Raw genomic sequence first — 144,179 nt, forward strand, 5'->3', positions numbered from 1 at the left:
TCTTAATACCTGGGGGTTCATTTAAGATTGGTGGGGGGGGGGGTCCACGCAAGCAAAATAGTAAATTGGGGATCTACAGTATTATATTAAGGATCCATGAAAAAGTTTTGCTTTAGATATATTTATTGCGAGAATGTACAAAAGGTTTGCAGTACTGGATGGGTAAGAATGGAAGAGTGTTTCTTACTGGATTTGAAGCGAGGTTATTATATAGTAAGTTCTCAGTAATATAAAGCTTTCCTTTCATTAGTCCCAAGTTACTCTGATAGTTGAAGGAAACTGGGAATGTATATCATATATGATGCATGGAAGCCAAGGAAAATATGTTCTGCGCATCATATGAAATACACAGGACAACAGAGAGTTAAGTATTATCTCACGTAAAAGAGGGAATCCCGTTTTGTTTCAGATGTATTTTTATGAGCTCTGAATTAATAATTAAGCATGTAATAATATAAGCAGATGTTTGGGTGTTAGGTGAAGAAGGCATCGCACATTTTATTTTTCTAGTGCCGGATTTACCATTATGCAAATGGTAAATTAGAAAAGTTTGAAAAAAAAATGAACTATAAAGAGTTGGAAATTTGCAGTTTTCATAAACAACATGAAGTTTTAAAAAAACGGCTTATATAATTGTTGTGGTCTGACCTGGAAGTAAACTGAATTTTAAGCTTGTTTCACATAAAATATGTTTTGTCAGTCAGACCTGGAAAGGTCGAGAGAGCGTTATTTCTGGGCTAAGCTTAGGACATCAGTTAGTCTTAACCCAACCTAACGGGTGTCAGAAGTCAATAGATATTGGGAGACAAGTGTTTGTAGGGATTGTAATACTTTTAATTGTGTTGTTCATGAGATGGTAGTTTGGTGAGATAGATGTATTAGATGCAGTTGAAGAAGTTGTTGAAATAAAAAGCAATAACTTTGTTTTCGTTTTTGTTCACAATTACGTTAGAAAACAGACATCTTGTGGATCTCTGGGTCAGTGGAAATTGTGCTGTGACAGCGGGTTTCATGCCACATTTTATCAGGTTTAGGTCATATCGTGTGAATTAGCATTTTTTTCTATTGTTAAAGATTTATATTCAAATCATTAGAAAGATTCCCAAGGGATCAAGATTGCATGTACCGAGAATTACTATCAAGAGAAAGTGATTCGAATGATTGTCACAGATACTATACAAATGATGAGCGTCAGAGCTATAAGTGTAGCTTTTCAAAAGTCTCTTTCTCTCTGGAACATACAATAGTGTCCAAATCTCAACATCATCTATCCCTCTAACTCAGCGAACTATCCACCTATCGCTTACACCAGTGGTTCTCAACCGGGTCCATAAAATTTATGTGCAATAAATTGCGTATACTTCTACAATACACAAACTATTTTAATTATAAAAATACAGTAGGATTTCTTTTTAATATACATAGAATATCTATGGAGGTTCAGTAGAGTAAAATAGGAATCAAAGAGGTCCATAGACATAAAATGGTTGAGAACCACTGGCTTACACTTTCAATATCTCAAAGTTGGTAGACGCAGCCGTTAACAACTACCTTCTTCGAAGACCTTGAATCTCTCTCTCCCCTTACATAAGTATTTATGTATATGTGGCCAGCAATACGACTTCCGTAAAAGCAGATTTACCAGGGACCAGCTCTTTTATTCTTTTATATCACGAGACTTCGGTGATCATGCCAGCTTACCTGAAAATGAAGGGAAATTCAGTGAGAGAGAGAGAGAGAGAGAGAGAGAGAGAGGGATGAATTAACTGGAAGAAGACGGTGGTGGTTTTCACTGCCAAGATTTTATCTATTCAACAAAATATAAAAATAAACATTTCCACTTTACAGAATGTCCGAAAGCAGAAGTAGAGGATGTTCATGAATGATTAACATTTCATATACATTTTTGTTGTTATTGGTATTTTCCTTTTCCTTTTTGTTAGATTTAATTTCAAAATGGCTGAGATAATGGCAAATGTCTGAGTCATTGTTATCGTTGTATATACTGCAGCAAATGTTATGCTTGCATAAAATTAAACTCAAACACATTATTTGTTTATAGAATTTCACGAAAAATTTCATCACCTACATTTTTACTTCTAAAGAAACATATGTAAATAAATGCTCATTTCAAGGTCTTTATTAGGATACATTTTCACCAATTCCTGGCCTATTGTTTATTGAATAAATATTAAGAAAGACTGGCAAGACAGTGAGTCTGTTTTTGGTAAAGAGATAAATAAGTTTTATTCAACAGTTTTAGAAAATGTGTTTAAACATAAATATTTTAATAGTGAGAGTAAAGGAATTAATTATATTAACTATATTGTATCTAACTACTTCACAACAAATTGTAGATTTATCGTTTACGTTTTTTTTGTTGTTTTTCTTTTTCAAACTATTTTCATAGCTTTATGTAATTAAGGTCGACTTAAAATTATTATTCAGTTTACTTACATTAAAATATCGGGATCCAAATATCGTATTATTATTACATTTATTATTACGTTATATATGCTCTATAAACTTTTTGTGTTTTGTTTCACTAGTTTTAAAAGCATAGGTAACCGAGTGGATTACTGAACAACCGGCTGAGAAGTCGTATCTTGTCAGTGACACATTTAACTCTCTAAATCGCTCGTTCTACTTCAATGTAAGATCAACTTCTCACCATAAAATTGATATCTAATTCTGGCATTAGGCCAATGTTTTGAGGAGAGCATTTGATTGGTATTTATTTTATTGACTCTGAAGCATGAAAGGCAAAGTCGACGTTGGCTAAATTTAAACTTAGAACGAAATGAGTCGGAAAAAATGCCGCTAAGCATTTTGTCTGATATGCAAACGATTCTGCCAGCTTGCATCTTTTGTCATTGTAAAATTATCATGTATTTCGTTAGTTTGTCGTGCTCAGTTGAAATCATCCTCTAGATATAGTTCCAAGAGAGATAAGTATTGCTAATCTAAGCCAAGTTGTACAATAACATCGAAAAATACCTTAGGAATGAGTACCCAGGTTCGAAATTTCCCCAGGACACCTGAAGAAGGCTGGCGAGTATATCAGCCGAAATGTTGTGTTAACAACAAACAAGATGAGGACAAATAACCGTCAAATGTAAATAATGTACATAATTCCTCATCTCTCAAATATAGAACTGTAAGATCCTAATCTTGTTTGGTTTCACCCAGCTTGAAGGTTGAGTCTCTTTGACGACAACTCTAAGCTTGGTCATTCTATTAAGTTCTGCTTGCACCTTGTCCATCAAAGCAGCAGGCACTTTTCTCGGCGGGTGTACCACGGGTGTGATTTTGTCCACTAATTCTGTGTGGTATTCTTCCGGCATGCATCTGAGTCCTTGGAACAGCTCTGGATATTCTCCCAGTATGTCTATTCACTTTCTGACTGTTGTGAACTCGCTGTACCAACTTCAATTTCTCACAGGTTTTCCTTTCCAATATACTTAGGCGGTTTTCCTCCACAACCTGAAATAGTACTTCATTCGAAGTGCCACTGATTTCACTTGTTACTGATAGTTCTATCTGTCCAAGCGGGAATCACTTTTCTCCGAAGTATGACACAAGTTTCACTTCTGATCTTGACAGTTCTATATTCTTCAAATTCAAACTGTCGAATATTAAGCTGGAAATGATATTGCACTGTGCATCTGTATCCAGTTTGACTTTCACTGGTTTCTTGTTGATGAATAAAGTCTCATACCAGTCTTCACCATCTTCATCGGTGGTCATTCGTCCAATGAATAATTCAAATTCTTCAAAACTATCAAATGTGAACATTAATAAATTAAGTATCAGTTACGCTCTGGGGGTCGAAGCAATCGATAATCCCCTCCCTCACAATATCAGGCCTTGTGCCTATTGTAGAAAGGATTCTTACAAGCCAGTGTCTCTCGTGGCAGGATGGGGCTATAAGAATTGAAAAAAGGCGGACAAATTTCATCGTTTAATAAAATTGAAGACTGTTTCCAACGTTTTTAACTAGTCCAACACCATGATGATACTAGAATGGTATTATTTGATACTTTCACTTGCACGATTTTCACTAAGAATAAAAAAAAAAAAACTAATATGCTGCAAACCCCTTATTTTTGTTCAGAAAACGGTGGGGGACCGGACCCCCTCCCAGAATCATTGGAAATTTTTTTCTTCTTTTTTCTTTGAATGAATTCCGGTGACCTCCTAATATGCTACAAAACCCTCTTTTTTTTTTTAATATATTTTTGTTTTAATATTATATTTTTACTTGTTTCACACACACATACACAAACTAACGTGTTTTTGGATGAATTCTTGATCATTTTTTATCTCTCCACAGACTTTGTCAGCACTAACTTTTATAACCTCTGCATGTTCATTTATTCATTTCAAACTTCTTTGAATTTTCAATCTAATGTAATCTACATTCTCTCGAAAACGTATTTTTGCAAAATGTTATCTAAAAATATGGTTAAAGAAAGAAACAGCAAAAATATTTGAAAATGGGGGGGGGGCTGAAATTTCCGAGGCTTCCACCACACCCCACCCCATTTTCCGAACTAAAAAAAGGGGGTTTTGTAGTATATTAGGTTACCGGAATTCATTCAACGAAAAAGCGAAAGAAAAATATTTCCAATGATTACGAGATGGGGAGGGGGCTTCCCCACCCGAACAAAAATAAGGGGTTTACAGCATATTAAGAAGTCAGGGTATTTGATTCTACGCAAAAAATCCGAGTTTTTTTTTTTTCTTGGTGAAAATCGTGCAGGTGAAAGTATCAAAATTTACCTGAAGAATTATATGGATGCAAACTGCATATTGTCTTCTCATTAATAAAAGGGAAAAGGCAGAAATATTTTACTAATATTTTTGTGATGGTGGTGAGGAAGGACTTTCGTATTCGTCAGTCTGAGAACTGCTGCTAATAAAACATTTAGTTCGGCACGCCCCTTTTACAGATCTCATTGTGATTAATAATTTATGCTGTGACTTCTAGTTTTGCCGGCGTTATCTATGCTTTTCTTTTCAGGGTTGATAAAAATCGGAGTTACCGCGGGGTATTTTGTCCGCCATTTTAATAGCTTTTTCGATTAATTTTCCTGATTATGCAAATCAGTATTGATTTCATTAAAGTTTGGTGGATTACAGAAATAGCAGAGTGTTCCTCTAAATTCCTTGTTACGTTCAATTATGTTTTGAGTGCAAATTCCCCCCGGTGCAAGCTCAAAATTCGATAAAATAACCATTATCGCTCTCATCTTTTAAAGTTTCCAGGTTGATGGAAGCAGTCATAATTATTTACTCCCCTCTCATCTTGGGTCTCTTGTCCAGATTGATCAGAAGTATATTGCTATCTGTGACGTGAGCAAAGCCTACCACCATGTCGAGAGTGAAAACTTAGCGGCAAAGTTGCTTCCCGCAATCCCGGAGTAAGTTTCTACGTGGTCGCTGGATTTTCAACAATTAGCAGCTAAATTCCACTTCAACCTACACACTGATATCTTGGAAAAGGAGGATACGTCGGACAATATAGTCCTAGGTGTACATTGCTCAATAGAAGTGTCGACAGTGTGGTCATGAATTGGGAAAATGCCTTTGAACATAGATGTGTTCTATCAGGGCTCGTAGGATCTAGGGAGTATCCCCCACGGGACATGTCTGAGACTAAACAGTTTGTCTTACATCAGTTGGATTGGAAATTACCTATTACTAATTGTATCGATGTGATACATTCTACTAATTTGAGTTTCTGCTATGCCTCTCACACTCATACCTCTCTACATCCTCCTCCTCAATATTTCATCTTAACATAATCATGCGTAGATGACATCATGCACCATTCCTGTTAACCTCACTGATTTGCAAACACCTTACGCTAATTTTCCAAGGTTTCTCTGAACGGAGATTGACAACTTCCAACAACAGGCACATCATTACAATAAATTACATATATCAAGAAAATGCATTTATAATTCTCTGTAGCTCTGTAGCAGTCCTTATCTTCCCTACTGACCATTATAGAGATTCAGCTTGAACATCAACTGCATCAGTCCTGAAGAGCTGACAAAGATCTCCTTTTATTACAAACCGAGATAATACATACATCTCTTGGTAATGTAGATTAAGAACAATAAATTAAAACATAGAGAGATGCTAGAAGCTATACTCAGGCGTTGTAATTTTCTTTTGAATAAAGAAAAAACTTAAATATTACTGAAAAGAAAAATATTTTATTGTTACATTTTGTTCTTAAGGGACATTAATAGTCCACTTCGCAATCTAGAAAGCAGTAATGTATATTGTTTTTTAAAATAATAATTTAAGTCCAATGGAACGGACTTGAAATATTATTTGAAGGGATTGTATGTTCTATTTTAAAATAATTTAAGTTCCGACAGCCAAATGCAATGGTGATATTACAAATATTTCCGATAACTATACGGACATTTTCTATTCGATCATTGTGCCCTTTTAGTTCAATGACCTGGGCTGTATACAACAATATATATATTGTCAGAAAATTTTCCTGTGATTTTCGCTGTTAGGAAGCAAACTTCCTATGAAATGACATCACTGAAATATCATTTAAAATACCATCCAAAATACCATTCGCGTATACATTTTTGGGGAATAAAATTTAGGATTGTTGATACTCGACTCTGTTCTTAGAATCCACTATTATATTAACTAAATATTATTAATTTACTATTATACTCGTTAGGAATTGAAGCAACGGCATCAAAGTTCGGGATATTTATTGTGACGTAGGTCTAAATGTCAGGAAATACCAAATTTCTACAATTTTCAGTTTTGTAATGATAATTTGATACTTGATAAAAACATATGGGAAGAATCTTGTTTTAACTGTTGAAAACATTCTCAGGAATGCACCAAAGTGCATTCCATTAATGTCAAAACATGGGAAATGAATTTTTCGTGTGTTGTCTTAAGACAACCTTTGAATCGTTTAATGCGTATTCGTGAATTTTTACAGTATTATTTTTCGATCGGTTTATTAAATTTCAAAGCGATCAAACTAAGTGACTGGTTTATAGCATGATATAGCAATATATTTTTTAAATGTTTTTTTCAAACTTTATGAGGACTTACGGATACTGTGAAATGAAGCAGATCGTTGCTACCTTCTTTGTAATACCCCCTCACAAAAAACCCAAAAAAACAATGACATTCCCCACGTCCCCTTATTTATCATGAGCAGAAGTAAAAAAAAAAACTACTTTAAAAAAAATTATGTTACTTTAGGTGGTCAATAAAAATATAAATAAATGTTTGTATAATAGAAAATTTCGTCGAGTAGGTGGATATTTCTTCATCGCTTAATTATGGAATTTGTCGAACTAGAAATAGGGCAGGTATGAAATATGAGGAGCAGCGATGCAATTTATTTTATTTTAATTGACTTACAAATAGAAGAATATGTAGATTACTGCAAATGTTGTAACCGAGATGTTTAACAAGACATTAGGTCTTACCATGTTATGTTTAAATAATCCGGTGGTCAGCCTTTGAATTTCAGAAAATCGATATAAGTTAAATAAAATAAACAACGGAAGGAATAAAATCGAAAGCTTTATTCATTTAAGTATGAGGATTATGAAAAGATGAGAAATACAAAGTGTAACTTTCACGTATTTTTCCCAGGTATAGTGAAGTGACTCTAATCAGTAATCGAAATCGAATCCATGTAAAAAGTCACAGGGGTTTTGTTCGGGAGGAGGGGTCTCCGAAGGGGTTTTGTGGGGTTTTGTCCGAATCCCAGAAATTAATTGTGACTTTTTTTCCTGCGACTTTATTACCGGTCATCTCGAAATCATGTCGAACTTTTAGTTCCCTGATAACAGTACCGAACCGCATTGTGCAAGCTTGGTTCGACGATCACATACCATCCTTTTACCAAACCTAAAACCAAGAATAATTGCTGCCTATTGGGTAGAAATATAAGAGGGACGTGTAGTTGTCTGTAATCTCAGGTCAACCCTGACTCAACAGATCTCTGATAAAAGGCATTCTAGATGCGACCTCCTCGTCCTTTTACATATTATTTATTTCAGACTGCATTATCGAATCTGTCATTCCTTTTAATAGACAATAGTGTGGGATTGGAAGAGATTTGGATGCTTTTTCTAGCAAGTAGAACTAACCTCGAGAGATACAGACTTTTTATTTGTAAATGTAATTTACATTGAATAGTTCTTTCTGTAAACGTATAAATCACCTCAAGAAATTATTATTATTTAAAAAAAATTATCTCTCCTCTTTAAGAAACGCCAACAATTGCCGCTAGGATTTTCTTTTTCAAACTAGAAGTGAAATTGCAATTAAATCAGGCTTTTTTTAAATGTTTTTTTTTTACATTCGGTATTCAGCACAATCGTTGACCCATTTGAGCTATTTTCCTTAAATCAATTTATTTTTCATTATCCATTTTTAATTTACATTTCAGCAATCAAATGGAAATGGTGGCTAAATATAATCGTTTGTAAAATCTTCCCATTCCCTGTGAATGTTGTAGCTAAAATGATATTCAAAACTATTTTTAGAAAGAATTGCGCAGATACAAGAAAACATCCATTTTGAGACAGAAAAGAAAAAAAGACCTTTGAAGGGATTGGAACCTTGTGTGTGTGTGTGTGTGTGTGTGTGTGTGTGTGTTCTTCTACTTGTTTCAGTCATATTATCAGGATAATAAAGATTTTAGAAATTTTTACTGCCAGTGGCCTAGCGTATAGAAAAATTAGTCAATAGACTATATATTATTCATATAAAATACAGTGTACATTTAAACACATTAAAAGGTTTCCATCATAGGAACCCTTTATGCTAGAAAGAACAGCTAAAGTCCAAACCAGTAATTAGGGATAAATTCTCGTAGGAAATGAAAAATAAAAATATTTCTGTGCTTGAGAAGCCAGCTACTTACCCCACAGCCACTCCTGCACCTATAGCCACTCCCATGCCTATACATGTATATATATCCTGGACCATGGTTTCTAACTTATTTTAGTAAATAAAATAATATGCTAGATTGGCCTTGTTGTTTATATATTTAATCTATGGCGTCCCTGTTGATGAAGACTTCACCTGGTAAATTATTTTATTTACTAAAATAAGTCAGAAACCATGGTCCAGGAAAGAGATGGTAAATGTTTTTATTTTTCGTTCCCTTCGAGAATTTATCCCTAATTAGTGGTTTTGTCTTTAGCTGTTCTTTCTATTGTAAAGGATTCCTATGATGGAAACCTCTTAATGTGTTTAAATGTACACTGTATTTTATATGTATATAATATATAATATATATATACATACATACATACATACATACATACATATATATATATATATATATAATATATATATATATATATATATATATATATATATATATATATATATATATATATATATACACACACTGGGCTTCTTTCAGTTTCCATCTACCAAATCCACTCACAAGGCTTTGGTCAGCCTGAGGGTATAGCAGAAGACACTTATCCAAGGTGCCACACAGTGGGAATGAATCTGGAACCATGTGGTTGAGAAGTAAGCTTCTTACCACACAGCCAAGTCTGCACCTATATACATATGTGTGTGGAGGTGTGTGTGTGTGGGAGGTATCTTTATGTATGTGTTTGTCCTCCCCCTCCCATATTTGCTTGACAACTGGTGTTGATGTGTTTATGTCCCCATAACTTACTGGTTTGGGAAAATAGACTGGTAGAACAAGCTTTACAAACAAAATAATAAGTACTGGGGTTGATATGTTCAACTGAAATTCTTGAAGGTGAGACCCCAGCATGGCCAGAGTCTAATGATTAAAACAAATAAAAAATAAAAGATATATATACATGTATAGGCATAGGAGTGGCTGTGTGATAAGTAGCTGGCTTCTCAAACACATGGTTCCGGGTTCAGTCCCACAGCGTGGCACCTTGGACAGGCGTCTTCTGCTATAGCCTTGGGCCGACCAAAGCCTTGTGAGTGGATTTGGTAGATAGAAACTGAAAGAAGCCTGTTCTATATATATACATACATACATACATACATATATATATATATATATATATATATATGTATGTATCTATGTATCTCTGTGTGTGTGTCTGTGTTTGTCCCCCACTGTCGCTTGGCAACCAATCCTGGTGTGTTTACGTCCCCGTAACTTAGCGGTTCAGCAAATGTGACTGATAAAATAAGTACTGGACTTACAAAGAATTAGTCCTGGGCTCGATTTGTTTGACTAAAGGCAGTGTTCCAGCATGGCCGCAGTCAAAGGACTAAAATAAATAACAGAATAAAAGAATATATATACACTACCGTCAGAAATTAATTAGCACCCTTGATTTGCTCACCATGAAGCATGGTGGGGGTGGTCTGATGGTGTGAGGGGCGTTCAGCTACAGTGGTGTTGGGCGGCTCTATGCCGTCGAAGGCAACATCAACGCAGCAAAGTACGTTGAGATAGTACGGGATACCTCTTTGGTGGCGAGGAGTACGTGCTGGCCAGTCACCTGACCTGAACCCTATTGAGAACCGCTGGAGTCGATTGGGTAGGGATTTGAATGTGCAGCAATACAGGAACCGACACGAGCTGTTTAGGGCACTTCTTGCTGCATGAGGGGCCATCCCTGCACAGTACCTGCAGGCACTCATAGACAGCATGCCGACCCGCATAGCAGCTGTCATTGCTGCCAAAGGAGGAGCAACAAGATATTGACTAAATTTCACGATTAATAACAATTATGTGGTGTGCTGGGATATGTTTTAATAAATTTTTGATTAAAAACGAGTTCGTTTCTGATAATAAGTTAATTAAATTAAGAAAATGTAAGAAAATGTAGAAATTTGAGAAGTGCTAATTAATTTCCGATGCAAGTGTATATATGCTCTCACTTATGTCTGCCATTATAGCTGTCCAGATTTTTCATCACCTTCCCTTGTAATCCAAAATGGCATGACATCCAATCTCACTTACTTCCAAATCCTCCAGATTGGCATGATATCACATCTAGAGTGTTTCATCTGAAGCTAATGAAAATGTTGGACGTTATAAAACACAGATATATTTTTGGACCATTAAGATGCTTCATGTACACTGTAGAATGGCAGAAGATAGGACTCCCTCATGCTCATATCCTCTTCTGGCTTCGAAACAAACTCCTCATGTCAACAAATATCAACTCCGTTATCAGTGCTGAATTGCCAAATCCCTAAGAAGACCCAGTTCTTTTTGAAATCATAAAATCCAGCATGATCCATGACCCGAGTGGTCATCAAAATCCAAGGTCTGCATATATGGACAATGGGTGGTGTGCAAAGCATTACCCACGTAAACAAATTCATGATGTGCTTTGTAAAATATTTTCGGTCCACATTAACGTTGAATTCTGCAACTCTGTGAAATTAATTCAATACATCTGCAAGTGTGTACATAAAGGAGCTGATCAAGCAGGTATTGAGTTGGCTAAGGCCGACTACCCTGATGCTGCCATAGATGAAGTCACATTTTCCCAAACTGGACGCTATATCTCTACTAATGAGGCATTTTGGCGCATATTCGGTTTTCCAATACATGAACGTGAACCTGCAGTTATTCACCTCAGTGTTCATTTGGAGAACGGGCAACGGATGTATTTTAATCAAGAAAATATACTTGACTGTGCAAACCAACCTCGAAGAACGACCCTGGCTGGATTCTTTGAACTTTGAACTTCATACTCTTTTGCCAGAAGACTTCTTTATGCAGAATTGTCTACATTCTACATGTGGAATAAATCTTCTTGCTGTTGGCAAAAAAGAAAGTGACGATGTATTTCAGAAAGAGATGCTTTGATGTGTGAATCTGATACCCTCTCAAGAGTGTACACAGTTCACCCGCTTAACTCAGAATACTTTCACCTGCGTCTTCTGTTGCACATTGTCAAAGGTCCAACTTCCTTTCAAGACCCTCGTACCATTAATGGTCATATTTGTTCAACCTTCAAAGAGGCCTGCTCCAAATTAGGTCTTCTTGATAATGATGACCACTATGACCATACCCTCCAAAAACATCAGTATTGCAGTCCATCACTGCTCTTTGTAAACTTTTTGCTGTTATGCTGGTGTACTGCATCTTGCAAATCCACAATCTTTCTGGGAGAAATATCGTGACAGCATGTGCTTGGACATCCTTATGCAATCTCACTACGCAGCGACAGACATGGGGTTACAGTTTACACTTGTAATGTACAACTGTGGCCTCATACTCCTATAAGATACCATTTTGGAAATGGGTGGTCATCCCTTGAACAACTACTGTGTCAAATCCCTTACAAAGAAAATGAGGCGCTTTGTAACCAGCACTTACTAAGGGAGACCTGCCACGATGCTGCCAGCTTCTATCCTATGTTGGAGAAAGAGAAAAACTTTTGAATCCTGAACAAGCTGTTGTCTATAATTCTATTTTGACAATGCTTGAAGACACCACTGGTGGCATCCTCTTTCTTGATGTGCCAGGTAGCACACGAAAGATATTTCTCCTCAACCTCCTTCTTACAAAGTTCACCAAAGTGGACAGATTGCCATTGCAATGGCATCTTCAGGAATAGCATCAACACTGCTAGACAGTGGCAGAACAGTCCATTCAACATTTAAGCTTTCCCTTAACTGAAGAGCTATGCACAACAGTTTACCCCAACCCTCTACCAATCACATCAGTCATAAATGGATGTGTGAAAGAGCCATCTTAGCTCCAACAAATGCCACCGTCTAAGCCCTACATATACACATATATAAATATAAATATATATACATATAAATCTGTATATATACATCTATACATATACATCTATATACATACATATATTTGTACACATATATACATGCATACATATATTTATACATATATATATATACGCATATATATACATATGATTCTGTATATATACATACATATGCACAAATGTATATACACATACATACATGCATGCATATATGATAATAGTTTCACTTTAATAGTTTCAGTATTAATAGTGAAACTATTAAACTGGACATGTTATTGTTTTACTTTTGACACATAATACTGAAATAGTATAAGGGATAAGAGATTGCTCCGGGCTCGCATTAGGCAAGAAGGTGAACATTGTTTTTGGTCCACGACACTGCATGGACACTAAGTAAGGCATGTGTAAAATTTGAATGAAATTGGTTGGGTAGTTATTGAGTTTTAGTGATGCACACATACAGATAGACAGACAGGAACATTCTCAGTTTTATATATATAGATATATACATAATATGTGTGTGTGTATGTTTGCTTAGATCATATTACTGATTACACTATAGAGTCTCTCTCTCAAATTTAAGTTTATAGATATGTTTTTTGTTTCTTTAAAAATTTTCTTTCTAAAGGTATCTTGTCTGTTATGTTAAACTCCAAATATTTATATTATACTTATGTCAGTCATGTTAAACGCTTCACATAAATATTGTATATAATATATCTGTCAATTACATAAAAATACCATGTAAAATTTTATGTCAGTTACCATATATAAATGTATTATTGTTACTTGTGCTAAATTTCATATATAAAGTATTATATATATCATACTTATGTCCAACATGACACAACAATTCTCCTTAATTTGATGTTTACGAGAGAGAGAGGGGATAGAGGGAAAAGTGAGAGAGGAAGAGAGGGAGAGAGAGTACCCACGAATCAAATTATATGTTAATTAACTACTTAGAAGTTAATGAGTAACTATTTCCTAATATCAGATTATCAGAAATATGATATTTAGAGAAAGAAAAGGTCTTACATCATATGGCTATATATAATGTAGTTTTATTGGTTGTTGCTCACTTTATACTTGTGGTGAATTATTCTTTTGTGTTTTTTTTTTTACTTATTATCATTATTAAAACTTGAAATACAATTAAATGGAATGTCTACGCAATATGTGAAAGTATGAAAACATACCCTGTTTATAATATTGATTTCTCACATGGATGCAACTATTCAAATTCAAGGGAGAGTGTCAATGGTGTAGTGGGCAGTGGTTCTTGGGGTCAAAAACTCTTTTGGCTCCCTCACCTTTAATTAACAGGCATGATAAGCTGTAAGAAATTTTGTGCCCTCCTCACTTTCCTTTTACTACACTTATGAAGAGTATAGTTGATGACATCAATTCCAGTACTCACCTGGTACTTGTTTTATTGACCTTCGAAAAGATGAAAGCCAAAGTTGACCTTATGAGATTTGAGTTCAAAATTTATAGTTATACGATACTTCAAGCAATTTTGTTTTTTACACTAGTGATATTGCCAGCAAACCAGAAGATGATAACTTCAAAATGCACTTCATGAGTATGCTGGCTCACTCTTCAAACAGAAAGAGATATTTGGAGTTATAATATTGTGACTATAAAAGTAGAATAAATTACACTAACACAATTTTTGTTCTTAAGCAAAGTTAGCATGTTTTAAGCAAACTTCATTTATTTGCATCTTGCTTGTCTTCAATCCAATGTGGGATGAAGCCACAGTATCATATTGCTAGATTATCTACTCTGGTTGTGGGTCTTCCTGTTCAAACTGGCAAATTACTGGTTGGACAGAGTACTCCCAAAATCAGGAGATAAGCTCAGCTTTTGGATGTTGAAAATTGGCAAAGATAATGAGTGACCATGACAAGTGGCATTATTTTCTATGCAAGTATAGAAAAACAGGCATAACTCGATGATGGGTTGGGATTTCTTGCATCATTTACAAGTAAGAAAACACAATCTAAAAATCACTAATGTGGTTCTCTAATTCCAAATTGTAAGTTAACTTTCAATCAGTTGCTCTAGCTACTAGTGAAGATGAAATGAGCCCTTATACATCTAGGAAATATAGCAAAGTAGGCAGTAGTACCTGTGGATGCTTTCATACAATTGAAATTGTAATACAAAGTCTAGAAGATATAAATGCAATTGCTGTTGAACACCATCTGCAATGATAGCTTATGTATACCGTAAATGCTTGAGTATAGTCCGGCCTTGAGTATAATACGCAGGGGATTTTTAGGAGGCTGTACCTCTGAAAAACCTAAACCTTGTGTATAATACACACTCCTTCTTTAACTTGAGTCGTGCGTAATTAAACCAGCAGTACCTAGTTGAACAAACACTTCCGCGCATGCGTGGGAATGTAAATATGTTTGCAAATTGTTTTTATTACATGTTATTCTTTGTTCTGAATACTTTTATTTTAATAAATGTTGCTTATTGCAAGTTATGGATGATTCTTTTATGACTTCATTGCTTTCAGGCTTAGCTTAAGGTATTTTCACACCCGACATCACAAAATGCGTCTGAATAAACATTGCTGGACAGCAAATAGAGACTCGGACATTGCTTAGAAAATATTTTCATTTTTAACCTCATATATAGTATGCACTAGGGATTTTGACCTTTAAATTTTTGGGGAAAAATGCGGATTATACTTGAGGATTTATGGTACTGTGTCAGAATGATAGATAGTGAAGGCTTGGATAATCTCAATTTCTGATCAACAAATTTAAACAGAAATTATTGTTAATATTATTTCTCTTATAGGGTACTTTGTCTATTTCCACATTATTGCTAACTCAATTTTGGCAGCATTTTTGAATATTGGTTAAAACAAAAGATGTTTCACTGGATTCTTGAGATTTATTAATTCAATTACATATTTATGTAATATTTAACAAACATTACATTTGTCAGTTCATAAACTGAGAAAAATGCAGTGGTAAATATATCTGTTTGATTATGCATTTTCTGACAGACATAACTGCTTCTTTTTGCTTTTTCTTCTTTTTTTTTATATTTGTTAATATTATGATTTGCCACTGTTTTATGGCTAACCTAATTTCACACATCAGTTGATGTTGAATAAATGCTGTCGTTTCTTCCTTAATTTAGCAATGCAAAAGTAAGCAATATTTGACTGAAACTGTGTGGCTGTGTGGTAAAAAGCTTACTTCCTAACCACATGGTTTGGGGCTCAGTCCCACTGCATGGCACCTTGGGCAGGTATCTTCAATTATAGGCTTGGGCCAACCAAAGCATTGTGAGTGGATTTGGTAGATGGAAATTGAAAGAAGCCTGTCACACACACACACATGTATATATTATTTGAGTGTGTCTATGTTTATCCCCCTGCCATCGCTTGACAACCGGTGCTGGTGTGTTTATGTCCCCGTAACTTAGTGGTTTGGCAAAAGAGACTGATAGAATAAGTACTAGGCTTGCAAGGAATAAGTCCTGGGGTTGATTTCTTCAACTAAAATATCTTTCATGGCAGTACTCCAGCATGGCCACAGTCAAATGACTGAAACAAGTAAAAGAATAAAAGATTATGCAATTGAAAACTGGCATTCTATTTAGTGTAATGTTTTGATTGATAGCTTACTTCTTATATTCTTGCTTGTTATTTTGTAAATGCTTCAAGAGTGTTTTAGGTTAACTATTTGGTGTAAATTTATTTCTTATGAAGATTCTTTGTTATCTATCATAATTATTCAACTGATTTTGGTTTCTTGTTGTCACTAAAGTTTCAATGTCGCTAAAGGTCAATGGAAATAGAATAAAAGGAATATAAAAGAATTGAATGTAAAATATTGCTTACTTTTGCATTGATAACTTAAGGAAGAAACAACAGCATGTATTCAAAGTCAACTGATATGTGATATTAGGTTGGCCAGAGAGTGTGTGAGAATATGTCCAACCTTGAAATTATGAACCATGAAGCTGTGCATCAGATTCCAGTGAGTTAGGCATTGTACCATCAGCTTGTCCTGCTCTCTTTCCCCCCTTCCCTCTCTCTTCTTTTTCTTGCTCCTCTTCCTACTTATTGAATAAGTAATGTGATTGTACAACCAACCAATCATTCAAGAAGCCTGCAACTCAGAGCCTTTCAAAAGAATTTTATCTGAGAGAATAAAGTTTCTTTTATACTTCCTTTCTTTATGTGAATGCTAGTCTTCAATATATGCAAACCTTTTCTGAGTTCCAAGGAAATTTTCAGATTCAAATGTTTCATCTGTACCCACCTCATATAGGCCCCATTTGCATGCCATACATTTAGTCAATGCTATACCTCTCACATATAGAAAACTACCATATTATATTGAATATTTTATAGAAATGGATCCTGTATTATTTTCCCTGTAGTTTTCCGACCCTCACTCAAAGGTCAATAATATAATGAAGAGAGGTGTGGGAGAACTGTAACCAAGCCTCAGAGAACATCAGAGTTTCTAAATTGTGGACAATGGAGAATCCTCTCAGTTCATGTTGCTATCGGCCAGTCTGAGAGGAAATTTTCAGTCCAAGACTTACAGACAGACAGAAGGTAGGCAACTTAGTGACAAGGTTCTTATACCAAACATATTTATTGTCAAGGCAACAACATTGATTTCCCTGAATTTTTCTAGGCTGAAAAAATACTGCTGTGTAACATATGAGATAGAGATTCTGGTAACTCTGGCTCAACAGAAACTATACTAGTGGTCATTTAGAAGTGAGACTGTCACAAAGAGATGGAAGAAGTTAGCAACTGTTTCTATAATCTTTAAGATTTTGTTGATGTTGTTTCACCCTATGTCAACTCTGATCAAGTAGATTTATGATTAGAGGCTCATGAATGCGACTATTCCATCTTTACCTGTGTGCAGAGAACCTAGAACCAAATTATACAAATGTCCATTTTTAAGATGGTTTGGCTGTGATGTAAAGAAAATTTGGCTGCTATTTCTACAAGGTCAAGCAACTATATAGCAACTGCCTTGTTAACTCAGCCTTTGAAATGTATAAAGTAAGGGTGATAGATCAGTAGCTGGTATAGTTTGATAGGGGAACCTTTCTTGGAAATGGGCCACATTGCTGTGGGTTTCCATGGAATAGGATAGGTCCTTGGGAAAAGAGAAAGATGGAAAAGTCTGGTGAAGATAAGAGCTAGTTCAAGAGTTTACTATTAGAAAGTAATAGAAAGCTTACTTTCCTAAATATAAGGTATCTAAGTTTTCATACTTCATGATTAAAATGTACACATCGCTGAGGGAGATAGAGTGGGAACTATAGGAGAAGTTCTATTGTGTGAATTAAGCATGGAATGGGAAGCAAAATAGTCAGAACATATAATAGACTTTTTAGTGGGAATATTCTGTAAAGTCAGTATATATCTTCTTAGTAGAGAACCAAAGTTCTACTGTAATTTGGAAGGGAAAGGGAACTTCCAAACTATACAGTGTATGAAAGTTACCTTTGTTTTTCTGATAACGGGTCCATCTTTGCAGCATTATAGGTCTATGAGTGAATCAATGCACTGGGCTCTATAGTGTTTATTAACAGCTTACAATTGCATACATAGATCAGAACTGGGCCCTTAGACTCCTGAAGCCCCTGGACAACTGCCCTGTGTGCCCATGCCTTAATACGTAGTAGTTTTGCAGGCATTTCAATGGTGGGAAGATACCTCCCAATTGGTAAAGGCATTAAATTTTTCTAGTTACAGCAGGCAGTGTTCCTCACATGTCCTGCAGCAGTACAGCTGCAAATGAACCACTTGGGTGTTCTTGAGCGACTCATCATTCAAACAGAAATGATTAGATAGCATTATTCTCTACTAATTTGGAATCTTCCCATAAATATAAACTTGAACACAGGTACATATGCAAATATGTGCATGTGTGTGTGTGTGTATTTGTCTGTACATATGTATACATGATTTCTCATTAAAACATTAAAAAAAGTTTAAAACCTAAATTTCAATCTTAATTTGTTTTAGTTTACATAATTTCTTGGCAGACGTTATATAATACTCTGATATGCGAAAATGGAATTAAGCTTATATAACTGAACTGTACCCACTTAAACATTCCACACTTTCAAAATATTCCTCACTGTCAGACTCCAGTGGTGTTAATCTAATTGAACAGCTTGTTTAGGTGATTGACCTTTACAGATCATTAGAACACTCAATTAAACACCTTTTATTATCTGTTGAAGACCAGAGGTACAGCAAGAAATGGCCTAGAGGGTGGTTGCCTCAGAGCACATATATATGAAGAGGCACAAAACTTCCTCAACCCTATCACCTCATTTTCACCAAGGCAGGTGTACCGAAAGTATCTTTGCCTTCAAGAACTGAGAACTGTTACACCACTGATCCTTCCATCACTGTTTTAACATGTTTCCTGAAGTTTATGCTTTACTGACAAGGTCATAATAATTCTGTATCATATCCAGAGTTGATTCCTGTATTTAGCAAAATAAATAAATAAAAATTTGTCACCGAATAATATTGCTTTTTTTGTTTTTGTTTTTCTAGCCATACTCGTTGTCGTCATCATTTTAATATCCACTTTTCCATGCTTGCATCGGTCGGATGGAGTTTTATTGAAACAGATTATTTATGATCAGATGCCCTCCCTGCTACCAACTCTCATCTGTTTCCAAGCCAAGATAATATTTCCTCATGACCAGACATGATTTGTAGAATATTGGAAATGAATAACACAGCTTGTATGACAGTGACGATCATTTAGAATTATCATGGGATGTCAAGGTATAAAACACACACATACTACTTACATATATATATGTATATACTTTCACACACACACACACACACATATATATATATATATATATATATAAGACGAGCTTCTTTCAGTTTCCATCTACTAAATCCAATCACAAGGCTTTTAGGTTGGCCCAAGGCTGAAGTAGGAGACTCTTGCTTAAGGTGCCATGCATGTAGTTATGAAACTTCTTCTTCTTCTTCTTCTCTTCTTCTTCTTCTTCTTCATCATCATCATCATCATCATCATCATCATCATCATCATCATCATCATCATCATCATCATCATCATCATCATCATCATCATCATCATCATCATCATCATCATCATCATCACCACCACCACCACCACCACTACCACTACCACCACCACCACCACCACCACCACCACCACCACCTGTTTGCCTTCTCTAACTTCATATTGAGCAATTACTCCCCACCCCTTTCTGCCAATCTATATTAGCAATATTTGCTTGCAGTATTTTAGAACATTATGTAGCTACAGAAGGATGGATGGTGTTCATGATCTCTGTAACCTTCTCAGCCAGCTGAAGTTAATGAGATTTGATTCCATTGAATAGCTTGAATTTCTGTTCGCTTGATGGATGCTTCTTAGCGTGGGGGTAGGGGTGAAGGAGAGAACTGAGACTAGGAGTATTAAAACTATATTGATTAACAAACATTGAGGAGTCTGTAAACAGATAAAACAACTAATGAATGATAAACAAGTTTATTGTTGCTTTATATGGTGTCTCTCACACTTCCAAATTTATATTTGAAATCCAATATTGATGAATATCTTATCAGCTTCATTGATTGTTCCACATCCCACCCAAGATTTAGGTGGCTGAGCCATACAAGAAGGATAAAGGGGATTCACAATATCTCCATCAGTGCAAGTTAACTGCTGTTCTACTGAGGCCTAACCATAGCATTTTTGTATATGTTCACTATTTTCTAGGGTTCATGGATCCTTCACCAGGTCCTTAATGCTGTTACACATTGTCATCATGAGGTGGCTGCTAAGTGATCCAGTAGGTAAAGTTAGCTAATACCAATCATGTTGAACCAGTAGAGAAAACTAAGAGAGATTCAAACCTGGCATCTGGATGAGGATGTTAGTCCTGTTTCTGGACCCACACCTCCAAGGAACGATAAATGAAATAATAGCAAAATAGTTTCATCAAATATCATAGAAGTAGGAATTGCTTGACTATATGTATAGTATTTTACAGCAGGCAATTTTTGGTGATTCCACATATATATTTCACTGATATCAATTTAGTACCATGTCCAAAGATGTATCCCAGATCTATGAACCCAATTAACATTTTGTCAATTAATTTTGTGTTAGAATTTAGTTCATTTACTTTAATTTTATTTATCTAGTGATCTGTGGATAATAGCATTATTGATTACAGGTTTCTCAAAGAGCCAGTCACTGGATTGTTGTATTGTCAATGCATGAGTGACAAAGAAATATCTAATTTGCTGCAGGACAAATATCTCAAGCGATTTTGTTTGTGAAGCACCTGTTCTTCAGTTTTCACTGATATAGCATCTGTCACTGATATACAATGTTGACATACATACAGTTGCCCCCAGAATTATTCATACTCTTGTTAATTTTTGGGATGACAGCATTTTGTCAAGTTTGTTTATCAGTTATATGTGACCAACAAGTGAAAGAATAACAGCAATACACAATTCAAGAAATTCTTCATTTCAGGGGTATCTTATTCATAGATTTTCAAAAGATGCCATGTTCAAAATTATTTTCAATGGTAGGTTTACTGAGGCTAATGTTTTCCTTTAATAATCAATAGCATAGCCTTGGTTTTTTTATGACTGCTTCTAGACAATTCATGTACATGTCCACAAGCTTCCTGCATCTCTCCTGTGGGATATTGGTCCATTCTTTTTTGGTGAAAGCCTCGAACTGGGTCACATTTCTCGGTTTCCTAGCCATCACTCTGGTCTTCAACTTTTACCACAAGTTCTCGATCGAATTCAGGTCAGGACTCTGACTTGGCCATTCTAGGACATTGACATCATTGTCCTTGAACCATTTCTTCACTACCTTGGCAGTATGTTTCGGATCATTGTCCTGCTGGACTTCCAGTTGCAGCCAAGTTGAAGTTTTTCAGTGGATTCCTTCACGTTTTCATCAAAGATTCTGATGTAATCCTCTTTTCATGGTAGAAGTCCTTCTGTTTTTGTATTTAGCTATTACTTTTAGACAAGTGAAAACAAAAATAACATATTTATAAAATGATGATGATTAATTTATGGTAGAGTCCCATCTCAATCAAAATCAATCTTTTTGCTACATAATAAATCCTCAAACAAATTGAAACACATTTCTGATTAAAAGAATTTGTTCTCAAAATATATCAAGCTGTACATTCACTATTTCTTCAGAACCCTTTGTGAGTTCTTTGTATCAAATCTGGTGGACCACTGAGATTCAGTTAGTCTTTTAGGTTTGGACTCTAGTAGGTTTTTCTCTTCAAGAAATCAAAAAAGTTTCATGTACCTCTATGTAGAGGATCTAATATATATATATATATATATATATATATATATATAGTGTCTGAATGAAATCCAAAAAAGAAACTGCCCCAGAACAACAAAATTAACCTTTTTGATACCAACTCACTCGAGACTGCCACTGGGTCTATGATACAGACTTCTTGTTTTAAACTAATTTAAATTAAAACCTTCCCTCAAAGTTTCATGCTAATTTAGGTTTGAAGCACCAACTAAAAATTATCTCAAAATATTATTGCACTAAGTTCTTCGTTTATTTTCAAAATTAATTGTAACATTAGCAATGTATTTTAAATGAAACACAGTGACAAAAGGGTTTACAGAATGGCAAAAACTGGGAATGAGTGTTGCACATTTAGTTGCGTGATTCTACTCTGAATACCTGTATGTGTTCATCATCATCATCACCATCATCATTTAGTATCCATTTTCCATGCTGACATAAGTAAGATGATTTGACTGGTGCTGGCAAGGCTGACAGTCAAACTAGGTTCCATTGTCTGTTTTGGCTTGATTTCTATGGCCAGATGCCCTTCCTAATACCATCCACTCCACAGAGTGAACTGGGTGTCTTTTATGTCTCATTGGCATGGGTGCTTTTTATGTGTCACAGGCACAAATGCCTTTTATGTGCCACCAGCACATGTTGGCTATATATTTATATATATTACTTGTGCTATCAAAAGACTCTCAGAAACGATCAAGGATATCAGATATTGCAATTTATTCCATATCTATATTACAATAATACAATAGTATGTTCTTACCTACCTACCTCTTGCATAATGTTAAGAGAAGTAACTTAAATAGAGAAAGATACAAAGGTGAGGGAGAGGGAGAGATAGATAGAGATATGTGCAAGAGGAAGAGTGTGTAAGTGAAGGAAGTGGGGGTGTAAGCATGAATACAAAGGAGTAGTGCCGGAATATCATGATGTTACAAAGTTTGTGACATCACTGCATCTTTAGTTATTGTATTTTATTTTTCTCTCTCTGTCTGTCTCTTGCCTTCTCTCCTTGTTTGTAGTGTTTCTGAATTGTATTTTAGTATACAAAAGAAATATTTTGCCACAAGAATAGAAAATAGTGCTAAGATTTTCTGTATGCATTTATGTTTGCCTGCTTGTGTATTACACACACACACACACACATGCACACACACACACACGCATGTATGTAGGAGTGTGTATAAATACATATGTAAAGGTTAAACCAGGAGTTTAACTAAAGACACCGTTGTGTCAAGCATATTAAATATAATAAGGTAATTGTTGTGAGTATAATTGATCTAGGTTAATTAATTAAGCATGGTATTTATATATTTTTATACATTTAGTCTTTTAGCTATGCAGGGGCAATGACTTCAAGGTCTTATTCAAGCATATCATCTCCAGTTATTACTTTAAAGTTCGGTATATATTTCCTCAATGACTTTATTGAACTTCTGTGTCATTTCAACAGCCTCATGGATTTAAATACCATTAAAATCAATACATACACACACACACATATGCATTCATGTGTGTGTGTATATATATGTATATATACATCATTATCACCATCATCATCATCATCAGCAGCAGCAGCATTATCATCATCATTTAACATCTGTTTTCCAGAGCTGGTAAGGCCGAGGGCTACACCAAGTTCTATTGTCTGTTCTGAAATGATTCCTGTGGCTGGATATCCTTCCTAATGCCAATCACTCCACAGAATGTATTGGGTGCTTTTTATGTGGCACCAACACCAGTGCATTTAACATGGCACAAGCATGGGCGCTCTTTATGTGACACCAGTATCAGTGCTTTTTATGTGGCATCAGCACCAGTATCAATTCTGCTGTGGTGGATGGGTCTCCTCGAGTCATCATAATCATCATCACTATTTTAACTGATTTCACTCTTCCTTCCTTGCATGGATCACATGGAATGCATTGAGCCAGATTTTACATGACTGGATGCCTTCTTATTGCCAACACTCACCTGTTTTTAAGTAAGGTAATATTCCCCATGGTGGATAAATGAAGAACACAACATGGACACCACTTGTTTACAACTATCATACAATGTCAAGACAAGGAGACACAAACATATGCACATATATATACAATGGGCTTCTTCTAGTTTTCATTGACAAAATCCACTCACATTGTTTTGGTGGACCCAGAGCTATAGTAAAAAGCATTTTCCCAAGGTGCCATGCAAGACTGAACCTGAAAGTATGTAATTAGAAAGGAAACATATTCAGGGGCTTCCTGTTGTTAATTAAAAAAACATTTCCCCGGAGGTCATAAGTATTACAAACTCTTCAACCCCATAACGTCAAGGTGAGCTACTCCTGCTTAGACAACATCACTTCTAACATTGTACACATCAACAGACATAAAAACGCACCCTCACAACCACCAAACTCAACCTGCAACCGTTGAAACCTCACCACCTGTCTGCTAGAAGGATCCTGCCTCTCAAGGGCTGTAGCATACAGAGCCACCCTTACACCATCTGATGGCATCACTAGGTTAGTAGCATTGAACATAAATTAGTAGAAAAAAGTTATGAGGTGAAATCTCATGAAATTTATTGTCAGTAAGTGAGGAAGTAATTAGTAATGCTTCAAGGAATAATGTTAAAATAAGAATATATTTCTAAAATGAATGTTTGCATTTTATGGCAGTGAGTTGGCAGAAACATTAACGTGCTGGGTGAAATGTTTAGTGGTATTTTGTCTGTCTTTCATTCTGAGTTCAAATTCCTCCGAGGTTGACTTTACCTTTCATATATTTTGCTTTTTTAATGAAATATTTAGAATTATTTTTAATATGCTGTTGAATTAGGGTAAGTTTAACTTTTATTATTAATTTTCTCTTTCAGCTTTAATTAACTTGCAGAAAGCTTGTTTTGCTTTTCATTTTTAGTTGCTTCCCTTTTCTTTTTAGTTAATTATTTTATCAGGCTAGTTCATTAATGTGTTATATGCTTCAAATATGTGCATCTAAATTTATTGGGGCAGGAATATAGTCATTTTTGGCTATGTCCCTATGGGCAGACCTGAAGGCATGTAGTAAGGCTGTCCATAAAATTGGTTAAAAGTGCTTTATTCTAAATTTACTTTCTAAATTTCAAAATTAATTAAAAGGGATTTTTCATAAATCAAATTTATATTAATGGGATGTAGGTAATTTTAACTTGTGTATACCTGATAAGCTTTTATAATTACTGTTGTACTGAATAATTATTGATAGATTTAGATTAGCAACAGTCAGTGCTATTATCACCAACTCAAAATCTAGGTTACTTAAGGTGAGTCTGGTAACTGATGGTTTTTGGGGTCTTGTTTGTAACTTATGGTGAGCCATGGTGCAACCAACAAGATGGTAAAATTCCCTGCCATTAATTTGGTGCAGATGGGTAATATCAAATAATTCAATCACAACATATATTTAAACTAAACACGAAAAAAATTGAAATAGTATCATCACTTACATGGAAAAATTGAAATATTATCTTTCAGTATTTTATAAGTTAAAATCCTAAATTATTAATTGACACATTATTAATTATCTTATAACAGCAAGCCTGGAAAAATCATAGATTACATGGAAAAATACGAGCATGAAAAATAATATTTGTAAGATTATAAACCTGGAAAAGTACAAGGCAAGTTATTATACCTGGAAAATTATAGGACAAGCTATTACTTCTAGTAAAGTAAAGAATAAGAAACTTTTTACTTAAAATATTGCAGCTAAAATTAAAATTTGAATTATAGTTTACAAATAACACTCTACTTATTTAAGTAGAATTTGGCTAATTTACTACCTTAAATACAGAAAAAAGTGACTAATTAGACAAACTTACAAATTAGCTGATCAGTTTTGTACAATAAATTTAAAAGATGAGAACTGTAAATAGTGATAAATTAGAAGAACTGGCATTCTTTGCTGCAATATTTTAAGTAAAAAGTTTCTTATTCTTTACTTTACTTGAAGTAATAGCTTGTCCTATACTTTTCCAGATGTAATAACTTGGCCTGTATTTTTCCAGGTTTATAATCTTAAGAATATTACTTTTCATGCTCGCATTTCTCCATGTAATATTATTGCTAGATTATGCTTTTCATTGTTTCCTTCTTTATGTGAAGGGAAAAAGAATAGGTAACTATTGTATAACAGAAAATATAGCTTTCAGAGGCATTGTTTCCTAAGACTGCCCACTCAATACTTCCTGTGTGAAGTTTTACACCATTTAAAAAGAACCAAATGTTTCAAACAACATACTATCTCATAAACTTCCAACAGTTTTCAAAATTATTGTGGAATTTCCACTGTTACTACAAGTATGAAATAAATACATTAGCCATTTTAATTCTTATGTGTCCAGGAGAATTAAGAAAGAACCATTCAGTTGGTTCTGTTCTCTCGAAAAACTTCAATACAACAGTAAGTTGATGAGTACAACTGTAATCTTCAGCAAAATCAAGTTGAAGTAAAACACTTCGTTATTTATGCATGAATAACTAATTTATTCAAAACTTGACCTATAATGATTTATGTTTTCTCACATATCTTTTCTTTTATCTTTTACTTGTTTCAGTCATTTGACTGCTGTCATGCTGGGGTACTGCCTTGGGGAATTTTTAGTCAAATGAACTGACCTCAGTACTTATTTTTTAAATCCTGGTACTTATTCTATCAGTCTCTTTTGCTGAACTGCTAAGCTGTGGGGATATAAACACACCAGCATCATTATCAAATGGTGGTGGTGGGACAAACAACAACACAAAGACACACAGACATAGATATGTATGTATATGTGTGTGTGTGTATGTATGTATGTATGTATGTATGTATGTATGTATGTATGTATGTATGTATGTATGTATGTAGTATGTATGTATGTATATATATATATATATATAATATATATATATATATATATATAAATACACGCACACACACATATGTCTATATGTATGTGTATATATATATATCTAATATAGGATAAAATTTTCCGAAAAAAATTCTTTCAATGGCCAGCATATTAAAAAATACCTTTAAAGGTTAAATTTATTAGAATGGTATTAGAATTTTTTTCTTTTGCCCTTGTTTATAAGTTCATTCATCATCGTGTGCACACACACACTGGATTTCTTTAAATTTTCCGTTTACCAAATCCACTCTCAAGACTTTGGTCAGTCCAAGGCTATAGAAGAAGACACTTGTCCAAAGGGTGCCATGCAGTGGGACTGAACCCAGAACCATATGGTTGGAAGGCAAGCTTCTTAGCACGTAGCCATGCTTGCACCTGGTGGAAGATAAATAATTAGTGTGTCTGTATTCTTTTTTAACATGTAATTTTGTGTCCTGTGTTAGGAATATATCATATTCAGTAATGAGTTCTAAGAGTTTGAGGTAGTTGCTATTCTGAGATGAACCAAAGTTGTAGCTGTCAGCTCTGAAAACCAAATAATGTCCTGACAATATCTTTATCATGCAAACAAAGTCTATAAAACACATTTCCCAGACTTTTTGGTTAGGAGCTTGCTTCTCAACCACATGGTTGTGGGCTCAGTCCTACTGCATGGTACTTTGGGCAAGCATCTTCTATTATAACCTCAGGTTGACCAAAGCCTTGTGAGTGGATTTGGTAGACAGAAACTGAAAGATGCTCATCACATATATATTTATATATATATGTGTGTGTGTGTGTGTATGTATATATTTATGTGTGTGTCTTTGTATCTGTATTTGTCTCCCCACCATCTCTTGACAACCGATGTTGGTGTGTTTATATCCCTGTAACTTAGTAACTCAGCAAAAGAGACCAATAGAATAAGTACTAGGCTTATAAAGAATAAGTCCTGGGGTTGATTTGTTTGACTAAAAAATATCTTTCAAGGTGGTGCTCCAGCATGGCCACAGTCAAATGACTGAAACAAGTGAAAGAATAAGTTCTTTAATTTCTTTTTTGTATTGTAAATCAACATGTCCATGAATATCAGTTCGCCAAGCAAAATTACTGTCAGCACTCGTATGGCCTTTTGATTTTCCATGTTCACATAACCTTTTGCTAGCAGTGGTTCTAATCATTAAACCATGACATGCCAGAGTGATTGAAGATGTATTAAAGCAATTTACATTCAAAACAACAAATTCTTCCTGTATTTTTTGAATAGCATAATCACTTCCTTTCAGTAGTTTCACCATTAGCTAACATTCTAAAAAAACATTTCCATTGTACATCATCTACCAGTATTCATTGAATATCTTAATCCTTTTTGTTTCATTGAGTCCAAGCCATTGTGTATTGTATTTCTCTTTCTTATTCAACAGAAGTAATTGGGAAAGACTTCTCTCCAATGTCTTTACTCAATTTGCAATCAACAGAAGCATGTTCTGTTTCAGATGTAGCTACTGCAGTTTCTCAATTACATATGGTTGAACTACTATATTGTCTGTAGGTGTAGTTGCTCTCAATGAACAGCTTTGTATTGCCTGCTCTCCAGTTTCAGTAGATACAACATCTATTCTTCAAGAATTGTGTTATCTGTTGTTTTAGCCAGATCAATCATCATATGATAAGCTTCTCTATCCCACTTTCTTTTTTCCTGCTCAATTAGATGAGACCATTCCATGGTTTGTCTAGAAACAAAACAAAAAAAATGTAAAGAAAAAAAGAAGCAATCCAATGATACCAACCTTTTAGCATTCCTGTTATTTGAAAAATAAACTACAGTGAAAATCCATTATTATGCGTTCATTGAAAAATATTGAACGGGCAGAATTTTGATAAACTCCAGTAAAATAACTAGCTTACAGAATAAAGGAATTAGGAGATCAATAAACTCTAAATGTGATTTATGGTTAGTTATTGTTTAGAATTGTGTACAATGCCAACAATTAATATCTAAATATCTAATTCATTGATTATTATAAGCTTTATAAGTAAATGGTAGCCAAGAGAAAAGGTTACTTTTTCAAAGAATAATAAATAAAAGGTATTTTTTAAAGACATATTTTGAGTTGAGGAGCTAAAGTCTTGTGGTCCTGTGCAACTGTGTTATTTATATGGCCTTAAATATGACCTTACTGTAGATGATTCATATAAAGATTTTTAAAAATCCCTTGTGTATATCTCAGTTTTATAACAAGTGCACTGTGTTGTAAAAAGTAACTAACTGGTTGAAAACAGGAAAGGTATCCAGCTATAAAATACTACCTCTGAAAACTTGTCCAACACTTGCTAACATGGATGTAAAATGATGATGATGATGATGATGATGTAGTGATTTGAAAGAATGGTTACTCATTGCTTTATCAGAACTGCAAACCAAAGCACAGCCTTTATGCTATGTTTTCACCACTGAAACCTGTGAACTCTATTTCTCATAAACACTCTCAGCTAAAGCAGTGATTCTCAATTATGTTTTTTTTCCTATGGACCCCTTTGATACTCCTGTTATACTTGAATGGACCCTCAGAACCATTTGACATTTTAAAAAATCCTGTTATATATTTATAATTAGATATTGTTAGGAATTGTACAAAAAAAAATATTAAAATATTTTGTGTATTGTTGAAGTGTAACCAATTTAATGCAGATAAATTTTAACAGCAACATCTTATATGGAACCCCAAAGGTCATGTGGACCCTGGTTGAAAACCTCTGAGCTAACATAACTAAGGTTATTTTCAACAAACTTTCTGACTACTGTGAATAGATTTTGGAGAGTACTGCTAACACATCACTGTTTAGAGTTCTCTCCACACACCAAACATCCTGGATTGGTTCCAAGTGATAGTTATTTTAAAAAAAGTCTATAGCATTTTATGACAACAATAACTTATCATATATCACAGTGCTCTACTGTCACTCTTTTTAATAAATGAAAAATGCTTCCTGTTTTTCTTAACACAGCTTCCTTGATGTCTTCTACCATTAATACATTAATGACATGTGCCACTCTCCAGGCATTTAGTTTTCTCCTACATCTTACCTTGCCAGACTTTGAAGCAGACTGTCTGGTGGTGGTGATACTTTACTGCTTACACAGACTAATCAGCATTATTTTATATTAGTTCTATACTACTATTAATCCATTAACAGTCTGTATTAGTATCAATCCATCACACCAACAAATTGCTTCCTATAGGGATATCACATAAAAGCAATATAAATAAGTAATATATTTCCAAAATATCTCTTTTAACTCTGTGTAAACTGACTGATAAGACAAAGCAAAGGAGCAAATAAACGAGAGCACAAACAATACATACATACATACATACATACATACATACATACATACATACATATAAAGCATGTATATATATGTGTGTGTATATACACACATACATACACACATACATACATACACACACACATACACACACACATACACACACATACAGAAAGAGAGGGAGAGAGAGGGGGTAAAAAGAATGAAATGAAGAGATAGGGGGAGATTGAGAGCAAATTAAAAAGAATGAGCCAAGTAGTAGAACAAAGTGTGTTAAGAGTGAAACTGGAAAGAAAGACATGTTGCCAAAGGGAATAATTAGTCTTGCAGCCACAATTGCCAGTTGTAATGTTAACAATCTACTACTGCCACCGACGCATGCATATTTTAAATAGATTTGGCTAAATTCCAAAAGAAGATACAGATATGCAAACGAACAGTAGAAATGAAAATATGTTCATGCGGTATTAAGGAATCTATGATAATTTGATGGTCAGGTGTTGAGAAACAGTCAAAGAAAGTCAGTCAGGCTGTGTGCCAAACTTGGCAGTTCAGAAGAGTGCCAAGAGTTAAAATGGAGCTGGTGTTGTAAACATTCCATCCAATCCCTATTTTAGGCTTTAATAATTTCATTAATTTTAGTACAATACATATTGAAAAGTCATATGGTGAAAGAAAACATTTGCTCAATAGCTTTGATTTGCCAGCAAGTTTGTCTTAGGTCAGACATGAGAACATTGTGCCTCATAGATGAGAGAGTAACACTTGAAGATGAATAGAGAGATGATCCGTTGCAGACCTGTCTGAGCCAAACCAACTCTAGACATACAATAAAACACTGATTGTCTCTGTCTTTATAGAAAATGAACATAAAGCGTTAAAATAAAGATCAAAAGGTTGAGCATAAACTTTGTGAGATAGCACAAATGCAACAGACAACTGTTTTTAATGCTTATATCAATATTCCCAAAACTTATTTAGTTCTGATGCAGAATAATAATATTGAATTTATTGCACAAAATACACAGATGTCTATGCAATTAGTTTGAAATTGAGTGCAAGCATGTTTAAGTGTTTAGAAAGTTTGCTTTGCAAATATGTGGTTCCAGATTTGATCTTACATCTTACTGCATGGTAAATTGGGAAAAAGGACTTCTACCATGGTGTCACATTAACCAATACCTTGTGAAAGCTATTTAGTAAATGAAAATAGTATGGAATCCCATTATATATATATATATATCATCATCATCATTTAACGTCTGCTTTCCATGCTAGCATGGGTTGAACAATTTTGACTGAGGGCTGGCGAACCAGATGGCTGCACCAGGCTCCAATCTTGATCTGGCAAGTTTCTACAGCTGGATGCCCTTCCTAACACCAACCACTCCAAGAGTGTAGTGGGCGCTTTTTATATATGTATATATAGTTGAAATTTACAGAAAATCAAAAGACGAAGACAGGTGTATAAACAACAAACAGGTGTATTAGTTTAACGCTCAGGAAGATGAGAAAGTCTTTTATGTTTCGAGCCTACGCTCTTCAACAGAAAGGAATACAAGGAAATAAACAGAAAAAGAATTAAAAAAACTTGTGGATCTAGAGGTCAATCATGGCGACTAAGGATAATATAACATGAGGGTCAAAAATAACAGGCTCTAATAGTAGATCACATTTTTTTCTGCCCCACATACCAGCTTTAAATTGCTGAGTTTACATTCAAAGATCATTATAGAAGAACGCTCTTTATAATTATTATACAGTTGAATGCTGCTCAGTCAAATAATGACATAAGAACTCTTATACATAAGTTACCAGATTTTTACTAGGAAGAAGATTTGGGACAAAGTGGTGAGAAAGGATCTACAAATGTGGGACTCACAGAGGGGATGAAAGGGGACTGAGATTCTCAACAGTTTGCTGTGCTTGAAAAGACACATCAAGCAAAGTAAAAGCATGGTTGCCCTTGTATACAGGCTCATCCCTTGCAACTCTCTCCAGCTGAGCATCCCTAATCTTGTGGGCTCATAAGTGCTGGTGCCATATAAAAAGTACCCATACCGGTGCTGCATAAAAGCAATCCTGTACACTCTACAAAGTGGTTGGCATTAAGAAGGGCATCCAGATGTAGAAACCATGCAAAAACAGACATGGAGCCTGAAACAGCTCTTCAGCTAGTCAGCTTCTGTGAAAACGTCCAACCCATGCCAGCATAAAAAAAGACGTTAAATGATGATGATGATGATGATATATATATATATATATATAAAAGCAAAAATGAGGTTCTGTCAAGCCTTCCCCAACAATTCATCTTTTAACGCCCATCCTTTCATCAATCTTCTAACTATTGTACTAGTCCCTCAGGTGCTGTAATTAACACCATTTATCCACCTGCACTTCATATTTTATCTCTATTACTATACTCTTATCACCTCCTCATCCTTCCTGACACACTCCTATTTCCTTCTCTCCATACCAAATGATATTCTCTGTATCCATTTCACTCTCCATTTCTAATCATCTGTCACACTCTGACAAGCTTACTTGCTAACCTTCTCTTTCTGTTACTATTCTCTCTCTCTCTCTCTCTCTCATGCTTACCTTGGTCACCTTGTTCCTTGAGGCTACACACTTAACATCTCTTTCTTTCCAGTTGCGGGAAGCCTGTTCCCGGCTTTCTATCATATCTTCACATCCTTCAATACTATACCCACCTCTCCCATCCTCTGTTGAGTGGTGGGAGGGAGGTCTTGTGAGTATTTGATGACATTACCAGTGCTGTGGCATTAGGAAGGACATTCAGTTTTAGAAATCATACCAAAGTATGCATTGGAGCTTGGTTCAGCCCACTGGCTTGTCAGTTCCTGTTAAATCATCCAACCCATGCCAACATAGAAAAAGAGATGTTAAGCGATGATGATATATATTACTTGTGTGTGTGTGTCTTTTGCTGATGTATATTGTCAGAGGATTTAACCCTTTAGTATACAGATTAGTCTCTCAAATGTAATGTGATTTTATTCACATTCCTTTAAATTAATCATGCATTATCTTGGAACTTTGAGATTTTGATGATTTAATTGTTTATTTAAACATGACATTGTAAGGTAGGTGTGAGAAGCTAGGTCTTCTGCTTTGAACATAAAACAGGCAGTATATTTGGACCGAATAGGAAAGGAAGCACTCCGTCGGTTACGACGATGAGGGTTCCGGTTGATCCGAATCAACGGAACAGGCTGCTTGTGAAATTAACGTGTAAGTGGCTGAGCACTCCACAGACATGTGTACCGTTAACGTAGTTCTCGGGGATATTCAGCGTGACACAGAGAGTGACAAGGCCGGCCCTTTGAAATACAGGTACAACAGAAACAGGAAGTAAGAATGAGAGAAAGTTGTGGTGAAAGAGTACAGCAGGGATCACCACCATCCCCTGCCAGAGCCTCGTGGAGCTTTAGGTGTTTTCGCTCAATAAACACTCAGAACGCTCGGTCTGGGAATCGAAACCGCGATCCTATGACCGTGAGTCCGCTGCCCTAACCACTGGGCCATTGCGCCTCCACATTTGGACCGAATATGGCCAGTTTAAATGTTAAAGGGTTAAACAACAGCAAGAAACTGAAAAACAAGGGCCTTTTGGATAAAATCCCTTGCGGTTCTCTAGTGACAATCCTTTACTACTCTAACTACCCAGAATGCAGTGAATCAATGATTGTCCTATTGGAAACCAGTAATCAATGTTGTTATTGTTCACTAAAGCAAAAAACAATGAGATATCTTATCTATGCTTGAGACACTGCTTGTTCATAAGCAGTTCTATGTTTCGATTTGTGAATCAAGTGGTTTCAGTCCTCCCCTGATGAAAATAAAGGAACCATTTGGCTTTAATAATGGTCACAGTTGTTATTCCTTGGCTTGCAGGAAATATTTGCTGTTATAACTCTAATATTATTTTTGTAATGTGAGTCTAAATATACTGAAACATATCTACATGCTATATACATTATTTAACATGTGTAAAATAACATGCAGGCATGACTGTTGTGGCTAAGAAGCTCACTTTTGCAACCACATGATTTTGAGTTCAGCCTCACTGCTTGGTACCCCAAGCCAACCTATGCCTGTGAGTGAATTTGGTAGAAAGAAACTACATGGAAGCCCATCACACATGCACGCATGCGCGTGTGTGTCCCACTCCACTTGACAACCAATGTTGGTTTGTTTACATTCTTATGTTAGTGGTTTCAGTTAACAAGACCAATGGAATAAATACCAGACTTTAAAAAATATGTACTGAAGTTAATTTGTTCAGTTAAAAATGGTGCTCCAGTATGGCTGCAGTCCAATGATTGAAACAAGTAAAAGATATATGATGAATATATTTAGTTCATTAATTCCATTACCATTATGTTTTGAGACAGAATTTAAGCAAGACAAAACTCATATGACTGTTTCTTTTCTGAGGTAATTAGAGAGGATAATCAAAACTACTTTACCTAAGCAGGTCAAGTAATAATTGTAGAAAGAGTCATAAAAAAGTTAACATGCGTAGGAGTGGCTGTGTGGTAAGTAGCTTGCTTATGAACCACATAGTTCCGGGTTCAGTCCCACTGCATGGCACCTTGGGCAAGTGTCTTCTACAAAAGCCTTGTGAATGGATTTGGTAGATGAAAACTGAAAAAAGCCCATCGTATATATGTGTGTATATATATATATATATATATATATATGTATGTGTTTGTGTGTCTGTGTTTGTTCCCCCAACATCACTTGACAACCGATGCTGGTGTGTTTACATCCCCGTAACTTAGTGGTTCGGCAAAAGATAATAATAGAATAAGTACTAGGCTTACAAAGAATAAGTCCTGGGGTCGATTTGTTCAACTAAAGGCGGTGCTCCAGCATGGCCACAGTCAAATGACCGAAACAAGTAAAAGAGAGAGAGAGAGAGGCAAATGCTAAATATTTTAACGGTGGTGCCCCAACATAGCCGCAACTCTCAAACTGGAACTAGTTAAAGACTGATGGAATAAATACCAGGTTTAAAAAGAAAAATAAGTACTAGGGTTGATTTGTTTGACGAAAATCCCTTCAAAGCAGTGCTCCAGCATGGCTGCAGTCCAGTGACTGAAACAAGCAAAAAGTTAAAGAAAAGATAAGCTACAAGTGAATGTATTTATGAATGTAAAGCTGGTCAGTTGATTGAATTGCTAAATCAGAGAGAAATGCCTTGTGGTAATTCTTAGTCTACGTTCTAAGTTAAAATCCAGCCAAGATAACCTTGTCTTTCTTACTTCCATGATTGTTACCATTCAAGTACAAGTTGATTCTTTTCTCTCTCTCTCTCTCTCTCTCTCTCTCTCTCTCTCTCTCCCTCTCTCTCTCTCACTCTCTCCTCTCCTACCAGACACATTACACACAGTATCAGCTACACTTCATTGTGAGAAAGTCATAGGAAAGAGAGAGACTCTTAATGTTCTGTGTTTCCTTAAGCCTTTAGTTTTCAGATTACTCTGTCAGATGCAAAGCTTATTTATTCACATTGTTTTCGATTAATCAAATATTATCTTATAGCTTTGAGATTTCAATGACAAGATTTTTTATTTTGAGAATGAGACAGAAGGGTAGGTGCGACAGGCTGGATCTGGCCAGTTTGAGTATAAAATAGTTAAAATATTTGGGTCAGGTATATATATACTAAAGGGTTGAATTGGAGAATGACTGAGTGAAGGACTAGCAAACTCTTCTCATCTGGTGTGCTATGAAAACTGTCCAAAGAAATCAGAAATCATAGTGTGGACAGACTAATGTTCTGTAGAGTATGGAATGGTTAAAAGAAAAAAATTATCAATCTTAGAAAAAAACTAGTGAATGGAACCAGAGAAATAATATCTCTGAGACATTACTAAGACCAAAAAATAAAAAATTTAAAAAAAACATATCTTTATCATGCATAAATTAGTGTTTTACATATGAAACACTCATTTCTTGTAAAGCAGTATGTATTTGAAATTTACAGAAATAGATTTTCACACTTGATAGTTTCTTATCTTAACTAATAAGTATTCTCTTTTTTTTTTGTTTTTTATTTTTAGTACTTAGATGAGGAATGATGGGAGGAAGGTTGGAAGTTATTCTTAGAGTGATCTGGTCATGAATACTTGCAATAGAGTGGACTCTGCTAAAGACACCTAAGGACCAAATAGTGATGCTAAACTGGGTGATGGTTTTATTCTACCACTCTTAGTCTTTGATTATTTTCACAGTGTTATTCTCTAAGTTTGTAAGGAAATCTTATAGCACTGTAACTGACATGTAAGTAGTAAGAGGAAGTAAATGAAAGGATAAAAAATAGCTTTGGTATCGTGCAACCTAATTAGTTGTGCAATTAAATAAAGTCAATGTTTGAAAATAATATGCAGACTGCAGCATGAGTGACTGAGCACAAAAGGATACTCGATCCTGCTTCAACTATAAAGAGAAACAAATAAACAAAAAACAAAAAACAAAGTGCAGATACAGAAATATAACAAGCATCTCTTATTTCACTCTATTTTTACTAAATCGGATGAAGTAAACTGTAAATATATACTACAACCGCCATTGTAAACGTACCAATTGACTTATATTGACGGCATAGGTATCAGACAATGGTAAGATTCCAGAAAGGCGGTATTGAAAATTGAATTGCATGTGGTGCAGCTGAACCGTTTCTCTTGCATGAGCAGATATATGACACAAACAGCTCCTTCAACATATACATATGTATAGGGTAATCAGTTTATAACAACCCATGAAGCAAATGATACAATTTCTCGTATGTCACCAAAATTAATATCAAATGTTTATGTTCTGTGATTAAGTATATAACATTTCTCTTTGTAAAACGTATATTAGTTACAGAACTGACTCTTAGGAATCTATGTAACTTCATTTGCATGAAACAGTGGAAGAATTTGTATTTAAATAATATGCCTCCTATATTTTCCTGTTTCAATATCTTGAAGCTGTATTCACAAGTAATGGAAAATAGGAGGATTCAATGCTAGAATGGCAGGTGCTGACACAGTAATGTGCCAGTTCCGGCATTCATTCCTCAAAAGAGGAGTGGTTGGTAAAAAAAATCCAAGCTTGTTATCTTCAATTTGGTTTTTATGTCTATCTTCAAATATGGTCATGAATGTTGGGTAATGATTGAAAGAATATGATTGTGAATACAAGAGGCTGAAATAGGGTTCTTCTGAAGTATCTCTGGGGTAATGTTACTCAACAGGGTGCATAGCTTGAAGATTTGGGAATCTCTCCAGATCAAGCTGCTACTTCTCTGTGCTGAGAAGTCACAATTCTGGTATCATGGACATGTGATTAGAATGTAGTAGTAAAGAATTGCAAGATGGATTCTTCCGGTCTAATGACTATTGCTTCTGATAGACCTTATAGAGGAGACCTTCCCAGGAATAGTGGGTGAAGAAGATAGATGGATGGCTTCCTATATTAAATATCTTAACACAAATTTCCTTATTATAGTAAGCTCTTTGTATTAGCTAAATACCAAATTCTGTGTGTGAAAATATGTAGCCTAGTTGTGAGCATGTTTGATTCAGTCCAGGAATTGAACAAGGTTCATATCCTGAACTGCATTTTGCCTTTGACCAAATTATTAAATTTCCTGTTGCTCAAGTATTTTCACCTGCAGTGAATACTAGCCAGTGTGTTAGTGCAGCCCTTTCCTTCTCCCAGCTGTTACATCCTGATTGGTTCAAGAGTGAAGAGAGCTGAGAAGATGTCTATGTCTGCTCACAACAGAGGCATGTATAACAATTACCAAAAAGCATGGTAGTTGTTAGCAAGCCATATGTGCTTGTGAATGACAGCTGGCAACAACTGTACAATCTCTATGTAGTTAGATATTATCTGCATTAAATATGTTAACACTAACTTTTATGCAGCTAGATAATATAATTGGATAATAGGCTTCTTGTATTAAATATGCTAACATTTATTGTAGAGAACATATTATCTAACTACTTTGTAGTTAATAATGTTCACTGCATTAAATATGTTAATTCAAAAGTCTATTTAGCTACAGAGTATACTTCTTTGCTTTAATGAGTTAACACTAACTTGTATATAGTTATATATTTTCTCTGCTTTAAATATGTTAACACTAACTACTGTGTAAGACAATATGCTCGAAGTATTCTCACCATGATCATTTCATAGTACATAAATAACATATGTAATAGAGAAAGCAAACAAATTATACTTCAGGCAAACTGTACATATTCTAAACAATCCATACTAATACACTCGCTCATCGCAGCAAATTAACTGCAGAAGCAGTTTCAAGCCAAAGAGGGAATCTTTATGTAGTCACTCGACTTGCTGCCACAAATAGAAGACAAATCTCCCTACCATCTTAAAAAATGTTTGAATATATTGGATGATGTAGTCTTTGATACACTTTGTCTAAAATAAAAACTGAATGGTCATGACTGGGATAATAATGATTGTAAGTCTGCTGTATCAGTTGAATTGGAACAAAAACCAATGAGTGAGGCTCTAAGCCAATCATGGGCAAACAGTGGCCTGTTGTTGTTATATATATGTAATGTATTGAGTATTAAAGGAAGTAGTGAGTACTTAGTATGAAAGATTAAGAAAATGAGAGAGACTGAAACAACGTGTTAACGATATAAGATACTTTATTCGACTGCCGTTGTTGTACAAGTTAATTGTTTTGGCGGGAAACAGAGTGAAAGTCCTTTTATCAAGGGAGACAATGGGTGACGTTGATTGTTCATGTTTGTTGTGATGATTATATAACATCTTCCTTTTTTTTTTTTTTTTTTTATTATTTATATCATCTGTATCTACAGGGAATAATTATTCGTCGTCCACTTTTTGTGGTTTTATTATTTTGTAGTGTTGAATTCTGTAGTTGTGCTGTTTTTGTTTTTTCATGCGTGTTTGTTGACTTTGGAAATATATTTTCATAATCTAATTCTTCTGTTATGCGAACGTGTTCGTTTGTTTTAAGAATATGTTGTCTATTTCGTTTGACTGTATTTCCTTCCTCTGTTATTACTAAGTATGAACGAGGTTGCTCTAGTTTTTTAATTATTTTGCCCCTTCTAAACCAATTGTTGTTAAACTTAATTCTAACCGTGTTGTGTGGTTTTAACTCTGGGAGTTCTGTTGTAATGTTTGATTTCTTCTTTTCGTGAGGCCTGATACCAATTTTGTCGTGTAGTATGTTTGGGAGATTTGTTCGCAATGTTCTATTCATTATTTGATTTGCAGGGGATGGTGCACCATTTTGTAATTTAGTCGTGCGTAATGCTAAGAGCGCTAACTGAGGTTCTTCGTCACTTTTGAATGCCTTTTTTAGCATCTTTTTTATTGTCTGTATATTTCTCTCAACCATGCCATTCGCTTGATGATAATGCGGGTTTGTCTTCGTGTGATGAAAATGCCAATTTTTTGCAAATTTTTTGAATTCAGCCGAATTGAATTCTGGACCGTTGTCACTTACAACTGTTTGCGGAATTCCGAATTTAGCAAAAGTTTCTTTTAATTTTTTGATTACGGTTTTTGACTGGCAATCATTTATTTCGTGTAGATCAAAAAATCTTGTTGTATAGTCAATAATTGTGACATACGAATTTCCAGACAGGTGAAATACGTCTGTACCCACTTTGGTCCATGGTGTAGTAGGTATTTCATGATTTATTAGTGGTTCGGCTGCTTGTTGATTTTTGTAGTCAATGCAGTATGAGCATGTGTTAATCATGTCTTTGATTTGAGCGTTAATGCCGGGCCAGTATATACATTCCTTCGCTCTCTCTATGCATTTTTCGATACCCATGTGTCCGGTATGTATTTCCTGTAGAGCTTCTCTACGTAATGACTTAGGTACAATTATTCTTGAACCTTTTAGAACAAGACCATTGACGATTGATATTTCATCACGAACGGATACGAATGGTTTGATGTTTATTGGTATTTTGTCTTTTGGGGGCCATTCTGTTCTTGTATATGTGACGAGTGTCTGTAGAGACGGGTCGTCTGAAGTGGCTTCTTTATACTCTTTTAATTTAGTGTCGGTTATGGGGTAATTTTTTATTACTGCATGAATGTGCGATTTCATATCTTCGTCTGGTACTTCTGGAGTATTTTGCTCAAGGTATGCACGTGATAGGGTATCTGCAACAATTGATTCTTTACCAGGTATGTGGTTTAGGTCAAAATCATATCTTTGTAATGTTAGTAGAAATCTTTGGATTCTGGGGGGGCATTTAGTGATCGATTTTTTGAATATTTGCTTCAACGGTTTATGGTCATTTTCGATTCTGAAATGAGTTCCGTATATAAACTGATGAAATTTCTTGCATGCGAAAACTATACTGAGAGCTTCGCTCTCTATCGGACAGTAGTTTTGTTCCGCTTGAGTTGTTGCACGAGATGCAAACGAAACAGGTAGCCATCTTTCGTTGTGTTTCTGCTCAAGTATCGCTCCGAGCCCATGCTTACTAGCATCTGTAGTTATTTTTATTGGTAGATCTGGATCATAAAATTGTAGCACTGGTTTTCTGGTAATCATTTCTTTTAGCTTTTTTATTGCTTCAATTTGTGGTTTGTCGAATGACCATAACGTGTCACTCTGTAGAAGCTGGCGCAATGGTGCTGTGACTTCGGAGTAATTAGATAAAAATTTACATAGGTAATTTGTCATACCTAGGAATCTTTGTAATTCTTTTTTACTTGTTGGCAGTGGCATGTGAATGTTTGCTTGTACCTTGGTTGGATCTTGTTTTATCCCTTCGCTGGTTAATATATGCCCAAGGTACTTGATTTGTGATTCATAGAAGATACACTTTGATTTATTTAACTTTAATCTGTGCTTTCGGATTCGATCGAAAACTTGTTGTAGTCTATTTGTGTGTTCTTCTAAAGTGTTGGACCAGATTATGATGTCATCCTGTGAATTTCTTGCTCCTTCTATGCCCTCTATTATTTTTGAAATTTCGTTTTGGAAAACTTCACTGGCGCTGTGAATTCCAAAGGGTAGTCGTGTGAAGTGATACCTTCCAAAAGGTGTGTTGAACGTTAAAAGATGGGAGCTTTCTTCGTCAACTGGAATTTGCCAGTATCCATTAGATGCATCGAGTTTTGAAAAATATTTAGGGTTATGCATTTGTGCAAAAATGTCCTCCGCTGTAGGGAGTTTGAAATGTTGCCTTTTTATGGCTTTGTTTAGATTCTTGGGGTCTAAACAGAGTCGGAGTTTTCCGTTGGCTTTTTCAACGATGACTAGGGAATTTACCCAGTCTGTAGGTTCACTAACAGGTTTTATGATATCTAATTCTGTCATTCTTTTTAATTCTTTGTTGAGTTTTTCTTTTATAGAAAAAGGAACCGATCTTGGTGGATGAATTACAGGAGTTATTTGTGGATCCACTGTGATATGATGTGTTATTGACAAAGTGCCGATTTCTCCGAAACAGTCTTCATATTTTTCTAATTTGTCGTTTGTGTTCGATGAATTTATTTTTGAAATTCTCTGAATCAGGTTCAGATCTTTAGCTGTGTTTGCATCTATAACTGCGTGCGAGTTTGTTTTTGCAACAATGAATTTTATTTGCTTTGATAATTCTTTGTATTTAATGACTGCTGTGCATTTTCCTAGCACTTTTATAGCTGTGTTATTATAAGCTGATAATCGAGTTGAAGTTTTTTGCAGTTGTGGTTTTGGAATTATATTTCTATATTCTCTGAATGGCAGTACGGTTACGTCTGCTCCTGTATCTATTTTGAATGTTACATTCGAGTTGTTCACTTTTAGTTCGACCGTCCAAATGTCTTTTGGAGTCTTGAACTTTTCGATTTTGTGCACGCGGGAATTATTTGCAGTGATCATTTCGAGTGCATGTGTATCGTCATCTGATTCATCGTCGGTATGTATCTCTACTTTATGTACAAATTTTCTTGATTTGCACATTTTTGCATAGTGTCCTTGTTTCTTGCATTTTTCACATGTCTTGTGAAATGCTGGGCATTTATTTCTTTTGTGATTATAACCACAATAGTGACAGTTAGTGACGTAGTGTTGACTTGGCGCTTGAAACTTCGCGGGCTTTCTGTCACTTCCGCCTTGTTCGTTTTGATGTCTGGATTGCATATGGCGGGTTATTTGAGTTTTGGCGCCTTTTCTGTCGTGTTGACTATATACCCTCGAGATTTCGTTATCTCTTGTTTCGGATGTGGCATTTAGCATCCTTGATTGGAGTCGTGTTTGCTCTGCACTCTGACCTGCTTGAATTGTTTTTTGTAGGTCTATATTTGGTTCTCTCAATAATCTTTCTCTTAATCTCATGTCTCTGATTCCACATATCAGAATATCTTTGGTGAGACTGTCTGTGAGGTTGCCGAATTCGCACTGTTGTGCCTTTTGGCGCAACTCTACTACGTACTCATCGAATTTTTGATGTTCCGCTTGTCCACATGTGAAGAATTTGTGTCTTAGGAAAGTTATGTTTTTCCTGGGTTCACAATATGCATCGAATTTTTCGATTACTGTCTGAAGGTTCATTTCTTCGTCGGGTGAATCGAAATCCAGTGTGGAATGGATATCTCGGCCTTTAGAACCGATGCAAGTTAAAAACATTGAAGTTTTTACTTTGTCTGGCTTCATGTCACTTTCTGTTGCTATCAAAAAGAGATTGAATTCTTTTTTCCACTTTTTCCATGCTGCGGCTAGATTTTCCTGGTTAAAGTCTAGGTCTTTTGGATGCGGTAAATTTTCCATTTCGTCTTTGAAGTATGATTTCAACTTCTTTTTTCCTTTGGTTTCTGTATTTTGGGTTCTTTTAGTATTCTGACACCATGTTGTTGTTATATATATGTAATGTATTGAGTATTAAAGGAAGTAGTGAGTACTTAGTATGAAAGATTAAGAAAATGAGAGAGACTGAAACAACGTGTTAACGATACAAGATACTTTATTCGACTGCCGTTGTTGTACAAGTTAATTGTTTTGGCGGGAAACAAAGTGAAAGTCCTTTTATCAAGGGAGACAATGGGCGACGTTGATTGTTCATGTTTGTTGTGATGATTATATAACATGGCCTACAGAACTTTCTGAAAGGCATACTCAGTAAGATATTACCTTGAAATTCATTAGTAGTATAGGTTGCCTGATGATGAGTTATGGCAGATGCAGCCTACTTTACAAAATAGGTTGCCCATGTTTGCTCCAAGCATAACCCCCTTGGGGTCCATATAAGATTTTGGGAGGGTCTACACAGGCAAAACAGTAAATTAGGTATCCACAATAGTATATTAAGGGTCTGTGAAAATATTTTGCATTTGATGTATTTACTGCAAGAAACAGCTAGATTTCCTCCTCTAACTTTTTACATAGTTCAACCAACACAATAGGACTTTTGAAGGAAGTTTCTATAAAACTAGTTTTTAAAAACTGGATGGCATTGCAAGTCCACCTGAGTAAAATAGTAATCAAAGGGGTCCATAGATAAAAAAAATGGTTGAGCAGCTCAGCTCAAAGCAGTTACTCAACCTGCTAGAAATAACAGCCAAGTCTCACTCAAGCACACTACACCATTTTAAAAAAGGACAGCTTGGCCAATGCAGACCTAGATATATTATACTTGAAGAAGTGATCATGCCTAGAAATGTTTTTGATGAAGGCTGACCTTGAGCTAAGCAACATCAACAGCAGCTGCAAAAGCTTCTCACCAGATACTGACTTTTGCCCCCATAAACCTTAAATTTCACAATAACATAAAACTCAGTTCTTCAACTCTCCACTAACAACCTATCTTCATATTATCTTAAGACATTCCTACATTAATGACACAAACATAAACACGTTCACCAAGTGACCTAAAAAGACAGCCATATCTCTCTGGTTGTATATCGTTATATATCTTATAGAGACTAATTCACCAAGCAACACATCTCTCTCTCTCTCTTTTCCTAACACCTACTTTACCTACTGGCCTCTACACTCAACCAATGAGCTACTCATTAACCTCTCACACAATAGGTATCTGATTGCTTCAACATCATCTTTCTAATCACAATAGATAGATACCAAGAAATACTTCCACTAAAAAAAAGTTAAAAGGAAATAACATTTGTAAGATAATATCACCAGTGACTGACTGGCTACATTTTTTACAATTCACACCCAAAATCCCAATGCAGGGAGCATCTATAAGGTCACCAAGTATGCTAGAAATACCAGTTAAATCTCTCACACCACACACACTACAAGCTTATATAAGAAAAGGACACATTACATAATTAGATAATGTAGTCTCACAAACTCCTAAAAAGATAGGATACTCATAATCAAAATACATTATAAGTTTGCTCATTTGGGGTTGACTTGGGCTAAACTATAACAGCTAAAACCCAAGCATTTATAGTTCAAAATAGAGCTGTGTGATTTTTGTTTAGATACCTTCTTATCCTATATGTGGTTCTTAGCCTTTTTGTCTTGATGCTGCCCAGGGGAACAAGCAAACATTTTGTGCACTTTATAAAGAAAGATCAACAAGAAAAACAACCCTTGGGCTGAAACTAATTAAAGAAAATAACTTTTAAGAATTTAGAACAAAGATGTATCTGGCTTTTGTTGATTTGGAGAAGGTGTTTGACAGAATACCATATTCAGTTATTATTTGGTGGTCACTGAGGAAACTAAGTGTAGCTGAATGGCTTGTGAGGCTGTACAAGCTGTGAACAAAGATGCAGTAAGTAAAATGAGAGTCAACAACAGTTTCATCAATAAATATAGCATGAAGGTAGGAGTTCATCAAGATTCAATCCTCAGTCCTCTCCTTTTCATCATAGTCCTACAGGCCATCACAGATGAGTTTAAGATTGGATGTCATGGGAACTCCTCTATACTGATGACTTAGTTTTCGTAGGGGAATTAGAGAGGAAGCCTCCATATAAACTTAGCAAAGACTAAGGTTTTACTAAGTAGGAAAGAAGTCAAGAACCTGGTACCTTTAGAGGAAATGATTTTGTTTGATATGCTGGGAAGGAGTAGGTATAAACTTCATGTGCTGTGCCCATTGTAAGCTATGGACACATAAGAAGTGTAGTTGAATCACAGGCAAATTAACAGAGAAAGTAAGCTTCATATGTGACAGATGCACTGGAGCAGTAGGTATTATGAGCACACCAGAAATAGAAATTCCATACTAATGCTTGAACATCTTGAAAAAATGTGTTGTTAGTAATTTTGTTAAGCACGAATATGATTCATAAAACAAAGTAAGTATTAATTTCCTAAACTTTCATCATCATCATCATACAACAGCAGCAGCAAAACCACCACCACCACTATCAACATCATCATCATTTGACATCATTGTTCCTCTCTGTAACTCGAGGATACACCCTGACACAGCTTCACCATCTTCTCTCTTTTTTCCAATTGAGGTAACCATGTATTTCCTCCACAGCAAAACATTTGTTTCTGTCCCTCCGTCGTGCTTTAACCTCTCATCACATGGCACAAAGCTACCTGTCTCAATACTTTAGTTGAAAGGTTTTGTTTTGCAAATTGCTTGCTGGTCCCACATAAAAAAAAGCGCCCTGTACACACTGTAAAGTGGTTAGGTTAGGAAGGGTATCCAGCCTTAGAAATCATGCAAAAGCAGACAGTAGAGTTTGACACTGTACTCCAGCTCACCAGTTCCATGTCAAATTATCCATGCCAGCATGGAAAACAGGCATTAAATAATGATGAGGATGTCCGATGCTGGCATCAACTGGGCAGTCTGACAGAATCTGATGGGATGGGTATAAAGATTGCATCATGTTCCTCTATCTACTTTGGTGTAGTTTCAATTGACGGATGCCCTTCTTAGTGCCAACTATGTCAAAGTAAACAGTGGTGGATGATGTAGTGCTTGGATCCATCAGATCCTGACAAAAGCACATCAATATTTATCATCATCAACATTTAACATTCATCTTTCATGCAAGCATGGGTTGGACAGTTTGACAGGAGCTAGGCAAGGCAAGTTGAGTGCTGCACCAGGTTCCATTGTGTGCTTTGGCATGGTTTTTATGGCTAGATATCTTGCCTAACACCAACCACTTTGCAGAGTGTACTGGGTGCTTTTTTTATGTGGAATTGGCCTTGGCACCAACATCAGCAGGGTTGCCAAGTAACTTGTGAGATGAAGACCTCTCAGTTGGGAGAGGGAGTGGAACAGAGGGAGGTGATTTTGTGCCAGTCGAGAGGTTAAAGTATATTGGAAGGATAGAGATAGGTGTCTTACTATAGATGAGATGTTTGGTTTCCCCACTAGGAAAAGAAAGGAGAGAAGGGAGAGATAGAGTTAGAAAGATAGATAGATAGATAAATAGAGAGAAAGTGAAAGAGAAGTGATACAGAAAGGATAGAAGGGGATGTTCCATAAGAGTGTGAGGGGAGATGTTTAGAGACAGAGGAAGAGGTGACTGTAGCAAATGATGGGGTGATAAACGAATGACTAGAGGTGGGTGCTATGGTAGATATGTGAGGAAATGGAGAGTGTATGAGTAGGCATGTAAGGGATAGTGGAAGGGCCTACCACTGGTGGTGGGATGTGGGGTTTTGGTAAGATGGGTTGTGGGGTAGTTTTGAGAGAGGACAGATTATGTGTGTGGGGGTATGTGGGGAGGGCATGACTACAATTTTAATTTGCTTGACATGTCTTTTCAAGCACAGTGAATCACCAGAAGTCTCAGTCCCTCACCATCTCCTCTGCGAGGCTCAACATCTGCAGATCATTTCTCATTACTTCATCCCATGTCTTCCTGGAGCTACTTATTCCACAAGTTCTCTCCACAGTTAGAGATTTGCATTTTTTTATGCAGCTCTCTTCATTCATACACATCACATGACCATACCGGCACATTTTCTTTCTTGCACTCTATATCTGATGCATCATATATCCAGTTTTTCTCTTAGGACATTTGCACTCTGTTGTATATGCACACTGACATTGTACGTCCAGCAGAGCATATTGGTTTAATTTCTTTTAAGCCTTTGTATGTTCCCTGTAGTTACAGCCCATGTTTCACTGCCATGTAGCATAGCTGTCCATACACAGCCATCATTCAGTCTGCCTTTCACTCTACAAAAGTAGTAGATTTCTGAACTTTGTCCAGCCTATTCTTATTCTAGCAACTATGCTTCATAGCATCCCCTACCACAGCTAACTTGGCCACCTAGGTAACAGAAGCTATCTAGTACTTCTAATGATCCTCCAAGATATTGGAGGGAATTTATTTCTTGTGCATTCTCAGTGATTATTGTACCTGCACATCTGCCACACAAAAAGACTACTTTCTCTGTTTATCTTCCTATGATACTGCTGCACCTCTTATCTGTCTATAGCTTGCACTAAATGCACCATATGAAATTCCTACTTATACATTTTCTACATACTGAGCAGAGCTTTCTCCCTGAAGAGATTGATGATTTGTCTGCTTTCCTGCTTACTGGGACGGTAGTCTTTGCTAAATTAACTCTCATTTGATTCCAGACCTAGCAATCAATACCTGAAAGAGATTCAGCTATAAAAACAAGGTCATTAGTGTAGAGGAGTTCCCAAAGACAATCAGTCTTAAATTCCTGTTATGGCCAAGCCATAACAGAGGGTGCTGAGAACCAATCCTTGGCAAACTCCTACCTGTATGCTAAATTTGTTGCTATGCTCATTGTCAACATTCATCTTATTGACAGCATCCATGGCTCTCACTAGCCACTCATCTATTTCTAGCTTCTGCATTGACCAACAGATAAGGAAGCAGGGACCCTGTTAAAGGCATTCTTTCTCCTTGTTGACAAAAGCCAAGCACAGAAATTCATTTTCGGCTAAATGCTTCTCTTAGAAGGAATATAGCATCAGTAGTGCTACTTCTGTTAGTTTTGAAATGTTACTGGTATTTTGCATATCATTTTGAAGTGACACAGACATCACCAGTGTTTCACAACCATTTTTTGACCCATAGATCCTTTTGATTCCTATTTTACTCAGATGGACCCTCCTAGCCATTTGATTTTTTAAAAATCCTATTATGTTTTTATAATTAAATATTATTAGGAATTGTTTTTAAAAAAAATTGTTAAAATATTTTGTGTATTGTAGAAGCATAAGCAATAAGAAGCTTGCTTCCCGACCACATGGTTCAGGGTTCATCCCACTGTGGCACTTTGGTCAGGTGTCTTCTACTACAGCATCAGACTGACCAAAGCCATGTGAGTAGATTTGATAGACAGAAACTGAAAGAAGACTGTCATGTGTATATATATTATGTGTGTGTGTATGTGTATGTGTGTGTGCACATGTTTTTGTGTCTGCATTTGTATCAAAAACCTGTTAATATTTTGTGTATTGTAGAAGTATATAACCAATTTATTACAGATAAATTTCAACAACAAAATCTTATATGGACCCTCAAGGGCTATAATGGAGCCCAGTTGAGAACCGTTGTTTTAGACAATTATATTGACCCAGTATCAATTTTTAAGTGTAATGTTTATTTTTGTGATGTCAAAGGAAGGTGCTTGGCTCAGTGGTTAGAGCATCAGGCTCACAATTATGAGGCAGTGAGTTTGATTCTCATACCAGGCTGTGTATTGTGTTCTTGAGCAAGACACTTTATTTCACATTGCTCCAGTTCACTCAGCTGTAGAAATGAGTTGCAGTATCACCAGTGCCAAGCTATTTTGGTGTTTGCCTTTCCCTTGGATAACATTGGTGGTATGGAGAAGGGAGACTGGTATGCACGGGTGACTGCTAGTTTTCCACAAAACCATGCCTGGACTTGTGCTTCAGAGGGTAACTTTCTAGGTGCAAACCCATGGTCATTCATGACTGAAGAGGGCCCTATTAGTTGTTGCACTATTAAATCACACGACATAAAGTTTTTTTTTCTTTCAGGCAGTGCTAATGTAAAGACAGACATATAAACACACACACACACTGATACACACACACATACACAAACATGTATACATCATACACATACATATACAACACACTTCTTAATAGTTCTTTCTACCAGTTTCATTCACATGGCATTGGTCAACCTGAGGCTCCAGTCAAAAACACTTGGCCATGGTGCCCCATGTTGAGACCATACCCCAAGATCATATAGTTTGCCATGTAAACGTCTTAGCCATGAAGTTATGCATGTTTAATGTAGCGACATTGTCAGAAAATAAGATGAATGCTTTGATTATCATAGGTCTATTCAATCAAAGCTAACCTAGGGTTAAACAACACCTTTAGTCTATTAGTGACAAATAAAACTTCTCATACACTCATACAAAACCACTCCTAGATTTTTTTCCCCAAGAACTACTTTATAAAATAAGCAGTAAGTAGTTCCCAGTTTTTTTCACCCCATAAAGAATAACCCCCAACCCTCACCTTACACTTCCCTGACTTCTGGAGTTATGTTTCCAATTTTTTTTTCCTTTCCATTTCATCCCAAATACTTTCCCTACTGTCCATTTCTGCTAACAAGCTAGCCTGCAACAAACAGTCTCTACTTTAGGGTCAACTTCTTGTCTGCTGCTGTTGCTGGTAGTAGTAGCAGCAGCAGCAGCAGCAGTAGTAGTAGTTCTACCCCCCACATCCCTTTTCTTTCACCACCCCATTTCTAAAACACTAACAAAGTGAACCATAAAAAACAAGTGAAGATCTTGCAAGCTTAAAAAGATGGTTATTTTAGATAATGTTGCCTAGCTACCAACTTCATTATCATCATAATCATCATCATTTTAACATCTGTTCGCCTATGACACAAACAAACTTTTTTCTTTAGCTGATTTTTGGTAATTTTTTTTTCATGTACACTTTCATACATTCATTTACAAATATATATCTATATGTTTATTTTTAAAAATACTTATATTGTGTGCCTGCGCGTGCGCACACACACACACATGCACACACACACACACATACACATGTGCACACGCACGCACAAGCACAGAGCCACACTTCTTGCCTTTTAGCATATTTGCTTCTAGAAACTAAATAAAAGCTGCCTGCCTCACTAACACAAGCTACTGGGATTGGGTGAGCTTATCATGATGCCAGTCAGTATTTGGAAAAAGTTGTCCTTCCCCAAAACCACAAATCTAGCTGGTATATTTATTTCTAAAGTATAATTAAAGGACTGATTTAGACAAGCCAAATAAATGATTTCGCTGAATGAAACATATTCTTACCATTATATGCAGATTATTTGCATACCTGTCTGCAATGGGGTTTAAAAAATAAAAATAAAAAACTGAGGTAGTAATCTAAAAATGCTAAGTAGCCAATATGTAGGAAGCATAAAAATATATATAAAGGAAAGACTGTTCTGTTATTGTTATATTTCAGGATGGTAATTTTTTTTTTTTGCCAAATAAACACACACACACACTCACTAGTTTATTATTGTTCATATTTTATTTTATGTCCATTGTCTGGAAATCTTTCATCACACATTTGTGACCTCTTCAGCGAATACATTAATGAAAAGGGTTGCTGAAGAGGTCATAAATGTATAATGAAAGATTTCCTGTCAATGGACATTGGAAGAACAAATATATAGTGCATGTGTTTATTTGGCAACAAAAGAATGACCATCCTGAAACATAGCAACATCTGTTTCAACATAGGCTTTCACATCAGGAATCTTGCAAAATAAATTCATATGTTTTGTTAAATATTTTGAATCTGATGAGTCAATGCCCGTGCCCTGCAACTGACCCTCTGTGCTGGTGGCACGTTAAAAACACCTTCCAAACATGGTCAAAGCCAGTGCCCCCTGACTGGCCTCCATGGTGGTGGCACATAAAAAGCACCTTGTGAATGTGGTTGATGCCAGTCCCGCTGGATTGGCTCCCATGCCAGTGGCATGTAAAAAGCACCTGCTACACTCTCAGAATGATTGGCATTAGGAAGGGCATTCAGCTGTAGAAACCTTGCCAGATCAGATTGGAGCAGTCAAACCATCTAACCCATGGCAGTATGGACGTTAAACAATGATGATGATGATGAGTGCTCGGATGCATCTTTTATTTTCATAATCTTTTGGGTAAAGTTCTTTCTTTAAACCCTTTAGTATTTAGACCAGTCGTGTCTGGTTCAAATATTCTACCTATTTAATGTTCAGATGGACCAGATTCAGCATCTCACACCTACCTTGCAATATCATTCTAAAAATAAACACTCACAACATTAAAATCTCTAGGCTACATGATAACACATGATTCATTTTAAAAAATGTAAATAAATAAAATATGAATAAATGGTTCTGGGTTCAGTCCCACTGCATAGCACCTAAGGCAAGTGTCCTCTACTATAGCCTCGGGTTGACCAAAGCCTTATGATTGGATTTGGTAGACAGAAACTGAAAGAAGCCTGTTGTATATATATGTGTGTGTGTATAAGCTTATAAAATATTATTAATATATATGTATACATTTATGTGTGTGTGTGTATGTGTGTTTATCCCCATGCCATTGCTTGACAACTGATGCTGATATGTTTACGTACCCATAGCATAGTGGTTCGGCAAAAGAGACTGATAAAACAAGTACCAGGCTTAGAAAGAATAAATCCTGGGGTCATTTTTTTCGACTAAAACTCTTTAATGCAGTGGTTTGGCAATGTCACAGTCAAATGGCTGAAACAAGTAAAAGAGTAAAATAAGTATTATATTTGACAGAGTAATTTGTTTGCTATAGGGTTAACTTGTAGCTTATTTTTGACCTGTGTGTATGCATCTGTATGGTTACCTTGTACCTTGACCTCCCATCTCTCTTTCTTTCCAGAAAGGGAAGCCATGTATTCATTTGTTCCTGTTGTTCTGCTATATTTTCATATCCCTTAATATTATACCCAACTCAGTCAAGGGGTCTTGTCTTGTGAATACTTGGTGATCCCACCAGTGCTGGTGCCATGAAAATAGCACCTAGTAAACTCTGTAAAATGGTTGGCATCAGGGAAAGCATCCAGCTGTAGAAGCCATTCCAAAACAGACACTGGAGCTTGGTACAACCCTCTGGTTTGTCAGTTCATATCAAACTGTCAAACCCATGCCAACTGATGATGATGTGTATGTGATTGCCAGATAAGGAAATAGAGCAATCAACATCATGTTAATAGAATTTAGAGATCTTTTTATTTTGACACTTCTGATTTTATTGAAAATTTTAACACAAATGTAATTTATTATTATTAGTTATATATATTTTTTTGCCAAAAATTGAAAATTGCAGCCATTTTTTTGAGAAATTGATTCTAAAAAAATTACAAGTCTTTAAAAATTAAAATTTTTTGTAATTTTAGCCAATCAGATCCATCTATTCTTGGAATGATTGAAATTGAGTTTACTATATGTTCCTATAGCAACCAATTGAAGCTATTATTAATGATCAAGTGGAGAAGCAACAAATTGAAACCAAACAGTTGAGAGCATCATTAGTGACTGAGTAGAGAATTTGAGAAGTTTGTGGGAAAAATAGAAAGTTCAAGAGAATGCAGTTAGTTAGTTCTAACTGAAGGAAAGAAATATGAAGTTTTGTCAATGAAAACATAATATGGTGATATTCTTTGTTGTTGGAAATGTCTTATAGAGCTGTCAGAAAAAAAGTTAAGCAAATTTAGATTTGTGTCTGCACAGAAAGGAACCTGGTTAGAAGGTGGCATTCTTCTGCTAACAAGCCAAGCTGTGTTTGGTTATTCTCAGATGAAAGAACTTACAATTGTTTGTCTTTGTGAAGAAGGATTGCAAATGAACCATGGCAGCAAAGTTGTTACAACAATTACATGGAAGAACCATGTGCAGAGGATTACTTCATAACCCAGTATAGTTAGGCAGTCTTGGAATAATAGTTAAGGTAGACAAAATGATGAAGTCCAGATGCAAATACAACTAAGAGTGCTACTGCAGCAGCAGGCTTTTGGAGGTGTGTGTTACAAGACCTGGCAGATATTTCTGTCTGCCGTACAAAGTTGTGACAGCAGTACACCTGAAGTATGCATGTGGGCGTTAATTCTGCTAAGAACCACTACACACACATACACATATATATAGTGACTTGTGGTTAGTCTAATCCTGTATCCCACACATACCAGCCTAGAGACTTTCAGTATGGAATGGTGAATAGCAGTTCTAAGTTTGTCATTTTGGAAGGTGGGGCCCACATATAATCAAGTGGAAAGCATACAGAACTGCCTAAAAGTACAAATAAATGATGTTGTGGCATTCATTGTTCTGTGATTGATTTGTATCTTAGTGAATTTATTTGGTGGTTCAGACATAAAAATTTCAACCACTTTCATTGTAAAAGTTAATTTGTGGTTTTGTTTCATTTCTTTTCATTAAATATTGTTCATCTTTAAAGATTGCATAATGATTTATTATTAACTTCTCAAAAGTAAAGTTTTTATTATTAATCCCCCTCCCCCACCGAATAACTGGTTTCCAAAATCAAAAATAAAAAGGAAAAATGATGCCTTTCACAATCAAAACTGGATGGATCTTATTGGCTAAAATTACAAAAGAAATTAAAACTTTTAAGATACATAACTTTATTAATGGTGATATTCCATGAAAAGCCAAGTGTGTAAACATTTTCAATAAAATCAGAAATGTGTCAAGTTGAAACAACCTGAGTTTACCATTGTATAATATACAACAACTGACAAGATTAAATCATAGTTGTGCAATTCACTTGTTAAGCATACAAGCAACCTATCACTATTTTGGTACTGAAGTAGTGGTAGGTTGTTTCTGAAGTTGATGAGTGAATTGAGTAATTATGATTTAAAGTTTACAAAAATATGTAGCAAATTGCTTCCTAGATTCTTAGCTAAGATTCGAAACCTAAGCCTAGATTTTTCTACTAGTTCCTTCTTCTTGTTCTTAGCATTTACACTCAGAAATTCATGAGAATCAACTATCAACTTGCAACCATTTCAAGCAAAACTTAGGTCAAAGCCGATAACAGATGAATAATCCTTTGTTTAGCTTGACCTAATTTAGTTAGAAAACATAAATACAGAACCCAAATTCAGTTCTACTTTTTTGCTTGGCCCCTGACCAAAAGGAGCACTTCATGTATAACTTGTTACAGTGGGACTATGCAACTTTTGCCCTCTCTACTCATCAATCCAGGGAGGTAATTTTTTAACTCTTTTTCTCTCCTTCTTCTAGCAGTCACCCACAGATGAACTTAACTATCTACAGAATGGATAACAAAACTGCAAATCATCTGTGTACCACAACTGAAAGTTATATCTTACATTGAAACAATGAAATCAGCTACTAATATTTTCATCCTGCCATTTATTTGTAAATTACAAATCATTTCATATATATATATCATCATCGTCGTTTAACGTCCGTTCTCCATGCTAGCATGGGTTGGACGGTTCGACCGGGGTTCTGGGAAGCCAGAAGGCTGCACCAGGCTCCAGTCTAATTTGGCAATGTTTCTACAGCTGGATGCCCTTCCTAACGCCAATATATGTATATATATATATACATAGGTGTAGGAGTGGCTGTGTGGTAAGTACATGGTTCCGGGTTCTTGGGCAAGTATCTTCTACTATAGCCTCGGGTTGACCAAAGCCTTGTGAGTGGATTTGGTAGACGGAAACTGAAAGAAGCCCGTCGTGTATATGTATGTGTTTCTGTGTTTCTCCCCGCAACATCGCTTGACAACCGATGTTGGTGTGTTTATGTCCCCGTAACTTAGTGTTTCGGCAAAAGAGACCTATAGAATGATTAAGTCCTGGGGTCGATTTGCTTGACTAAAGGTGGTGCTCCAGCATGGCTGCAGTCAAATGACTGAAACAAGTAAAAGAGTATATATATATAATATATATATATATATATATATAATATATATAAATATATATATATATATATATATATATAAATATATATATATAATATATATATATATATATATATAAATAATATATATATAAATATATATATGTATATATATATATATATATGTATATATATATAAATAAATAGAGAGAATGAGGGGGTGCAATTATGTGCAGATAAACAATAAGATATATTAACTATAATAGTTTGGGTATGAAACACAAATATATATATATATATGTATACATGCCAAACGACAGGATGCAAAAGATAGAGACTTGTCTTCTCTCATTTTACATGTACACATATACGGTAATCCCTTGCCATATCTCAGTACTCATCGTGCAAAAGATATGAAAACCTTCCCTTCTGAAAGAAGAATTGACCACATAATGATTCCCGTGAGAATGACTTCATATCTACAAACATTAGATCTTGTAATAAACAAGCCCTACAAGGATTATTTGCGGATGGAAGTGACTGAATATATCAAACATAGAATGGGGAGAAATCAGCGAGGAAACTTTGTCAAACCCAACCTCCAAGAAGTCGTGAATTGGGTGAAGAATTCATGGAATAAAGTTACTGGCAGTTGCATTGCCAATGCACTACGAGCAGGGTACTTGAACATAAAGTATTCATTTAAGGAAAGTTATATTGTCAAACATTAGAGATTGGGGTCCATGATTCTACAGGTAATGGATTTACAAGAAATTCCATCTGAAGTTTGGTGTTTGATGATTTATGACAATATTCCAAAAGAGGACGAAATGTTTGTACTTGACTAAAACCAATAAGCAAATAAATAAACTTTTGATAACTAAAAACACAGGTTCTCTTTTTACAATCTCAGTATTTAAGCTACGCATAGTACCGCTATAATACACGTGTTGCATACACTCCTACAACACCATTTTCTTTACACGCTATAAAAGCAGAAGTAAATCTGCCTTTAACTCAGTTGCACGCTTGTGTTTCACTTATTTTTTGTGTGTTTTACTACATAAAGATCACCAACTGCCTATCCTGAGTAATTACTGATGGCATGTGCCTGATATATATATATATATATATATATATAATATATATATATATATATATTATATATATATATATATATATATATATATATATATATAACAATGATAAATATCAAAGTGAGTTATCTACAGTAGCGGTAACACATTGTGACGTATATTTGCCATTTCAATATGGCTAACCCCTAAGGGTGGATGCTACTGTAGTTTTTAGCCCCAGGAGGACACACTCCTCCGCCAGCTGGAGGAGTGTGTCCTCCTGGGGATAAAAACTACAGTAGCATCCACCCTTAGGGGTTAGCCATATTGAAATGGCAAATATACGTCACTATATATATATATATATATACATACACACACATACATGTATAGAATGAACTTATCTTGTAGGTATTTAATGAAGAGTTTAAAAATCATTGAACTACACCAGCTTTTCTAGATGCTAGACAAAATAGGTTTGTTCTGTGAACCTGTGAAACTTAATGTTACATGGAGTTGAGTCTAACTGTTATTAAATAATATATATATGACTTCCCAAGGTGATGAATTGGCAGAATTATTAGCATGCCAGGTAAAATGCTTAGCGGCATTTTGTCCATCTTTATGTTCTGAGTTCAAATTCCACTGAGATTGACTTTGCCTTTCATCCTTTTGCAATCCATAAAATAAGTACCAGTTGAACACTGGGGTCAATGTAATCAACTTAACCCCTGCGGTGAAATTGCTGGCCTTGTGCCAAAATTTGAAACCAGTATATATCACTTCTGCTAAATGTGTTGAGCACCACTTTCGTTTGTTTGTCCACTCACTTGTGGGTGTGTATATCTTTTATCTTTTATTTGTTTCAGCCATTAGAGTGTGGCCATACTGGGGTACCCTTGAAGAAATTGTTTTTAGTTGAATGAATTGATCCTAGTTCTTAATGTTTTGTTAAGCCTGGCACCAATTCTATTGGTCTCTTTTGCTGAACTACTAAGTTATAGGGACGTAAACATACCAACAGCAGTTGTCAAGTTGTGATCGTGGTGAGGACAGACACAAAGAAACACACACGCACACACACACAGAGGATGGACCACTTTCAGTTTCTGTCTACCAAATCCACTCACAAGGTTTTGGTCAGCCTGAGGCTATATTGTACAAGGTGTTGTGCAATGGGATTGATCCTGGAACCATATGGCTGGGAAGCAAACTTCTTACCACACATCCATGCCCACACCTGCTACACACCCATGCTTGCACCTATTTATATATAGTTTTCTTTTTATTTTGTGAAATTGCATTCCACACAATTCTTGTCTAAATTGATGGTAACTGGGAGTGACTGCCTTTACACATGTAATTGTCTGTAGAAAGAAAATTATTCATTGCTTATCAACAATCTTAATTATGGATATAATTATTCATGATAATTATGTGTTCATGACAAATTCTTTTATTGTGTTGTATCTCCCAAGATCATTTCTACACCCTTCTGGAACAATTATGCAATTGTTCTCACACACACCCATACACGCACACACACATACACACATGCACACACACACACACACACACACACACACACACACACACACACACAGAGTCACATGCACAAACACATTGTAGGAACAGTTGAGTAGTGAGTTCGTAAGATGGTTCCAAGTCAAATACATTTTTCATCCAATTAAGATATAGGGAAAGAAATGTAGAATTAAAATACACATTTTGTATGTAGTTTAAGAATGATGCAACATTAGAGAGAGAGAGAGAGAAAGAAAGAAATGAGTTTAAAAATTGCTTTTTTGGCCAATGAATTTAGCATAATGAGTAACAGGTAAACATCATAAACTCGTCAAATTTTTCAACAATCAAGGGAGCCTCCGTTGGGCTGCTAATATGTATATGTGTCTGTCTGTTTATCTATCTGTCTATCTATCCATCCCCAAACACACACCTAACTATACATACAGGTAAAATTCTGTTATAAAAAAATTCACAGGGCATAAAAACAGTTTGCTGTAAGGAAAAATTCATCATGAGATCATCCAAAACACATTAAGAATTACATTGTTAATAACCCACATTTCAAAAGGAAACAAAATAAATACAAAAAGCATTGAATATACCTGAAGTATTGTGTGTGTGTGTGTGTGTATAGAGAGAGGTGCAGGCGTGGCTGTGTGGTAAGAAGCTTGCTTCCTAACCACATGGTTCCGGATTCAATCCCACTGTGTAGCACCTTTGGCAAGTATCTTCTACTACAGCCTCAGGGTGACCAAAGCCTTGTGAGTGGATCTGGTAGAAGGAAACTGGAAGAAGCCTGTTGTGTGTGTGTGTGTGTGTATATATATATATATATATATAAAGTTAATTCAAACATGAAAACACAACAACGTGAGGATGTGGAACAAGTATAGTGTTATTGGACGCTCAGGAAAGGAAAGAAAGGAGGAGGCATTGGTATCTAGATGACCCAAAAAGTGGCAGGTAACGCCAAGTAAGTGCTATGGACAGACTGTAGTTAAACGTTAAACTCTTGGTTTGATAGTGATACGAGTGAGGAGTCTAATATGGGTCTTGAATTAGCATGCATGTATATATTAGACAAAATGAGATAACGAAACCAAGGCTGTGAGTAGTTTTCAGGACATTTATAAGGAAAAAGATATAGATATAGTCTTACTGTTGTATTATGTGTTTGTTCCTCTTTTTGTCATCTGCAAATTTATTTTTGATCTTCTGTATAAATGAAAATATTTCCTCTGTCTGGCTGTTTTTCTCTCTACAAAATGGAAAGTTACACTGCGGAGCAGTCATTTTAACAAGTTGTATTTATTTATTTATCACCCGATGAGATGCATCTGTACTATCAGATGCTCCTGAACCAGTTGTTGAGTGTCCCACCCAAGAGGAATCGATGTGTCAAAATAATTGTCGTGATTAATAATAAATCCTTGTATATTCCATCTTCTTTCTTTCATTTGTTATATATCTAATGATCACTCTGAAAGTGGCCGTGCTTTACCAGTAAGCTACCAGGTGTAAACCATTCATTTTATTAGCCATTACATATATATACATATACACACACACATATATATATATATATATATATACACACACACATATATATATACATATATATATATATATATAATACAGTTTTATATTTAAGGGCTGAGGAATTACGTACATTATTTACATTTGATGGATATTTGTCCTCATCTTGTTTGCTGTTAATACGTTTTGGCTAATATACCTTCCAGCCTTCATCAGGTGTCTTGGGGAAATTTTGAACTTCGGTTCTCATTCCTAAAGTATTTTTCGATGTTATTGTTGTTGTTATTATTATTATTCAGGTCACTGCCTGGACTCTAACTCGGAAACTTGGGGTTCATAGCCCGCGCTCTTAACCACTAGGCCATATGCCCATGTGATCCAATATTAGAATATAATTCTTGACAAAGTTGTAGTTTTGCTGAGCCTAATCTATTTCCCCATTTGCTCAGTGTTAATCTACCATATACAAAGTCTGCTTTCCGTTTCAGCCTGCCTGTGATTCCACTTCACCACTTGCACATCCATTGTTTATTATGCTATGAGGGTCGGCTGAAAAGTTCATAGGCTGACCAAGATACTCTCATGAGTGAGGTTTATTTTTCAGCAAAATCCCTCTTGTGGTCCACACTTCATCCATCAGTATTTCAGTGCTTGGATCCCATTGGTGAAGAAGCTTTCATTCTGTTGATCAAAAAAGTCTTCAACAGCAGCTATAACGTCATCACTGTGATATTGGTTCTCAGCCAAGTGTTTTTTCATATTAGGGAACAGATGATAATCAGATGAGGTCAAATCAGGAGTATTGGGAGGCTGTTCAACCAGTTCAAAGCCAGTCATGCACAGCGGCCAGTGAAACGAAAGAGTTGTGTGCTAGAGCATAGTCCTAATGAATCAAGACACCTTTTATCAGTTTTCTTGGGCATTTGGTCTAGATAGCTTTTCATAACTGCTTCAGCAAATTGGCAAAGTACTTTCCATTGCTGGTGTGTGTGTGTGTGTGTATAAAACCAGCCTAAAGGATTTCTTCAATATGTGAAACTGTTAGAAGCTCACAACTACACCCAAAACCACGCTAATAACTTAGGAGTGAAATTTAGGATTTCTCAGTTTTCTGTAAATTGATTTTGATAAAACTTTTTCCCAGCTGGTTTGCACACTTTGGCAACACCATCGTTATGTTTTCATTATTCTGTGTAATTTCCTTTCAGATTCTTCAGTTTTGAACCATGCTAATAAATTTTGAAGGAAAATAGCCAATCTAGACAATTGTTTTCAGAAAATGAAGGGTAATGATACATATTAAGCATACATTGAGTATTTATTTAACAGGAAACCATAATAATATTATAACATTTATTGACATAATGAATTATTTAGCCTCATGTGCGCCAAGGAAGAACTGATCTGATTGTGGTACCTCCAAGACTGTGACAACTAGAGATTTAAGGAATATTTTTTTTTCTGTAGTTTCAGCTCAGAGATGCGGCCATGCTGATGCACTGCCGTTAGAAAAATATGGAACGCTTCACGAATTTGCGTGTCATCCTTGCACAGGGGCCATGCTAATCTACTCTGTATCATTCCAATTTTAGTATATGTACTGCCAGGCTGCAAGTTACATGGGAAACCTGGACAAACAAGCAAAGCTATTTTCACTACCTCTGAACTTCCTCATGTACTGAAAACCACCAGAAATCACATCCTCGGGACGATGGCTTCCATGTGAGAACCCCTGAAACTACTTCCTCACAAGAGTTTGAGGCTTCAATGGGCCCAAAAGTACATGACATTAGACATGAATTGTGTTCAGTTCAGTGACCCTTGATGAACCTGACGGTTGGGCAAATGGTTGGTTCTGTTTTGGAGATGAGCATTACCAACGTTTACGACGTCAACAACAGGGTGGAGGAGTCATGTTGTGGGTTGATATCATTGGGAACAGATTTGTTGGCCCAGTTAGGGTGCTGGCATGGGTTGGATGGTCTGACCAGAGCTGGCAAGCTGCAACAGACTCCTGTCAGATTTGGCATGATTTCTATGGTTGGATACCCTTCCTAATAACAACCGCTTTACAGAGTGTGCTGAGTGCTTTTACATGGCACCACACATGTGCTTTTATGTGGTACTGCATGGACACTTTTACGTGACACCGCACATGTGCTTTTATGTGTTGCTGCACCAGTACTTTCACATGGTACCACAGGGCACTTTTATGTGACACTGCCATGAGTACTTTACACCATCAGAAGGAGCAGCCTTAACACTTCTGCTGCAGAGTACAGGTCTTCTTGAGAAGACCTGTACTATATGTATGTGTATGTGAGGGTATATATATATATATATATAAACATTCACATGTCAGCATGGAAAATAGATGTTAAATAACGATAATGATATATATTTTCACTGAAAGATCAACTTATTTATATTCAAGGATAAACTCTATATAATTTTTGTAGAATACAATTAAACACTTCACACTCTTGAAGTCCCATTGAAATATTTTATTTCAGTTTATACAATATAACACACTATTAAAAAAGATAGCATGTATCCATTCATTTATTTATGACAGGAAAATAGAAATACATTAATTAAAATCTCACAAAAATAACATGATGGGAAAAAAAAATCAAACAGTTGTATTTGTATTGGTATATATATGCTATCTTAATTAGGTCTCAATGGTTAAGTATAATATGTATATCTAAGTAATATTTCCAGTGGAAGCTGCATATTATAAATTACAAATTATCTTAACCCATTTTTCGTTAAAATTGCTGGATCTCAAACTATCATGAATAACATTATTAACCATTTTCCTATTGAACTTGGGTGATCTCAAATTCTTTATTTGCTTCATGTTATCAAAAAAAGTTGTTACAATAAGCAGCTTCTGCTTGTGTGTATGCATATAAACAGTATGGGATGTGAACAGAATATTCCTTCTATGTTATGCAAGTTGTGATATAAAGTATCACAAGGTTCTATTTCTAGAGCCAGAAACACTATATTTGAGAAAAGTCTTTGGTATCTGCAATAATTATCACTTGCTTCTTTTGTTATCACGAATGTAATTCATTAACAGTTCATTTTTTATTTCTATTTTTGTAAAATGCCAACAATTTTAGTCCATAAATAGAAGTTCATTTCTGGGCTAAAACGTCTGAGCTTAACTGGATATCAGCAAAGAAAGCAAAAAATATTTTACTCAGTGTACAATTATTTCTGTTCATTAAAGCAGTAAGAACATGAATAATTATTGAAGAGCCTTAAGAACTTCAGAAAAAAAAAAACAGAAGTAACTAAAACTCACCCTGTGTAATAATAATAATAAAGAAATACCATTACAAAACCAACTTAGTTGGTAAGACTTATGTAACAATTTAATTTATAAAATAGAAATGAAAATATCTCAACTTGTCAGTAAGATATTTTCTAATCAGTTTCAACCATTTTTGCTGGAAGCTGTGTTATTTGTTGCCTGGAAGAATAAAAAAAAAATTAAATCTTAATATTAAAGGTCAAATTATAAATATTATTCAGATTCTTATCTTAAATTGTTATTCACTTAATCATTTTCAGAAATCACACTGCTCCCATTGTTCAGTGTTTTCAATAGTTTATTTTATCCTGATTTTCATCCAAAATTTCAAACTGCTCAAGTTTGTTTCTAATTTTATCAGAAACAGCTCATCATAACAGCTCTACTCCTACCATTGGCTGGAGAAATTCTCAATTATTTATTCTGTTCCACTTAAGGCAAAAAGGAAGACTGTTTGCTAACTTAGTCTATAATTGATAAGCATTTTGGCAGTATATGGCTACGAGACTAAATTGTACTTAAAGTCAATAAACTTTTCATCCTTTCACCATTAATAAAGTTACCAAAAAGTTGTAGCTGGTTGCTGGTTTTGTTTAGCCCCAGGCCAACTGAAATCAAGCAATTTATGATCAAAGGCATTCTAGCACTGAGTATATTGTGTCTTTAGAGGTATGCAGGACCACATTATCTAAGTTGTTTTTGAAGAAAGAAGAGCAAGATGAGTTGGGTGGGTTTGGATGGAGAGGGTAGGTCACTTGTTAGTTTAGAAGAGCAGAGATTATTGCAATGGAGAGATCAAAAGAGAGAAGAGACAGTATTTCTGTGAGTTATATATTAGAAAATCTTTGCCAATCAGTCAAAATGCCTTTTTGTTTTGGATGTCTGTGTGTGAAGTATTAGTGCTAGTTTCAAACATGTGAACAGGATTCTAATATGGTAGAGGTGAACTATTGATCAGACCTGAGGTATTTTCTAGTCCTGAAATGGAAGCCTAATTTGAAGATGAAATATGCAATGTTATAGACATAGATTGTGAAGTCAAACATTTGTAGGGCGTTTGTAAACTTAAGGACACAGGACACATAGCCAACCAGAAATGGTGTTTCTTGGGGCCAAATAGCAGTAGCACTCTTCTCTTTCCTGGGACTGCCACATTAAGTTGGCAACAAACCATCACTTTATCGTGCTGCTACTGCATAACTCTCTCTAAAAGATTTAGAAATGCAATATTTCTAATTTCGTAGATCAGTGAATTTATTTCACTTGAAATTCAAAAAGTTTTCAACAGCGATTTAGCACTGACAGCTTGCAAAGCCAAGCTACTCCAGACTGATGAAGGGCATCTATCCTGAAACTAGTCTCTGGATGCTGGCTTTGTTAGGCGTAGGTCCTTATCTCCCCTGTTTGAAAAGTTAAGGACACAGAATGCTTGTATCAAGCAGCTAACTAGAAACGTTGTTTCTTGGAGCTAAATAGCAGAAGCATTCTTCCTTTTCCTGGGACTGCTGCATTAAGTTAGCAAAAAACCATCACTATATATATATATGTGATGGGCTTCTTTCAGTTTCCGCCTAAAAAAATCCACTCTCAAGAGTGGTTGGGAAGCAAACTTCTTACCACAGCCATGCCTTTCTGTAGAATAGGATATATCCTTCAAAACTGAAAAGAATTTGGTAGACAGATCACTGGGGTGCATTGTTAGAGGTTAATGGGAAGCACAATGTTAGTAGGTTGAAATGATCAAATGAAAATTCACACTGATGATTATGTACATGTGGTGTTGAAGGAAGTGGTCTAAAAGATAAGAATTAGGAAAGGGATTTTATTGAATATAGAGTTGGAAGTAAGTTAGGCAGCAAATGCAGTGGCTTTATCAGCTGAAGAATTACTTTATAGAACCTCTTTTGGTGAGAGTTGCAAGTAGTAGGATTCTACAAAATCAATAACAATCCTCTTGGCAAGAGACCTGGCTGCAATTTCAGAGGTAAGAAATGTATGCCAGGTAATGTACAAAGAGATATTTCATTTTCATGATGGGCATCTTGTTCTGTCAGAAATTCATGATGCAATGATATCCTTGTTAAAAAAAAACATACAGTGAAGCCAAATTTCTATCATTCCATAGGAAAGATGCAAATACCATGTCAAAACCATATGTACATTCCTCTTGAACAGTTATAGATCTGACTTTATCAGGGCCCACAGAACTATACAAGAATTATAATAAGCATTTCAAGAATTATTTTATTACATATTTACAATCTAAAGAGGATAAACTGTTGTAATGTTTATACCTTTTCCAAAACATCATCATCATTTAATGTCTGTTGTCTATGCTGGCATGGGTTGGATGGTTTGACCAGGTTTGGAAAGCTGGAAGGTTGCACCAGACCCCATTCTTATTTGGCATGGTTTCTATGGCTGGATGCTCTTCCTAATGCCAACCACTCTGAAAGTGTAATGGGTGCTTTTACATGCCATCTGTGTGACACTGGTATCTGCCATGACTGCAGTTTTGCTCGGTTCGATGGGTCTTCTTCTCAAGCATGACGTAATGCCAAAGGTCTCAGTCATTGCCTGCATGAAGCCCAACACTGAAAAGCAGTTCAACCACATTGCCTCTGTGAAGCCCATTGCTTGAAAAGTGCTTTTTATATGCCAGTTACATTACACCAGCATCAGCCACGACTACAATTTCACTTGGCTTGATGAGTCTTCTCAAGCACAGCATATCACCAAAGGTCTCAGTCACTAGTCATCGCCTCTGTGAGGCCCAAAGTTCAACAAATCTGCTTCACCACCTCATTGCAGGTCTTCTTGGGTCTACCTCTAACACAGGTTCCCTCCAATTAGAAATCGGCATTTCTTTACACAACTGTTGTCATCCATACACATCACGTGACCATACCAGCACAGTTGTCTCTCTTGCACACCACAGCTGATGCCCCTTATGCCTAACTTTTCTCTCAAGATGCTTATACTCTGTTGAACATGTATACTGACACTGCACATCTAGCAAAGTATACTGGCTTCATTTCTTTCAAGCCTGTGCATGTCCTTGGCTGTCACAGCCCATGTTTCACTGCCATGTAGTATAGCTGTTCGCACACAGGCATGCACCATACAATTTGCCTTTCAGTCAGAGAGAGGCTTTTTGTTGCCAGCAGAGGTAGGAGCTCTCTGGACTTCACCCAGCTTAATCTTATTCTCACAGCTACACTCTTGGAGCATCCACCTCCGCTACTAACTTGGTCACATAGATAATTGAAGCTGTCTACTACCTCTAGGTTACCACCTGGTAGTTGATGGAGTTTATTTTCTGTACAATTTTGGTGTTTATTGTACCTGCGTATCTTCCACATACGAAAGCTATTTTCTCTGTAAACCTTCCTCTGATATTGTTGCACCTTTTATGTGCCCAAACCTTACACCAGGTGCATCTTATGAAGTTTCTACTTGCACCTTTTCTACAGATCAAGAAAGGGTTTGTGATTTGTCTGCCTTCCTACTTACTAAGACTTTGGTTTTTGCTTGGTTAACTCTAAGGCCCTTCGATTCTAGATCTTGCTTCTATGCCTGGAACTTCTCTAGTTCTGGTAGTGATTCAGCTATAAGAGCCTTTTCTAAAAGATATTAGCAATAAAAGTGAAGTGAAATACCTACAACTTGGAATGAAAGCTAAATAATAAACACAGAAGACTAGTGTTTTACTTTTGTTTTATGTCACTTGCTACAGAAAAGTTCAGATATTATCTACTTAACACTGGACTTGTTGCTATATATGCACATTCTAGAAAATGACAAATGCTTGAAATTTCATACATGAAAACTTACCCAGTTTGAACCATTTGGGAACAAAATTCTCATAATTTTGAGATCCTGATGGCTTTGGTGTTGATCCTGATGGCTTTGGAGTAGATGTTGATCCTGATGGCTTTGGAGTGGACGTTGATGGATTTTCTTGAGAAGTAGAAGCTTGAGAGGACTTGTATGAAGCAGTTTCTTTTTTATTATTTCTACAAAGAATAGATAATTTTCAGTGAATGATTAAATATTTATTGAAATGTATCTGAACAAGGAAATAAAATCAGCTGCAGATCAAGCACCTTGGCCTAAGAAGGTCATGATCAGTGCCCTTCTCTTCTGACTAACACACAAAAGTAAAAACAGTCAACAACCTCCATACTAGGGAAATTAAAATCTAAGACAATGCTTGTGAGTACAAATCTAATGAAGAATGAAAACCTAGAACAAGTTAGAAAATGGTAAAATATTTATTTTTGTGTATTTCCCTTTTAGAAGACCAATTTTCCATTTCATTTTCTGTACTAAAAAGTCCAATCTTTTTGTACACTAACTTTTACTCTAATGACGATCTCACATTCATCCTTCCATTACGTAGCAATTCAAAAGATATCTAATCTCTTTAAACCATAAATTTAACTAGTTTTCAGTTAAAACTTATACTGTGGCATATTTCATATTGCAACATGAAATTCAGAACAAACATGTCCTTCATTATAATCTTTAGAATATTACAAATGATAACAATTGATGAAATCATCTCTAATCTACAACACACACACTTGTGTGCATGTGGCATGTGCATACACATACACACACTCTTTTGTGGTTGTTTGACCCACTAGAAATAGCAGTCAACTCTTGTTCAAATCACACTCCACCTTCTTCAGATAGGGAAAGACACATTAGATAAAATAATTTGAGATAACCTCAAAAAATGACAGTCAAGATTGGAGTGCCTTTAATCATAAATCTGTTCCATGATTTAGGTCTAAATAACAACCTTTAATCAATAATTAAGATCTTCTTTGAGGTATTCCAACTTCCACCATATTGAGACTTTTCGCAGTATCAGAATAACAACTGTATGAGCCAATTACAGAGTTGCAATATCTGCATCATTACATCTTATTTCCAAAAAAGAAAGGCACATTGGATGGTCTTAGGCAGTGGTTCTTAACCATTTTTTTGCCTATGAACTCCTTTGATTCCTATTTCACTCATGTGGACCCTCATAGCTATTTGATGTTTAAGAGATCCCATTATATTTTTATAATTAAATATTAGAAATTGTATTAAAAAAAATTAAAATATTTTGTGTTGTATAAATATAACCAAGTTATTACACAAATTTTAACAACAAAATCTGATATGGACCTCAGTTAAGAAATTCTGGTCTAAGGTATGTTATCTGATGAGGAGAGATCCCTACCCAACAGGAAAAATGGGTAGTCATAATTGTAATGTCTTTGATCATAAGTCTGCTTAATCAAGACTGATCGGGTGGTTAACCAACAAGAAACTGAAACTAAATTTTATCATCATCAACATTTAACATCTGTTTTTCATGCTTTACTCTATATATTTTTGCACTTTTCTTGTAGATCTACTTTGGAATGCTGGTATCCTTTAAAGGGTTGGTGCAGCTGTTTGGTGCCACCTGTCTGGTGTTGATTTGAAGCAGACTTATTTTGACATCAGATGTTTTTATGTTTCTGTTGTTTATGTGAGTGAATATATTTCTCCTTATGTGTATGAGGAGAAGGGAAAGTGTTTTTGGTCAGTTGTGTTCAATTAATAAATTGTAATGTCTCACTGTATGTGTATATTTCTGCATGTGTGTGTGTGTTTCCAGTATCAAAAAAGCAGTCACCAAAACAAGTTCAATGTACACTCAGCCATTACCAAATTACCAATGTTCAAACATGTGTGTCTAGTTGTCAAATTCTGACTTTTGAAAATGGTGTTTTCTTTTATGGCTGGATATTCATTCTGCCCCCATTTAACCCTTTAACATTTAAACTGGCCATATCTGGCCAAAACATTCTGCCTGTTTTATCTTCAAAATGGTCCTATCTGGCCTTTCACACCTACTGTACAGTGCCATTTTAAACATCAACAATCACATCACTGAAATCTCAAAGCTATGAAATTATGCATGATTAATTTTAAATGATGTGAATACATAAGCATTACATTTGACAGAGTAAAATGAATGCTTAAAGGGTTAATCTAACAAGTACTGTCTTATATTTGTTTAAGTTCATAAGCTACAGTCAGAGCTGGTTTCAGACATTCATTACTTTGTTAATTCATACTTTTGTAAATTTTTATTCAGATTTTAATGTAAATGATACTAAATGTACAAAATTGTGAAGAACTATGTATCCCTTCCTTTTATTTTGCTAACAGAACTTCTGTTTTCATAATTATTTGAACCTGTTTTTCATTGGAATCTTAATTTTATCCTAGGCAAAAATAATTGCCAGTTTACATTATATAAATAAACCACATTCCAATTTTTTTTCAACAAATCCAAATTGGAATAGTGAAAACGTTTTGGTCTGTTTATTTCTTCTTTTTCAAAGAATACTTCTCACTGATTCTACAGGAATATCTGAGAGTTATACAGTTTTTCTATGTTGAAACAGTAGCCAAAGTTTAACAGAATTGATAAGCTTCAAAAATAGTTTTCTGTTAGTTACTATTTAAACTAAGTTAGTTACTAAACAAATTAAATCTTAATATGAATAAATATTGTTTTTTCACAGTCACAAACATTTACCAATAAAATATAATAATATTTAGAGTTATACAATAAAAATTACATTCCTAGTCTTAAAGAAAATTGTAACCTTTTTGGGGGGTGCATTTTTAATGTCAATATGGATTGTGGGTTTTTAAAATCACTTATCTCCAACATACTAGCAACTCATCATCAACATCAACATTTAATGTCTGCTTTCCATACTGGCATAGGTTGTAAGGTTTGGTAGGAGCTGGCTAGTCAAAAGACTGCACTATGGTTCACTGCCTGTTTTGGTATGGTTTTTAGGGTTGGATGCTCTTCCTGGCATCAACGATTCTGCAAAGTGGACTGAGTGGTTTTTATGTGGCACCAGCACAGGTGAGGTCAGTTTTGGCATGTTTTTTTTAAAAGTTGGATGCTTTTTCAAATGCCAACCACTTTACATTGTGCAGTGGATGCTTTTTGTGAGGTACCAACACTGGTAGGATCAACAAGACAAAGATCCTTTGAGAGGGGATGTAGTATTGGAGGTGAACTTGTATGTCAGATGATGAAAGGTTAGAGTGTGACAGAGAGACAGAAACAAGTGTTTTGTTGTAAAGGAGACAGGGTTACTCAGTCAGAGAGAGAGAGAGAGAGAGAGAGAGAGAGAGAGAAGGGGTGATCAAGACTAAGGTCAGTAATGGGTGTGTTGCTGTATCATTGACTGTTGTTTAACATTCCAGTCAGATTTGATTAAACAGACCTATGATCAAAAGCATTCTAGTTGCAACCATCATATTTTTTTAATTATATTTGTCATCTTTATTTAACAGTCCATCCCCAAACAATTTCAGAGACTCTGAAAAATGAGTGTTGTCAAAACAAAGATTCCTGTAGTTTAGATTTTAATTATTTTCTGTGAAACACACATGTTTATTAATAGAATAAATTTGTGAGGTATCTAGACTTATTCTATAAAGGACAAACCTTCATTGGTAATAAGGCCACAAATTAAAAGGGAAAAAGAATTGAATTAGCTGTTATTTCTTTTATCAACTCTAGAGAAATACATCAAAATTAACCACGAACTCAGAACATGGAAGGATAAAGCTAAATATGGCAAAATAGTTAGCTTGACCCTGCCTTTTCTATCACTCCATAGATCACTGATTTCTTATATAATGATTTTTTAAACAATGATGCATGACCATAAATTTGGGATTAGAGTGAAGTTAATTAAACTGACCTAAGAATCTAACAATTCTGCCAATCTGCTATTTTTGTTGTTTAACATTGAGAAAAAATTGTACTAAACCCAACAAAGACAATCAGAAATATCAAGGAACAAATTTCACACAAGACATTAAGAGTAACTGCATAACATTTTTTTTAGAAGTTAAAAAACCCCCCCAAAAATAAACAAAAAGATTCTGAATTTTACTTGAGAAGGCAATGGAAATCTATCAAAAACATTGATTGGTAGTCAATGACAAAATTTGTGCCACAGAAAATCTAATGATAATGGTACACCAGTTCCAGTAATTAGTCCAGGAAATTTTTGTCAGCAATTTTTGTGGGGTTGTTAGTTTAAATATTAGAGCATGTGTGAATATTAGAATTATACTCAACCACAGTACTGCTACAGGTTTTTATAAATTTATGATGGGATGTATGTGCTTGAAAGACAAAACTAGAGGCTGTGAACATACTGACTTAATCTAACATTTTGAGATTATATATTATATGTCCACTGAACAGGTCTTTTTCTTATGTAGGTAAGAGAGATGGTGATTTGGCTAAATAAAGCTGGCCAGCACCCCTTGCCATTATAATCCTGCTGAGATCTTTGGTTCAGCAAAGAATTATGTATTAAAGATTCTATGGTGACAAAGACAATAATAGTCGGTTACTAAAAGGAGAGCTATAAATTCTGTCACTGAAGCTGTAGTGAAGGCCATGAAATGGCTTGGATAAAGATCAGCAGTTTGCTGTTATAGGGATGCAAGCTGGGACTTGATCAACTCTGGTTGAATCAACTAGGTGAGGGGTCTGATGTTGGAAGACCTGAAACTCCTTGAGACTCCGAAAACATCACTGACAATGCATCCCAGAGCATCCAAAAGATGTATCTTAAAACTACAACTGCATGCTCAGCTGTTTGAGGTTAATTTTAATACAGTCCCCATCTCAGAAGCCCTCACAATAGTGTGGCTGTAAGCCATATGATTGAAGAAGATGTGCTTATCCAGACATTATAAAATCTACATACTAAAACTCTTCTGCTGCCTATGAGGATTAAAATTATGATGATATTGGTTGGAAAATGAAAAAACAAAATATGATTTGAAAATAAAATATAACAAGATAAATTTCTCATTTCACTGAACATGGCACCATATTTAGAAATATGCTCTATGTCAATTGGAAGGTTATACTGTACCATTTGAGCAGGCTGGAGCATACACACTGCACCAATTATAGTGATAGGCCTTCTTTGTTGACACAGTTTGATTAATATAAATGCCGTAGTGACCAAGCAATAAACTGATAACAGTATAAAAATATTGACAGCCTGGCACAGTTTTGTTAGCATTTGCTCACCTCTTCCAGCTAGCAACTCTAAAAACCAGTTATCAAGGCTGACAAGCATTCTTCAATATAGCAGTCTCATTCAACTTCTTTCCTTCGGCTGAAAGCCATTCCTCCCTTTTATTCATCCCTTTTCCTTGACTCACCAACTGGACAATATCGAGTTGAACTACCATACCATACTTATAGTCAAACCTGTTATCTGAACAATATTTTGAGTTTCCATGAACATTTAGTTAGCTACACCATGTAACCCAATCTTGACAGTAATAATGGCACCACCATTCTGTATTTTACTGCTTACAATAATTAATGGCAAATTCAAATTACTGAAATTATCCTTGAGTTTGGGATTACACACAGTAACCTAAACTCAACTAAATGTTCACAGTAGCTTGAGAAATTAATCCTTTAGCATTTAAACTGGCTATATCTGGCCAAAATATTCTACCAGTTTTATGCTCAAACTGGCCATATCTGGCCTCTCACACTTACCTTACATTTGTCAGAGAAATCTGAATGCTAAAAGGTCAATTATTTTAATTTCAGATTATCCAATATTGAAGTAACAAAGGTTTGACTATAAGTATGGTATGGTAGTTCAACTTGATATTGTCCAGTTGGTGTGTCAAGGAAAAGAGATGAGTGAAAAGGAGGAATGACTATGAGCAAATGGAGAAAAGTTGAATAAGACAGCTATGCTATATTGAAGTAATGTTTACAATCCCTAATGAATGTGGTCATTACTATTGCTATATAGAAGGGGATGGGTTGCTGACAAGACTGTGACTGACTGTCAATATTTTTATAATCTGAAGGCAGCAAGGTGGCAGAATTGTTAGCACACTGGGGAAAAAGGCTCAGCAGCATTTTGTCTGTCTTTATGTTCTGAGTTCAAATGCTGCCAAGGCCAGCTTTGCCTTTCATTCTTTTGGGATCACTAAAATAAGTACCAGTTGAGTACTGGAGTCAATGTAATCGACTTAGCCCCTCACCTGAAATTGCTGACCTTGTACTAAAATTTGAAACAGTAACACAGTGAGCTGGAGCTGGAAGAATTGTTAGCATCCCAGGCAAAATGCTTAACAGCATTTTGTCTGTCTCTACGTTATGAGTTCAAATTCCACCTAAGTCAACTTTACCTTTCATCCTCTCAGGGTCAATAAAATAAGCACCAGTTGAGCACTGGGGTTGATGTAACTGACTCAGCCCCTCCCCTGAAATTGCCTGCCTTGTGCCAAAATTTGAAACCAATATTTTCATACTCTGTTATAAGCTAATTGTTATATTAAAGAGGTTTTACAGTTGTGTGATGATCCCATCTTTAGTTTATAATCATTATAAAAGTCCTACATATTGATCATTCTATTACTTTGATCTCAGTTGGATATTTTAAGGGTTTAAAATAATTTTAACACATAAAAATGCCTGACATGCTGAAGGGATTTAAAAGCATTGCAAAATCAGTGATGGTATCATTCATTGTAAGACTTTGTTTCAAGTACACATATGTTAGAAGTCACTGAGCTTGTTGTTACCAGGTTTGTGAGGAGAAAGCAAATAGGGTTGACATTTGAATAGAAAAGTGAGATTTTACAGCATTCGGATTGTGATCAGAAGATATCAAAGACTGAAAAAGTAACAGTGTCTAACATCAATAAAAGAAGACCAGGGATTAAGAAAGTTATCAACCAAGTCTCATTTCATGCATTAAAAAGTTTACCAAAGTCAGGGAAGTATGGATGCTATGAGTGGTAAGGAAAATCCTATACCAACATTTCCTCCAGTTTCATCAACAAAATTGTTTATGGGTTGTGACTTTTCATAGAGTAGTATAAAACACAATATGAAGTCAATAATTTGATGAATCTTCATCAAATGTTATGGTTGGCAAAAATACCTCAAGCAACAAAGCCAAATATTTTCTTAGCAAAATAATAATAATAATAATGAAATTATTGTATAGTGCTCAGGTGCACCACAACTTGTCAGAAAGTGCATATAAAGTACATGCAGTAATGTAGACCAACTTCTACCCCAAAGAATCATTTACATAAAACCAATAAGTGCCAAAATCTATGAACTTATGCAGATACAAATGCATTCTTTGTAATTACACCATGCTTCTTTGGATCTCCAATTCCATATTTTTTTTTATTTAAACAGAGAATGGTAATTTATTTGTAACATGAATTTTTAAGTAATATCTAATGTAAGTATACATTTTATCAATTCAATGATAGGAACTTTGTAAAGAGACACTTTATGTAATTATGTTGAATGTCTTCCTTTTGTATATGATCAGGCCAGTTATCCAAAATGAATACTCCCTTCCTGTCTCCTTCAGATAATTGAGCTCTAACCATTTAGAGTTCATAATTGGTGAGGACCTAATGACTAAGGATGTAAATCTTAACAACAAATCATAAATTTATATTTTCAAAAACATCACTTACTTTTCTGAATATGGAAAGCTAATATCTATATTCTTTTTGCATGTAATATGAGCTGACAAATCAGCTTTTAAAAATGGAGCTGCAAATAAAAAAAGAAAGAAAAGAAATTATAAAAATACAGAAAATTACTTTTTTAAAAATAATTGTGAAACTGAAGTAAAAAAGCTTTTAATAGACACATAAAAAAAAGTTGAACTACTAATCTATCAACTCTCTATATATAACACAGTATTTCTGTAAATGGAGAGCTACTTATCTGGAGGATGGCAACAAGTTATGACACATTAGACAGCCTGTTGATAAGTAGTAAATCATGACAATACACAGATATTGTTTTGAGCTGAGTGGGGGTGCTAGATTCCCTTGTTCAAAAATATAAGGACACAGATCATGTCATATAGCCAGCTGGAGACGATGTCTCCTGGGGCTAAATTACAGCAACATTTGTCCTAAACTAGGACTGTCATGTTATGTTGGCAAATAATCTTTACTCCAAAGTACTGTTGCTGAATATCTCTTGTTGTGAGATTTACAAATAGTAATTTTCTAATATGACAGAAATAGTTTGTAAATTAGAGTTAAAAAACAAACTGAGAAATTAGCATTATGATTGTTCAAATTTCTCATATTTCTTGCTACAACAATAGCATCAACATTAATGTGAGTAATAGTGTAAAATAAAAGTTAGTTGAATCAAATCTAGTACTTAACAGGTAAGTTTAGCAGAGGACTGCATATTTTTTAATAGTAAATATAATCAGCTGAATGAACCCCAGTGCTTGATTAGTAAATTTAGCAGAGGGCCACATATTTTGTGAGCAATAATGTACATAGTCAATTGAATCAAAACCCAGAAGCTCACTGGTAAGTATTTTTTGTCAACTCCAGTGAAATTTGAACATAGAACATCAAGGTTCATAACTAAACACTGTTAAGGTACTCTGTTGTTTCTGCTATCTAAGTCTTTTCTAACAGATTAACATTGCATATCCACTAGATTATAATTATCTAATTAGTGTATGTACACTCCAGAAGTATCCATACACATTATAATTCTTATACCTATGTAAAAACCCCTGCCCTTGGCTCAGTGAGAGAGGTCTGGTTTCTAGCAACAGTAACATTTCATAGCACAACTTTTATCCTTCCCCTAATTCCAGTCCTGCCACCTGCACCTTGCTCTTAGTGAAAATCATTGTCCAGTTTAATATCATAATCTGAACTTTGGTAGAGTCCATTCTATTGCAAATATTTAGTGCAGATATTCAGTTTCTCACCAAGAATCATGAGCACTGTGCTTGCACTTTGGACTACAAACATATTCCCTACAAAAAAGCAACAAAAAAAACAAAACAAAACAAAACATCACCCTTGATGCTATGATTAATGTAATTAACTATTTTCAGGATATAACTCCTTAAGCATTTAAAACCAGCCATCTCTCTCTCTATCCGCTTAATCTAAGTCGACTCTCGGTCACTCGTTGGGTCAGTGTCCTCCAGTCAGTTCTATCCTGAACTGACTGGGATAGAACCAGCCATAACCAGTTGAAATATTCTGTTTTCAAACTGGCTAAATGTGGCCTATCACACCAATCATACATTATTCTAAAAATTAACAGTTACTGCATCAAAATTTCTAAGCTATGAGATAATGCATGATTAATTCAAAACTGTGAATAAATAAGCATTACTTCTGACAGAATAATCTGAATGCTAAAGGGTTAAATGTCTTTTTTAGCCCAGTGTAGCCGGAGCATATAAAGAGAAGGTTTCCTTATACAGTTTCATCTGGAAAGCAAAATCTTGTGGCTAATACAAATAACTTGTGATTAAAATAATTTATTGCAATTGCAACAAATAAAAACTACAGTTATTATTATTATTATTATTTATTATTTTTAAGTTACACAGGTGAAAGCTCCATGCCTGCAATTCTTTCCCCCAGACGAGATCTGGAGAGAATACTTTGACAGAGTAAACTCTGCCAAAGGCATCCCATGGCCAGATAGTGGTGTTAAATTGGTTGACAGATTAAACCTACAGACCAGTGTTTCTCAACCTTTTTACCCTTGTGAACCCTTAAAATAAATTACATGTCCCAAGGAACCCCTGCACAAAAAAAAATTATATGCCATATCTTTCTCATATTTTTTCATCGTAGGTCATGTGATATAAATATCACATATATATATGGTTGTTATATTTTATTGATAACATAATAGGTTAAATAGGATGATGGGATCTAGTCAGTTTCATTTGCAAAATCAGGCCCCCTTAATTTTGCTCAGATTGCTTTCAATTTTGGTGTATCGATGCAGTTCTGAATTTTGATTACACTCAACCAATTACTTTGTCTCATAAATTAAAGAATCTGATGTTATTTGGAATTAAAGGTGGGAAAGTTTGGGTAATTTTTTAGTCAATGTAAACACAGAAAAACTTCACAAAATATATGAAAAATATGTAAAATATTAAGACAATTGATGAAAAATATCTACAATAAAATTCTAATTGATAAATATAAATTTTTATTAATACAAAACACGTGGGTGAAGTAAATCTGGCACAACATGCCAGTGAAGTGAAACACAACACAACGTGTATTTGCATGGTAACAAGCTGTTAATGCTTTGCCGTCTGTTGACTGGCTAAAATTTTCCCACCTTTAATTCCAAATAACAGATTCTTTAATTTATGAGATAAAGTAACTGGTTGAGTGTAATCAAAATTCAGAACTGCATCGATACACCAAAATTAAAGGAGGCTGATTTTGCGAATGAAACAGGCTAGATCCGGATGATGTCTATATTACAGTATTACAATAACCAATAATATGTTGTGCATGTATAGTAATATTATGATCGTGAAATTAGCATATCTCACTCTTTCTCAGAGAATCCCTAGGAACCTTTTGCGGAACCCTGGTTGAGAAACACTGCTATAGACAGTCCCTCTAGTGGACATCTACACATTTCTGTCTCCCAAATTTCACTCACAAAGCTTTCATTGTAGAAGACACTTGCTTAAAATGTCATGTAGTGGGATTGAACTCCAAACTATGCAGCTTTGAAGTAATCCTGTTAACAATACAGCCCAGTTAGTACAAATAAAATGAGAAGAGATATAGTCCTTTTAATAATAGTATTTGATTTAGGCACAAGGTTCTCAATTTAAGGGGATGGGTTAGTCATTGCCATAGACCCTAGTACTTGATTAGTACTTTATTTTATTTTATAGTAACCTCAGTAGCATTTAAAAGCAGGATACAAGTAGCCCTTTTTTTACAACACTAGAAATTTATTTATGTTTTTTCACTTTATTTAAAAAAAATTATTCATCAGTCTGATCTATAACCCTTCACTTTTTATTGCTTCCCCTTGAATACATTCTATAATTACAATACTCTTCCCAATCCTGTTTCTTCTATGTCACTGTCACAGCTGAATCCTGCTTTTCAAGTTGTCTACCTCTCTAAAACTCAATCTTGACCAATGACTTGCTTAAAAATCTACCACTCCCTCATCATCTCATTTAGCTAGTTTGGATTTGTGCCACTCCCAGGGCAAACTTAATCACAATACATCCAACTGAAATTGCATTCAATGAAATCACCACTCCTCTATCAACACCCTTACAATTTCTAAAGGTTTATTAAAGAACTTCCTGTCTTTACAATCAATCACCATTTTAACAACAAATTTCTACAATCCCAACAAGAGAAATCTTTTACCTCAGTGGTTCTCAACCGGGGTCCACACAAGCAAAACACTAAATTGGGGATGCACAGTAGTATATTAAGGGTCCATGAAAAAATTTTCCTTTAGATATATTTATTGCAAAAACAGCTAATGTTTTTCATAGTTCAACCTATACAAGTTAATGTATGAAAAACAGAATAAGAACTCTGAAAGAAGCTTCCTTAAAACTAGTTTTTAAACATTGAATGGCAATGGGGGCCCACTAAAGTAAAATAGTAATCAAAGGGGTCCACAGGTAAAAAAGATTGTGAAGTGCTGTTCTATATGGTCTACTGATCTATTAGAAATAGTACTCAAATCTCTCTCAAATCATACCACAACATTGCATAAACGAATAAGTTGGATAATGTAATTCTAGGTTCCTTACACATACACGAAAATGATGGAATTCTTTTGATTACAAGTCTGCTAGATCAGGATTGATATGGGGCTAAACAACAATCACAGACACCAGTAAAATTTTTGATTTAATTCCCGATTCAAAAGTTTATGCAACCCTATTTAGTTAGCTAATTACTTCTTGAGACATGTTGACAATTAATATAACAACAGTGTCTCCAAGATCCATGACTACTGAAAAAGACTGACAAGATTCTGTTCCACTAACTCCCACCCCCTACACACACACAACTTTACTAATGCATCCATACATCATTCTCCGTTGACAACATACTGGTTATTTCTACATACAGCTTCTTGGACATAGCAACAAAAACTCAAACTAGAATCTTAACTCCAGAAAATCAATACAACTACACCAACACTCTAAATATATAGGAACTAGACTTCATCTATCACCCAGCTTAACACTACTGCCTGGATAAATTCCTCCAACCAGTCTCTAAGGCTCTGAGAAGGGTCATGAACACTGCCTTTCATTCTTTGACTAAATGATATATATATATATAGGGAGGGTTTACGAAAAAAACAAAAGATGAAGACAGGTGGTGTACAAAACAAACAGATGTATTAGTATAATGCTCAGGAATAGAAAAAGTCTTTTACGTTTCGAGCCTACACTCCTCTACAGAAAGGGACACGGAAAAAACAAGGAGAGAAAAAAAACGTGTGTAGTGGCTAATGATCTATCATGGATAATATATATATATATTATCATGGACATGCTGGCTCTGCCAAGATGCATACTGTTTCTGACACAAGCTATAAAGATCTAAGAACAAGTGGTGGTTTCCATGTTATAACAGGCTGCACACATACCAAACATATCAACTACCTACACAATGAAATAAAAGTATTCAAAGTGTTAAGACTGTTTAGGCATCTGAAGCATGCAGGTCGTGTCTGTTGTTTGCTTTCTATAGCCTATCTGTTCACACCAGTAACGCACTGGAACAATAATATGAAACCATAAAATATAAAAAAAAAAAAAATTAATCACCTGTTGTCACATTTTCAACACAATTTATTCAACCAAAACTGTAAGATAATTTAGGCATCTGAGGCTTATAATTTATGTCTGCTGTGTATTCCAACTCACTCTGCCCCTATAACATTATCTATTTATTTATTTTTTTATATCTTTTACATGTCTCATTCATTAGACAGCAGCCATGCTGGGGCACTGCAATGAAGAACTTTTAGTTCAATGAATTGACCCCAGTACTTTTTTTTTTTATCTCTTTTACTGACCTGCTAAATTACAGGGACATAAACAAACCAACAGCTGTTGTCAAGTGGCAGTAGAAGACACACACACACACACATGCAATATATTAAAATCTGATTTATCATTTCAATTTGTTTACATTTTAAGCATGCATTGAATGCAAGGTATTCAATGCAGGAAATACCATTGCTATGAAACCATCCTTAAAAAAGAAAGACAATTATTTTTAAAGTTGTTGTTTCGCCTCAGGTCACATAGTATTGGGCAGACCCAAGATGAAAGGTATTCCAGCTGAAACCATCCCATCTTTTATTCAAACAGTACACACACAGCAATATTATCCTATTGGTCCTTCTTTTCTAAGACAGTAGGGGTAAGATTTGAGGGAGGTTTGGCTGTCATTCATAGCAGACCAAGTGACCATATAGTCACATCTTAAGCTAATTTTATTCAATGTTGTTTAGCCTCAGGTCAGACATGACTGAGGAGACTTATGATCAAAAACATTCCAGTTATCCAGTTGCAACACTTTTTTTGTAAACATATAGGTGTAGGAGTGGCTGCGTGGTAAGTAGCTTGCTTACGAACCCCATGGTTCCAGGTTCAGTCCCACTGCGTGGCACTTTGGGCAAGTGTCTTCTACTATAGCCTTGGGCTGACCAAAGCCTTGTGAGTGGATTTGGTAGACGGAAACTGAAGGAAGCCCATCGTGTATATATATGTATGTATGTATCATCATCATCATCATCATTTAGCGTCCGTTCTCCATGCTAGCATGGGTTGGACGGTTCAACTGGGGTCTGTGAAGCTGGAAGGCTTCATCAGGCCCAGTCAGATCTGGCAGTGTTTCTACGGCTGGATGCCCTTCCTAACGCCAAATCCCTTCCTAACGCCAATATATATATATATATATATATATATGTATGTGTGTGTGTTTGTTCCCCCAACATCGCTTAGCGGTTTGGCAAAAGAGACCGACAGAATAAGTACTAGGCTTACAAAGAATAAGTCCTGGAGTCAATTTTCTTGACTAAAGGCAGTGCTCCAGCATGGCCACAGTCAAATGACTGAAACAAGTAAAAGAGTAAAGAGTATATAGGCAAAGGCACAGCTGTGTGGTTCAGGAACTCAATTTGCAACCATGTGGTCTTGCTGCATGGCACCTGTGGGCAAATGTTTTCTACTATAGCCCCGGGTTGACCAAAGACTTATGAGTGGTTTTAGTAGATTGAAACTATGTTGTAGCCTCTGTGTGTGTGTGTCAGTATCTGTCTCCCTACACCACTCGACATTTTAAGTAGTGATCCAGCATGGTTGCAGTCCAATGACTGAAACAAGATAAGAGATACATCATACAATATATCCTTTTTTGAACATAGTGGAGTTAATCTGAGAGCGATATGGCTGCTATTTCTAACAGATTGAATGACCACATGAGATTCCCTAGTAATGGTGTGTTACATTTGAGGTTGATTTTGGCTTTCAACTTAGCTTGTTCATTTATGCAGATTTATTCAGTATACATTCTTTTCAAAGATACAATTACAATTTTAAAAAATAACAGGTGATAACAAATACAAATTTAATGCAGTTTTACTTTCTCCAACTAAAATAAAATTAAGTCTTTGCACATGGTATTTACTATGTCACTAATTTATGTCAATGGCCCATTTGAATTACTCCCCTTAGATCATTTTATTTATTAAAATAAAAAATGCAAATTATAATTCTTTTTCTATGTGTAAATATCTTTGTCAATTGATCAATGTAAGCTTATACTATACTGAAGAGGTCTAATACACCAAAATAAGTCTATAATTGTGTCCTTGCTGACAAAGATCAGACTTTCCTTCCCTTAAACATGTAAATTAAATCTGAAAGATTAATCTTTTTTCTGTTTTTGTTTTGAAAGCAGTAAATAAATGCTAACACGTCATTGCTTTCTTTTCCCAACCAAGGGAGGAATTTTGGTTAAGTGTCGGTTACTTTGCAACCATTTGGTTTTGAATTATGTCACAGTGCAGCATCTTGGGAAAAATGTCTTTACTATAGCCCTGAGTTGACCAATGCCTTATAAGTAAATTTGGTAGACAGAAACTATGTGGAAGCTCACAGTGTGTGTGTGTATATATTCTTATTCTTTTACTTGTATCAGTCATTTTACTGCAGCCATGCTGGAGCACTACCTTGAAGGGTTTTAGTCAAAGAAATTGACCCCAGGACTTCTTCTTTGTAAGCCTAGGACTTATTGTATCTGTTTTTTTTTTTTGCCAAACTACTAAGTTACAGAGATGTAAACACACAAACATTGGTTGTCAAGTGAAGGTGAGGGGGCAAACACAGACACACACATATATACATACATATATATATATTATACATACACACATATACACATGCACACACACACACACATACATACATACATACATATACACATGCACACACACATATATACATACACACACACATATATATATATATATATATACACGATGGACTTTCAGTTTGTCTACCAAATCCACTCACAAGGCTTTGGTTGGCCCGAGGTTGTAGTAGAGGACACTTGCCTAAGGTACCATGCAACCACTTAGTTGGGAAGCAAGCTTCTTATTACACACCCACACCTGCACCTATATATATGAGTGTGTTCCCTCCCCACTTGACACCTGTTGGTTTGTTTACATATCCCATAACTTAGCAGTTTTGCGTAAGAAACCAACAAAAGTACCAGAGCCAAAAAAAATAAAAACGTAAGCATGGGATTGAATGTTCAATTAAAATCCTTGAAGATAGAGTCTCAGGTTGGCCACAGTCCAGTTATAGAAACAAATAAAAGAAACAACATATTGCACATCGCCCCCATGGATTTTATAAAGTATAGTCAATTTAAGACAAGGGACGTAATTCACGTCCAGTTTTAATCAGATGATTAACAATCAGTGACAGAGTTAAAATCATTAAGTGATACAAGTAATTTTAATCTTTAAGCAAGAATACTGAAATGATATATATATTGTTTATTCTTTTTACTTTTATGTTTTTATTCTAGCATGAATATATTGTTGAATATATTCATGAATAAATTGTTACATATACTGAAGCACTGTTTTATAGTCAGATGCCCTTCTTGTTGCAAGCCCTTGCCTGTTTTCCAAGTAAGGGATCTCTTACTGCACACATATTTGAAGGTTTGAAGTGAGAAGATGATTTGTTAACAAGAGATATGGTACCAACACTACTTGTAGCTCATGAATTATGTGGTGTGCAAACATAAATAAACACACAAACACGCACGTTTTTGTGTGTGTGTGTGTGTGTCTGTTAGTTTATATTTGTGAAAAAATTCTGTTGTGTAACTATGTATGTATATTTTAATAACAATTTGACCTGGCTCCATCTGACAAAATTTGTGGGTATGTAAGACACATTCATCTAATCAGAAATCTGATGAGATGGGTGTGTCCTATGCACTCATGACATTTATGGAGCTAAGTCAAACTCATTAAAAAATATATGTACCTCTTGTCCACTCATGTATTTGTTTTATGCATTTTGAGCCAAAAGCCTTGTAACTTGCATTTAAAAGTAAAAGAGTATAAATAATGGACTGGATACATTTATTTGTGCATTATAAACTTATACCTGTTTTTGATATGCGTTTTGGGTGCATTCATGGTTTAATTTACTGCAGTTGGTGTGTTGGACTGACAACAATAGCATTCACTACATTTCCAATCAATCAATTAATCGGCTGAGTTAACTGAACCATGAATGCTCTTGAAATGCATATAAGAAACAGCAGCTGCAAGTCTATATTTTACAAATAAATGCATAAAGCCTATTATTTGTCTTTTTCTTAAGTATCACTTTGTGAATACATACTATATTAACTAAGTAATGTAAAAATGGATTTCCTATGTCAAATGGTGAAGGACTTTGACTTCAGATTACCTGGATTTCAATGCCAAGCACCAAAAAGTATTTTGCTTAGATTACTAATCTCTTATTAATGACTCTTTGTTCAGATAAATTCTTGATTTACTGAAATTATCTCTGCTTTCCAGAGCAGGTAAACTAATTTTTTGTGGTGGAAATTGGTACCAACTCCAAACGAGAAGGGGAGATAATCTCATGAATCAGGAATTCCCCAAAATTAACAAGTTGACATACATGCTGTTATGGGAAAGTCAGTATGATTGTCTGAAAAAATATACGTTACATGTCTATCTATCACACACACGATGAGCTTCTTTCAGTTTCTATCTACCAAATCTACTCACAAAGTTTTGGTTGGTTTAGGTCTATACTAAAAGATTTTTGTCCAAAGTATCATGCAGTGGAACTGAACCCAAAAGCACATGGTTGGGAGGTGAACTGCTTTGTCACATAGCTATACTTGTGCCTAATCATATAAATAAACAAATAAAAGCCCAAAACAGATTAAAATTATATGCGCACCTTTGTTGCATGTAGAACTAAAAAATACGTTGGAAGCCGGAACAAGCTTTGCCTGTAATGTAAGGAAATAAAAGTAAACGAACCTTGTTTAAATATCAGCAAGTATATCAAAATATGAAATGATATTCAAAATTAGTATACATTTTTGTAATAATCATAAGAACATCTACAGAAAATGGCAAAAAGGAGAGACATTCTAGATTATCTGGTCATCCCATGAGTTCTGTCCGATTTTACCTTCTTTAAAATTTAATAGTATTTTAGAATGTCTAATGGAATCAACAATTATTTTTATGTATTTGTGTACATTTAAACTAGTTAAATATTATTTTACAGAATAATAGAATTAAAATTTCTTTGATTAAAACCCTTTCTAACATGGAAGTATCCAAAGAACATTTAAGGCACATAATGCTTTATGAGTACAAAAAAGGAAACTCTGCTGCTGAAGTGACTTGAAACATACACTCAGTTTATGGGAAAGAATGCTTGAATGAAAGAACTTGCAGAAGATGGTTTGCAAAATTCAGAAGTGGATATTTCAGCCTTGAAGATGAAGATCAAACAGGACATCCAGTTGAGTTTGATGATAAGCTCCTTGAAGAAAATCCTACACTATCAGTTGAAGAATTGGCAATAAAGCTTAGTTCAAACCATAGCAACTGTTCATTGTCATCTTCAACAATTTGGAAAGGGTCCTAAACTTGAAAAATGGGTGTCTCATGAATTGTCCAAAAGCAACCGTAAATCCTGAGTTTGACATCTGCTCTTCTTGCCAGTCTCACGAACTCATTTCACCCTTTTTGGATAGATTTGTGACTGGTGATGGAAAATGGATCTTCTATTGAAATGTTAAATGTCGTAAACAGTGACTTGGTAAAAGAGAAAAAGCTCAACCACAACCAAGAAGGGAACTTCATGGAAAAAAGGTTCTTCTATCTGGTGGGATTGCAAAGGAGTAATTCACTTTGAATTGTTATCACCTTATGCAACAATCAATGCTCAAATCTACTGTCAGCAATTAGAATGTTTGAACCAAGCTTTGAAGAAAAAAAGGCCCGTTTTAGTGAATCGAAAAGGAGTGATGTTTCATCAGGACAATTTGCGACCCCACACTGCAAAGATCACATCACAGAAGATCGAAGAGCTTGGTTGGGAAAAAATTCCTCATCCACCTTATTCTCCCGACCTTGCTCCTTCAGACTACCATTTGTTTCGTAGTTTACAGAATCATTTGGGGGACATAACTTTTGCAAGCCAGGAGGAGGTCGAAACTGACATTTCAGAGTTCTTTGCTTTGAAAGCAAAAAAGTTTTACATTGATGGGATTAAAAAGTTTGTAAATAAATGGAAGGAAGTCATAGATAATCAGGGAAAGTACATTGATGATTATATTTCAATCAAATATAACATTTGATCACTTGTTTTCTTTATTCAAAATTCGGACAGAACTTATGGGATGACCTGATATTTTCATAAACTGACATTCCAAAAGTTATACACATTAGAGATAGCAGCACTACAAGGCACTATACAAGTAAACTGCTGTATATATTTATATCAGAAAATATAAAACCAAAAATCAAACATGGAACAAAACACACAGAGCTGCACTTGGTAGATCAATGAAGCCATACAATATAAACTGATAAATATTAATTTAAATTGTATAGGATGGTGCACAACTTCTGGATAACTTTGTCTGATTTCATATAAATAGAGATATCATTCACTACAGCAATGGATCTGGTGCCTTTCATAGGCATGTTAAAACAATAGCAAAACTGGGATCTGTAAATATTACGATATTCTCACATGGCTTTCTTAACATCGGACGTTTTTATGTATGTTTCCCAGGATTAACATAATTCTTTAGTCAGATAAAAATAACTCTAATTACCAGGATTGTAAAATATAAAATAGAAAGAAATTAAGTCAAAACTGAAGTAGAAGTATTGTAATCATCATCATCATCATTTAATGTCCATTGTCCATGCTGGCATGGGTTGGACAGTTTGACCAGGGTTGGTAAGCTGGAAGGCTGCACCAGACTCCAGTCTGATTTGGCAAGGTTTTCTACGGCTGGATGCCCCTCCTAATACCAACATTTACATTTATCTTATGCGCCTTTAAAAAAGTAAAGAGTTATGTTATAAATCTATAAAAGCTACTTCTCAGTCTAACAGATCAGTCAAAATGTGGAAACAGTATTGTAATACTGTAGCAGTTATATATTGATGTAGTAATAACTTACTGAAATCAAGCTTTCGCTCATGTTTTTCAAAGTTTTCTTTGGAGGAGAGATATCTGTCAATAAAATTGTTTTAATTTAATATGCAGTTGGCACATGAAAGCAGTGTTGTGAATTAAACATTTATATCAGTTCAAGAATGTTCCAAACATTTGAATTGGTCTAAATATTTGTTTTTATTAGATTTTCTATAAATGTGATTGTAACAGAGTAAAGAGAATAAACATTTTATTTTAGATTTTTATTGAAATGGAAAAAAAAAACCCCTCTCAAAAGCAAAAGAACAACCAAACAACACACACACAAAACTGCTTTAGAGTACAACTAAAATCTCACTGAGCAGTGTCCATTGTGTCATCAACTAAGACATTGTTATGAAGTGGTTTAAAGATGGCTAAATGACAATGGATTTCACTTCAGCTATGAAAGCTAACAAAAAACCTATCAATTATGGTATTTAGTCATTATTTTTTACATTTGCAGTCCAAATAATTTTGCTTATCATCCTTCTGTGATCAATAAAATAAAGTACCAGTCAATTATTGGGGATCAGTTTAATTAACTATATTCTCCTGATGAATGCAAGTCCTTCTAGCAATATTGATTTCAAATTTTAGTACAAGGCCAGTAAGTTCAGGGAAGTGGGTAAATTGGTTACAGTGATCTCAGTACCTAACTGGTACTTATGTTATTGACTGACTCTGAAAGGATGAAAGGCAAAGTTGACCTTGGCGGAAATTCAACTCAGAATGTGAAGACAGCAAGCTGGCAGAATCATTAGCAATATTAGAAATCATTTAAAGTAATACACTGTTTATAGAGGTCGCCTGATCTGTGGTGTATAATGTAGAACCAAGAGGACTGAATCTTTGAAAAGTAAGTATCTCTGGGGGTGACATTAATACAGCACAGGCAGTTTGTTTATTTTGGTATCATTGGTCATAGATTTCCATGAGGACAATAATTAGTTCATTTTATTTCTGACAGTCAGAGTATAAAGGGAACATTTAGCCATGTGACAGGAACTTCTTGTAAAAGAATGTTTTTATTATATTTTTTCTCTCAACAAATTTATGTCTTATATTGATAAACCAACAAATGGTACACATGATATGGTCGAAAACACTTGCCCAAAAGTATTGTGCAACTAGGTGGTTCTGGTTTGAATCTAGAGCCACAAAGTTGTGAAGTAAACTCTTCCACCACACAGCCACATATACAAATCATAGACCAATAGGTAAGCATGCTCTATAGTCAGCTAATGGTGTATAATTTACCAGCCATATACATAATAACTGTATGTAGAACTATTAAAATTGTATATGAGAACAGCTCTAGTTCTCTAGTTCACAAGAATTACAACTAGTTTCAAATGAAAGATTACTTTTGTGTTATAATTTATATACAATGTAGTGTGCTTAATCTGAGATTAAGAATCCTTATGTGGAAAGGAAACAAGGGTAGGATTATCATTAGCAATGAAACTGTATTATGCTGAAAGGCTTATTCCAGCAAGAATGCTTAACACACTGTAGTTCATATAACAATAATTTTGTTCAAGAGTTCTAGAAATAATTTTTTCATGGTAAAATGATGCTCACACATACACACAGGAAAGTGAATGAAAAGACAATAATTAATTAATCATACTTACAGAGATGAAATACTGTGTTACTATCTTCTAAGTTGTCTCTCACAAACTGATGTAAAGCAGCCACTGTAACATTAACACATAATTACACTGATTAATGATATCAATAAATTATGATTACAGTAACAGAACTTGGTATTATCTATGACTTATTTCTTTAATATATCTTCTGAGCAAACCTTGAATTATCTTTGTTTCCAAAGAAATAAATACAAGCCAAATATTTCCATCGTCAATATTTACACATTCCTGAATATTTTGCCATAGTTCAATAAAATAAAATATTTCTGAATATGTAATAACCCTCCAGAATGGTCTTTTGTTTCCTTGATGATCTATTTAGGTGTCATTCCTCTCATCTTTACAGTTAAACAGAAATATTTAATAAATGTGCAACCATATCAGATTATCAAACTTACTGCTGATAAATTTTAAGGATATTGTTTCTAGAAAATAATTGTTTGGGGTACTATTCCAGGAATTTCAAACAAATGAAATGGACTTCTGGTTTTAATTTACATCTTTACTTGACTTGAAACAACCCTAAATATAAATTGTATTAACTTTGAGTGTACTAGTATATTTCTATCTTGTCAAGAGCTGTTCCCTACTAATTTGTGTTTACAGAAAGACCCATGAATCCTAGGTATCATAATTTGTAATTTTTCATCAATTTTTCTTCCTACATATCCTCTAACTCAAAGTAAAAGAGAAAAAATGAATAACTACATAGTTACCTAATTTACTTAATTTTATTCTTATCTTTGTATGAAAACATTTAAAAGTTTATTTCAGTTTTATTGAGCTTTATGGACCACACAATTATTCACTTGTTGCAGTAGAAAATATAAAATACATATCTCATTCTATGCTAGATTATTACCTCTGTCTTAATGAAGGCAGAGGTATTGTTTTCAGTCATGTTTGTTTGTTTGTTTGTCCGTGGGCAAGATATCTCAAGAACCACTGGATGAATTTGGATGAAACTTTCAGGGATGTTTGGCCTCGTGACTGGCATGAACTGATTATATCTTGGGATTGATCTGGTACCAGACAAGGATTCTGGATTGATTACGATCTTACGTTAACTTTCAAGTGTTTCTCAATTATCTTCCTATAAGGCTGTAACTATTTTGAATGGTGAATTTGTTAACTTTGGCTTGTATCAGATAAAAATAAACTATTTATTACAGTTACTAAATTTTCTACAGCCACCTTCACATTCCATGACTACCTTTGGGATCAATCAAGTACCAGACAAGGATTCTGGATTATTTTTCCGTTTTTTTTACTTAATTTTGAGAGCGGTCGGGTTCATTTTTAGTATTCTTGTTTGTGAGAGCAGTCAAGTTTATTTCAGACTAGCAGTATCGCCCGGCGTTGCTCGGGTTTGTAAGGGAAATAACTATATAAGCATTTTTAGAGAGTTATAGCCAAAAAATGCATTAAAAATGGAAAAAAAATTAAGGTAAATTTTTTTTTTAAATCGTTGACACATCGTAGATATTTTTAGAGAGTTACTTCCCTTATATAATAGCGAAAAAAATGCATTAAAATGGAAAAATATGATGGTAAATTTTTTTTAAATCGTAGACTCATGCTAATACCCAGAAGGGCTCGATATGAATCACGACTATAAGATATCCGGTTTTGGTTACACTGCACCGCAAAATGTGGGAGTAGTTAGGAATCTAAATCGTAGGAGACAGACACACAACTTCACTTTTATATATAAAGATATAAGCCACGTAGTTATATACACATACTTTGTTATATACACATTCTTAAAAGAAAATGTTATTTTGAACACAACATTTATAAAGAATAAAATATTTTTTGGTTTTTCTTTTAAACGGATGCATACATTTATTAATAACTATATATAAGTGTTATCTGTTTATACATAAACACTGTTTCATACTGCAAGCTCGGCTCGCCAATTAATACTACCAAAATTTAACGACAGAAAGTAAAATAAAAACCAATTTACCTTTTCTGTATTGTTATAGCAATTCGACCGTCCGTGTGTCTTTGCAAATGTGTTGGAATGAGAAGTGAGTTGTGTTTTGGCGCCTTTTTTACTAATAACAAACACACACGTGTTTCTATGTAGTTGTTTGAAACGTTTGTGTTTGTCACTGTCATATATGTGTATGCGTGTGTGTGAGGAATGACACACACACACTCACGCACGCACACATGTACATCAATGCTTTCGGAGTGAAATGTTAAAATATTGAGTTTTCTCGAATTTTGTCTTAATTGGGGGTAAAATTGAAAGAAATTTTGTATGGCATGACCCAATGGAAGTACTTTGAAAAATCATGGGTAAACTCTAATTGAAGAATTTGTGTGAGGAGTAAATCGTTATGTATTTATTTGTTTCTGTTTGCTGTGTTTTTTTTTTTAGTAGTGGTTTAAGGTACACTTCTCTCGTTTTATCGAAGTAGTTTCACTTTAATTGTTGCAAACTTGCAAAGAGAAAGTCGTAGAAATTAGAGTGATAGCGTGAGTGAATCAGATCGCTCCGTTTTTGTGTGTGTGTGTGTGCGTGTGCTATAGCCCACACTAAGAAAAGCACTTGACTCACACACCACAATGTGAGTTTTCTCTAAATTTTGCTTAATTAGGGTTGAAATTTTAAAAACTGGACTTGGCACGACCCGATGCATTCTACTCTTAAAAATGCTAGGTAAATTGTAATTGAAGAAATCCTATATTGTAGATTTCTATAAGAGACAAAGGGAGGCAGATAAAATCTGCCTTTTATAATAAGAGATATTCTCATTTTAAAAATGATCTCTGGCTAATTGTTGAGAGGACGTTGGTATTGCCTTGGCAAACGTTTGCACTCTCTGAGTGCTTGTTATAAATATATTTGTTTCTGTATTATCAACTTTATACTGAATTATTTGACAAGTACTATTTACAAAAATATTCTAGAAATAAAAATCTACATACCTTCTTCTTTAGGATGGAATGTTCCCTGCAATACCATACGATCAGGAAAATGTATTCTTATAGTTGCTGCTTTGTATTTTGCATACTTTTGAAACAGTTTGGCTTCTTTTGCAGACTTTGTCATTAAAGGCACGTTTTCAAGCTCTTGGCTGTTCATATACACCAAAATAAATGGTAAACAGAAATTAGTTTTCATGTAACAATATATTTTAAAATGTATATTTTAAATGTCTAGATGACATTTCAGGAAGCCATTTGAGGAAAGTATTTCTTAGAGCCAGAACAGATATCTTCCTTTCATTAAAAGAAAAAAAAATTAACAATTTCATTAAATATTATATTTTGTTATAAATATTTATATTTTTATTCAAGAACTTGGATATCTCAAAGAATTGCCATAAAGAAAAATCACTATGAACTAACTTTATACAATGTAATTTCTGTGAAGAATCAGTGAGATGTAATTTAATATAGTTATTTTAAGATATTATGAGACATAATAATAATTTTAAATATTCAAAAATATTAAGTTGGAGAGACATTTATTTAGTATAGCAGCTGAGTGCTTTGGTACAGTTTGCGTGGTATGAGGGGCGTTCAATAAGTAATGCCTCTGACCCACTTGCAGTTGTTTGATCTAGCTGAAATTTTTCATGTGCAATTATTTATATCTCTATAGATTAAGTGGCAAATTACAGCTCTGAACTAATTGTGGTTTCTGATTTACAGGTGTTTGAACTGAGTCAAGTGTGAAACGGAGCCTGTTGAGTGTTGAGCAGTGATGCGGTTTTTGTATTTGAAAGGATGCACACCACGGGAGACTTTTGATGAAATAAAAGTAACTTATGATGATGATGCCCCATCATATGACCTTGTAAATGCTGGCATCGTGAATTCAAACATGGTCGGAACTTTGTGGAAACAGTTCCCAGATCTGGTAGCCCCCTTCTGCCATTGATGAGGCATCTGTCCGTCAAGTTGAGGCTGCCATTTTGGAAGATCGACGCATAACTATTCGCCAAATAGCCCATGAGGTTAAGATTAGTACCAGGTCTGTGGAAACTATCATTCATGACCATTTGCATATGCAAAAGGTGTCTGCCAGATGGATTCCCAGGCTGCTCACACCCTTCCAGAAGCAAGAACGCGTCGATTGCACGAGGATCAATTTGAAGATGTGCCAAGAAGATGAGTCAAAATTTTTCAAAAGACTGATTACACAGGATGAAACCTGGGTCCATCACTATGATCCAGAGACCAAAGCCAGTCAATGCAGTAGAAGCACCGTGACTCACCTCCTCCAAAGAAGGCAAGGGTGCAGCCCTCCGCTGGCAAGGTCATGCTCACAGTCTTCTGGGACCAGGACGGAGTAATGATGACAGATTTCTTGGCAAAGGGTGCCACAATTACAGGAGTCTATTATGCTTCACTTTTGAGGAAATTAAGAGAAGCTATCAAAATCAAGAGGCAGGGCAAGATCAGCAAAGGCATCCTCCTCCTGCAGGACAACGCTCCGATCCACAACTCGCGTGTCGCCAGATCAGAAGCACAGGCGTGCGGCTATGAACTCATCCCCCATTCTCCCTACTCTCCTGACCTGCACCCTCTGATTTTCACCTCTTCCCAGCCATGAAGTTGTTTTTGAAAGGAAAGCGTTTCCCAGATGATGCAGCCTTGATTTCTGAAGTCACGTCGTGGTTGGAGGACCAAGCTGGGGTCTTCTACAAAAACGGTCTTGAGAGCTGCATCAAACGATGGGAGAAATGCGTAACTCTGGGTGGTTCCTATGTAGAAAAAGACTAATAACTGTGCCAAGTTTCGTTGCTCTACTGCTATGGGAAGTGGGTCAGGGGCATTACTTATTGAACGCCCCTCGTAGCAGTACAGGAGAAGAACAAGGCCCACAACACCTACAAGACTACTAATCAAAATGATGTTTTCATTATTTACCAACTGCTGCTGATCCTTCAAGTCCCCTGCCATGAGGATTTGTCGACTTTGAGGTAACTTCTTACTCTTACCTCTCAACCATGATAACAACTCCTTAAGCACTACTATCAAAGAAAAATCTTCCACATTTGTCTACAACTCCACACTGCACACACTCAGCAAAGCTGCTGTCTCACCACACTTCTGGTCACTCAAAGCCAGTAATGCTACCAGCCCTGACAATGCTCTTTCATTTGTCTTCAAATGATCAAAGTAGAGAAAGTTCATATCAGTATTAAATATTTCAATCATTCTCTCTATGTAGAGCTAATCCAATCTTTGGAAACATACTAGTATTCATAAAAAGGGCAAACTTTCTAACCTTGCCAACCTACTGCTCCCACTATTTCTCTCACTATCGCATATAAAACATGATGGAAGCAGTTGCAAGCAATAACCTTCTCCAATATCTCAAATCACACACTCTTTCTCTCTTCATTGACTATGATTGTTTTTTTTTAGACTCCAGATCTCGGAATCTGCTCTTCCATATTACAAATGGTACTTTGTCCTAAAGATGTTCAGCAAAAGTAATGTTGCTTCATTGGACATCTGCAAAACCTTTAACCATGTCTAGCATGAGAGATTATGCTTACTATATGGAATTAATTTGTCTTGTTCTTTGGATTACTGTGTGCACTGACTCTCTCTGATGCAAATGAACAACTCTGATGTAGCACAAAGCATGATTATGTGCCCCAAAACACTTCCAGTTCTCATTCTTACTTATAACACACAATTCTGTAACCGTTAACACATAAGCATTACCTTACCAAAATACAACCTAGATATCTCACACTGAACCAGAAATCCTCTTTGAACAAAGACATCAAAACCTTCTTCAGCAAGGAACAAGACAATCTAGTCTCCTTCAAAAGCACAAAACAAAATCACAGGCCAGATCAAGGAAGCAACCTTGTAGTTTGCTTTCTCCAAGATTAGACCAAATGCAATCAAAACCCCTTAAAATGGCTACTCAATGATTCTTCCTAGAGACCCCTATATACATAACATAGTTGAATTTGTATCCCAGAGACTAGACATCCCCTTCAGGGTCAGAAAATATTTCACTTCTGATCAATAGTTGACCCTCTACAAAGTTTGAGTAAAACCCATAATGGAATACTGCCCCCACATCTAAGACACAAACATTAGACCCCTACTATCATCAATAAAAATGCCATCCAACTGATTCACCAAGACACTACAAAATTCTGATCTACAGATATGCTGGCTCATCACTATTCTCTCACCATTACAACAATGTTCCTCTGAATTAGTTTCTTACATGCATTATCTCCTTCAGATCCACCTATCACCTCTTGTTATATCTCTGTCCCTAATTCTCATATGAACAACTCCTCCCAACCCTTCCTCTTCACAATATGATCACTCTGGAATTCCCTCTCAGTCCCTATTTTTCCTGCAGATATTGACTTACTGAAGTCTGAACAACTGTATAAATTTCATTAGTCTTGGATGGCCTGCAAATGTAGGCACTGGTTTTCCTCAGACTAAGACAAGAAATATATAGTTTGTTGCTGAGATTATCGACATATTCCTATACTTAACATTGTGACTTTAAATGAGATAATGTGATATGATTATCATAATACCCATAGACAGCACTGTGCAAACTTGTGTAGCATTAAAATTTCTGAGATACTTAGATATCAAGTCTTGTTTTTACTTTGAAATCCCAATATAATGAGAAGGGAATATTATAATATATTAGTATATTATATGATTACATTGCTTTCTAGATTTACTTAACTTCAGTTTAATTCACTGAAAAACAAGGATTTTCCAAAATAAGTTGGAGTTATCTTGTAGTGACTTAGTCTTAGATATACAAAAAAACAGGATGGTCATGGTTTTGGTCAATCAGAACTGAGCTGGAGTTAAACAGTGACAACTCAGAATTATTTTGTTAATTCTAAGAAATCTATTCCAGCTCCAGGACACCTATACCTGTAAATTATACAAACATGAACTAAAGCTATGTGAGACACAGGTCTGGAGAAATATATATGGAAATCAGAAGTTATACTGTTTAACTCTTTTAGTATTTAAGCCAGCTATATCCATCTCAAATAATTGACCTATTTTATGCTAAAGCCAGCCAGATCAGGCCTCTCACATTTATCCTACAGAGTCATAACAATAAACAATCACATCATTGAAATCTTGAAGCTAGTGCATGATTAATTCAAAACAAAATGAATAAATAAGAATTACACTTAATTGAAAAAATGAAATAAAAAAATAATCAAAATTTATTTATTAACTCACAATCTTTTCTGAAGATCATGCATCATAGTCATCACATCTGCTTTTGTAACCTCAAAAAATTCATCAGGAAGATCTATAATACAGAAAGTGTCATTTTTACTCCTTTCCTGTACATATGTTTATATAAGTACACAATCTATGATATTTCAATTAATTTTGAAAATCAAGTTTTTGGAGGAAATTAGTAAACTAACTGCCCTAATTAAGGTGGTGCTTGGAATGTATCTTAAAAGGTTCTGACATTAAACTATAAAATGGAAAGTTTTAATTTAAATATGAATACTTTAAAACAGGAAGTTTTGTATCATGGAACACAAAGAAATCTCTGGAGAGTTGGTATCAAAAAGGGCTTAAAATAGTGAAACTTTATGGTAAAGGAATGTTTTCAAAACAGATTAATAACATTTGAATAAAAAGGTAGCAAACTTTTTAAATTGAATTACTTACATTAAATAATAAAAAAAAAGGATTATTTTTTAAATAGTCAAGAGATGTCAAAGGACCAAGATACCTGGCACCTCTGCATCCTCTGGTGAAGAGGATTGACCTGTAAGAGTCTGTGCTGGTGCCACACACAAACACCTATGCTGGTACCATGTTAAAAGCACCCAGCAGCTTACACAGTAAAGTGGTTGGTGTTAGGAAGGGCAGCCAGCTGTAGAAATCAAGCCAAACCAAACAAACCTGGTGCACCTCTCTGGCTTGCCAGCTCTGGTCAATCCATCCAACCCATGCCCGCTTGGAAAACGGAAAGATGATGATGATGAATATTCCAAGATAATTATTGGTAATTATCTATCTCTAAGAGATGAAAGGACAAGCTAACCCTGTATGAATTTAAACTTAGAATGTACAATATTTAGTTTAATCCATTTATATTTGAAATTTAAATGTAGCAGGGCAGAAGTTTCGCCTTTCTTCCTTCTGAGATTGATAAAATAAGTATTACTCAAATAGTAAGGTCGATCTAGTAAAATGTACTCTTATTTTCCTTTTGCATTACTTGTGGCATTGTTCCTGTATAAGAAATTACTATTATTACAACCTAGAGGAAGGGGAAACATTGGTATTAACTTACCTTCATATGTAGTTTGTTCATTTTCCTTTTCACCTTGATAAAATATCAGAGTATTTCGTTCAGGTATCTATAAGTAAAAATGAGAGAGATAATGTATATACATATGTATGTATGTGTGTGTATGTGTATATATGTGTGCGTGTATATATATATATATATATATATATATATAACTGGAAATTCCTACGAGACAGCTTACTGAGTGCCACAGACCAAGTCTGTGGCTGGTGCAAAGTCCCTTCCAGACCTAGAGTTACGTGGTGGTAGAATAGTACGGTAGACAAAGCCGTTAGGGCAAAGAAACAGGCCTGGAAGGATGGGGGTAGCAGGGAAGGGTACCATGTAGCCAGAAGAGAGGCTGGGTGGCAGGTATACATAGCCAAGAGCGAAGCGGAAAAGAAGTTTGCCGATGTCCAGAGACGTGAGGACAAGAACTGAGGTATTTCGGATTGCAAGACTGTGTGAAAGAAAATTGTGATGTCACAGGAGAGAAATGTGTTCGAATGGATGATGGTGCATTTGCTTTTAGTGCTTGGAGAAGCCATTATGAAAGACTGCTGAATGTGGAGAATGAATGGGAGGAGGAGAGCCTGCCAAGTGTTGACCCAGTAGAGGGACCAGCTATCCGTATAGATAGCTCCCTAGCAGACAAAGCAATTAGAGGTATGAAGCCAGGAAAAGCCCCTAGCCCATCAGGAATCACTGCTGAGATGCTTAAAACATCAGGTGGTACGGGCTATGGCCTAGTCACCCGCATTGTAAACCAGGTTGTTCATGATGGAGTCATACCCAACAACTGGCGTAGCAGTACCATAGTCAACTGCTACAAGGGTAAAGGTGATGCTCTAGATATAAATAACTATAGGGGTATCAAACTGCTGGATCAGATAATGAAGGTTATGGAGAGGGTCATAGCCCAACTTATTAGGGAGAGAGTCAACTTGGATGAGATGCAGTTCGGTTTTGTGCTGGGTAGAAGCACCACTGATGCCATATTCCTGGCTCAACAACTGCAGGAGAGATACCTAGCCAAAGATAAACCCCTATACTTAGCTTTTGTGGACTTGGCGAAAGCCTTTGACAGGGTCCCCTGATCCCTTATCTGGTGGGCGATGCGGAAACTGGAGATTGACGAATGGTTAATAAGGGCTGTACAGGCCCTTTACAGAGAGGCTGTTAGTAAGGTTAGGATTGGCAATGAGTACAGTGAAGAATTCCGGGTAGAAGTTGGCGTCCACCAAGGCTCAGACCTCAGTCCCCTTCTATTCATCATAATCCTCCAGGCAATAACAGAGGAATTCAAGACGGGTTGCCCCTGGGAGCTCCTCTATGCTGATGACCTAGCCCTCATAGCAGAATCACTACCAGAACTAGAGAAGAAATTTCATGTGTGAAAGCTAGGTTTAGAATCAAAAGGCCTTAGAGTCAATGTAGCAAAGTCCAAAGTTCTAGTAAGTAGGAAGGCAAACTCACCACACACCCCTTCAGATAGGTGGCCCTGCTTAATCTGTAGAAAAGGTGTAGGTAAACTCCATAAGATGTACCCAGTGTAAGCTATGGACACATAAAAGGTGCAGCAACATCAAAGAAAAATTAACTGAGAAGATAGCTTTCGTGTGCAGCAGATGCACAGGGGCAATAGACACCATTGATACTCAGACAACAGATTCCATTACACTCCTGAGGAAGAAACTAGTAGTTGATAGTTTCTGCTACCTAGGTGATCAAGTTAGTAGCGGGGGGTGGATGCTCAGAGAGTGTTACCACTAGAATAAGAATAGCCTGGGCAAAGTTTAGGAAGCTTCTACCCCTACTGGCAACAAAGGTGGTTTTACATGTTACTGCACGGGTGCTTTTACATTTTGCTGCATGGGCGCTTTTACAAGTCACGGCATGGACACTTAACGTGTCACCACATGGGCATTTCTACATGTTGCCACACAGGTGCTATTATGTGTTACCACACAGGTGCTATTATATGCTGTCGCATGGGCACTTTTAGGTGACATTGCACAGGCACTTTTACTTGGCAACTCCAAATCATCAAATCTTATTTTACAAAACGAATTTTCACAGTAACCAGAGCCCTAAGAATATTGAATTGCAAACAAATTAAGCAATACACTCTCTTACTCAGGGTGCTTTTTAAAAACTCTCAGTTGTCGGAGTTGGACAAGTTTTAGTGCTCAGAAAAGAAATAACAGAAAAAGAAAACTTCAAATAATTACTAAACCTTTTAAATAGAGTAAATAAACTAAACAATAACAAAAGTTATTTCAATAAAGAGGAAAAAAAAACTTACCTGAAAATCATCACTTTCTTTATCACTAAAAACAATAAAAAAAAACTGTAGAATAAAAATATCGAGTAAGTTAAAAATACCTATGTCAACATGAGTGAAAAAACTTTTGTAAATTTTGAATATGGGCATATGAATTGGAGCATTCATTTTTTGGTATGATAATCTTTCAAGAAACTTATTTATAGCTAGACACACAAGAAATATTGTGATTTATCAATGATAAGAAAAAAAAAAATTTAAGATTTGAATTACATAACTTTGTTGTCATTGATCCTACCAAATTTATCACTATAAAGTGAAAGAAAGTAAAAAACAAAAAGGAATGGGGAGCAGTTTATTTGGAAATTTAGATTCAAAATAAAAATGAGCATGATACCTATTAGAAAATGTTACTGAAGATAATCAATGCAAGTGCCCAGAGAAATTCAGAACCCAAATTAAACATGTAATAGAGACCTAAAGACCCAATATGATAATAATATAAAAAGCATAGCTGAGTGGTTAAGAAACCAGCTTTCCAACTATGTGGTTTCAGGGTCAATCCCACCATGCAGCACTTTAGGCATATGTCATTTACTGCAGCCTTATGCTGATCAAAAAAGAAAATACCTAAAAGCCAATACAGAAGTGGAACATGAAATAAAATACATATGAAAATATGTGCAAATCATTTATTAAAACAAATCTAAGCTAATAAATTTTTTATAATGTTTTTTCGTGTCTTGGAACCACTTACTGTTTTTGTGGAAGCGCGTGACTTAGTGGGTAGGGTGTTGGACTTATGATCGTAACATTGTGGTTTCAATCCCTGGACCAGGCAACACGTGTTCTTGAGCAAAACACTTCATTTCACACTGCTCTAGTTCACTCATCTGGCAAAAATGAATAATCCTGCGACAGACTGACGACCTGTCCCAGTGGGGAATTTATATGCCATGAAACTGGAAAGCTGGCTCTTGTGAATCGGTACGACTCGAGAAGGTAACTTTAACTTACCTATGCTTGTCATATGAAAAAGTTAATATTATTTCTCATAAAGCCTCAGGTGGCAGAGAAGATGATACTTGTATCTTTCCCAATGGTATTAGAATTGCAAGTGAAGTAATTCCAAATGGGGAGGGAAGAAGACAGGGAACCAGTACTGGTTTGCTGGGAACTTGCTGCTGTTACATGATATCAGTGTTGTAATAATTAATGATATACCTACAGTATTGATTTCTTAGAAAAGATCTAAATATCTTGTCTCATGTTCCTCTTAATTTATTATATTGCTATCAGTAAAAGGGTAAAGACCCCACTTTGTTCATGAATGACCATGGGATTGCACCTAGAAAGTTATCCTCTGAGGCACAAATCTAGGTAAGGTTTTTTTAATGGAAGACCAGCAGTCATCCATGCATATCAGCCTCCCCTCTCCACACCACCGATGTTATCTAAAGGATGATATCCAAAGGCTGATACAGCTTGACATCAGTGATATCACAACACATTTCAAGAATTGAGAAAATTGGAGTTACATGAAATAAAGCATCTTACTTAAGAACACGACACACAGCTGGTTTGGGAATCAAACTCACTACCTCATGATTGTGAGCCCGAATCTCTAACCACTGAACCCAGCAGGGCTAAGACATGAACCTATATAATAATTTTCCATCAAGAGGTCCAAATGACCTCTCTTGATGGAAAATTATTGCTAACAAATAGAAAAATATTTGAATTATCAAATAAAGAGATAGACGTCATAATAGTAAATAGTAAGAACATTGCAGAGTGGATTGTCAATGATCACATACATACAAGACACTGTTTCTGTCCCTCCATTATATTTTAGCCTCTTACCACTTGGCATAAAGCCACTCCGTCTCTACTACCCACTCAGTAAAAGAAGCTTTTTGTTTTGCAAGTTACCTCACTAGTGCTATGAAAAAAAAAGTGGTTGGTGTTAAAGAAGGTCATCTAGCCATAGAAACTATCAAAACAGACATAAAGCTTGATACAGTCCTCCAGTGTTTTGGGTCCTATTGAACCTTCCAACCCATGTCAGCATGGAAGGTAGATGTTAAATGATAATTATATATCATCATCATCATTTAACATCTGTTTCATGTACTGGCATGGATTGGATGGTTCTCCCTCTTCCACAACTTCCTCCCACTTTAAGTGACTGGCACTTTATATACACACACACACACACATATATATATATATATATATATATATATATATATATATATATATATACACACATATATATATATATATAAAGAAAGAGAGGAGGGTTCTCCACCTGTTGAATGATGGGGATTCAGTTGTCTAATCAATCAAATTACTTGCTCTTTATATGTATGTGAATCTGAGGTTAGCGTAAGTAGCTGACCATAGACACATACATTTAGCATAAATAAATCTTCAGCAGAATCAGAGAGACATTGTTAATGATATTTTACATATATCTGTTGTCAAGCACTTGCAACCAAGTATGTCTTTAAAACTACTACCCCATATTTAAAAGTTAGAACCAAATCTACACTTACCTCTCTTGAGAAGAATTTCTGTCTCGCAACTGAAAGAAGACATTATTGAAATAATTAAAAATAAAAGAAAATAGTATTAAAATTGGGAAAAAGAAAAACTATTAGTTACAAGATAGTAGTTTATTTTTTAAAAAAGTGTTAATTCCTTCAACTAAAATTATTCTCTTTGCTTTTATTTTTTCTGTTATTGTTACAGTGGTAAATTTAGCATCCACATTTAAATGCAGGTTTGATTTGGAAAGGTCTTCAACACAGGCCCTTCCATGTATTTTAATTTAATATCATTTATCATCAGTGAGGCCTAACATTCTGACCTTACTACATATTCTTCAATATTTTTCTTGTTGGTGTACTGCAGTTTTTCAACATCCACTGTTTTTATCTGTTCTCAGAGACATGCAATACTAATTACTAACATATTTGTCTGGAAGTCTGGAAGAAATGGTTCCAGGGAGAGAGATAACTGGTAGCACAAAAGGAAATACAATATGTGTAGTTCTGCTCTCATAATTACAGCAACATCTCTGTGTAGAAGTTAATCAAGCTGAGGTGAGTTAAAATTATAACAGTTCAGACTATCTGGGAAGAAACATTTCTTACATATTTACATCTACTTCAGATATAAATATTAATTCCTAGAGATAGAATTCAAACTTACTGCAAGTCATTTGTGTTTTTCTGGGAGAAATATTTTATCATTTCCTATCAAGAATATATACTAGATCAATGGAGTTCACATGTAGACTATAAACCACCAATCACATGGCTTGAGTTGCCATTCAACCTGGACTCTGGTTTTGATGCCAATTATGAGCTAATTTTGGTTGTTTGTATGCAAAGCTGGTTGTGTATTTTGTTTGATATGAGAATATGTGCAGGTACATGTATGTATAAAAAGAAGAAAAAAATCAAGTTTCATAATTACTTTTTGCTGCTGTTGTTGTTGTTGTTGAAGTGTAGACGTTCTCTGTTGATCATGCCACATCATTTCCTGTGAAGAAATAAGATTTTCTTCATGCCCTGAGGATTGCACATTTGGTTGAGTCTCTGATACAGAACTATGTTCCCCTTGAGATATTTCCATCATACAATCAGAGGAGCTATCACCAACATCCCTAACAGTTTCCATTTCCTTTTCAGTTTTTCTTTCTCTTAAATGTATGTCTGCTTTCGCTTCCACTTTTATCTTTTTGACAGCTTCCCTGTTGGTGTCCTGTACAATTTCATGATCAGTAGTGCCTTCAGTTTCTCCATGAACTAGCCTACACAGGAAATACAGTGAAGTCAGTTTTAGATTAGAACATAAAATAACTAATCCTAAATAACAAAATTTCTTTCTGTCAAACATATGCAGACAATATCTTCATCATCATCTAAAGACCATTTTCCATAGTGGCATGGGTTGGATGGCTTGACAGAAACTGGCAGGGCTAAGGGCCACACCAAATGCCATAGTCTGTTTTGGTTTAGTTTCTACAGCTGGATGCCCTTAGTAACACCAACCACTTTACAGAGTGTACTGGGTGCTTTTTACGTGGCACCAGCACTCACCCACACCAATGCTTTTTACATGGCATTTTGATTTTAGGATTTTAATTCTGTTCTGGTGGCTATGTCTTCTTGAGTATAGTATGTCAAAATGCTAAATTTTATAATAAAATTCTTATTATTCTTAAGCTACATGTTAGGTAGATTTGAAGCATAAATATAATGTGAAAGTATCCGTGAGTCAAGAAGCTAGAATTCTTAATTATATCATTTAGTTCAGAGCATAGTTTATTGCAGAAGAAATTATAAACTATTAGTAGTATAGCACCTTTAATTTTACAGCCTAGTAATATTTGCAAATATGCATTTATAAAAAATACCTTATATGTAAAAGTTAGTATAAAACCCACACTAACCTCTCATTGGCAAAATTTCTTTCTTGGAGCTGGAAGACACAATATTGTAATAATTAAAAATAAACAGAAAAATATAAAAAAAAAAAGAGGGTAAAAATGGAATTTAGTAGTTTTATAGAAAAGATAATTCCTTTAATTAGAACAAACTAGTCATCTTTGGTATTGCTGCTACAGTGGTAATTTTAACAATTAGGAAAGGTCTTCAACATAGCACTCTTCCATGAATTTCAATTTTATACTGTGCATCATCTGTGAGGACTAATGTTCTGACCTTACTACATATTCTCCACTACTTCTCGTCTGTGTTCTGCAGGTTTTTTTCTACATCCACCAAGAAACATGCAATGCAGATACCAGCACAATTGTCTGGATTTTATACAGAGTAAGTCAAAAGTAGCACTGAGTTTCTGGGAAGTCATGCTTTTGTTGTTTTGCAGATTATTAATTAGTTTTGAAAGTTACTGAATCTGGATCATGTATCATTAATAACTCAACTTGCAGAACAAGAGTTAGGAATCAAAAGCATCTCCCAGTCATACATATCAATCCCAAAACAAGAATTGGGCACTACTTTTGACTCACACTGTATTTAAAGAAATTCAGTAGATGTTTATCATTATCTCAATTCACTCGTCCTCAACTTTACTCAAAAGTTAGTTAACATTACTAATCTAACAATTTGCTCCTTTATAATTGCTGAAGCTCTTCCTCCTATTCAGTGCCTGTTTCTAATGTCTAAAGATGCAGTTCATAGTTTGAACTATTGTAATCTTAACAATAAGTCAGCTCAGATATTGAAATAAGGGCTTGTTTAGCATACCTGACAACTGCTGTACAGAGATGTTATGAAAGAAACTAAGAAACAGATACAGCATCTTGCTATATTCAGGAGGATTCATTCTTGGTTCCCTTCACTATTTTACTTTTTATTCAAGTAAAAAGAGTATATTTTGCACAGGGATATTATAGCACACTTTCTAAAGAAGTTAGGTTTAAAAAAATAACCTAATTGACTTACAGACCATCACTTTTAATATTACAGCCATTGCGTTTCATAACATACTGTCACTTTACATCTGGTTTTTATGCTGGTATGAGATGGATGGGTCATAATGGTCTGAGTGAGTTTTTATTCAGAGTTACATGTCTCCAAATGGGTCAAAGACTATGTGTCACTTGTACATTCTATTTTTGGTAGAGTTTCAATGGAAAGATACTCTTCCTAGCAACCACCACTCAACAATATACTGGAGGCATTTTAATGTAACACTAATAGTAGTAAAGCCACTTTGTATCCAGTAAGGTTGAAGAGTTCTCATTACTATATGTTATCTGTATTCAATGTGATCAAGATGATGAATGAGAGAAAGGGAGAGGGCAAAACAGAAGAACCAGAATGAGAGGGTGAATGAAGAGAAAATATGTTGAGACAAACAGTGAATGGGATGAGAGGGTGATAGAGAGAAGAATGGCAGTTAGATGTTTGCTGGTAAGAGAGAGCTAATCAAAATAGATAAGATATTGGATTATCTGTTCACGGGTCATGGATTGAAACTATCTTGCATGTTTCACGGTGGAACATTTTAATATCTTTTATTAGAAATATGTACTGGATCAATGAGATTCAGACTACAGACCACTAGTCAAAGGCTTTTAACTTGCCATTGAATTTAGGCCCTGGTTCTGAATTTGCTTGTATGCTTATGTCTATGTGCAAGCGGATACATACATACTTTTCGTTGCTGCTGTTGTTTAAATTCTCTCTGTTGATCACGCTGTGCCACATCCTGTGGAGAAGTAAGATGCCCTGAGATCTGCATATTTGGTTGGGCCGCTGAAACAGGTTTAGGTGCCTCTTGAGATATTTCCATCATATCAGAAGAACTATCACCAACATCCCTAACAGCTTGCAATTCTCTTTCATTTTTCTCTTCTCTTAAATGCTTGGCTGCTATCTGATCTAATTTCATCTTCTTGGCAGTTTCTGCATCAATCTTCTGTATAATTTGAGCATAGGTAACATCATCAACTTGTCTGTGAACTAGCCTAGACAGAAAAAAAACAATAAGGTTAATTGTAAAGTAAAGTATAAAATCATTACCCCTTTAAGGTTCATAAAATAATTGTTCTATCAGTCAAATTTGTTGGGACAAACAACAAAATTCTCTATCTGTCAAACATACATACAATATCTTTTACTTGTTTCAATCATTAGACTGCAGCCATGCTGGAGCACCCAAGTACACGTTTTTTTATTTAAAATCTGGTATTTATTCTATCAGTCTCTTGTTGCCAAACCACTTAGTTATGAAGATGTAAACAAACCAACACTGGTTGTCAAATGGTGGTGACACACATACACGGTGACTTTGTTTTGCATGGTAGATTTTTTATAATACATAACATTTAAAGCAAGTATACTATGTCATAAAGAGGATTAGAGTTATTTCATGTCAATATTTATAATAATTTTAAGGTGGCAAGCTGCCATGATCATTAGCATGCTGGGCAGAATGCTAAATAGCATTTCGCCTGTCTTCAGGTTCTGAATTCAGATTCTGCCAATGTCGACTTTGCATTTCATCCTTTTGGGGTCAATAAAATAAGTACCAGTTGAGTACTGGGGTTGAAGCAATCAACTTTATCCTTCCTTGAAATTGTTGGCCTTGTGTCAAAATTTGAGATCAATATTTATAATAATTTTAACAGCTTCAAATATAAATCCTATTTAATTACCGTATAACTGCTTTGCCGCCAGTAAGTCCTAATTTCCGTAAGGGTGTGGTTTTCAAAGCAATTTCTCCAATAATCTAAACAGTAAGAAAAATTTAAATACAAATTATAATCATTAAAATGTATTTCTTAAAGGAAAGAGTTTGAATCAATTGTGTGGTAATATCAAAGAAATAATATTCTATTATTCCTTTACCAGTTTTAGTCATTGGACTGTGGTCATGTTGAAGCACAATCTTCTAAGATTTTAGTTGATTTTATCAACCCCAGTATTTATTTTATTTATCTTGAAGGAAGTCCATTATTTACTTTTGATGGATATTTGTGCTCATCTTGTTTGTTGTTAACACGTTTCGGCTGATATATTCTCCAGCCTTCATCAGGTGTTTTGGGGAAATTTCGAACCTGGGTTCTCATTCCTAAGGTATGTTTCGATGTTATTATTATAATTAGTATTACTACTATTCAGGTCACTGCCTGAATAATAACAACAACAACATCGAAAAATACCTTAGGAATGGGAACCCAGGTTCGAAATAAATACTTTGTGGTATTTGTTGTGGCTCTTTACATTCTGAACTCAAATCCCACCGAGGTCAGAGAAAATACACTACCAGTAGAGTACTGGAGTCAAGGGTATCAACTAACCCTCCCCACAAAATTGTTGGCCTTGTCCTATGTTAGAAACAGTTATTATTATTATTATTATATTATTATTATTATTATTATCATCAATGTGGTGAGCTGGCAGAAACATGCCAGACAAAATACTTAGTAGCAGGTGATCTGTCTTTATGCCCCAAGTTCAAATTCCACTGAGACTGACTTAACTTTACATCCTTTCAAGGTTGATGAAATAAGTACCAGTTGAGCACAAAATTTGAGGTCTTGACCCTATAAAAGAAAGGGTCATTATTTGACTAAAGCAAAAAAGGTGGTGTTGTGGACGAGGCTGAAAGGACTGAAGACAAACACTTTCCTCTTTGGCCAAGCCCTCATCAACTTTTTCAGGTTCCACTTGAAAAAGGAAAGTGAGCATGAATGTGGCAAAAATGGCTCATGTGAACGGGCCTTCTCTGAACATTCACTTGTAAGCTGGAGCGGTTGAGTGGAAGAAGAGTGCCTGCCTGAGGTACTCTTGGTGGTCGGGGTGACCAAGATGCGTGAGGTGCCTTGGTTGGTCCTGGGTGGAACACCCCCGTTGGGGACTTTTGTTGTTGATTGTCATTGTTACTTTATTTTTTAGCCGATTTTTGTGTTAAACCCTAAATGTCCCTTCTTTTGTATTGTCCCTGTTTGCTTTTGTGCTTGGCCCTTGTGGCCAATAAAAAAGTGATTATTATTATTATCATTATTATTAAGTGAAATAAAACTTCACTAACCTCTTCCCTCATATATATACAAATAGGGTGCACACATGTTGAGCCGCTTGTATCAACTTCTGTTGTTAAAAGTGGTTGCAAAGAGCTGTAGGTGAAATAAATGAATATACAAAAACATGTAGATTGTAATGGACTTTGTGAATTATTAAATTAGACAGAAAATTATTTTATACAAAACAAGAGGTTTTATGAGAAATAAGTAAAAAGCATTGACGTACCCAGCATTGCTTGGGTATTAAATACTCAGCAATGGTCTTAAATAAGGGAATGCATACACAAGACAACAAAAATGAGAGCATGTATTTTACAGAGACAATAAAAAAGGAGGGCTTGTTCTATAAACAAGTGAATTGAGTGTACATATATAAAGATAACCAAAATAAGAGTGTGTATTTGCAGAAAACAAAGGAACCAAAAGACAAACTATCAACAGTATCATTGTCAGTGGTATGTTTCAAAACAATTGGATGTACTCACCTGTCTGCTTCCTTCTGCCAGTGTTGTAATATTTCCCATAATGTTACTTGAGGCAGAAAACTTTTCTGAAGTCGTGTACCATCAGACAATTGTAAGGCAACTATTATCTCAGATTCTTTTCGTGGTGTTGCTGCTTTCACTAATTCTAGCTTAGCATTGTTTGTTAAATTTAAATAGCGAATGGACAATGTTAAATCAAGGACTGTTCGGCCATGCCTGAAAATTTACAAGAAAGAAAATTAAAAAGAAACTCATTGTAACCATAATATCATGAAGACACAACAGTAACCTCTAATCTTTTAAGAGATATTCGATGCATGCAATATCCTCAATTGTGATTCTACTTGTATAAAAATATAAATAAAAAACTTGCTCTATAAAAGCTTATTTTATGGGATTTAACAACATCAACAAATAAAAAATTCTATGACAGTTTTGTTTCTTTAGTTCCTGTTGAAACAAATACTAATTAGGCATAATACTTTGGTGATATGCCATGCTTGTATAGACCTGTCAAGCCAAGTGAGATTGTAGTTGTGGCTGATGTTGGGGTCATAACAGTGGCACATAAAAAACACCCACTACACACTTGGAGATGTTGATGTTAGGAAGGGCATCCGACTGTAGAGACCTTGCCAAATCAGACTGGAACCCGTTTACAAATTTTCAGTCAAACTGTTCAACCCATGCCAGCATGGAAAGCAGATGTTAAATGATGATGGTTTTATTATTTCTACTTTTGCATAAGGGACAAAAGTCACCCACAGTGAGATTTGGATTAATAGAAAATGTGAAGCAATTAGGGATTGGTTACATCTAAATACTGTAAGGCATGTAGTGGTAAAGAAAATGATAATTTAACTTGCTACATTTGAGTTCTTTTGCAGACAATACATAGAGGATGTTATCAAACATACCCTTTTTTTTTATGATGATAGAATTTTGTTTGAGGGAAATTTGATAACTATTTCAAGCAAGTCATGTGGCTACAAAGGTTGGATTGACAGAGTAAGAAGTTTAGATAAGTAAATGTAAACTTGAGAAGTAGATTGAACTCAAATAACTGGGTAAGAGGCTGTAGTTGTTGTTCAGCCCCAAGCCAGTCCAATTGAACAAACTTATCAAATGCACTCAAATGATTTGCTTACTTACAAGGTTTTAATTCAACAGCGGCCATTTATTTTCAATATATTTTTTTTACAACCAATGTTAACAGAAGCAAATTAGCTGTTTATTTTGCACCAGGACAGAACCTGGTAGAGACATGTCTAATACATGAGTAGGAAGTGATGAACTAGGAGTAAAACCAAATAAAGAAGCTGCTGCAATACTGTTTTTCAGTTACATCAAGACATTAAAATAGAAAATTACTTATCTTTTACTTTTGTCAGTTACTGGACAGCAGCCATACTGTTGAAGGATTTTAGTTGAACAAATTTCACCTCAGTAGCTGTTTTTTTTTTAAAAGTCTGATACTTATTTTATTAATCTCTTTTATCAAACTGCTAAATTATGAGGGTGTAAACAAACCAACACCAGTTGTCAAGAAGTGATGGGGATAGCCATACACATATATGATGGGCTTCCACACAGTTTCCATCCACCAAATTTATTCACAAGGCATTGGTTGGCATGGGTCTATAGTAGAAGACACTTGCACAAGGTGCCATTCTGTGGGACTGAACCCAAAGCCTTGCAAAGCCAACTTCTTAATCACACAGTCATGTCTGTTTATTTTTGTTTACTTTCAAACAAGAGTGCTGCAATTTCACCAAAACCATTTCTCTCTTTTGAATAATACACAATCAACTTAATGTAATATTGAAGTTCCTTGGAACACCCAAATCATAGCTGCAATCTCTCAAAGTTTGCCAAAATATTGCTTTTTCTAAAAATGTAAGTTTAGAACAATAATTCAGTCACATTGAATTTACATTTTTCCTACAGTTGAATGCATGCTTTACTCCACAGTAGAATTACATAAGATTGCCAGAGTGTCATATTATCAAGTGCCCTCACTTCCCTGGGATCAACATTACAAACAAATCTTTTCATGTAGCCTATTTATCTAAGCTGGAGTTTACCAGCTCTTTGTGAATTAGGTTCTATATACTCTGTAATACACTAACCAATGTGTTCTTTCCTCTTTTTAAGGTGATAAGACATGATTTGGGGAAGATTTGACTGCTATTTCTATCAAGGAGAGCACCTATGTAGAGATTCCTTCATCGATTAACCTTAGTATTAATGCTTTGGTTGGTGGAAAAAAAAAAGGATAGATGAGAGCAATGGAATGGACTGATTTAAAAGGCTGGCAGATGCTGAAGTGAAACTTGGAGACATAACAAAGCAAAGAAAAAGTGTTAATAGTGATGAACTACAACAATAATTATTACTTCATTAAATTCAATGTGTTGTAAAAGAAGAGAATTACAATCTTTTGGAAAGAAACAGGCTGAGACATATCATAAATTAGATAGGATCTTTCTACAATTCAAGTAGATAATAACAGTGACTTAGATCTTAGAAGTTTGTGTCACATAGCAGAAAAAATGGTTCTTAGCAAACTGGTTTAATAATATATTATCAGAAACAAATTGTTAATGACAATGAAGATGATTATAATGTAAAGAACTTACATGAGAGAATAATCTTCAGGTGGTAAAAACCCTTGTTTTTTACAGCAGTCTTCTAATATCTTTAAATAGAAAAAAATAATAGTAATGACATTATAACATTAGATCATCATCATTTAACGTCTGCTTTCCATGCTGGCATGGGTTGGATGGCTTGACTGAGAACTGGTAAGCTGGAAGGCTGCACCAGGCTCCAATCTAATTTGGCATGGTTTCTACAGCTGGATGCCCTTCCTAATGCCAACCATTATGAGAGTGTAGTGAGTGCTTTTTTGTGCCACTCAGACAGCCAGAACTATGATTTCACTTGGTTCAACAGGTCTTCACAAGCATGGCATATCACCTGACAACTGAAGGGTGCTTTTAAATGGGTCAGTTATTTGACACTGGCATTGGCCGATCTCACTTGGCTTGCTGGGTCTTCTCAAGTGTGGCACGTCTCCAAAGGTCTCAGTTGCTTGTCATTGCTTCTGTGAGGCCCAACGTTTGAAGGTCGTGCTTCACTATCTCATCCCATGTCTTCCTGGGTCTACCTCTTCCACAAGTTCCCTCCACTGTTAGAGTGACACTTCTTCATACAGCTGTCCTCATCCATACGCATCACATGACCATGCCAGTGCAGTTGTCTCCCTTGCACATCACATCTGATGCTTCTTATGTCCAACTTTTCATTCAGGATGCTTACACTCTGTCGTGTATGCACATTGACATTACACATCCAGCAGTGCATACTAGTTCCATTTTTTTAAAGCCAATGCATGTCCTCAGCAGTTACAGCCCATGTTTCCCTGCCGTGTAGCACGGCTGTTCGCACACAGGCATCATACAATCTATCTTTCACTCTGAGCGAGAGACCCTCTGTTACCAGCAGAGGTAGGAACTCTCTGAACTTTGCCCAAGCTATTCTTATTAGGGCAGCTACGCTCTCAGAGAATCCAGCCTGACTCCTGATATGGTCACCTAGGTAATGGAAGCTATCAACTACTTCTAGTTTTTCCCCTTGGCATGGGATGGAATCTGTTTTCTGTACATTTTTGGTGTTTATTGCACTTGCGCTTCTTCTACACACAAAAACTATCTTCCTAGTTAACCTTTCTTTGATATTGTTGCACTTCTTATGTGTCCATAGCTTATACCAGGTACACCTTATGGAGTTTCTACCTATGCCTTTTCTACAGATCGAGCAGGACCATCTATCTGAAGGGATTTGTGATTTGTCCACCTTCCTACTTACTAAGACTTGGGTTTTTGCTAGGTTAACTCTAAGGCCCTTCGATTCTAGACCTTGCTTCCACACCTGAAACTTCTTTTCTAGTTCTGGTAGTGACTCAGCTATTAGCAACATCATCAGCATAGAGGAGTTCCCAGGGGTAGCCTGTCTTGAATTCAAGACAGGCTGCCTGGAGGACTATGATGAACAAAAGGGGACCGAGGACTGATCATTGGTGAACCTCTACTTTTACTCTGAATTCTTCAATGTACATGTCGCCAACACTCACTTTACTGATAACATCCCTGTACATGGCTAGTACAGCTCTCACCAACCACTCGTCTATCCTAGTTTCCACATTGATGATCAGATAAGGGATTAGGGGACCCTGTCAAAGGCTTTCCCCATGTCAACAAAATCCAAGTACAGAGGTTTATCTTTGGCCAGGTATTTCTCCTGCAGCTGTCTTACCAGAAATATAGCATCAGTGGTGCTTCTCCATAGCACAAACCCAAACTGCATCTCATCTCTCTCCCTAATTAGTTGGGCCGTGACCCTCTCTTTGACTTTCACCACCGGATCAATCAATATGATACCTTTGTAATTATTTCTAAGTTATCACCATTACCTTTGTAGCAGTTGACTATGGTGCTTCTACACAAGTCACTGGGTAGGACTCCTTTGTGTATCATCTGGTTAACTAGTCTATAGCCTACACCACCAGATATTTTAAGCATCTCAGCAGTGATTCCTGTTGGGCCAGGGCTTTCCCAGTCTTCATACCCTTAATTGCTTTTTCTACCAAGGTACTGTCAATTTGGATAGCTGGTCCCTCTGCTGGGTTGACATTTGGTGGACTTTCTTTCTCCCATGCATTCTCTTCATTTAGCAACCTTTCATAGTGGCATTTCCGAGTCTCTCTCTTTGCAACATCATTAAATGCAAGTGAGTCATCATCATAAATGTGATAAACCAGTAATTATAAATTTAAAACATAAATGTTTCCTCATTGTAGCATTGAATATTTTATAATTATTTTATGTTAAATTACTAACAGTAGAATTATGTAAGACCAGCAGAATCTTGTTTTATCCAGTGCCTTTGTTTTCCAAGAAGTATTGTTGAAATCCCAATGGCTTAAATGAATATATTTTATCACTGCCTTCTAGAATTTGATACAACCACTTTATAATGTAATATTTAATTTTACACATACAACAGGAAAGCCTTGATAACTTTATCTTAATTTTTTCAACATTGTGAAATCACTTTTTGACTGGATTTCCAAAACATGCTTGGTTATCAAAAGTGATCCAAAGCTCAAAATGGTGATGGAGTGAAGTAATCTCTTAACACCATGTTTTAATTCAGTATAGAAAAAGTTGTCATACAGTCTCAACAAGCTATATTACAAGCTACTGAATAAAAAAACAAAACAAAAAAACAACTTAATAACACTGAATAAAACTGCAAACATTTGGCTATGCTAGAGTCTCTTTTAAGCAAATGAACATATACAGTAACAATGATAATAAAATAAGTTTGGAAACATAAGATCATCGTGACATATCAAACCCTCATTCGGCGATCTTACGGTACAAGTACCATAACTGCCAATTATAAACCCACGTGGGTTTGTTTACATTTCTAAAGAAAAAAGAAACCCTTTTCCCCCACCCCTAACCCCACATATATATATATTAAGAAAACTTTACGGAAAGTGACAATCTTCTTCTTCAAATGTAAACAAACAGACTTGGCAGCTATGGTACTTGTACCGAAAGATGCCCCTTCATTCCATTACAGTTGCAACAAATAATTCTATCGCATCAAAATAAAAAAAATCCTGATCTGTTTGAACACTTATGACATGCCTATGAATTTGAGATGTTATTTGTTTTAATTACAAACGTTTTGCTATTTCTTGTAAATACGTTGTTTTGTTCTGCAGAGAATATGGTATCAGGTGGTCTATAATTATCTTGAATTGTTCTGATAGTTCTAACAATAATGTGAGACCATGACAGTTTCATGCATACTTGCCTGTAGTGAAATAGCTCACTCTTTAATTTTATAAAATGACTTTGTTGGTTGACAACTGAAATTATGGATTACAACATTGAAGCCTCAATGCATCAACTGTAGTATTTGCTAATACTTGAAAGACTTAAAAAGGTCAATAATATAGTTAGTACTATAGTCAGGAAAATGATATACCCTTAAATAAGCAAATATAATTTGTAAGCTCGTAACTTTTAGGAGCTCAAACTTGCAAATTACGATGTAATGATGTCAATTTGACTAGGTTTTTTTAAAACATTTATATTTCATTGAAAGCTAATTTCAAGATTTATTCAGTTATTCTAAAGTTAGAAAGGATTTCCATAGTGTGATGGTCCTAAGATTGAAGGATCAAATTTAATGTTTTACAGACAGAAAAAACAAGAGTATGCATAGCAAGAGATAGAGTGGTGATTCAATGGATCTGTTTGACTGTTAGCAGTCAGCAGTTTCTGAAGAACATTCTATCAATGGCAAGAATATCTTTCCACTAGATATATTCCACAAAACTATATCATTTATTACACATCTCACAATAGGCTAAACACTGATCCATAACAAAGAAAACACAGAAAGTATGACTTATCACCATAGTCACAATGTTAGATAATAAAATACCCATACTTTCCTAAATACTATTAAGTCTAAAGCTAAAATAGTTAAGTATTATGAATGGAATTTGGAATAATGATGGTGTGGGAGTAATCAAAACTGCTGGAATGAGACGAGAAATTTCTTTTAAATAAGACTTTATCTAAATAAAACATCGGTTATTAATTATTATTTATTGTTTTCGATTAACTTATTTCAAATTTAAAATATTGGTAGTCATCAACTACAATTAATTGAATATTTACAACTCAACCTTTTATAAAATCCACCTCACAATACATTGTTTATAATACTGCATTCAAATAGGTTTTATTATGGTTCAAATCTTTTCGTAAAAAAACAATTGATTCAATATTTATGACTTAAAATTTCATCGGCTCTCGGAAAACAGTAGTCATTTAACATTGTGTGCGAATACTTTCTTTTAATTTTTCTTAGTTAACAACTGAATTAATTTTATACATACGAAGCCCAAACGACGAGAAATTTCTAAATTTTGTGAGCATTTTTGATTACCGCCCTTGATTCTTAAATGCATGCTCAAGTATACGAGCGCCTAAATGCAATTAAGTGAAATGATATACCAGTATATCAACAGAACAACATATTTAGTTCAACCTAATAAAAATGACTACGCCAATAGTGGTGAAGGTAGTTAAATCTACTAGAGTTAGGGTACTAGATATGGGCTTCATATAGTGATTCAAAAATACATAGCGTTTTCCCCAAGCATATAGGGATTTGAACACAGCACTACGAGATCACGAAATATTCGTTAATTTTACACTTCGGCTTGTACAGAGAACTAATTCACTCTTCGTACTTGCTGAGTGCTCGGTGTAATCTTGCGTTTTGATTACAGTTACAAAAGTAGCGCTCCTGTCACGTTATGAACCTCAGTTGTTTCGATTCAGCAAATCCTAGACAAAGAATATAAATCCGCACGAACAATGTGCTTGAAAAGCATAATACGCGCACATTAATAAATCAATTAAACTATGAACTAATAGTTCAATTAAACCATTAGTTAACTTTCAATTTCAAATTAAGATTGGCCTATACTCGTGTTTAAATATCACTGTTGAAATTTTTATCACCCAAAATAATATTAAGCGATTAATAGGTGAAAATATTATATTTCAACTTCAGCGGTTAAAATATATTTTAGAGGTGTTAACTATTCAGTGTCACCTTTGCAAGCTTTCGTTTTCCTTTTCTTATGACCAAAAGATCAGCAAATTTTTATGTATAGAAAGAAAAGTGTATATTCTTTTCTACGCACAAGACCCGAAATTTTGGGGAAGTGGGGGGGGGGGGCAGTCGATTAGATCGATCCCAATACGCAACTGGTACTTAATTTATCGACCCCGAAAGGTGGAAAGGCAAAGTCAACCTCGGCGGAAGGAAGGTTTATATTAAAAAGGAACTGTTAGTGTTATTTTGCTACGAGAGTAATGAAGTAAAACATGTGGAGGTTCATAACAATTCTTGCTTCTTTTATAATATATTACTTTCATATATGAAAACATGCTGAGGTTCTGGTTGTGACAACTGTATCACAAGCTAGAAGTCGAAAACATATAACATATATATATATAAAATATAAATTAGAGATAAAACCACTATTATGCAACTCAAACAATGACTGGGCGAATAATTACAATAACTCGTCTGCCTTATGCTATATTCCGGTGAAGTAAACGTGAACAGAAATAATCAGACGCAAAATAGCAATACAATACATGACTCAACCTGAAGTAAAGTGGTGTTGAAGTTTGTCTTAATATTTTGTCTTCTTCCATTTGGACACAGTATTTGAATATTAAACGCCATATTGGCAATCGAAACGGTGTCACCACTGTAAGTTCTCCTTCAATTATATGTCACGGAGGATAACACTGATACGCTGGGTAATGTTTATATATAACGGCATAATATCAAAAATAAAATAACTTCATCTCTCTCTCTCTCTCCCCAGTATTGCTCTCTCAAACAACCTTGATAACTACCAAGATATAGCTGCAGCAACTTTTTACGTTTTTTTTCCTTTTACTACTTGCTGGGCATTTGTCATTTGCTCATTTCTTTGGTCTTTCTCTCACATACCTCAGCCAATCCATAAAGAAGCAGTTTCTGTTTCTCTCTCTTCCACAAATCACTGATTCGCTATCTATCTGTCTGTCTGTCTACTAAAATTGTGTTATTGTTTGCTTGAGATCATGTCTGTAATTTAATACAGCCAAATCAGCACATAATGGGAAAATATTCTGAAAGTAAAGTAGTCCTGAAATGCGAATACAAACGGAATAAAACAAATTTCACGTAAATCGGACCACAAAGTGCTGAGATACGCGGGCTTTGGGGGTTTGTTTCCACAAATTTAAGCAGTAAAACCTGGAGTTATTGCCCTTCCTGTGAACACCTGGATAGTTTTGTTGGCATAAATACAGATGTGTACCCCACTAATTTTGTGACCTCATGACTTTCAAAAAATTGATACATTTTAACAAAATTTTCAACAAAGAGCGCTTAGATGCTGTGGATTCAGAACATATAGGGGTTTATGAGAAAGAATTTTTCCGAAAGGATGGTGAGAGGAGTTTTGGAAAATTCACATGGTCCAACTTTTCCCCCTCATAACTTTCAGAAAAACGAATTTCTTTAAATGACATTCTATACAAATACCTTTCAAACAGCATAGATAACGATTATAAAGAAATTTGTGGAGAAATTTTTTCTGATTGGGTGGGAAGAGGAGTTTTGAGAAAATGGATCACGGTTAATAATGTTCTTCTTAAATTCAATACCAACCAAGTAAAACATCATGGCTCTAGTTAGAAACCCATGACATAACATCTATAGTAGAAACAACAGACACTGTCATCTCATCTTCTGGTCTCAAATAATTCTCTAAGTTCCCCATACTTTTTGCCGATCCTTTTATGTATCCATTCTATATTGCTTTTATAAGGCACCATCAACTCAACAATCAAGCTTTATTTTGTCAAGTCATGTAATGTCATAACGTTAAAGCATTACTTTGATATTACAATATGGTATATGAATACAAATGCTCCTTTCACACACATCCTACAAAACTCTGGGCATTGGTTTTCTTATATGTATGTTCCTGCTTTGTCCTTTTTGCCCCCTGTCTTGTGGAAAACAAAAGTATGTGACAAGGTGTTTTACTACATTGGTAATGATGCTCAGGATGTGGTAATACCATCAGGCATAACATGCAAAGATGATTTTTATGATGCCATGTATTATGTGGTCTGCTTCTCAAAAAAAAAGAAGAAAAAGGAAAAACTCATTGCCTGTGCCTGCTATACATAGTCATTTGATGTGCTAGAAGTCAGATATTTCTCAAATCACATTTTACCATCTTAAAAAGGAAGGAGATATTAGATAATGCACCAGCATAGCTAGAGTTTGTCCCCAGGCCCCTACAAAATATACATATTGCCTATAGCAGACCCAAAAGTGATGCTGCTCTCATAAAAGTGCTGCTTGGGGTGGACAACTCCTTTGCAACCACCTCTAGCTATGCTAGTGAGACGATAGAGGTGATTGTCACAATTTGAATGTGTTTCATCATGTGTTTGCTCAATCAGATTTGACCAGGGGCTAAAGAACAACAATAGAAGCAGGATGGGAATTCCAGGAGACTGAAATTGCATTATGGCGAAGAATGATTGCGAAAATTTTTAGTGCAGTGTTTGGGGCTGAAAAAAGGAAGAGATGAGTATATGAAATAGGTTGGGAGCAGGTGGTGTGCAACATGCTAACTCAGAAGAATAGAAGCAATTGTAGTATAAGGGGAGAAAGGAGAGCAGTGTAATTGTGAGATTGTGATATTGGTAAGCTACTAAAGCTTACACATTGAGTTTAGATTCCCTTTCGGAATTTTGTTATATCTCTGATGAGAAAACATTATTCTATGTTATTTATTCAATCTATGTTGAGGATAAGTAGCAAATCTACTGAGAATATTACCAACAACAGATTGACACTCTATCAAAGGCAGATTATGTCATCTGCTTAGTTTCTTCATAAATGAAATGGAAGTAATAAGATCTTAAGTCTCCTTGTGTTTATGTCATAGAGATTTTAACATGGTTCAACAACACAACTGCACAATAAATGGACTTATTCAGAATATTAAAGAAAATAAGCCTTTCTTGCATATACTTGCCAAGTTTTACCATGTAAAAAGCATACAGTACACTCTGAAATGTGGTTTGCATTAAGAAGGGCAGCCAGCCATAGAAACTATGCAAAAGCAGTAGAGCTGGGGCAGTTTTCTGTTTCATCATCTCCTGTCAAACCATGCAGCCCATGCCAGCATAGAAAACAGATGTTGAATGGTGATGATAATGCATGATCAAAAGCAAGACGACAATGCTGTATATCATGTTGCTTTTGACAACTGTACAACATAATGATGTTGAATTGAAAAAGAGATGGCTGTGGCTAATGAAAGCTACAGAACAGTGCAAAGAAAAAAATTACCATTTTTATATTATGTAGGCATGAACCTGAGGATTATAAAGCTAACAGGGATGGCTATTGAATGAGTGTTTCTCTTAGATATTGTCCAATGTAAATTTCTTCCATAAACAGAGATATAAAGTGAGAAATATATAAAATTGGAAAGACACACACACACACAAAAGCTTTTAAAGTAACAATGTCATCACAAATATATTTGTATCTTAAATGTCTAGAAATATGACCATTATTAGAATCATACCATTATATCCATTTTATAATAGTATATTTCTGTGCTTGATTGGTATTCAAGTTGTGAGTGCTCCATCTTTTTATCATATGTGTGTTAAGTGCAGGATTAGTTTAACCAATATATCAATCCATTTTGTAGACTGTAGAGTAAAATATTAAAGAGATTTGGGTACTAATTGTAGCATATACAATGGTTTCAAATTACATTGCCCCGGTAATCTTTTTATCGGCTCCGTTAGGATGAAAGGCAACGTCGAGCTCGGCGGAATTTGAACTCAGAACGTGAATACGGGCGAAATATCGCTAACTATTTCGTCCAGCGTGCTAACCATTCTGCCTAATTGTAGTATATACGAGGGGCGTTCAATAAGTAATGCCCCTGACCCACTTGCAGTTGTTTGATCTAGCTGAAATTTTGCATATGCACTTATTTATACCTCTATAGATTAAGTGGCGAATTACAGCTCTGAACTAATTGTGGTTTCTGATTTACAGGTGTTTGAACTGAGTCAAGTGTGAAATGGAGCGTGTTGAGTGTCGAGCAGTGATCTGGTTTTTGTATTTGAAAGGACGCACACCATGGAAGACTTTTGATGAAATGAAAGTAACTTACGGTGATGATGCCCCATCATATGACCTTGTAAAACGCTGGCATTGTGAATTCAAACATAGTCGGAACTCTGTGGAAACAGCTCCCAGATCTGGTCGCCCCCTTCTGCCGTTGATGAGACGTCTGTCCGTCAAGTTGAGGCTGCCATTTTGGAAGGTCAACGCATAACTATTCGCCAAATAGCCCATAAGGTCAAGATTAGTACCGGGTTTGTGGAAACTATCACTCATGACCATTTGCATAGGCAAAAGGTGTCTGCCAGATGGATTTCCAGGTTGCTCACACCTTTCCAGAAGCAAGAACGTGTCGAGTGCACGAGGATGAATTTGGAGATGTGCCAAGAAGATGAGTCAAAATTTTTCAAAAGACTGATCACACAAGATAAAACCTGGGTCCATCACTATGATCCATAGACCAAAGCCCAGTCAATGCAGTGAAAGCACCGTGACTCACCTCCTCCAAAGAAGGCAAGGGTGCAGCCCTCCGCTGACAAGGTTATGCTCACAGTCTTCTGGGACCAGGACGGAGTAGTGATGACAGATTTCCTGGCAAGGGTACCACAATTACAGGAGCCTATTATGCTTCACTTTTGAGGAAATTAAGAGAAGCTATCAAAATCAAGAGGCGGGGCAAGATCAGCAAAGGCATCCTCCTCCTGCAGGACAACGCTCCGGTCCACAACTCGCGTGTCGCCAGATCAGAAGCACAGGCGTGCAGCTATGAACCCTCCCCCCTTGCACCCTCTGATTTTCACCTCTTCCCAGCCATGAAGTTGATTTTGAAAGGAAAGCGTTTCCCAGATGATGCAGCCTTGATTTCTGAAGTCACGTCGTGGTTGGAGGACCAAGCTGGGGTCTTCTACAAAAACGGTCTCCAGAGCTGTATCAAACGATGGGAGAAATGAATAACTCTGGGTAGTTCCTATGTAGGAAAAGACTAATAACTGTGCCAAGTTTCGTTGCTCTACTGCTATGGGAAGTGGGTCAGGGGCATTACTTATTGAACGCCCCTCGTAGAATAACCAGTCAAAGGTATCTGTATTAAATTGTTACCTATTTAAAACAAGGGACGCAACTCTAACTTTTAAATGAATTTAAATAATATGTATTTGTAAAAATATTTACGTTCTCTTCACAACTCATGTAGGGGTGTTATTGTTGCAGAACTGCAAATATTTAATTAAAATGTGGATATTATCCTTGTGTAGTTGGGTATTGTTGTAAAATCAACCATTTCCAGCGTTTTTTGGTGTTTTTTTTTCAAAATGACATTTCTATTAGTAGCAATATTTAGGTCACAATATCTCTGAGAATAATTGATGTAATGGGCTGAAATTTTATTTGTTCATCTTCCAGAGATACTTGAATGCTACTACGCAGGGGTCAAAAACTCTTGAACTGCTGCATATAGCTATGAGTGACCCCTGAACGAAATCTAGGCCAACTTCATCAATGTCTTTGATTCGGCATCTAGTCTGTACCCCAGTCTGTTGGCATTTCAAATTAGAGCATATTATCTTTGATAGTTTGGTAGAAAAATTGACTTAAAATAAGGGTGTGCTTGTCTTGTTGGTCATTTTGAATTTATAATTAGGTTATGAATAGATGTGTAAATTTAATATTATATTTTTAGATGGAGCCAACATTGTTCTTGATGTATGCCATATTTGGTTTGCCTAGGATTTATTCCCACTGAGTGAGAGTATCTTTAATTTAGGGGTGTTTTCCTACGTCTGAGGGGTTAGTCTTGCCTTAATGATTAAATTTGAAGAATGACAGGGGAGGTAATTCTCGAATTTAACAAAAGAATGCAATAGGGAAGTGAATCCAGTCTCCAACAGATCTCTCAAGTTTCAGTCCCATCTGCTTCCAAGTGACATCATAAAGAATTAGTGTCTGTACCTATTTATTCAAAAAACCCTATTTTTCTACCATCTAACTCAGACAATAAATGGCGAGATGTATTTTTATATAATTTTCATCTTTACACATTACTTTTTTGTCAGTGGGAAAGCCTCTACATGGACACTAGATCTGCTAGAAATAGCAACCTGCAAAAATGATTGGAAATTCAGAGCTGGAATACCTTTCACCATATATCTGCTTGAGCAGGAATGACTTGACGTTAAACAACAACAGCAATGACAATAACAATTTCTCAAATTTAAAGTAACAACTGATTTTTCAATAAGAAAAGTACTGGATATAATTATCTCCTTAAATCAGTTCCATGTGTCATGTTATTATAGTACAGGCATGGCTTTGAGGTAAGGAATTTGCTTCTCAACCACATGGATCCGAGTTCAGTTCCATTGTATGGCCCCTTAGGTAAGTGTCTCCTACTATAGCCCTGGGCCTACAAAAGACTTGTGAGGGATTTGGTAGGTGGAAACAGAAAGACGTCCTTTGTGTATGTGTGTGTGTGTGCGTGCGTGTAACTGTCTCTTTGCCTTCACATTGCGTCATAGTTGCAAACAAGTGCCACCGTCATGCAAGCAGTGTCCTTCATTTCCAATACTCCATGGAAACGTTTGGTCATGAAGAAATATTACCTTGCTTGGAAATAGGTTAGGGCAGGTGACAGGGAGGGCTGTAGAAAATGTTCCTCGACAAATTCCGCCCGAATCATGTGTGCATGGAAAAATGGCCGTTAAAATGATGATGATGATGATTTCCTTGATATTCGAACTTATAAAAAAGTCTTACCACAGACAAACGGATTTAAACGTAAGGGAAACAACTCTTTCGGATTAACTAATTCGTTTCGATATAGTATTTAAATATCGGACACGAGTTTGTTCGTTTTCAGTTCATCACTGGTGAATAAAATTAGAAATTTGAGAATTTTATTTCTGTGAAAATTGTTTATAGAACAAAAATATTATCATCTTAATTTCCTTCATGCCGCTTCGTTACAACCGACATAATTGTTACTGACACTTTTATTTCATAACAAATTATTTGGCATACCTACATAAGTGTGCCCCTGCCCCCATCGAATTTGTTTCCTCATAACTTTCAGAAAAACATTTGTCTTTTAATGAAATTTTCTACAAATACCTTTCAGATGGTGTAGATTCCAATTATAAATTATATCAAAATTTAATGTGAAAAAATCTGGTGAATGTGCGCACATACAAACTGACACACATCACATATGTGTGCACCTTTCAATTTTCTTTCTTTACATTAAATTCCAATATAATTGTAACCTACACAATCTGAAAGGTAATTGTAGAAAATATCATTAAAAAATACCTATTTTCAGAAAGTTATGAGGAAACAAAGTCAGCTTGTGTAAATTATTTGAAACTCTTCTTCACCGACCCATCCCCTGAAAATGTTTTACACAACAAATTCTGATATACTTCAGATTGTGTAGGTTACAATTATATTGGAATTTAATGTAAAGAAAGAAAATTGAAAGGTGCACACATATGTGATGTGTGTCAGTTTGTATGTGCACACATATGTGATGTGTGTCAGTTTGTATGTGCGCACATTCACCAGACTTGTTTGTTTTTCACATTAAATTTTGATATAATTTATAATTGGAATCTACACCATCTGAAAGGTATTTGTAGAATATTTATTTTTAAGCCTACTACTTATTTTATTAGGTTCTTTTGCTGAACTGCAAAGTTGCAGGGACAAACACACACCAATACCAGTTGTCAGTCAGGGAGGGGGGGGGGAGACAAACACAGACACTAAGACACATGCATGTAGATGTATATATAAATATATGACAGGCTTCTTTCAGTTTCTGTACCAAATCCACTCACGAGGCTTTGGTCAGCTGGAGACTATATTAGAAGACACTTACCTAAGATACCATGTAGTAGGACTGAACCTGGAACCATGTGGTTGGGAAGCAAGCTTCTTACCATACAGTCACTTACACTTACTTAAATATTCTTCCAAACACATGTCATCTAAGAATAATTGGCACACCAACTCGGTAAACCACCGCCTACTACTTGTCAAGCTTCAAGCATATAGTTTCCATCCGGATATTGTACGATGGGTTGGTGCCTTCCTCTCAGATCGCTCCTTCCAAGTTCAAGTTAATGGTTCGCGGTCCGACGTCTCCAGTGCGAGCAGTGGCGTGCCTCAAGGTTCAGTGCTTGGGCCCTTGTTGTTCTTAGTCTTCATAAATGACTTGCCCGACGACCTCACGCAACACACCCTTCTATTTGCCGACGATATCAAACTGGTCGCTCCTCGCAGTAGTATAGAGGATCTTCGTCGATGCCTCCACCAAATTTGGAAGTGGTCTAACGATTGGGACCTGTGTCTGAACGTGTCAAAGTGCTGTCATCTGCCTGTCGGCTCTACTCCTGCAACTCAACTTGATTTCGAGCCGGGTCGTCTGCTGCTGGAGAGGACCGATAAGGTAAAGGACCTGGGTATCTTGGTGGATTCCTCCTTTTCACCTTCGGCCCAGTGTGTCCATGCTGCCAACAAAGCGCGCGGAATTCTGTTTTTGATTCGACGGTCATTCGGAATGCTCACAGCAGCCATATTCCTGCCACTCTATGTCACGCTGGTGAGACCCATATTGGAGTATGGGATTCAAGCCTCTTCTCCTTATCTCCTCAAAGACATACAGCATCTCGAAAGAGTCCAGAGGCTGGCTACCCGCATGGTTCATGGTCTCAAAAATTTGTCCTACGAAGAAAGGCTGAGGACGCTCGACCTTTATTCTCTTGAAAAACGCCGCCGCCGTGGTGATCTCATTCTCGCCCACAACATCATAAGCGGGAAGTGTAACCTCTCGAAAGAGCTGTTCTTCACTCCTGCTCCGGAGCGTCGGCTGCGGGGTCATTCCGAAAAGCTCTACCTGCGACGATTTCATCTCAATCGAAGGAGAGGAGCTTTCTCCGTCCGGGTTGCGGATCCATGGAACAAGCTGCCAGACGAGATGGTGAAGATGCCGACGACCGCTTTGTTCAAAGCCTCCCTGGACCTCAAGTGGCCTGAACTCTTTACATGAACACCACCCTGTACTTAACTCCATGGCCCCTACATGGCCTTGCTATTTGCTTTTGAGCCAAATTAACTAACTAACTAACTAACATAAGTGTGCACTGTTTTGTTTCCTCATAACTTTCAGAAAAATAGATGGTTAATTTATTTGACTAAAAGTACTTCAAAGTGGTGCACCAGCATGGTTGCAGTCTAATGACTGAAACAAGTAAATGATATTTAAAGCAGGGAACATCAAAAAGAAAAAAAAATGTTATGACAAAAATACAGTATTAGTTCTAACTAGAAAAATTTATATAATGAAGTAAAAATCAATATTAGTCACTGAAACAAGTGAAAGACGAAAGAGATATATCATCATCACCACCACCATCATCAAACGTCTGTCTTCCATGCATGCATGGGTAGGATGGCTGACAGGAACCAACTAGATAGAAAACCACCCTAGGCTACTGCATCTGTTTTGGCAGGGTTGGATGCCCTTTCTAACACCAACCAGTTTGCAGAGTGGACTCAGTGCTTTTTAAGTGATACTAGCACAGTTGAAGTTAGTTTTAGCGTGATTTTTACAGCTGGATGCCCTTCCAAATGCCAACCACTTGAAGGCCAGAAATTTGGCAGGAGAAATAAGTCAATTACATTGACGCCAGTGCTCAGCTGGTACTTATTTTATCGATCCTGAAAGGATGAGAGGCAAAGTCGACCTCAGTAGAATTTAAACTCAGAACGTGAAGACAGATGAAATGTCACTAAGCAATTTGCCTGGTATGCTGACAGTTCTGCCAGCTCACCACCTTATATATATTATGGGTTATGACATATAACAGGTTAAGATGTTACCATTGGTTTCACTTGAAATATTGATGTCTTTTCAGACATGGTGACTAGAAGCACACAGTCTCGTTAGCCCTGGAGGTACATACACAATTGGTGGTGACAAAAATGAAGAAGGATAATTTAGTTGAATAAAAAAAAAGTCGGGAAGAGTTATTTCCCTGGGTTTGTAAAATGGAGGGTGAGGATGAGCTTAAACTGCTGTGTGATAAAAACAAAGATAAAATAACAACAATAAGAATAGTAAAGGAAAAGGAACCAAAATTAATGTTATTAATTGCAACGAAGGATAAATATCATAGGTATTAAAGGAATAAATCTTGTATGTGTAAATACACACACACGCATACATTTACATATACAGACACATATACATGTGTGTATGTGTGTGTGTCTATATATATGCAAAAAACCATTGATTACATGTGTATGTGGGGGCAGGGGCATTTGATGAGGCAGGTGAAGAAAGCAAAAATCTGGAGGGGTTGGAAACCCCGTTGATGGTTTGGACCAGAGGTGATGTAGGATGTAGCAGTAACTATAAATGGAAGTATGTTGCTTGTGAATGTATTGTTCCCTAGGGTGAAGTGCCCTATAGACAGAGGTAGTGCACCATTTAGTGGGCACATACTGTAATTCTTACATGAGCATTCTGCCTGTCTGTGTTTTGGGGGTTATTAACTAAAATTTTCTTCATGATAGGCATGTAACTGAATGAGACCCTTAAGCTATGTCAATTGAAAATTTTCCTATATCTATGGTCATGCATAAAATGCTCATCTTGCTAAGCTACTAATGCCCTACATATGCAGGTTTTCAAGGTAAGTGAGAAAAGGTAGGGAAAAACTAGATGACTTTGCAGAGGTGTCTTTTCTTGTAGATACTAGGGCTGGGCATGTAAGTGATATGGTCCTAAAAGTTGCTGGCAGCCAAAGCTTCATTGTAGTAGAGACCCACTACATCAAAGACATCCTTATTGGAGAATAGGTTTGAGATATTCCTGCTAATGCCTTTTACAAGATAAAATATCTAATACTTAATATTTGCATTTATACCATAAAAGAAAGATGAAGGAAAAGAATAAGGAATAAGTTAACCAAAGAAATTCAAAGAAATGAAAACTGGATCACACAAGTTGAAGAAAGAAGAAGAAGAAGAAGAAGAAGAAGAAGAAGAAGAAGAAGAAGAAGAAGAGAAGAAGAAGAAAAGAAGAAGAAGAAGAAGAAGAAGAAGAAGAAGAAGAAGAGAAGAAGAAGAAGAAGAAGGAAGAGAAGGAGCAGGAAGACGATAAGAAGAAATAAGAACATAAAGTTGACAGAACAGATTTATCCATCATATAATGAATGGATTTTTCTTGGCATGAAACAAGAATTGCTGAAATGAGAAAGTAATAAAGTGGATGTTGTATTTGTAGTCTCTGAGTCAGTCTATTTCATGCAGATGTATGATCAAAAGTGTTTCAACCATGCCAACCATGTTGTTTATCTGGTACTGCATTGTCCAAATTGATCTCATCTTTTTTTAATGATGTTAGGGGTGAAAATTGAAGAAGATTTTAAAGAAATTGTCGAATTAAAACAGTTTGATCAATGAAGGAGAATAGAATGAGATGTTCAGGAATAAGGGACAATTCAGCCAATTGGACAGGCTGTCAATCATCCTAATTGAAAGAACAGGAAAGGAAGAGAAGTGAAGATTTATATAGAGTGATTATGAAAAGAAGTAGAGAGGAATAGAAAGATGGGGAAGGGAGGACGGAAGTTGGTTGATATCCAGTCAACATCAGATGTCTTATCCCTGTATATATGCATATATGCATATATCCAGGGATAAGACAATGGCCCAGTGGTTAGGGCAGCCGACTTGCGGTCGTAGGATTGCGGTTTCGATTCTCAGACAGGGCATTGTGAGTGTTTATTGAACGAAAACACCTAAATCTCCACAAGGCTCTGGCAGGGGGTGGTGGCGATCCCTGCTGTACACTTTCGCCACAACTTTCTCTCACTCTTTCTTGTGTAGGCCTGCTTGCTTAGCCAGTGGGGTGGCACCATTTAAAGGCTAAAACAATGTGAAGCACATTGTGACCAACGATGTGTAGCAACATCTGATAGCCTGGTCATTAAAAAAAAAAACATGCATAGTAATAGACTTGATTCCTAAAGCAGGGGAACTGGCAGAATTGTTTGCATGCCAGACAAAATACTTAACAGTGTTTCTTCTGGCTTTACATTCTGAGTTCAAATATCACTGAGGTTGACTCTGTCTTTCATTCTTTCAGGGTTGATGAAATAAGTACCAGTCGAGGACTTGGGTTGATGCAAATGACTACTTGCTCTCCCAAAATTTCAGACCTTGTGCTTATATTATAAAGGATTAGTTTAAAAATAAAGGCTCTTTGTTCAAATCAGGTTTAGTATGATGAGTATATCCAGGAATAAAATACCTGATGAGAGAGATCAACCATTCAAACTGTGTGTAGATGTAATTATTGAGTCTCTAAGGATTGCTAAGTGCAGGTATGGCATGTGGTAAGAAGTTTGCTTCCCAACTACATGGTTCTAGGTTCAGTTCTACTGCATCGCACCATGGGCAAGTGTTTTCTTCTATAGCCTCAGGCCAATCAAAGCTTTGTAGACAGGAACTAAAAGAAGCCTGTTCTTTATAAGTGTGTGGGTGTGTGTGTGCATGTATTTGTGTGTTTTTGTCCCCATCCACCACTTGACAACCACTGTTGGTGTGTTTATGTCCCCATAACTTAGCAGTTTGTTAAAAGAGACTGATATGATAAGTACCAGGCTTTACAAAAAAATAGTAAGTACTGGGGTCAATAAGTTCGACTCAAATTCTTCAAGGCAGTGCCCCAGCATGACCGCAGCCTAATGACTGAAGCAAGTAAAAGACAAAAAAATCTGAAATTATGAATGATGTTAATAATTAGAAAAAGTGTTAATGATGTTAGGTGCAGGTAGGGCTGTGTGTTTAGGAAGTTTCCTTCCTGACCACAGGGTTTTGGATTCTATCCCACTCTATGTCTCTTTTGACAAGTGTCTTCTTTTACAACTTTCGGATGACCAAAGCCTTGTGAGAGGATTTGGTGAATGGAAAATGAAGGAATCCCACTGACTATATACATATATATGCATACATATGCATGTGTAAGTGTGTGTGTGTATTTGTGTCTCCTTGTCCTGACATCATGTGATTGATGTGAACAAGTGTCACTGTCATATAAGTGGTATCCTTCATTTCCAGCCCTCTGTGAAAACACATCCAGCCATGGGCAAATAATACCTTACTTTGAAACAGGTAATGGTCATTGATGGAAAGGGCTTCTGGCTGTAGAAAAGCTGCCTCATCAAATTCCATCTAACCCATGTTACCATGAAAAAAAAAGACACTAAGGTAACAATGATGAAGAGGAAGATGATCTTTTCTTTTATCTTTTACTTGTTTTAATCTGGGGTACCACTTGAATAATTTTTAGTTGAATGAATCGACTCCAATACTTATTTTTTAAAAGCTTGGTACTTTTCTATTGGTTTCTCTCACTGAACTGCTAAGTTACAATGATATAAACACACCAACACTAGTTTTCAAGTGGTGGTGAGAGGATAAACACACGCACACACACACACACACACTCACATACGATGAGCTTTTTTCAGTTTCCATCTGTCAAATCCACTCATAAAGCTTTGGTTGGCCTAAGGGTTATAGCAGAAGACACTTACCCCAAGTGCCACAGAGTGGGACTGAACTATGTGGTTGGGAAGTAAGCTTCTCACTACACAGCCAAACCTAGACAACGATGATAATGATGATGATGATAATGATGATGATATTAAGTTATTAATGATGTTAATAGTCTGAAAAATTATAATTGTATTAACCACGTATGTTATTAAAAAAAATTACAATATCGATAATAATATTGATTTATCACAGTCAGTGACTGTAAAATTAGATTAATATTTTTTTTCTGTGTATTTTACTTGATGTGGCTCAGTGGTTAAGAAGCTTGCTTCTGAACCCCATGGTCTTGGGTTCAGTCCCACTGTGCAACACCTAGGGAATGTGTTTTGTATTAAATCCCTGATCTGGCCAAAGCCTTATGAGTGGATTTGGTAGACATAAACTAAAAGTCTGTCATACATTTGCATGTACTTGTGTGTATGTGAGTGTGTGTGTGTATGTGTGCGTGTGTATGTGTGTGTGTGTGTGTGTGTGTGTGCATGTGTGTGTGTGTGTGTGTATGCATGTATGTAAGTGTGTGTGTGTGTGTACCAGTGTATTGACATTGCATGATAGTTGCAAATGAGCTTGTTCGTTTCCAGTCTTCAGGAAAAAAAGTCAGCCTATGAGAAATAGTACCTTGGAAACAGGGTGGGCAATAGGAAGGGTGTCTGGCTGTAGGAAATATACCTCAACAAAGGTGATGTTAAATGAGGATGAATGAATGATGAAGGATGATGAAAGCATGTTTTTTTCCTAATGATTACTCACATGATTACGTGATTGACCACAATGTGCATTTACACTGTTTTAGCCTTCAAATGATGTCACCCCATTGGCTAGGTGAGCAGGCCAACAATCTCCACTGATCAAAAGTGGGGACTGGAGCAACATGAAAAGAAGTGTTTTGCTCAAGAACACAATGTGGTCCCCAGTCAAGGGATTGAACCCATGGTCTAGCAATTTTGAGTGCAACAGCCTAATCACTCAGCCATGTGCCTTGACAATAGTTACCAGTTCTAGAAATAGGAGGTACACTAAAGGTTCAAGTTAGATTAAGTGCAAATTGTGGGTGATTAAAAAAGAAAAATAAAGTTGAAGAACTTATTTTAATATCTGGGAAGTCAAAGATTGAATTGCTAATTAAGAATAGCTTTTACATAAACTTTATCAAAGACAAAAATAAAGAAACACAGATGTAAACTGATTGTTTTTTTTTTTATCTTTTATCTTTTATTTCTTTCAGTCATTTGACTGGGGCCATGCTGGGGCACCACCTTGAACAGTTTTAGTCAAACTAATCCAACCCCAGGAATTTCTTTTTTTAAAGCCTGGTACTTATTCTATCGGTCTCTTTTGCACAAACCACGAAGTTATGGAGATATAAACACACCAACACAGGTTATCAAGCCGCAGTGGGGGGGACAAACACAGACACACACAAAGACACACAATATATATATATATATATATATATATATATATATGACAGGCTTCCGTCAACCAAATCCACTTGCAAGGCTTTGGTCAGCTTGAGGCTACAGCAGGAAACACTTGCCCAAGGTGCCATGCAGTGGAACTTAGCCTGGAACTATATGTTTGGGAAACAAGCTTATTACCGCACAGCCATGCCTGATTCTGAGAATTGAATTAGCTAATAAACTATGTTCAAAGTAGCATTTAAAATATTATATAAACTATATATTCAACAAAAATTAATGAATTTAGTGTAGAATATATTTTCGTTTGCGAAAGAAAAAAGAATACTAATAATGAATAAAAACTGAGTACAAAGCAATAGAATCTAGACTAACGATAAGTCTAATTTGTTCAGAATTTATGTGCCTGCTTTAGAGGATAGTTTACAGTAGGAAAGGAAAAAGATGGTTTCTGTATTTAGTTTAAGAATGCAAACAGGAAATATTTACAAGATACACTCAGAGAGTTAAGTAAAAAATTTGAGATATTTTCTTTTCAAGGAAATAAGATGGTGTAAATATTTACTATACAGTGGAATTAGAGTTCATTATGATAAAATAAACTTGTGTAATTTGAGTCAAATAAGACATTGTAATGAATTTATTTCACAATTTTGACAACTATTGTTCTTCTAATTTTCTTGGAAAAATATAACCTAATTATAGCCATTCTATGTATACAATATTTACTGTTGTATTTTACAAATAAGATTGAAAAGAAGTCTTATAAATTAGATTGATCTGTTTAATGACAAGCTTAATGAAATATGATAATTGTAAATTTAAAACTGTCTGCTCTTTTAAACATATTAAAGAAGCATTATATCTATCAAGCTAATAAAAGGAAGCTGTTATTAAAAATAACATCATCTAAATCTTTCTCAAATGGCACTATAATCTTAAAAATAGAAGGACACATTGGATAGTGGAGTCCCAGACATACAAAAACAAAATTGGCAAGTCAAAATTGACTAGATCACCTTTGATCATAAGTATACTTGTCCAAAGCTGATTGGAAGGTAAATAACAGCAACAACATCACCACTGCTGCCACCATCATCACTCAAGACCGACAAAGATAAATATGTTTTCCTTTACATATTAGTTTCAAATTTTGGCATAAGGATAGCAAATTTGGGGGTGGGGGTTAAGATGATTACATCGACCCCCATGATGAAATAGTACTTATTTTACAGATGAAAAGCAAAGACAGCCTCAGCAGATTTTGAACCCAGAATGTACAGATGGATGAAATGCCACTAAGCATTCGCCCAGTGTGCTAATGATTCTGCTAGCTCACTGCCTTAATGTCTTCTTTTACATATAAACAGAAAATTATCACAAAAATTTACATTTTTATTCCAAGTGTTTGTGCATAATGAAAGAAAAGTGAAGGAAAATAAAAAAGACTGCATTTGCTGTGCATATTTGGCAGTTCTAGTTTCTTCATCAGTAAAAAGCAGTCTTAATTCAATTATTATTCTAATACTATTTACAACATTCAACAGTATTTGTTGATAGGGAAGTCCTTTGATGGTAACAGAGAACTAAGAACTTTTAACTAAAAGTTTAACAGCACCCTGTACATAAAAGTTGGAGACGAAAAAAAAATAATAACAGGTGCAGATGTGGCTGTGTGGTAAGAAACTTGCTTCCCAACCACATAGTTCCAGGTTCAGTCCCATTGCATGGAACCTTGGACAAGTGTCTTCTACTATAGTCTCAGGCTGAAAGAGGCCTGCCATATGTGTGTGTGTGTGTGTATTGTGTCTTTGTGTCTGTGTTTATCTCCACACACATACATACACACCTGCCTGACAAGTAGCGTTGGTATGTTTACATCCCTGTAACTTAGCAGTTCAGCATAAGAGACCGATAGAATAAGTACTAGGCTTTAAAAAAAACCCTGGGGTCGATTTGTTCAACCAAATCCTTTCAAGGCGGTGCCCCAGCATGGCTGCAGTCAAGTGACTGAAACAAGTAAAAGGTAAAAAGGTAAAAGATAATCCATGTTTGGGACAGCGGATCTCAAAGCAGATGATAAAACTGTAAATAATAGTATGTAAATATATAGGATTAAAAAAACACTTTGGACAAAAAAAGTTGAAGGCTGTCTGTGGGATTCGACCCTGCATCTCCAGTAAACATTTTGTATCCAAAGAGGTTTTTAACCCAATATCAACACACTATTATTTATACAAGGGTGAGCTGAAAAGTTCTTAGGCTGACTTTGGAGGAATGATGTTAGAGCTGTGAAATCTTGCATGCATTAATTTCAACTATTCTGATTTATAACTACATTGTTTTTTTTTTCCTCAGGTAAACTGACATCTGACTGTTTAAAGAAGACTTCAAAAGTAACTAGTAGCAACAGTAGATATGATGTCATCGTCACTGCAATGCTGGTTGCCACCAAGTATTTGAGGAATAGATGTTAGCCAGATGGGCCCAAATCAGGAGAATAGGGAGGCTGATTAACCAGTTCAAAGCCAGTCATGCACAGCAGCCAGTGAAACCAAGGACTTGTAAGCTGGAGCATTGCCCTGGAGAATCAAGACCCCTTTCGTCAGTTTTCTTGGGTGTTTGGTCTTGATAGCCTTTCATAACTGTCTCAGTTAGTTGGCATAACATAGCGGCTCTTTTCAAGATACTCAATGAACACAATACCTATCGTCTCCTGAAAAACTGAGGCCATCCCCTTCCTTGCAGATGAAATGACCTTGGCCTTCTTTGGGGGCAGGTGAGAAGGACTTTTTCCACTGCATGGACTATCTCTTTATCTCTGACTCATAGTGATGAAGCCAACATTCAACCTGGGTCAGAAAATATTCAAGCAAAGTCTTTGAACAGTTGAAAAGATACAAGGCAGTTACTAATAAGAAGAGTTGAAGTTAATGCATCTAAGTTTTCACAGCTCTAGCACAACTCCTTTATAGTCAGCCTATGAACCTTTCAGCCCATCCTTGTAACCTTATCATTTGCTTTGAGACAAAAAAAAAATGAATAGAATAATTTTACATTCTTTCGAAGTTTATAAATTATTAAAAAAATCAATATTTTTACTTACTTTACTCACTGAATTGTATTGTTAATTATTTAATATTGTCTCACAGAATTAAGAGCAAGCTATATATAACTCAATGTCAGGTTGTCTGCTCTTATGGCTGTTTTCCAAAGAACTTCCTGTCACTGTATAGTCCTATCAAGCAATCACTCTTAAGACTACAATCACTCTTGTGACTACAATGAAAACTCAATTTAAATGTGTTTACACACCCCAAATCTCAATTTAAAAGTGTTGGTGCACCCCAAAATCAATAGTCTTTTTCTGACAATGATTATTATATGAAATAAGATATTGATTGTCTGTAAACTCTCTATAAATTGTTTATTTACAATGATATTAAAGAAATGACTTAGTTACATTTAACTTCATTCTTAGATAATAAAAACTATATACTGGGACTGCCATTTACAGTGCAGTAACTCTTGCAAAAGTGTGTCTGGTTACTGAACAAAATTCAATAAAATGAAATTAAATGAAAAGTAGATATTTTTCAGGACTTTTCTTTGTTAACTCTAACAAGTTGGTGAATTGGCAGATTTATTAGTGTGTTGGATAGAATGACATGCAGTATTTGTTCTGAGTTCAAATCCTACTGAAGACACTTTTGCTTTTCCTGCTTTTTGGGTCAATGAAAAGTACTAATTCAGGGCAGTGGATTAATGGTACCATTAGAGGGCTGAACAACATGCCTTCCAATATCTAATTCTTTTTTTTTTATTTTGCATGCTACCAGCAATATTTGCAATGAAACTAATGCCAAGTTGTATCAGTGCTTTTCCTCTCCTGGTATGGAGAGGGGAAAATGCATGGGCAAGCAGTTGTCAGTCTTCCTCCCAAAATAATTTGTGCAAGTCTGCACATACAAGTGCAGTTGCATGGTCAGCTTTGAACTATGGAGGCTTTATGGAGCTCAAATAAATAAATAAATAAATTATCTGCAGGTTGACACTACAGGATCAGATGATGAGATAATTGGGTGAAGTCAGTAGCATTGATATTTGTTAATTGTTTGAATCATGAGAGATGATGAAATGTAATTCTAAAAATAAAGGATTGATTAATATTTACTACAGTATCTAAAAAGGAAGAGGTATACGAGGTGGTATGAAAAAGTTCCCAGACTAGTTTTGTAGCACACCAATAGATGGCAGTGCACAGTTGCATGTGCAGTGAGAGCTAGAGGTGACCTTCATGAGGTAGTGTGCCAAGTGACATTGCTGTATTTTCCTTTGCAAGTTGTGAAATTTGTGTTTTGTGATCATGTGTATGTTGTAGTCTGTGATTTTTGTCAGGGACAGGAACAAAAAGCCAGCATATAATTTCATGTTAAACTTGAGATCTCTACTACAGAGACATTAAGCATGCTTCGGCAAGCTAACAGCAATGTGGCAATGGGTCACACACAGTGTTTTGAGGGGCACAGGTGTTTCAAAAGCAAATGAACATCCCTGGAAGACAATGAGTGATCTGGAAGGCATGCCATGAATGTCACTCCCAGAAATGTGATATTGTGCATCGAGAATTCATTCCCCAATGCCAGACTGTCAATTGAGAGTTCTACTGTGACGTTCTGATGCATTTGGGGGAGGACATCCAGCAAAAGTGACCGGATCTGTGGAGTATGAAGAATTGAATTCTTCATGACGACAATGCACCCTGTCACTGAGCTTTCCCGACTTGTGAGTTTCTCACCAAAGATAACATGGTATCACTTCCACATCCACCCTATTCACTAGATTTAGCACCTGCAAACTTCTGTCTCTTTCCCAAGATGAAAATGCAGCTCAAAGGACACTATTTTAAGACCATTGTCGAGATTCAGAGCAAATCGTTTATGGAAAATGACTTCCAGGTCAGATTCCCAAAGTGGCAGGAATGCTGAGACCAGTGTATTGCTGTGCAAGGTGACTATTTCAAAGGAGATGATGTTAAAACTTGGGTAAATAAGTTATTTTTTATTAAACATAACTATTCCAGAACTTTTTGATACCCCCTTAGATGGCTAAGTTGATAGTGAAATAACTATTGAAGGTTTTACAATTCATGTTCTGTTATTTACACTGTAATGTGTCTATAGCCAAGACATTGACTAGTCCACCTAATTTCTAGGTAGGGATAGTGAGTGGTACAGTTTGCCCCAGCAAGCAGTGGAAGCACTGTGAAGTTGATGAGTGTTTGCTAATATGTAGTGCAGAGTTTAAATAAGTCTCTTGCTTTGTTTTGGCAAATGACTCCAAAAAAGATCTCCTCAGTTGCCAACTAAAACTTACTGTGTGACCCAGATACACTTTTTACTCGAAACTGTTGGCCAGAATCTAGGACACTCAAGGACATTTCTAATTTCTCATTTCATCATCTGATGTCACTTCCCCTCTCGCTTCCAGTGCATTACCCACTAACTTCCCCTTTCACTTGTGGCAGATCACCCACTATGCCACAATTCTTCAACAGGAAAAATTAATTCCATTATTTGTTTCTGTAGAATTATGTTTTGATAAAATGCATGACCCAGTGAGTAGCTCTTGTATTGCACATACAAGTTTTTGATGCCCAGAACTGAAATTCAATGCCAGTCCTACGGATCCTGGTAATTTAATAGGGATTAACTAGTTAAGAAAGGAGATAGTAGTTGAAGATATCTTTAAATGGATTGGTACAGTACAAGAAATTTCAGAAGAGCAGATTTTGGTGTAATAAACCCAGTAGAAAACACATCTCAACAATGATTTCCTGATTGATGGCAGTTTGTGATGGAAAGTTTGTTAGATAAATGATAGTTCTCTGAACATAGTAATATGTTCCTGAACATATTACTCAATGTGTAATTTTAGATGAGTGTGAAGAAAGTAATCTCAGAGAAAGTAATTTTTGGCTAGAAAACAAAAACCTCTATCACTTTTGTATATTTTAAATTATATCGAAGATTTAATGAAATAATATGCAAATATTCAACAATTTTTATTAATGTCTCATTGTGTCACTCTAGATATTTTCTTTCGCTGTTAGTTTTGTCAAACCTGTATCTTTTAAAACTGATTGCTATGGTTGGTATTTGTATATATAAAAGGCAGGATGTGTGTGTGTGTGTACGTGAATGTAATTTATGCATGTCTACAAATTATCACACATGTCGCTCAATTTTAGGAGGACATTTGTCATGATCCAGCTGTATTTTTGTCAACTTATTTTTCCTAGAGGAAACAGCAATTAGCAGTAAAAATAAATTATCAACCAAAACTTTTAACAATTTTCAAGTCGGAGACATCACCATTGTTTGCAAACAGAAGTTAAGTCCCCTTCTAGCAACGAGTAAGTTTTTGTTAAGACTTTTGATGTGTTTTTTTCCATCGAAGAAAAATGTGTTTTGTTGATATACGGGCAACACGCACACACGCACGCACACACACACACACACACACACACACACACACACATGAACATGTATGTGTACAAAAAACATGTATGCAATAGGTGTACATACATATGTGTGTGTATGTGTGTGTGTGTGTGTGTGTGTGTATGTGTGTATTGCCCATCATCAATGGATTTCGCCCAAATTTGATGTTGATGTTACTTAGTTTGGTTTGAAATAAAGAACTTGATTAGCTTAATAATCCTAACTTAATCCCAGGCAAAGCTGGGTTATACTGCTAGTGAGAAATAAATGTGGAAACATATGGCTTAGTGGTTAGGGTGTTGAGCTCATGATCATAAGATTGTGGTTTCGATTCCTGGACCGAGCAACACATTGTGTTCTTGAGCAAAACACTTCATTTCACATTGCTCCAGTTCACTCAGCTGGCAAAAATGAGTAATCTTGTGATGGACAAGCATCCTGTCCAGGTGGGAATTTATATGCCATGAAACTAGGAAACCAGACCTTGTGAGTTGGCATGACTTGTGAGGGTAACTTTACCTTTATCTATGAGAAATAAATGAAATGTGTTTTGACTAGAAATTGAACTGGAGTAGCCATACACAATTTCCTTGTTAGGAACTCACTAGCATTTCGCCACACTTGTATAACAGATCTCATTCAACTGAAGCCAAACTGGTCACCTCTATACAGTTGCAAGAACTACTGTGTATTGCAGTCATGGATATATATTATACTTTCAACCAGTGGTTATCAACCAGAGTCTATATAAGATGTTGCTATTCAATTAATTGGTTATACTTCTATAATACACAAATTATTTTAGAAAATTACTATTTTTAAATCTCACAATGAGAGATATTCAGCAACAGTACTTTGGAGTAAAGATTGTTTGCCAACATAACATGGCAGTCCTAGTTTAGGATGAATGTTGCTGTAATTCAGCCCCAGGAGACATCCAGCTGGCTAATGACACATTGTCTGTGCCTGATCAGCTGGAGGAGATGTCTTCCTGGGGCTATAAACTGCAGTAGCATCGTCCCATATGGGGCAGCCCTATTTAGGTGGCAAATATACTTCACGATGTCATGCTGCTACTGTTTACATCTCACTCAGAGATTTATTATTGCTTGTTTCTTCTTTTTTGAGATCAGTGACATTTTGTCCCTGGAAAAAGCATATGTATTTTCGTTCAAAATTACTTTTCCTCCCTAGCTGGTGATTGGCAATATGAATGTTGTTCATGTCGATGAGGGCAATTTTCACCCTGCGGGGGAAAAAATACTGTTATTTTTGAATTACATACTGTTTAATATCTATGTGAAAGACATTTTTGTTAATAAGTAAAAATTTTTTGAAAATTTGGGTGTCCTATAAAAGGAACTTTTGTATTCATTATGGATTTTGACTTGGAGTCAATTTTCAATGTCCAGAGATGGAATAGGCGACAGAGAATATAAACCAAGGTATAAAAAAGGTTGAAAAGAAAAAAACTAATATTTCGGCTGCCATTGGCGGCAACATGGTAAATTTGAATATGTCCTTGGTGGAACTGTTCAAGTATCGTAACATGATTAAGAAAACAGGGAATGACACCAAGTTACTCCCTCCTCAAGAAACACTACAAAATATAGCTGCCAAAACTGTCGTCTACAAGATGTACAGTCTGAAAGAAAAAAGAATAATGTCAGTGAAAAGCAAACTCATTGAAAAATGTTTACACCCCAATTGGAATAGAATTAAATATGTTGGACGAGGTTTAAAAAGTTCTACAGTGGAAGCACAATTCGCTGATGAAAGTACAGCTGAAGACCTGTCTACGATAACACTGAAAAATGCAGACATAATTCTTCTGACAACTTATTTAGGCAGAAGAACGACAAAAATCAAAGTGGAGGAAATTCCTGCCGGGCTGGATGCTTTATGAATAGCAGCGGCCATTTTGTATGACATGGAGGAAAAAATGTCCATTCTGCAAATGCAGAATAATGAGGTCGAAAATTAGAAAGACCAGTCACTTGAGATGGTGGTACAAGCCAGCATGGAAATTCTCAAAGGGCTTCCCGATAGGGTGTTCATAGGGGAGAACCTGAGCATGAGAGTGAATGTGGAGGGATGTAGGCCGTGCTGTTCTAAGTGTGGCAAAAACGTCAATGTCTGCAAGGGATGTGAAGAGAAAAAGAAGGAGGCCGCTCCTCAACAAAAAACTCAACCAAAATGCAAAGAAACAACAGAAAAAGAAAACAAGAAACAAACAGAAGTGCCCAAAGAAAGCAAAACAACAAGACAAGAAACAGCTCATACAGAAGAAGAGACACAATTTACTGTGGTGAAGTCACAAAAAAGAAAAAAGGCCTCAGTCCCAGACTCTCCTCCCCATACTAAAACACCGAAAGTAACCACAGGCACACAAGAAAAAACTCCCCACACCAACCCCCAGTCAAAAACCTTTGCCAAACCCCAACCCAAAGTACAATATAAAATAGTAGCTTTCAAAGAAAGCGATGAAGTTTTGTCATGAATTATATGTGCTCACCACAAAGCATGAATGTACAAAGCAAATCAGGACTTGCCACCTCACATTCGGATGGCCAGAATGGAGGTGAGTTTATTTAACAAACTTTTTAGTAAGATATAAAGAAGACGTTAAAGACATTGGTGCAGAGATGACCAGCAAGAAATTCATTATGAGTCCAGCGGCTACACCGAAGAAAAATGAGGATGGCAGGGAAGCTGAATTCGTACAGCCTCTCCCCAAATTCAAAATGTAAGTATACTTTTCTATGCAATTTAAGTTAGGGTGCATAAATGTGCATGGCCTAGGGTCGAAATGGAAGCAAACTTGCCTCCCGGACGACCTAATGTCAATAGAAATTGATATGTGTTGTAACTGAGTCCAAGTTGAGTGGGCCATTATTTCTCCTAGTTGGTGGGGTGTGTGAGGCGTGGTGGTCCTATTCAGGAAAACTTGGACATGCAGGTAAGTGCAGTCTTTTTAGACCCAGAAGGTAGGCTGGTCATTCTCGATGTGACACATGCGAGTAAACAGTCTTTCAGGTTGGTAGCTGTCTATGCTCCAAACAAGTGTAGGCAGGCTACTTTTTACTGGGACCTGGAGAGTTTCTTAGTGACATCTAAAAGTCTAGTTGTACTAGGAGACCGTAATACTATTCTTGATGCACAGAGGGATAGTGTTGGCTTGGCAGATAGAAGGGGAAATCCTGACCTCAAAAGGCTGCTAGAGAGCTTTAATCTGGTGGACCAATACAGACTGGATGAGCCACTCATTCCACAGTGGACGTGGTCTAATAACGATGGTTCATATAGATCTTATTTAGGATTATTGTTAGAGATAGAGATAGGCATACTATTAGTTGTCCATGCTTCTGTTGTATCCCCTACACGGATCACAAGATCGTGACATGCAGGGTGTACCTAGGTAAGTGTCATAGACAGGGACCTGGGTACTGGAACTTGAACAAGTCTATTTTGACTTGTACAACCTTCCGTGCTCTGGTTAAGGAGTTAGTGCAGAGGGCATTAACAGGTACCATTATCAATAATAGGTCGTGGTGCACTCTCAAACAAGCCATTCATCCCAAGTCGATCAAATTTAGTAAGCAGTTAAGTCTAGATAAAACTAGGATAGAAGGGACGTTAACTAAGGAACTAGACAGGGCCATGGAGTCTGGCTCTGCATCTAGAGTGTTGGTGGTGAGAGGGGTTTTGTACTGTCATCTCAAATCCAAACACGAAGGATGTAGGATCAGAGCTAAACTTCATGTGGTGCGAAGGGAAGGTATTAACGTTGCCGGATGGGCACATTGTGTGGAGAGTCAGAGAGGTAGAGAAGCCTCTATCAAGTCTTTAACTGATGAACAGGAGTTCAATAGAAGGACAGGAGGAGATGAGAAAGGCTTTACACAAGCATTTTGCCCAGCTGTTTGGTAAAAGTGACCAACTGGACCATGAGAAGCCCCTAAGGGACTTCCTTGTTGGTGGACTGCGACTCTCGTCATGAGAGGTGGAATGCTGTGAAGGGCCAATTATGGCTGCAGAGGTGGAAGAGGTACTGTCTGAGTGCGCCAGGGCTGGATGGTTTATCTTATGAATTTTATTGTAGTATGCCAGACTTGTTCATGCACTTGCTGGCCTGCTTCTACACCAACTGGCAGCAGTATGAAAGGATTCCCAGCTTTGTGAGTCGGGGAGTAGTGACGCTGATCAGAAAAGACCCGAGCAAGGGGAACCATGTCAGTAATTTTAGGCCCATAACTCCACTTAATGTAGAGTTAAAGATTTCGGCCAAGGTGCTAGCTAAGAGGTTGGCACATGTCATGGGGAAACTTGTCAGGAAGGTGCAGGCATGCACCATTCCAGGCAGGTTGATCCAGGACAATCTCCATCTCCTGTGCTACAACTTAGACAGGGTGGGTAAGTTATCCGGTAAAGGTGTAACTAATGAGACTCAGCTACCTCGTGTAGGGGAGGCAATCAAAGGTTATGAGTTGGTGGCGGGGCAAAAATTAACAAGGACAAGTCCGTTGGCTTGCGGCTCGGTATCTGGAGTGGCAAGATGATACTGCCCAATGTCATGGGACACTGGACGGAAGGTCCTGTTAAGTTGCTTGGAGTCTGGTTTGGACTGGACTCCCAAACAGAAGAATTGGAGTGAGGTGGCAGGCAGGGTGGAGGCTCTAGTCCAGACCTGGTCTGGAAGGGCGCTATCCCTGAAAGGTAGGGTGGAGGTGGTGCAGGTGTATATCACATTTGTTATCACTTACTGTCTGGCCATTGTCCCTTTCCCCAATTCATGGCTAACCAAGTTGGAACGCCTCCTCTCTCACTTTTTGTGGAAGGGAGGAAAACTGCTTGTGAGGCACTCTGTTTGCTGCCAAAACATGCTAAAGGGTGGGCTAGGGATTCCAGTGGCTAATCATGCGCAGACATGCGCTAAGGCTGAGGCACCTCTTACTCTACCTTTCTGCGATTGGCCTCCTTGGAGGAATTTAAACCCTGTTTCGTGAAAAAACGCAATCTGACCAAGTGACAAAAAGAGTGCTGACAGGCACTCATGCTAATCCACAAGGCGCGCAAGGCCAGCAGTGGGAATACCACCTCAGTACTCTATAGTGGGCTGGTAGAGTCCAAGAGGGATGATGTCCTGGGAGAAGCTCAGGGACTTAATGAGGACCAGCTAGCCAACCTATTTAAAAGAACTTTCGGGTCGGGTTACCTGGATAACTACCAGAAATCCTTGATGTGGCAGTCCTATAGGAACACTTTACCTGTTTATAATAAAATGTCCAGACACGGCATGTCTGTACCACCAGCTTGCTCAGGGTGCGGGCGGGACGAGGAAACTGTCCCACACACCCTTGTTCTCTGTCTGGAGATTTCAGGCCTGATAGTTTATGTAGAACACGTACTGTCACATTTAGGAAGAATACAGCTATCAGCTGAGTGTATGATTAAGATTGTACCACCACCTGGACTGTCAAAGGAAGGGGAGGCCAGTTTGTTATGCTCAGTTGCAGTTCTGAAAGAGTGTATATGGAAAACGAAAATGAAAGGAGTCACGATGGGAACCTTTATCTCTGGCCCTGGTTTGCTCTACTACTTCAGATATCATCTGAAGAGCAAGTTGGGGCTGGAAAGAGGATGCCCGTCACAAAGCATATATGAGAAAAGATGGAAAGATGTGGTGGGGAAGTTGGGTGTGAGAGACCCTGCTTAAATACACAGTAAATCCGTATAGTGTAGCCGGTGGATTCCCTGGCCAAAATATATAAAGTTTTTTCATTAAAATTGTAAATACATTCATTGTAAATACATCATTTGCTTATTGCAAATGAACTCATAATCTTTATGTTTTGTAATCTCCTGTGCTGTCCTGTTTATGTTCGATCTACATGATCATAATAAAGAATCAATCCCTAGAAGGTGATTGTCACATACTGATGACGGGTTACTATTCAGAAACCCGGATCCATGTGTATCACGTCAAGCTAGAGATGGGAAGGATGATTTTCTTTCGCAAATACTGATCAGGCACAGACAGTGTGTTGTTAACCAGCTGGAGGAGATGTCTTTCTGGGCCTATAAACTACAGTAGCATCGTCCCATATGGGCCTGCCACATTTAGGTGGCAAATATACTTCACGATATATATATATATATATATATAGTGCAATAAGAAAATGGAGGGGATCAGTAGGTGGTATTCATCAACTTTTAGACATTATATTATGTCAATTTATATATTTACTAAAGGGACAATTATAACAATATACATTCATGTATAACATATTATGCTTTACATATATAATATATGAAATATAAAAATATCAGTATATATATTATATATGTAAAGCATAATATGTTATACATGTATGTCTATTGTTATAATTGTCCTTTTAGTAAATAAATAAATTAATATAATATAATGTCTAAAAGTTGATGAATACCACCTATTGATCCCGTCCATTTTCTTATTGATCTATAAATTAATGGTAAAATAACTCTTTACCCTCACCCATTTCTTATTACACTCGGTAATGTAATTACAATGCATAAAAACACTTGTGTATTAATAATTTGGTATTCTACCAACAGTATATTGGATAGATATTATCCCTTAGTTGGTTGGATTCACAACCTCTAACTTTCTTGGAATATATATATATACATATATATATATATATATATATATATATATATATATATATATATATATATATATATATATATATATTATATATATATATATATATATATATATTGATACGAGGTCAGTCGGAGAAAAAGTGCTGTGAACCAGTTTCGTGGTTTGGTGCCAGATGGACTAGGGAGACAGGTTATTTTGGCTTTGTTCTGTCATTTGTAGGGAAAATTAATGAGTTAGGAAGTGACATTTTGATTCCCACGATTAGGGAAAGTTTAACAAAGAAATAAATCTACCACCCTTTAAAATGCGGCGAGCTGGGGCTTGTTGGTCAGTTGGCGAGAGAGAGTTGGCCTGGGTTGGTCAGTTTTGCCTGAGACAGTAAGTTGGCAACAGGTCAGTTTGGCGTGAGAGGTGCAGTGGGGAGAAGCAGCGACAAGGATGACAAGCG

At 35.9% G+C, this 144,179-nt stretch overlaps 1 protein-coding gene, 1 long non-coding RNA gene and 1 other non-coding gene across 7 annotated transcripts; all 3 read right to left on the minus strand.

Annotated features, from left to right (window-relative positions):
• Positions 1-23,656: 23,656 nt before the first annotated feature.
• Positions 23,657-51,072, minus strand: LOC118762985. Its single transcript, XR_004998739.1, has 3 exons — positions 51,062-51,072; positions 50,052-50,062; positions 23,657-24,542 (listed from the first exon to the last, which is right to left on the minus strand). It is a non-coding gene; the product is annotated as an uncharacterized LOC118762985 (long non-coding RNA).
• Positions 51,073-60,913: 9,841 nt separating this feature from the next.
• Positions 60,914-61,023, minus strand: LOC115211341. Its single transcript, XR_003881609.1, has one exon. It is a non-coding gene; the product is annotated as a U6 spliceosomal RNA (small nuclear RNA).
• A 1,151-nt stretch (positions 61,024-62,174) lies between these two features.
• On the minus strand, positions 62,175-119,193 carry LOC115210863 (tether containing UBX domain for GLUT4). Of its 5 annotated transcripts, none has more exons than XM_036502081.1 (19): positions 118,990-119,193; positions 110,354-110,412; positions 107,715-107,930; positions 107,238-107,322; positions 105,859-105,932; positions 104,856-105,168; positions 103,123-103,151; positions 102,144-102,480; positions 101,219-101,247; positions 98,682-98,706; positions 96,380-96,446; positions 95,302-95,374; positions 91,021-91,169; positions 88,063-88,125; positions 86,412-86,464; positions 84,158-84,209; positions 74,310-74,388; positions 66,562-66,745; positions 62,175-62,884 (listed from the first exon to the last, which is right to left on the minus strand). In XM_036502081.1, the coding sequence occupies exons 1-19, from the start codon at positions 119,053-119,055 to the stop codon at positions 62,843-62,845; spliced, it is 1,995 nt and encodes a 664-aa protein (XP_036357974.1). In that variant the 5' UTR covers positions 119,056-119,193; the 3' UTR covers positions 62,175-62,842. The 5 variants fall into 5 exon arrangements, with proteins under 5 accessions (XP_036357974.1, XP_036357973.1, XP_029635484.1 ...); XM_036502080.1 differs by lacking the exon at positions 118,990-119,193 and adding an exon at positions 115,986-116,151; XM_029779624.2 differs by lacking the exon at positions 118,990-119,193 and adding an exon at positions 115,986-116,150 and having other exon boundaries at positions 62,175-62,888; positions 66,564-66,745.
• Positions 119,194-144,179: the final 24,986 nt, after the last annotated feature.

The sequence above is a fragment of the Octopus sinensis genome, linkage group LG4, assembly GCF_006345805.1.
Source record: "Octopus sinensis linkage group LG4, ASM634580v1, whole genome shotgun sequence".
NCBI lineage: Eukaryota > Metazoa > Mollusca > Cephalopoda > Octopoda > Octopodidae > Octopus > Octopus sinensis.

Bases quoted from the DNA above. Each gene is read 5' to 3' on its own strand.
- LOC115210863 (XM_036502080.1), bottom strand. From the start codon at position 116,066: ATGGCGTTTAATATTCAAATACTGTGTCCAAATGGAAGAAGACAAAAT. The intron at 105,933-107,237 runs GTTAGTGAAGTT...CTTACTGTTTAG, and splicing joins GTATATATATGAGGGAAGAG to ATTATTGGAGAAATTGCTTT. The intron at 103,152-104,855 runs GTATGTATGTAT...TGTGTCTTCCAG, and splicing joins AACAACAGCAGCAACGAAAA to CTCCAAGAAAGAAATTTTGC.